Source organism: Lobosporangium transversale (assembly GCF_002105155.1).
Source record: "Lobosporangium transversale strain NRRL 3116 chromosome Unknown BCR41scaffold_58, whole genome shotgun sequence".
Classification (NCBI taxonomy): domain Eukaryota; kingdom Fungi; phylum Mortierellomycota; class Mortierellomycetes; order Mortierellales; family Mortierellaceae; genus Lobosporangium; species Lobosporangium transversale.
In genome coordinates, this window is record NW_019029036.1 from 106678 (window position 1) to 245091 (window position 138414).

Below are 138414 nucleotides of genomic sequence, written 5' to 3' on the forward strand. Positions count from 1 at the left end.
GATGCATATTGCTCAAAGGCTATGGATCCGATGCTAAAAATGCCAAGTATAGAACTATAATACCCTGTTCCCTTACCCTGCGTCCATCCATTCCCTTGCTCTTCACTCTCTCTTTGCCCCCCTTCCTTTTCTTGATCATACAAAGTGAGGGAAAAAAAAAAAAAAAAAAAAAAAAAAAAAGACAAAACAAGGGCTCGCAAAGAAGACATCATCGATATATATAAAAAGTGTAAGGTTCATTTAGTATGGGTGAAGTAACATGACTCTGACATTTGGAGTATACTTCCTCGACTGGATACTGGGATACTGGAATACTGGATAAAGGCAAACAAAGGGGAAAGGAACCAAGAAAGCATTGGGGAGAGAAAGACAGGGGACAGGATCATGCAATAATATGTTGGGTACAATTTTTTTTCTTTTCCTGCTGAGTTGGTCAGAAAATATTCACAACAATCATGCATAGCGTTTGAAAATGCATGCGACAAGAAAAAAAAATTGTTGACACATTCGCAACACAAAGAAAGAGAACTATACATGTATAATATATTTATACTAAGCAAGGAAACATGTACATGCTCTCCGGTCTTTTTTTTTTTTTTTTTTTTTTTTTTGCGCACAAGCATGCAAATGATAAATAATACAAATTCACCTTGTCTTTAGGATACAGGACCATTATATATGAATGTATAATATGAATATAATTATTTTTATATATAATATGTATATAGATATTTATTATGTATAAAATGGATGTTTGTCTGATCAATGAGCCCTTTCTATTTCGCCTCTTTATCCTCTTTTGTTTGTTAGATAGTTCAGTTTTCGCACAAATACGACAAAGCGCGTGCATTTGTTTACAACGAAAATCCTTTGCGTTGTCTGTGGATTATTCTGTCCTGAGGAGTGTTTGTATTGAAGGTGCATTTCTAATTGTAAATTGTAAATGCTGTCTTTTGGTGTTTGTGTCTTTGTGTCTGTGTGTCTGTGTGCAGATGTATATTTTAACTGCTTCTGTTTCCCATTCTCTTTTCTCTTTCTTTTCTTCTTCTTCTTCTCCTTTTTTTTTCTCTTTTCTCTTTCTTTCTTTCTTTCTTTCTTTCTTTCTTTCTTTCTTTCTTTCCTTTTTTTTTCTTTTTTACTTCTACTTTTATCTGTTCGCAAACACTCTGTGCTTTACACTCTTCACTCTTTCTTTTTCTTTCTTGTTGTTCTGTTGGTCCTGGTGATTGACGATCATTGTTACCTTCCTTTAAAGTGCTCACCGCATTGTGTATATAAATCTCATAAACGACAACCTCCCCTCCCCACACACACTTTATTTTAATCCATTCACGACTCTTGCTTCATATTCCTTGTTTTTACATGATTTTTTGTATAATTTATTTATTTACTCTGGTAAGCATTCCTGCACCGATACAACAACATGCCTTTGCATTTTATTTAAAACAAGTCTAACTGATATCCCTGCTTTTTTTTTTTTGTTTTTTAAAAATCCCTGATCTTGGTCTTGGTCTTGGGCTTGGTCTTGGTTGTGATTTGTTGTTCTGCATTGTTGTTGGAATACCGTGGCGGGATCTGATCTCCTTGTCTCTCTCTCTCTCCTTATTATCATTTCCTAGTTCAATTTGCCTTGTTCTAATACCCACCTCCCTTCATTTACTTCACTTTCCGTTTCGTTTTCTCTGGTTTTTTTTTTTTTTGTTTCCGTAAAATAATATTTTATATAGTCGCCCCACAGTTTTAATCTTCAGCTCCGGTACTTTTTTCCTTCCCCCACACATATTCAAGTAATTCGCAAACAGGGTCTCTACGCAATTAGGAACTCAATTCCCCTTTATCTAGATAAAGAAAAAAAAAAAAAAAAAAAAAAAAAAAAAGTGATAATTCGTGTTGTCTCGACTGAACAGGGCGTAAAGAGAATACAAAGTCGATAAACATCTCTCAAAAGCAATCTTTTTGTTAGCCCCTCCCCTCCCATTCTCCCTTCATTCGTTTCCTTCATTCTAAAAACATAATCGTTACCCCATGGCATTCACAACTCCAACACCTTCCACGCATATGGGCGTCTACAGCACCGTCAGCAGCCGAAACAGTATTAGTAGCAATCATGGACCCAGTCATTTTAATCGAAGTGCTCAAAGTTCACTCCAGCCCAGGTACATTCCACAGCCACCAGAGTCAACAGCAGCAACAACACAGCCGACACAAGTCTCCACAAAGGCTCTCGCCATCACATCCTCCGCTACAGGCGGTACACCGCCACCACCACTCATGGGTTCTGCTATTGTGCTTGCTAACGACTCTGCGATCCATTGTTTCGGTGGTCGGCTCGAGAATCGGGAACTGACAAACTGCCATTATGTCTTGGATGTCGAAACGTGCCTTTGGGAGACCGTCCATGCAGCACCCTTGCCAGAAAATGAATCTGAGGACGCAAATAAAGAAACATCTGCAGCAGCGACAGCATCAACATCAACATCAACAACATCTACATCTGCATCTGCAGCAGCAGCTTCATCAACGTCTACACAGAGCACAAAAACAAAAGGCGATGAAGCGAACATAGGTGTCAAGAGACCAACTGGTCCAGAAGCGTATTTATCTCTAACTTTGACCACAGACCCTGCTGATACAGATTCAGGCCCTATCTCCGGTGTTGCTTCCTTGCGTCCACGGCCTCGATACTTTCACACATTGAATGCGTTTGGAACATCGCTGGTTTTGTTCGGAGGTATGGGTAAAATTGTAGATAGTGAGGCTGACGAAACCAAAGAGCAGAATGGCAACGGCAATCAAAGTGAAACCGCTGCAGAGGGTCAGGGCAGATTAGCTGCTCTCAACGACCTTTGGGTGTTTGACATCACCACGCAGCGGTGGCATCAAAAAATCCTGCCCATCAACGCTCATACGCCTAGGCCGCGCTGGGCTCACATGGCAACCATATTAGATCACTATCTGGTCGTTATTGGAGGCCAGACTACAAACAAGGAATATGTCGAGGATGCCTGTGTACTGGACTTGCATTCATGGGAATGGGTCGCTTCAATCCACTCCATCGGTCAATGTGGCTCCTACAGAACAGTTGCTGCAACAGGACCTAGCAAACAATCCACCATCATCTCTGAGCCCGCCGCACCTTCCTTCCCCTCTGCTTATGCCTCATCACCCCAGTCATCTGCAAAGCTCGCCAGGCCACTTTCAGAGTCTGGACCGGTCGATGCGATGGCCAGCATTTCCATGGTCCTGAGCGGTCGCATCTCTGCACCCAGTTCAGTAACATCTTCGTCCAAAGATGATGATACCATCAACGAAGTACCCACGACCCAAACGACCAACAACACCAGCAACAATAACAACAGCAAACGTAAAAACTCTGAACGATTGATGAGTGATGAGTTGACACCAGCTTTCAAGACGGGAAAAGATGGTCCTTCAATCTACCTCTATTCTAATTACAATTTCCAAAACTTGCAGAGGGACTTCAAGATCATCACGCCATATTATTCACACCCACTTGTCGCAGGCGCAGATTCTTCAGCCTCGGTACCAACACCACCACCATCATTTTCATTGGTCGAAAAGAGCCAAGCATTGGCAATGATGGGCCCAGAGCTGCCTCCAGGCCTTCGATTCCCACAAGGACATGTTTATCAGAATCAGCTCATCTTGACAGGAACACTGATTCAGCCGGGCAAGGCACCCGTTATTGCCATCTACGCTCTCAACTTGGCTTTGTATAAATGGGAACAGCTTGCCACCGACAGCTTACTGGAGACTGGGTCATGGAATCGTACATTGTTGCACCCTGCCACAGGAACACTGTTGGTGTTTGGCAAGCATTCGAGTGATGCAGAGAAGGATTATGCAAGCCGGATGCAGCACCATGACCACCTCATGCTGATAAACCTTCAAGCCTATGGTCTCTACGATCGTCCTATCCCTTCTCTTCCACAGATTGCCCAGGATCTTGGCCAAGACCTTCTTTTCAACCCAAGTCTAAGTGACATGCACATTGCGTCTGCTACCGGGACTCTCTTCAATGCCAACTCTGGCATCCTATCAGCCCGCTGGCCAGAATTTACCAACCTGTTGCTCTCGCCGCCCTATGTGACGCCACTCATCTTGATCTTGCCAGTTCCAGATGAAGTTGTGCCACTTTTCCTGCAATATCTCTACACAGGAGCCCTGCCCATGACGACGATCACAGCAGGAATGGCCGATTACTTGTTAATTCTGGCACGCAAGTATGAGCTCAACGGGCTCTATGCACTCATCATGGACATTCTCCATCAAACAGTCCACCTGCATCCAATCCGAATCTATGGTTCTGCGCTGATGGCAGGGGAGCTAGGCTTACAAGCTAGGGCAGTAAGCATGGCTATCCAGACACTTTCCAGTAGCGGCAGCAGCAGCAGCAGCATCAGCAAGAACCGACCGACATCTGCAGTCTTAACGATGGCTCCAGCAGGAGCTCTAAAAGATCTTCCACCGGTACCAGCCTCAGCTGCACCAACGCCGTCCTCAACGGCCGCAAAACATGCTCCCACCAACCCGCATCAAAGCTACAGTGGACGTGTGTCAGCACCATTGGTGCCAGTATCGGCAGCAGCAGCAACACCAGCTGGACTCAATAATCCATACTTGAATGTACACCATTCTATTCATATGTCTCGTGAGAGCCTTAGTACAGACGGAGGGTTTGTTCAGGAAGGCCTATTGCAGCAATACAATGGTGGTCAAAAGTTTACGCCAGTGACTATTCAAGAAGGGCAGCAGCAGCAACCTTTGTATCTCTCCTCACCAGACTCTAGAAACCAACGGTCCATGAAGGTACCATCTGGGCCAGGGTCGGGGTCAGGGTCTGGATCGGGTACTGGATCTGGATCAGGATCAGGATCCAACTACACCAGTCCAATGAGTTCTCCTGGCCTTCCACAAGCTGGAACAATCTACCAGACAGCCTATCCTTCCCCTCTTTCACCAGCTTTCCAGCAGTCGCAATTACAATCGTTCTCGTCGCAACAGATCAATACATTCAACTATGACGACTATCCACAAGATGAACGTGCGCTTGAAGCTCGAAGACGTCTTCAACTGCAGATGCAACAGGAGACAGAGCTGCTTCAACAACTACAGCAACAACAGCGACAGTATTCATCACAGCTATTGCAGTTACAACAGTTACAGTTGCAACAACAGCAATTGCATTCACAACAACAGCCTCATCACCTTCAACAAAACCATCAAGAGTATTTGATACAGCAGCAGCTGATGCTGGAACAACAGCAGATGCGTGAGCAAGAGTTGATGTTGTTGGAACAACAACGGTTGCAACATCAGAGGTATTTGCAGAGTCAGCATCGACTCAAGGCTCAACAGTTGCAGCAGATGCAGGATGCTCCATCGACACCTAACCCTACTTCTTCTACTACAGCGGCCATGATGGTTGATGCATTGGATTACCATTTCGGAGGAGGAGGAGGAGGAGTAGGAGTAGGACCAGCACCAGTCCGTTCACCGGCCCGTTCACCAGCCCTAACAGCAGTAGGAACAGTGCCAATGCCAATGCAGATGCAGATGCAGAGTAAAATGCGAGCCACTTCACAACAATTGCCATATCATGATGGTAACAACAGCAGCAGCAACAACAACAATATTAGCAGTGGTAATATCAGTGGAGGAAAGAATGAAAAGGATAAGAAGGAGAAGGAAAAAGAAAAGAAGAAAGAAAAGAAGACGAACAAGGTGAAGCCTCCAAAGCAAAACCTTACTGGTGCAGAGTTAATGAGAAGTGCTGGTTTCTAGAGAAAAAAAAAAAAAAAAAAAAAAAAAAAAAAAAAAAAAAGAAAGAAAGAAAAAAAAAAAGAAAAGAAAAAATAACGAGCTTTTACTTTCATAGTATATAATGATAATTCTGTAATAATAATAATAGTAATAATAGTAATAATAATAAAACAATAATGCTGAATGCTTAAAGAAAGAAAGAAAGAAAGAGGAATGTATGCATAGAAAACTTTGAATACCGTATAAAATGATTGTATTTCCAATGAGTTTCCGATGTCAAGGACAGGAGCATTTGTTCCTAGTGAGGTATCAGAGAGGCTTGCAGATCCTCATGAAAAAGTATCACCGGATGGATTCAGTGATGATAGATTACAAATGCCATCTCGGTGGTGCTTCCTATATTTTTGTAGCGTTAAAAAAAAAAAAAAAAAAAAAAAAAAAGGAAGTAGTTTTGTCGGATACAAAAAAAAAAAAAACGTGACTATCAGGATCACTTTTGTATTGCCCTTAATACTCGCAGGATCTCACGAGAGAATGGCGCCCGAAAGTTTGATTCTTAAAAAGTCTGTGTCCTCTGGCTTCTTTATTTACTCGAGTTCGATAATGTAGAACAGAAGTAAGCCTCTTGACAGTATGCTGGAATAAGGGGTACCAAAGATACAATCCCACTTTTTAACTTGGCAGTAAAAAAAAAAAAATAAAGGAGTTCTTTGAACCTGAGATCCTGAGCTGTCTAAACAACTTGCTTGTAAATAAAGCACATTTGTCGATATACATTTATGTGCTTTCTTTTTAATCGGTATCGAAAGCTTTGATAAAATAGTTTTGCAAACAATGCTCTTCCATTCCACTAGCGATGCGTACTTGAACCCTTCGTCGGATGTATATACTCTCTGATGTGGTTTCTAACACCTTTCGAATCCTTGTAACTTTGAATATAGTCTAGGACTTACATGCAGATTTTTCATCATCTTTCCTTGGCTCAATTGAGAATCTGAGAGCCAATCTTATTGAGTGCCTGAAAATTTGTCATGGCATGTAACAACTGATCTTTGGCAGCCAAGCGTTCATGGCGATGTTCTTTTGACCAATTTCAGCATGAAAGCGCAGATCGACGGGATTTGTAATGCGATGATTGCTTAGAGGAGGTTGGATTGTAAGCATCTAGCCTTCTTTTTGACCCATTTTTAGGAGCGGGCATTCTTCTTTATCTGTGAACTTTCACTCCTACACTTTGACATGCTTCTCCTAGCTATCGTAATCAACTCCAATGGTGGTCTTGGTCCCATTCCTTATCAAAGAGTTACAATCCGCTAGGTTATCCCCTATTATTCTAGCACGCGGTGCACTCATTCCCTGAATACAAGAACAGGCGGCGGACGACGGTCATTATTGACGACGCGATTGTAGACTATAGACTGTAGACCACACAAGACGGTTACTATTTCATAAACATATAAAAATAGCTTCTCAGGGAGTTTTCCGGTACGATCATTCCAAGAGAAAGTACCCTTTCATTCACTATCCTTTCATTCATCTCTTTATCATTATTATTACCATCTTTTTTTTTTTTTTTTTTTTTTTTTTTCCTTTTTCGCTTCGCATCCTCTTCCTACTTCAACATCTTATTTTCTTTTTCTTTTTAACACTACTACAATGAAAGTCACTGTTGCTACGTTAATTGCCGCTGCCATGTCAAATATGGTGATTGAAGCAAAGTAGTGCCAGTACCTAAACCCGCTCACTAAAACCCTTTGTAACTCGAAATCAACTAGTTATCCTAACAGAAATGTTGGGGTAATGGTGGAGAATTGGGCAGGCGTGTGGTATTGCGACGTTGGCGACAACGGTCAAGAGTGGCTTGAGCGGTGCAGGAGATTTTTTCATCTGCTTCTAACTCCTCAGGCTGGATGGGACATGACGCTCTAGTACGGAGTATTCTCTGTAAGCTTGTTTATCCAAGAATAGCTTGAAGGTATTTGTGTATATCTATGCACTTGCCAACTCAGCCTTAATGGACCACTTGGTAATCAGTAGTGCGTACAAGTATGAGATTTGTTGTGTCCAAGGACCTTGATAAATATATATGCTACAGCTCGCGTCGTTTTAATGCGCATAACAAAAGAATATAAAATAAAACTTTTCTATTAACAGACTTATTTGCAAGACTTTAAGAAGTGATCCATACCTTTAATGGAGAGGCAAGCGCACCCATATTTCGATATGTCCAAACTTCTTCCAAAAGTACATGTTACCTCAGACAGCTAATCTATACACAGACTATCATCCATTGGTCATCAATGCGTTAGTGACAATGTGGCACGATACGGTCTTCAATTATGCCTTTACGACGTATTAGAGGTTTGGAGTATTGAACATCTTATAAGGCGCTTTGTCAATTCTATCTCCTGTTTTCAACAGGGAGCTATCAATGGACGAGAAGAAACAGCGACAGTATACAGGCACGCTTTACAATAATAAAGAAGTCCGCGCTTGGGGGACGATAGCGCGACTCGTCAGGGGCAAAAGAATGGCATTTAGGTTAAAAAAAAAAAAAAAAAAAAAAAAGCTCAACTTGTCGCGAATCACCTTCTCATGATCCGAGCACTTGCTAGCTTCGGGAAGAGGCCTCACGATCGTAGTGTTATGACTCCCTGCATTGATGTGATATTCTTGTTCTCCAAGCAACCATCCTGGCACTTGCAATTAACATTCTCTACCCGCATTTGTTGCACACCGATCTTGGTGCGTAACTCCTTCTTTCCATGAGTAGGTCTCGTTCGAAGGTGCTTCTCAGGCACATCAGTATGAACAGTTCGGTAATACTCCTTGGTCAGCTGCTTCAACGCTCTGGAGGTCCCAAGGCATTCAATTGAAGGATGCTTTTCAGTAAAGAATCAGATCGAGGTCATTTATGGCGTTGCTTACCTCAATCCATCTAAGCCTCTCAGCTCAGGAAGCATACAAAGCCAGCAGACCGGCGGTGCTCTTTCGTTCCATTTGCCAAATATGATGAAGCTGCCATTTGCTATCACTATTCCCACCAGACCATGCATGGGTTCTACTATTGTGCTTGCTAACGACTCTGCGATCTATTGTTTCGGTGGTCGGCTCGAGAACCGGGAACTGACACGCTACCATTATGTCTCAGATGTCGAAACGTGCCTTTGGGAGACCATCCATGCAGCGCCCTCGCCAGAAAGTGAGTCTGAGGATGAAGCTGCTGCTGCAGATGTTGATATAGGTGTTATTGACATTGATGTTGTTACTGTTACCGGTGTTGCAGATATTTATTTATTGGCATCAATGCCTACACAGGACACAAAAACAAGAGATGATGGAGAGACCATAGGCGCTAAGCAACCAACTGGCCCAGAAGCGTATTTATCTCTAACTTTGACCACAGACCCTACTGATACAAATTCAGGCTCCATCTCCGGTGTTGCTTCCTTGTGTCCACGACCTCGATACTTTTACGCGTTGAATGCATTTGGAACATCGCTGGTTTTGTTCAGAGGTGTGGGTAAAATTGTAGGCAATGAGGCTGACGAAACCAAACAGCAGAATGGCAACAACAATCGAAGTGAAACCACCATAGAAGACCAGACTGATGAATCCCATTGGGATTTCGCAATCTGAGCAGCCTACCAGACAACCTATCTTTCTCTTTTGCCATTAGCTTTATATCAGCCGCAATTACAATCGTTTTCATCACAACAGACCAATGCATTCAATTATGACGGTTATCCACAAGATAAACGTGCACTTGAAGCTCAAAGATGCCTTCAGCTGCAGATGTAGCAGGAGACAGAGTTGCTTCATCAGCTACAACCACAATAACGGCAGTATTCACCACAGCCGCTGCAATTACAACAACTACAGGTGTAACAGCAACAATTGTATCCACGACAACAATCTCATCATCTTCGATAGAGCCATCAAGAATAATAGTAATAATAATAGTACGTCCTATTCTAGAACCCCAACGGTGATGGTTTTCATTGAGCTACTTGTGTGGAGAGCAAGGACTATTTTCCTGGTGAAGGTATCAGAAAGACTTGGTCGATAATCAACCAGAAGTGACCGAATCCTCACGAATAAAGCGCTGGAAGGGTTGAGGATGATAGATGACACGAAAGATTTTTCCTTGTAGCGAACCTTAAAAAAATGCCATCTCGACTGTGCTTCACAGCGTGGGTCTTTTTTTTTTGCGAGGATAGATCATAGTTTAGTCAGATATTAGATTGACTATCGCCCTCAATACTCGCAGGAGGGATGCGCAAGCTTTTTCTTTTTAAAAACCAATTTCAGCGCCATGAAAGCACAGACCAACAAACATTGTTTCATTGATACATTCTAACCTTATACAATTAATTGGATGAGGTTGTGTCTGTCTCTCCTTTGATGCTAAACGAGCAATTGTATACAATTCCGTGATTGGTCTTGGTCCCACCCCCCTATCAAAGGGCTGTAACTCATCAGAAAGATCTTCCTTTTCCTTTACCTCATACTACATTTCCCTCTATCATCCCAGCATGCGGCGGATCGATTGTAGATGGTAGACGACGCAAGACGCCTATTATTTATTTTTTATATAAAGGCGACCCCTCCTCTCAGCAAATTTCCTGGCAAGATCATTCCCAGAAGAACACCCTTATATTCACACATCCACTACTCATCTCCACATCCCTTGTTTTGCTTATTGCTTCAATCGTATTTTAACACCGCTACAATGAAATTCACTGTTGTTACGCTAATTGCCGCTGTCATGTCAAGTATGGTGGTGGAAGCAAAAATGGTGCCAGTGCGCAAACCCGGGCACTAACACCCTCTGTAACACGAGATCGCGTGAGCACCCCGATAGGAATCTTGGCACGATGGTCCAGAATTGGGCAGGCGTGTGGTATTGCGATGTTCCTTTTGGCGGAGTTAATGAGTGGTATGACCGATGTCGCAACATCTCTCTCTGTTTCTAACTTCTCAAGCTTTGGAAGGACATGATGCTCTAGCGCGAAGTATTCCTGTAAGCTCGTTTCTCCAACGATGTTTGAAGATATTCGCTTTCTTTGTGCGTATGTCTATGCATTTGCTAACTTGACATTAGTTGGGTCTCTTGATAACCTATAGTGCTTACAAGTATGGGCTTTGTCGTGTCCAAGGGCCCTAATATATATGTTACAGCTTGCTTTGATGTACATAATAAAGGAACACCCAATAAAGCCTTTTCTATTAATTGAGTTCTTGGCATAGGAGTGAAGGAAAGCATTAAGCATTTGACTGGGATGTCTGCAGTGAAGAAGCAAACACAGCCATATCTCGGTGTGTGTAAACTTCTTCCGGTGGTGCATGTACATCCCAAATATTACTCTATACACAGGCCATTACACGCTAATCATTAATGCGCCGGTGTCAAAGTTATGCCTTTACGGCTCAATACAGATCTGGAATATTGGCGATCTTACCTGAAGCATTGTCATGTCTATCTCTTGTTTTCAAAAGAAAGCTGTCCATGAGCGAGAAAGAAATAGCGATATGTTTTATAAAAATAAAATTCACGCTTGGAGACGATAACGCGACTCATTTGGTGTGAGATTAGCGATATCTGTCACGGATTGCTTTCCCATGATCCGGGCCCTCTTCAGCACTTGCTAGCCCCGCGGGGAGGCCCCTCGACTGTCTCATTATGGTTTTTGCATTGAATTGGCGTCCAAGCTATTGGAGCAGCAATCCTGCTACTTGCCATTGGCACTCTCTGCTCGCATTTGTTGTATATCCGATCTTACTGAGTAGCCTAGATGATACAAAACCCTTGTTTGCGCCTTATTGATCATAATTAAAATAAAATATAATAAAATAAGAAATGATTTAATAGGGTCGCTTTTGTCATCATCTTTTAAAACTCACAGGGGATCCAGCAGGTTTTCTTTTTTTTTTTTTTTTTTTTGTGATCCGAAAATTTGATTCATTATAAAACTGGTGCCTTGGCTTCTTTATTCCCTCAGGTTCGATAGTATAGATCAGAAGCTACTCGCTTAACAGTGTACTCGACAGATGCGCCAGAGATGCTGGCCCTCTCGCTTTTATGAAAGGTCTGTGTGTTCTCTGGGCCTGGTCACAGGCTCGATCTTAGTCTACTTTAAGATTTCGAGCTCTCCTGTATTTTTGATGACTGAACCCTCTGGAGTATCTACAGACCCCGAATGAATGTCAAAATGCTGCTGGCTCAATCCTTAAACTATCTGAACAATTTACTTGTAAATAACACGCTCATTTGCCGATATGTAAAATACATTTTTTTTATGCTTTGTGGACCTCGATGGAATATTTGGTTCTTGTTCGGATCCTTCCGTAAACACAAACATGATTCCTCTATATATTTCATCAACAAGGGGTATTTATACCTCAGCTAAACATGGTATGTGTACCTTGAAAATTTGATTTTCATTTCCTTCCTCCTTTCCTCCTGGCTCAATTGGGGATTTGGGCAGAATTTAACAAAGATTATATGGTGGCCAAGCGTTCATGGCAGAGCTGCTTTTTTATTCTTTACCTCATTTCAGCATGAAGGAACAGACAAAAATTGCTCCGAAGGCATACACAAGCGTTATACCATAACTGACTGGGTGCGGTTGCTTTGTGAACGCCTACAAACTTTATCAAACATTCCTTTCTGAGGTCCCCTTGGGCTATCGTCATGTGGTCCTCTTTTCATACCTAACATTTTTTTTTGTTCTATTCCTTCAGTTCTACTAGCATTTTTTTTTTACACATACTTCCTCCTCTTTCCAATGCTAACGAGCATTCGTAATTAGTCCCAAGACTGATCCTGGCTCCATTCATCATCAAAGGGCTAGAATTCGTCAGGCCCAAATAATCTCATCTCTCCTTAGATATTTCCGTACAGCCCCAGCATGCGGCGCTTTTCTTTTTTTCCTTGACACAAGAACAGGTGACAACAATCATTGCTTACTGCCGACGCAACTTTAGACTTTAGGCAGATGCCGTTTATTTAAATTTAAATAAGATAAAGGCCGCCCCTCCTCCCAGAAACTTTTTCGGTACGATCAACCCCAGAAAAACCACTCTGTTTTTTTTTTTTTTTTTTTTTTCTTCAAAATCCAAGCATTTTTATTTGATTCGGCTATTATTCTTATTTTTTAACACTGCTACAATGAAATTCACTGTTGTTGCGCTAATTGCCGCTGTCGTATCAAGTATGGCGGTGGAAGCAAAATGGTGCCAGTGCGCAAACCCAGGCACTAGCACCATCTGTAACAGGAAATCACTTTCCAACCCCTATAGGAATATTGGCAGGATGGTGCAGAATTGGGCAGGTGTGTGGTATTGCGATGTTAGCAACGTTAATGAGTGGTATGACGCATGTCACAACATCGCTATCTGCGTCTAACTCCTCAGACTTTGGATGGGGCATGCTGCTCTACTATGGAATATTCTCTGTAAGCTCGTTTCTCCAATGATGCTTGAAGATATTCGCTTTCTTTGTGCGTTGTCTATGCATTTGCTAACTTGACATTAGCTGGGTCTCTTGATAACCAATAGTGCTTACGAGTATGAGCTTTACTGTGCCCAAGGACTCCGATATATATGTTACAGTCCGCTTTGATACACATAATAAAGGAGCACCCAATAAAGCCTTTTCTATTAACTGGAGTTTGAAGGAAAACATCAAGCATTTGACTGATGCCCAAGCTCTTTGGGCAGTGTTGCTGTTACTTGTCATTGACACTCTCTGCTCTTATTTATTGCACACCCGATCTTGATGAGTAACTCCTTCTTCCTGCGAGTAGCTCTGGTTCAAAGGTATTTCCCAGTCATGTCGGCGTGAGTAACTCTGTAACTCTTCTCAGTCAGCTGTCCCATTACCCAAGGCATTCAGTTTAGGGACACTTTTTACTCGAGTCAGATCGAAGCGTTGCTTATCTCAACCCGTTTAAGTCCCCCATCTTAGTAAGGGGGCATACAGAATCAGCAAGTCGTTAGTGCTCTTTCGTTCCATCTACGAAACATGGCGAGACTATCATTTGCTATTGCCATTCCGACCAAACCATGACGACGGAGATGACTGCGTGCAAAACATTGCTTAACCTGCTCGTGCTTCGATGCCTGGTTATTCTGCAAAATGACAAACATCAAAAATAGAAAGTATACCGATTAAGCCTCCCTTAAAAACGAAGAGGATTTGCTCTAGCACTGTACATGTATACAATTTGTAACAAATACGATTGAAGGGTAGCATACTCGTAGACGCACTTAAGAGACTTCTAATGAAGCCTATTTAAAACAAGAATCTATATCCTTTACTGGACAAACACACAAGAAGTAGGTCGCTTGGCAAACGGCGACGAATAATATAATACATACACGCGCAAAGAAAAGGTTGTTGGATTACGGCGGGACAGTTCCAAGCCAGAATCTATGCGACGAATATCGCCTTTTGCACTTTTTAATTGAATAGCAAATAAAGTTCGGCTTTTGAATCATGTCATGCAGGGTCATCATGCAGGACGGAAAGCTGTGGTACGTGCTAATGTGATAAATATACTTTCAAATATTGGAAAAGATAAATACATTGCAGAAGGCTTTTCGACTATGGTGTAAAAATCTTCGTACCTTTGGTCTATAGATTTGTTCGGCGTGAAGAACAACATCTTCCTCCTTCCTCCCCTTCACTTGCACCAAGACCCTTAACGAGCCGCTATTTTCGGCTCACCCAAGCGGCAGAGACAGAAAGATTAAAGGTCTAGATCGACCAGCCCCCTCTGCGCAAGGCTGCCAATGATGCTACCTCCCCTACGCTTTATACCGACCTCATTGACCATGATTGATCTCCATTCTCAATTGTGTCACATCTCCTCGTAAGGTCCGGTATGCTGTGTCCGCCAAAACATCAAGCTTGGATCTTTTGTCGCACTATAATTTAAATACTTTCTAGACCGACGAAATAACCGCTGGACCTGATCTCTCTTTAAGGGACCCAGGGGCTACTCGTCTTTAAGAGTAACACGTGCGCCTGTTGGCTAGAACTTGCTGCCTATGGGATGGGTGTTCACCTTATATCAAAGATCATGTTTGCCTCAACCTCCACTTTCAGTACAAAAAAGCACAGACTACCAGGCTTTTGAAATACACAATAATTATGTTCAAAGGAGCATTGTCAATCCACACCGATAATACAAAAGCTTCGTAGTAGATGTTCGCTACGTAACGACACCATATTTCATCTCCTTTCCCCTCATATTTATATAAGTTACCACCGCCAATTATCCTGGCCTACACTCCTTTCTTTTCCTCATGGGCAATCAGTTCAAACACTCCTTTTTGATATATTTTGATACCTTTTCTCCTATGACCCCTTTTTGTCATACCTAACCGTATTCCCTTAGTTTTCTACTTCTGTTTGTGGATGTTCCTCCTTCTATTTTTTGCAAAGCGAGAAGTCATAATCAACGCCAAGGCTAGTCTTGACCCCGTTCCTTACCAAAGGCTATTATTTATATAAAGACGGCCCTTCTCAGAAAGTTTGCCGTTACAATCATTCAAAAACAGTCATCTGCCATCATCTCTTTGATTTTCACTTCACCTGCACTTCTCATCTCACTAATCTTTGTTTTCCTTATTGACTCAATTATTCTCTCAACGCTACTATAATGAAATTCACTGTTGTTGCGCTAATTGCCACTGCCATGTCAAGTATGATGGCAGAAGCAACATGGTGCCAGTGCGCACACCCAGACACTAGCAAGCTCTGTAACTGGAAATCAAAGCTAGACCCCAACAGAAATATGGGCACGATGATAAAGAATTGGGCAGGCATGTCGTATTGCGACGTCAGTGAAAACGTTGGTGAGTGGCATGCCCGATGCACTGCGATAAAGCTCTGTTTCTAGCTCTTCAAGCTCTGGAAGGAAATGAGCTCTAGCATAGAGTATCCCTGTAAGCTCGTTTATCCAATGATGGCAGGAAAATATTCGCTTTTGTACGAATGTCTATGCATTTGCTAACTTAGGCTTAGTGGACCTCTTGATAATCAATAGTGCATACGAATATGAGTATTCTCGTGTCCATTTTTTTTAGAACTGCCGCATAATAAAGGAACATCCAATAAAACCTTTACTATTAGTAGAGTTTCTTTGCAATAGAGAAACATGAAGCAACTCTGTGGGGCACTAATAACAATGAAGCAAATATTATCATATCTCGGCATTCCAACTACTTTCGAGAGCACATCCCTCACTTCAATGAAGTTTAGGCGCCGTTAGACGTACTACGCTACTGTACAGGTCTTCCATATTAAATAATGAGCAAAGGCGGGCGCTTCACCCGTTAAAGAGCTGCTTGCTCCTACATCAACATTGCCGGCCCCCGCTCTCAGCAACTCTTCTTACATAGCAATAGATTCTTCTGACGTTAGAACCATTGCAGCCTGTACTAACTATGCATCTTTTATGGCATGTTCCCTCCAAGACGAGAACGAATATATAGATAGCTGCCAAGATAGTGTTTACATTAAATAAGCTTCACTACTATCTGTAAGGTAGAGATTAACCGGAAAGCTGCGAATAAACGAGGAGGCCCAACGGTAACATATATGCATGTCCTATAGAACAAAGAAGTCTCCAGGACAACTGTTCTTGAAAAAAAGGGTGTGTGTATGCAATGGATCATATTAGTGTTTCCTATTAATGGCCAGACAATCCAGCGACTTACTGGATCTTACTTCGACATGATAGGAAGGGCCGCAACCGAAGGGTTAAAAAGCAAAGCTACTAGGACGCTTGACAGCCGCTGACCTATTATTATGTGTTTTACCCAATATGATTCTTATTCACGACTGTTATTTGTGGGATATAAAAAATATGATGCTACTGTAACCACGTTTTATTGGAAAGATGATTATGTTCGATGTCACCTGTTGTGTATTGTGTTATGACATCTGATCTAATTGAAGTGTGTATATCACATGCATGAAAGCTTGGCAATCAGACGTGTTTCTCACTGAGACTCCTTGATTTCCCTACTAAAAGCCGCGAGTCTTGGCCCTGAAAAAGTAGAGATTTGTATGGCCCGAAATTTACTTGAAAGTGACGGTATTCATAAACAAATTACCTTCTTCGCATTCACCTTCCATTTTTGAGTTAATTTCTTTGAGTCGGCATTTTCAATCACTTCTTTTTTTTTTTTTTTTTTTTTTTTCACCGGTGTACCAGACCACAATTTTTTTTTTTTACCGGTGACTGATGGCAGTGTATGTTATTATTACAAATTTACATCCACTCTTCCCGATAATGAAGTTTCGGAAAAAGTATAATGCTATTTATTGACTTCAAAACATAGATATTTATGAGATCAGTGTGTAGCACAAGAATCAACGCACATATACCGTAGAGACCAAAGGGCCGAACCAGCTGTGAAAGCAGATGGTTAGGGGAAGCAAAGAACGAAGAGGAGCAGATGATTCTGGGTATGCAAAGGGGTTTCAGCCAATATTGAAAAATCAATTCACGCGTCGATCGCTGATAGGTTAGCATGGCGTGCACATGTATGGTTGTTGGTTAAGGGATCGGCACAGGGATTGTACGTATCCGCAACTATTTGGGATGCGTAATTGTGACATGCCTGCGCGATAGCAAAACATCCAGTGTCTTCTATCCGCTATTGCATTGAAATAATTCTTGTCCAAATATTGTACTATTTTCGGAGCACAACCCTCGCAAGCCATTCTAAAACTATCAATCAGCTCATCTGCCTCTTCTTTTGACTTCGTGTAAAGAATCGTAAAGTACTGATCTTATCTATCGAGTGTTCAAGGTAATCAGTTAGCACGCGGACCGAGATCACCGTCAAAGCAGCACTACTCAAGCTCAAAACCACTCTTACTATCTGCCTCCTCAGATCATCTTCGGTGGAAGAGACGTCAGTTGACCCAAGATTGTTATTAGTGAAATTCCGTTTCCATGCATTCATGATATGCCAGACGTAGTAAAAAATACGGGTATTTAAAGAGAAAACTGCTTGAATAGCGTTAATCTCATTTTGGCCTTGGCCAGTGCTAACCACGTTAGACTGGTACTCCTTTTCGTATAGCTCATCCATTCTCATCTTCAATACACGAAGCCATCCCTCTAGGATGTTCCATTTTTAACTCTTTGTCAAGAAGAAAGCACATGGTAAAGCCAAGCCTGCTTGCATGTTCTTGACAACAATCGTAAATAGGTAGGTATCTTGCCTATAAAACAAAATGCTCGAATAATCCGTGAGCGAGTAAAACTAGGTCATAGCAGTTTAATACATTCTCCAATTTATTTATTTTTTTTTAAAAAAAAAAAAAAAAAAAAAAAAAAAATACCATACCCGCTTGCTTGATGTGTGCTATCGAAATAGAATATATTGCCTTACTTCCTTAGTTCTTGCAACTGCCATGGTGACGAAAATCCGTAATAGAGGCCATACTCCTGATCATAGTAGGTAAAGAAGTCATGCCTTCTAAATTCCCCCATCCAAAGGTGTGCCGAAATGATTGGAGCTTTGTCCTTTCTCATTTTTTAAGCCGCTATTGCGTAAAGGACGTTGTAGACATCGTCATAGGTAATGAAATCATCCCTTGAGGGTGGCTGGCCTTCGCTCTCATTGTTTAAGAACCTTGTGAATTAGGCATGGTCTATCGTCAAATGATCCACAATTACAGGAATCGACATGCCCCTTAGGATCATAGCCTCGATTCTCTGTTTGAGCGCTTAAGACTTGCTTTGTGTACCTACATGTACATCGTCTTTGCTGCGTAGCTTGTGGTTATGTTCCAGCAAGTACTCGATTCGGTAGGTGGTGCTGGTCGGTAGATAGCATTGAAATAGGACGTGCATCCGCATTTGATCAATTTTTTTTCCCTGGTGATCCCAGACTTCCCTCCGGGTACCCGTCCTTTGACTACCTTCTGACTCCCTCTACGGCGACACTCACGTCTGGTTATAATTTGGCCAGCTCTCTCCTTTACAGCTTTGTTGGTATACTTGATAACATCTGTGCACTAAGCTCAGGCCTTGGTATACGGTAGAAAATTAGTACAAATGTAGGCTTGATGGCGCAACTTCCAATCATCCAGATACGCTGCATTCAGGATAAAACCCAATCGATGCTTTTTGTCCAATTCGAAGATGCCATCATCCTGGACTCCAAGCTCCTTGGCAGTCGCGAGAATATATGGATCAGAGAAAAGGGTTTTCCTTACTGCATCCATTACTTTCTTCTTGAGTTCCATTCCAAGGTCTTTCTGAAGTTTCTTGATTACCTTGGCGTCAGCATTCTGGCATTCTGACATCCTTCATCGCCTGCTGTGCCAGTAGCAGAAATGTCATCACCCACAACATCACTGTCTTCGGTGACTTCATGATCATCCATACTTATTTCCGACTTTCTTTGTCTTCATTATCACTATCATCGCTAAACCTGGTTCTGCCTAAACCATCGAGCTCAGCTAGACGATGCCTCTTCAAATAATCCATGCTAACTTTGATATCAAGTGCACTATCGCTGCCGCCAATGAAAAAGAAATGAAAAATAAAAAAATAAAAAAAAAAACTCACTAGAATCTCTGTAATGTCAGATCATTCCCCAAGTGCCTCATCAAGAGTCTCAGATGAAAACGGTAGATTTTCTGCAGGAATACTCATTATGAATTGGAGCTGCTGCTTGTAACAAGGTGAGATTGATGTGTGGGATGTGCTATCGCGCTTTAATCAACACACGCGATCGGAAATATGATGTTCAGGGTTTCTATCGCATTTATTGCATTTCAGTTAAGGTAACATTAAGGATTTCAACGATAACGGATATATACACGTTGATCAAATATCTCATGTGTTACGGGGAGATTCGATGGGATCAAAAAGGTACGATGCGATTGGGTAAAGGAAATAGCGGGATGAAATAAGGCGGGTACCTGGATACTCGGAAATAAACACTACAGTACTATAGCGATACGTGAATCATTCTCTGGGTCTGCTTCCCCTTTATTCGTCACTCTATTTATACGATCTATGGCATCGTGTATTAATAAGCAAGCGGAGCTTCTAATCATAACTCGGTAAGTGGAACCTTGGAACTAGGAATGCCACCTTAGATATGCATCTGCTTAGTCAGCATTCAGAAAGGTCTCCGGTATCCAGATAGTTCTAGATGAGGGTCAGGTGATGCTTAGAAAAGGGAGAGAGCACATGACTTGCAGTTAGAGGTCTTTGCAAGTACGGATAATGCCTAGGTGGCTTATGGACAAATGGTGTTCACAGAACCGCAGCACAAGAGCTTCTTATTTTCTAGTTATTGATTATTTCTACTTTCTACTTTATTTTAGTACATTTCTCATTCGCTGTCTCTTCCATCATCTATTGGCTAATCGATTTCAATTATTGATCAATATCTTAGCGGTGAGTCCATCCTACTTTGGAGTTTAATGTTTCTGATTCCGGATTCACGAGATCGTGCACTTTGTGAGAGGATTGTGAACTGTTAAACTTATTTTGTTAAAATACATGAAGTTTTAAGTGTTATTGCCACCAACTATTGCATCTCATTTAGGTTTTCTTCGTTTATTCAGGTACGTAAACAGACTCTCACTGACTCTGAAAGATCGAGGCTGATGATGATGTCGGCAAGCCTGATATGTGCCAATGTGCTCCATTGGGATCTTGTTAAATGGTCAGACTATCGGGCGATCCTTTCTATTGCAGATAGGAATGCGCCAGCATCGCACACTCGTTTGCCTTGTGAGAGTGTTGATTGATGTGTGGTTTCTGGGCAGGCGACTTCATTTAAGCATTAAGCATGGATCCCACAAGTCCATTCTAAATGTTGCAGCTTTTAGAGCGCCCTTCGATATTTTACCTACGCTTCTGTCTTTGATCCTGAAAAATGAGGCTGATGATGATGTCGGCAAGCCTGATATGTGCCAATGTGCTCCATTGGGATCTTGTTAAATGGTCAGACTATCGGGCGATCCTTTCTATTGCAGATAGGAATGCGCCAGCATCGCACACTCGTTTGCCTTGTGAGAGTGTTGATTGATGTGTGGTTTCTGGGCAGGCGACTTCATTTAAGCATTAAGCATGGATCCCACAAGTCCATTCTAAATGTTGCAGCTTTTAGAGCGCCCCTCGATACTTTGCCTACGCTTCTATCTTTGATCCTGAAAAATGAGACTACGATAGATATGTATAAGGAATATTTAACCTTTTTTGTTTTGTATATGTGTTATAAAATGAGCTCCAAGTGTTTACAATGGCCGCACCAACGTTGAAGCTCCATTGGAAAATGTTAATTGATCAAGACCGCAATGGAGCGGCTTATTTTATTGGTCTTGAAAGTATACACCATGCAACACCAATAAACTATTTTGAATATCGTGGAATGGAATTTGATAACCAGATCGCGATTGTTTCAGAATGGAGGAATTGGATGTCTACATTTTGTGGCTGTGAGCATAAAGCTCTTCAAGATTTGGGTCGAAAGCCACACAATGAAGGGAATGCAGCCCTCGAACACCTTGCAACAAAAGTGCTAAAGGGCCGAAAGCTGGATATGTTGACTATTAGCAGGGAGCAACTGCGTCAGAATGAGATAGAGATGTCGCAGTCGCTAAAGAATGGTAAATTATTTGTATTGCTGTCCTATGTTATGGCGTCCAATTCTGATGATCTGACACAACCATTTCGCAACAGCGCCTAGATTGGCAAGCTCCGAGGAGTTACGAAAGACAGGTAAGATAGATTTATTTTCTTCTGACATAAATTCAAAGATTAAAAAGTGGCCTCCAAAACATTTTTTTTTTTTTTTTTTTTTTACATACTAGCCCTAGAAGCTTTTGATGATGAACAAAGAGAGGGCGACAAGGTTGAATTGCCAAAAGAGCTTGCTGCGGGTGCCAGTTGTGTAGTGAAGCGATCTCAGCATACTGAACATCCGGCCATCGAGAAGCGGCTGCGAGTCCGAGCAGGTATATTTCATCAATGGAGCTGAAATTACAGTTTGTGAAAGGTTTATTAGGTTCACTAATCGTAGCTTTGACCACTTTTTCGTGAAGGCATCGACGAGAACCCTTCCAGCTCGAGTGCATCCCGGACACAATCATTGAGCACGATGCCAAATCCATTTTTGTCCGAAGACGATGCTTGGCAGGATTTCGCCTACTTTACATCGTTCGGCCAGGCGTCAACCTGGACATATGGTGCTGACGGTCCTGATGCCATAGACTATCTGTCCTTGTTTAAGGAATACCGAACAGCTCAGAAAACATCACTGGCGCTTGATATGGTCGCAGACGTTTCCACTAGTGGCTCGGAGTCCGGAACGTTTATGGAGTGGATCAGAAAGAAATATGGGTATGCAGGCTTGAGGAATGCACGATATAGAGCCCCTACCTCGACAGCCATCAAAGACATATGGCCTACGTTCGATACGGTGGTGGAGCGCATCTTTGCCCCTGACGTCGTGTCGTACGATGATGTTTGTCGTTCTGTTGTCATAGAGCCTGATCAACTCGATCCACTCGTGACATACTGCAGTGCTGTACTGAGGTCATAGTAAGTCCTATCCTCGCATTTATAGCGTGCTAGGATCAGTGTTATCCTGAGCCTTATTGATCTAGGTGCCTACCAGTCTATCAGACTAACCATCTATCCTTATATTCAATAGTATGCATCATTTTACCTTCAGCAGCACTGTAAGGAAAGACATCAATGAACGGGAGGCGTTCGTGGATTTCACTTGGTGCTTCATTCGTTCAGCTCTGACCATCGCAAAGATACCATCACGGATGTTAGAGGTACAGATGGATGGTAGCAAGGATCGAAAGGTGGAGACCAAGCAGAAGGGGACACGGCAGAATACTCCAAGGAGGGTGGATGGTGTAGGATTGTATAATGACAATCAGATCTACATAGCGGAAGCTGGGCAGGTCTATGGTGCCACCTTGGAGAAGAAGGAGGAAGATGCTTGGAAGGTCAAGCGTGCCATGCGGGATTCATGGGTGTCCCAGTTGCGTCGCATCTGTGAAACGCACAGGCCAACGTCACCATTGGTGGTGTTTGGGTCAACATCACATTTGCATACGACCAAATTTTACGCCATGGATTTCGTCGGATGCTTCCGCGTCTCCGTTCTGTCATCAATGGTGGTCCCACTGAGCAGCGATGATTTTGCAGACAAGATGAAGGCATGTATGTTGACGTGCCTCAACTTCGCCCGTATACTCTTGGCCGAAATCGAGAGCCGCAAGAAGGCCACTTTTATGTTCGATCAGGAGGAGAAAGAGGAGCTTCTTGAGCTTGTTGCCAGCATCCCTGCAACCAGCACGACGCCCACCAAGAAGGATGAGAAGATCCTTCACTAGATTCTGCGATCACTTTGTACAGTAGTTGTCATCATATGTAGATATTGACCAATTGAGTGTGCTATTTTATATATCATTGGCGCTATTTTACCAACCAACTGAGCTAAGTGGCTTACCAATTTCGCTTAACTTTCAAATTAAATTTGCTTAAGTTTTATTCAACTGTAATATCGACCCAGAGGTTCACCTCTGAGTGCTATTGACATGTTCCTATTGACCACGTATCCACCCACAGCACATTGAGGAGTCGAAACATGACAAGAAATTTGTGAGGTGGCTTTCGATGTAACGCCAATAGAGTGCCAACAGCTTGACAACCATTGCTAGGCTCGTCACCAGTCTGAGGTCGAAGCTCACGTGCGAACGAACGCGCTGCAAGCGGGATTGCCTTTTGAGGCAATCTGTGGCCGTCTTGCAGACACTTCTCACTCAGACTGGGGACAAACATTGCTTATTAACTGAATTCTACCAATTTTTTTTTTTTTTTTTTGAATTTTTTTGAAGTCAAAAATCATATGGGAATTCACCTTTTTTACTATGTGTCTCGTTGTCAATTTTTTTTTTTTTTTTTTTTTTTTTGAAAAGGTTTTCCCCAATTTTTTTTCAAGCCAAATTTTCGAAAGCTCTTGAAGGAAAGCTTGCGCCTTTCCATGATTTGGAAGATGATAGTGCTAGAACAAATCCTCTTCGTTTTTAAGGGAGGCTTAATCGGTATACTTTCTATTTTTGATGTTTGTCATTTTGCAGAATAACCAGGCATCGAAGCACGAGCAGGTTAAGCAATGTTTTGCACGCAGTCATCTCCGTCGTCATGGTTTGGTCGGAATGGCAATAGCAAATGATAGTCTCGCCATGTTTCGTAGATGGAACGAAAGAGCACTAACGACTTGCTGATTCTGTATGCCCCCTTACTAAGATGGGGGACTTAAACGGGTTGAGATAAGCAACGCTTCGATCTGACTCGAGTAAAAAGTGTCCCTAAACTGAATGCCTTGGGTAATGGGACAGCTGACTGAGAAGAGTTACAGAGTTACTCACGCCGACATGACTGGGAAATACCTTTGAACCAGAGCTACTCGCAGGAAGAAGGAGTTACTCATCAAGATCGGGTGTGCAATAAATAAGAGCAGAGAGTGTCAATGACAAGTAACAGCAACACTGCCCAAAGAGCTTGGGCATCAGTCAAATGCTTGATGTTTTCCTTCAAACTCCAGTTAATAGAAAAGGCTTTATTGGGTGCTCCTTTATTATGTGTATCAAAGCGGACTGTAACATATATATCGGAGTCCTTGGGCACAGTAAAGCTCATACTCGTAAGCACTATTGGTTATCAAGAGACCCAGCTAATGTCAAGTTAGCAAATGCATAGACAACGCACAAAGAAAGCGAATATCTTCAAGCATCATTGGAGAAACGAGCTTACAGAGAATATTCCATAGTAGAGCAGCATGCCCCATCCAAAGTCTGAGGAGTTAGACGCAGATAGCGATGTTGTGACATGCGTCATACCACTCATTAACGTTGCTAACATCGCAATACCACACACCTGCCCAATTCTGCACCATCCTGCCAATATTCCTATAGGGGTTGGAAAGTGATTTCCTGTTACAGATGGTGCTAGTGCCTGGGTTTGCGCACTGGCACCATTTTGCTTCCACCGCCATACTTGATACGACAGCGGCAATTAGCGCAACAACAGTGAATTTCATTGTAGCAGTGTTAAAAAATAAGAATAATAGCCGAATCAAATAAAAATGCTTGGATTTTGAAGAAAAAAAAAAAAAAAAAAAAAACAGAGTGGTTTTTCTGGGGTTGATCGTACCGAAAAAGTTTCTGGGAGGAGGGGCGGCCTTTATCTTATTTAAATTTAAATAAACGGCATCTGCCTAAAGTCTAAAGTTGCGTCGGCAGTAAGCAATGATTGTTGTCACCTGTTCTTGTGTCAAGGAAAAAAAGAAAAGCGCCGCATGCTGGGGCTGTACGGAAATATCTAAGGAGAGATGAGATTATTTGGGCCTGACGAATTCTAGCCCTTTGATGATGAATGGAGCCAGGATCAGTCTTGGGACTAATTACGAATGCTCGTTAGCATTGGAAAGAGGAGGAAGTATGTGTAAAAAAAAAATGCTAGTAGAACTGAAGGAATAGAACAAAAAAAAATGTTAGGTATGAAAAGAGGACCACATGACGATAGCCCAAGGGGACCTCAGAAAGGAATGTTTGATAAAGTTTGTAGGCGTTCACAAAGCAACCGCACCCAGTCAGTTATGGTATAACGCTTGTGTATGCCTTCGGAGCAATTTTTGTCTGTTCCTTCATGCTGAAATGAGGTAAAGAATAAAAAAGCAGCTCTGCCATGAACGCTTGGCCACCATATAATCTTTGTTAAATTCTGCCCAAATCCCCAATTGAGCCAGGAGGAAAGGAGGAAGGAAATGAAAATCAAATTTTCAAGGTACACATACCATGTTTAGCTGAGGTATAAATACCCCTTGTTGATGAAATATATAGAGGAATCATGTTTGTGTTTACGGAAGGATCCGAACAAGAACCAAATATTCCATCGAGGTCCACAAAGCATAAAAAAAATGTATTTTACATATCGGCAAATGAGCGTGTTATTTACAAGTAAATTGTTCAGATAGTTTAAGGATTGAGCCAGCAGCATTTTGACATTCATTCGGGGTCTGTAGATACTCCAGAGGGTTCAGTCATCAAAAATACAGGAGAGCTCGAAATCTTAAAGTAGACTAAGATCGAGCCTGTGACCAGGCCCAGAGAACACACAGACCTTTCATAAAAGCGAGAGGGCCAGCATCTCTGGCGCATCTGTCGAGTACACTGTTAAGCGAGTAGCTTCTGATCTATACTATCGAACCTGAGGGAATAAAGAAGCCAAGGCACCAGTTTTATAATGAATCAAATTTTCGGATCACAAAAAAAAAAAAAAAAAAAAGAAAACCTGCTGGATCCCCTGTGAGTTTTAAAAGATGATGACAAAAGCGACCCTATTAAATCATTTCTTATTTTATTATATTTTATTTTAATTATGATCAATAAGGCGCAAACAAGGGTTTTGTATCATCTAGGCTACTCAGTAAGATCGGATATACAACAAATGCGAGCAGAGAGTGCCAATGGCAAGTAGCAGGATTGCTGCTCCAATAGCTTGGACGCCAATTCAATGCAAAAACCATAATGAGACAGTCGAGGGGCCTCCCCGCGGGGCTAGCAAGTGCTGAAGAGGGCCCGGATCATGGGAAAGCAATCCGTGACAGATATCGCTAATCTCACACCAAATGAGTCGCGTTATCGTCTCCAAGCGTGAATTTTATTTTTATAAAACATATCGCTATTTCTTTCTCGCTCATGGACAGCTTTCTTTTGAAAACAAGAGATAGACATGACAATGCTTCAGGTAAGATCGCCAATATTCCAGATCTGTATTGAGCCGTAAAGGCATAACTTTGACACCGGCGCATTAATGATTAGCGTGTAATGGCCTGTGTATAGAGTAATATTTGGGATGTACATGCACCACCGGAAGAAGTTTACACACACCGAGATATGGCTGTGTTTGCTTCTTCACTGCAGACATCCCAGTCAAATGCTTAATGCTTTCCTTCACTCCTATGCCAAGAACTCAATTAATAGAAAAGGCTTTATTGGGTGTTCCTTTATTATGTACATCAAAGCAAGCTGTAACATATATATTAGGGCCCTTGGACACGACAAAGCCCATACTTGTAAGCACTATAGGCTATTAAGAGACTCAACTAATGTCAAGTTAGCAGATGCGTAGATATACATACAAAAAAAGCGAATATCCTCAAACATCATTGAAGAAACGAGCTTACATAAATACCTCGTATCAGAGCATCATATCCTATCCAAGGCGCAGTAAGGTGCCCCAGAGCATCGCTGATACCATTCAGCAAGATTGTTACCAACATCGCAATACCGCACGCCTGCCGAATTCTTCACCCTCGTACCAATGTTTTTGCCGGGGTTTAGTATTGATTCGGTATCACAGAGCTCTGCAGTGGTTGGGAATAAGCACTAACACCATATTACTTCCACCGCCATACTTGACATGACAGCCATGAAAAAGTTGCCGCAGTCATTTGCCGCCCTTTGCCTCGCATGTGCAATTAGGGCACATTCAGTCCTGGATATTGGACATACAGTACGGGATGAAAATAATAAATACCGCACAATCTCTCCAAGTCTGCAGAATGCACTGTTGCGCAGAAGCACGATGTTGAAGTCTTTAATCATTTTATTTATTTTATGATGTGGAAATAACCATCATTTAATTGTTCGAACTAAGGAGGATCATGAATGCTTATTTTGGATTTTTGCTATGTGATGCCTTGATCGAATATTGATGTTCTCACAGATATCTCAAACTCCTATAACAAATATCAGCTTCCTAAGAAAATAATAATAATAATAATAAAGATTCTGCAAACTCTGTGAATAGGAAAAGATTTTTTGGATTCTTCCTTTATTATGAATATCCAATGCGTGGTCATCTCTCTCCTATGCACCAATGATGCTTGACACCAAGAGGTTCACTAAGGCTGGAGTTAGAAAAGTACATAAACATACACACAAAGTGAATGCTTTTCGAGTATCAATGGATAAAGTAGACTTACAGGAGCAACCTCGTATTAAAGTGGCATGCTTTTTCCAAAGCATGGCTTTAAGTGCAGGAAGCATAATTGACACATTTCCTAAACCACTCGTTCGCATTGCCAGGAACACTGCAACACCATACACCTGCCCAATTCTTCACCATCGTGCCCATAGCTGGAGTGCAGAGGTCTCTAGTGGGTGGACGCACGCAGGTACACAACCTTGCTTCAGTCGACATGCTTGATAAGGCAGCGACAAGCAGCATAGAAACAGTCAACTTCATTGTAGTAGTTTTTTTTTTTTTTTTTTTTTTTTTTTTTTCGAGTTAATAGGTAAAGCAAGGAAGGTCGAGGTGAGAAGTGAATTTAAAGTGAAAAGCAAAGAAATGGAAGCTAGGGGAATATTCCTAGGGGCGATTGTATTTGAGAATTTCTCTAAGAGGAGAGTCGCGTTTATATAGTTAACCCAAGAAAGTGTCTCTGGTACGGATAATGGGCGTAAGGCTTCCTTCGCCATCTTCGCTGTCCACCAATAACCGTCTTCCGTGAATTACAGTCGCGTCGACAGTAATGATAAAAAATAAAATATAAACATTGTGGTCGCCTGTTCTTCTACCAAGGAAAATAAGCGTGCAAGTGAGGTCTTCGTCTACTTGTGCCAACTGCATATTGGGACAAAAGGAAAAGTCCTGGCAAGAGACAAGGAAAAAGGAGAACCTTATTGGCTTGATGAATCGTAGTCCTTTGATGAGGGATAAAACCAGAGTCGATCTTTGCGTCCAATAGGACCACTGGTTTGCAAACTAAAAAAAAATAGGAAGCATTCATAAAAAGAAGTAGGCAGCTGAAGGAATACAGTAAAATATGGCAAAAAGGTTGCATGGGAGAAATAGAACAGAAAAGACAACAAGTTCTAGATGAGAGGGCACATGTTGTTCTTATAGGGGATTAGCCCTTGGGGCCCTTAAAGATATATCAAGTCCAGGAGTCTTTAGTCGGTCTAGGCAGCGTTTGAAAGATAGTTTGGCAGAAGAAGGAGGTATCGAAATGGTTCTATGATTTCGGAAAACCACTTCTATTCTCATAACTTTCTCCATGTAAAAACCCAACAATGGTACGCTAGAATCCCCTACAAGAGTGAGGGAGGAAGAGTAGATATCAAAGGATGAAAAAAGCGATGTCTCCACGAATGCTTAGCTGGCACAAACTACTATTTTGATAATCAAACCAATCAAACAAACATATCCTCGGTCAGGCTATACCCATCTGTGCCTAGACTTTTTAAAGGTCGAGGCCTTGTTAGCCTTGAGTGCTTCTGACAGTGCCACAGCTTTTACTTCTCAACTGAGCTGTGAAACAAGTCCAACGCCTTCAAAGCGGTGTTAGCCTCGAGCGCCTCTAACAATGCGAGAGCCTCTTTATCCCCAATTGAATTCTTTGTCAAGTTCAAAGTACTCAAAGTTGAATTAGTCTTCAATACATCTGAAAGGTCCAGAGCTCCTTCCCTCTCAATTGAGTTGAGTAGGACTAAAATGACCAAAGCAGTGTTACCCTTGAGTAATTCTGACAATACAATAGCCCCTTCGTTCCCAATTAAGTTGCTCTCCAAGCTCAAAACGCTCAAGGTCGTATTAGTCTTGAGTGCTTCTGACAGTCCTAGAGTTTCTTACTTTTCAATTGAGTCAAGAAACAAGATCGAAATGATCAAAGTGGTGCTAGCCTTGAGTACCTCTGACAATGCAAAAGTTCTTTCAGTCCCAATTTTGTTGCCTCTCAGGTCCAATATGGTCAAAGCTGGAATGGCCTTGAGTGGACTTACAAATACTCGAAATGCACTAGTCCCAATCTTTCGAGGCTGCAGCTCCATGAACAAGTTTTGAAGGTGTGATAATCTTCTGGGCTGTAAGTTGGATAGCTTTATGAGATCCAGAGACAGAACAATATGAATCGCCTTCATGCTGATGAGCTCTATAGCACAAACAAGTATTTCATATCATGGGTATTGAGATTTTCCTGATAGTGCATTCTCGATACTCTCCGAGCCCGTATCGAAGAATTGATACACTTGGTTTCTTTAGTGCTTAAGCAAATACTTCAAGGTCAGTGTTGCTCCAATATCAGCCGAATGTGGTGTCCAACTTGTAAACACGCCTTGTACTGGTCAACGTATCGAATATTTCATCAACCCTGATTTTAGATCTTAATGTGATGCTCACTTTGCTAAGGTGCAATTCGTATTTACCGCCATTCATATTTACAGCATTTTTAAACGTCTTCTGTTCGTTTTCTCTATATGTCGAACGATAGTGATCGAGACAGGTCCATTTGACGTGTCCTGTTTAGGCCGTGATCCTGTACAAGTTGACAAGCTTCCTATCTTCGTCGTTGATCCGGAGGAACCTGTCCAGCTGTCGAAGATCGGCTCCATCATAGTTATCGATTGTGTTAATGTTGTTCAAGCCTGGAGGTTTCATTGGAGGGTGCTTCTATATATTTGATTGAATAGTTGATACCGGCATCGACCAGATTTGGAACTGGTGTCAATTAAGCAGCCGCAAGCGTCTCCATTCACAACCTGAGACGCTATAAAGGATGGGTATAAACTTTCCATACTTGTGAAAGAACTCTATGCTAATTTGGATTTCATATCCTTCGTGGTTGGCAATGCGGATTTCGTTCTGACTGCTTTTGTTTGCATCTACTGTATGTTATCCACATTCACATATGAAGTGAAGGCGAGACTTGTTCTTCAAGACATTCATTGAGCCCCGCTTGGTAGCATCGACTGACAAAATTAGAATACTTGTGTAGCTCAAAGCTCTGAACGAAGATAGCATTAGTCAGCCTTTGAAGGGTAGCAAGTCTGTTGAGGGCTTGGTGTTGCAGTCTAAGCATTTCTGATTGTATTTTAAGCAATTCGCCATCCTTCTTTTTAGCTTCCTATTGCAGTTTAAGCCTCTCACCGCTCTTTTCTTTGGCCTCCAACGGCATCTCCAGACTCTAGTTAGAGTTCGTCTTCTCGGTTTATTCATTATGGCGAGTAATGAGGGATAATTGATAGGGGAGCCATGCTTGATAACCCCCGATAGGCTTAGCTTTGATAACTTCCTTAAGAAATACAAACTGGTGACGGCGTTGCCGTTGCTGCACTGCACTACTTCTGTAATGACGTCCAGTGCCTTGCCAGGTTAGAGTGCTATACGCGGAGGTTCGAATCTAATAGACTAAACCAAATGAATCCAAAAAAAAAAAAAAAAAAAAAAAAGATTTGTCCAGTTGAGTTCTAAGATCAATTAGAAAGACACACTGGAGCATCATGATAAAATAAAAAAATTGCCTTTTGCCATTAGGGTCTAATAGAATGGAATTTGAATCTCACATCTGGAAACACGTTTTAGAGGTCTTGTAAATGCACAGGGCATGACAAGCTGTCATTACTTGCAGAAAGCAGTTCTGACACAAACTTCTTCAATGCTGTCGGTGTCAGCCTTTCGAAAGTGTTTTGCTGAATGATGACATGAAAAGTTTCCGCTTTCATTTTGATGGGAGGTGCCGACCATTATTTTTGAATACCAGAGTTGCTCAACGGCAGTCTTTGGTTGAAAGTAAATCAGCCAACTCCAACTGTGGAGACGTGACGGCGAATCCTTTGACCCTGCCGGCTTCCATTTCTCACGCCTATTACCTCTTTGTCCCCTCACTTCTTCTCGTCCCTTCCCTTCTTCTTCATCCAAAGTAGTACAAAAACCAATCCCAACTAAGGCTTTTATCAAACTCACAAGTATACCTCCGATCTTCGGCCTTCTCCATAAACGATGACGTAGGCTATAGCGGTATTGTTACAGGTCTCTTGAAATGCGTGCAAACTATTCTTGAGAAGTTACCAGTATTGGCTTCTCCGCGTTCAGGAAAGGAGCCTAAGCAAAGAAAAGAAAACCTAGCCAAGCACTGAGGATTACGGACGATGAACGGCATGCAATCGTCTTGGATGTGCTTTCCATCCTTGCTCTCTCAGTAAGATCCCTCTTGGAGACATTCTTCCTATCGAAGGATTTACTTGTTAAGCCTAAGAGGAGGCATTTCTACGCGAGAGGAGAACTGACAGCAATCTTCAAGATATGGCATGTGGCGTTCAGAGAAAAACATGGCCGCAGAGAGCTCCTTGATGTCGCCCTTGACTTTGTGCTGGAGAAAGAAAATAAAGAACTAAAAGAGATTATCAAGGGCAAGAGGTTCCGTATGCCAACAAAACGCGCGACTGCTACCCAAGCGGGCCGGGCCAGGCCAAACTGTATGTTCTAATTAAAAGGTTTGCGATGAGTGCACCAACATTACACAAAAGCCTCTCAGTCTCTTACAATCTCAACGTTCAGACAAGCATGCTTCAACCACAGAGGTTATGGTGTCTAAGATACTTGCATATTTTAGAAGTAATGAATGTACCTATATGCAATTGATCTCCGGTCTTTACCTTTCGGAAGGGGACTTCCCACAAGCAAATTTCGCTGTCCATGGAAGTAGGGCTTTCCGTGCCAAATGGTTCCCTCTTCCGATGTTTAGGAACTTTATGCAAGCGCTCCCAAGAAACCGTTTGATTGGAAGTTTAGGGTTATGATACCTTGTTTACGGTAATATCAACTGGCGGTTCAGCCCTTAGGCAATTTTAATCGCCTCTTTTCAGGGATCACCGTATCGTTGATCATCGTTAACACAGCGGCCGTGACCAAGGCTGTTTGAGATCCCTTGGAGCTTTTGACTGGGTAAGGCTTTATGCCTAATAATAAGAACTAGCAGCACCTGCACTCTGCATATCAATATCATTTGATCAACGCTTTGAAGCAACAGGTCAGCACTATGTCAGATATATCATTACAAAAGCCAAAGGAGTTGCCGCCTCAAAAAGAGGCACATGTTCTCTCTTCCTGGGCCAGACATCTATTCAAGGAAGCCTTCAGGCCTTGGAGGCTATTATGCAAGAGGCGCTCAATCTGTCTCCTGAGTGGTTTAATGGTAAAAGGATATTTGTTGCAGGGGATCAGCACACTATACAGAAGATTCGGTCACTGCTATACTTGCATGCCTTTGATGTGGCCGCATACAGCTGCTTCGAATGGGTGATCTCAGTGTTACGGATTTTCACCTGCAAACGTTTTATGAGCAGTATTTCTTCGAAAATATTACGGTAATAGATGCACCCCTGGCTCCATAGTTTTTGGTCATGTACCGAGGCTTAGGGATGCACCGTAGGGGCGCTTTCATTTTATTCATAAAGTCAGAACATTATGTGGCAGTCGTGGTGGGGTCTTAATAAAAGGCTCCCGCCTGGCAACAATATTAAAAAGCAACTTTGAGTCTTGATTTACGGCCGCAAGATATCGCAGCGGAAATGTGTCTGCCTCGAGCGACCAGACCTCCATTCCACGGATGAGTTGCTTCGCCAAACTTTTGATGCATTTATCCTGAGAGGATCGGAGCTTGTAATCGGATGTGGGTACCTGAAAGAGGCAACAATAAGGCTCCCGAAAGAAGTGCAGGATGAAATCCTGGACGTCATGCTAGATCGCTTCATCAATAGGTTTCTTACAGCACTCAACTTCAACTAGCTAAACGGAAATCTCCAAAAGCGCAGCACTCTTTTTAGAGGGCATGCTGAACTGCATCGAGCATGCATCTGCTATCAAGGCTGGGGGTCCAGGTCGGGTGGAGATGGTCAAGTGAACTACTATCCATCTTCAAGCAGGATGAACGCGTAACTACGCAAATGACCTACTGCATCTACAAGGCAGTTTGGTTTACACATGGGATAAGGGCACCGTTGAAGCCGTCAGCGAATCATGCTTAGTGAATACGCCTTGTTGTATATTTCAATATACAAGATAATAACGGCCCAGCTATAAGATTAAGAAAAATACTAAAAACACACTAGGAACATACTAGGGGAATTCCTAAAATTAATACGCTAAGAAAAGTATAATAATAATAACGCGTCACTAGAGACGCGACAAAACACCGACATGGTTCCTGAATAATCCCATGTCGCTTCTAGATAGATATGTAGTTACTTGGTACGAGTCTCTCTACCAGAAAATGAATAAATACCCCATGGATGTGGTGTGTGGACCCACATCTTATTCTCACTTATCTTAGCTTCCGATAACTACTGTCTAAATATTTTTCACGCCTGGCCAAGAGGGCGGATAGTTAGCGGCTAATTTGCACCAGGGACGCTGCAATTTACATTGCGAAGCAAAGCACAATGTTCCAAAGATACCCCAATGGGAAGAACAGGAACAAACCACATTAACAAATATTTACACCTTGGGTAGGCTTCCAGAACGACTTGAAATGGACTGTGATGTCCCTACTGGAGGTACCAAATACGTCAAACACCAGAAAACGGCGATATCAATGAAACGTATAAAGTTATCATGGTTTACGAGGACGAAAAAGGATGTCTTACATCCATTATCCGAATCGGCGGCCCTTTACTGTTCCCTCCCTTTATAGGTTCTCCTTACTTCTTTGGGGGTTGGCTCCTTCGGACATGATGCTTTTTCTTCATATTACTCAAGTACGCTGTATAATTCTCGAACGAAAGAGAGATTACATAGTAAAGGATCGCTGTTCTTGATGGATAGTTCTTCTAAATTTGACACATGATTTGCTTCATTACTTAATCAAACTGTGCTCTACCGTCCCTTTGCCTTGCATTCATTCTACTGTGGACATATCCAGCACTCTCTCACCTCAAGAACAAGTGGCCTTTACTGATGTTGGCTCTCAACGATGCTCTATCAGATCGAAAACATATTGGTCAGCGGAAATGAAGAAATTGAAGGTGTGCAAACGTGGATATTTATATTTGAACAATAGTTGTCTGCTCAGATATAACTACGTAAACATTCAGGACATGTATCTTGTTTTTTCACTCCATTCCTGTAAACCTCGATGCTTGTAAGAGCAAAAGATTTTTCTAATATTTATGCAACAATTTTCTCTCCTTTCTATCTCATCTTACATCCCTATATCACTCTACTCATTTGGCTGTCTTTATAATTTTTGAAAGAATGATTATATTACTACTTTCTCTTTTTTTTTTTTGCATCGTGTGTCGTATTATTCAAAAAGATGAAGCCTCCAAAGTGGCATAGGGCAAATGAGAAGTACTGGATACTTGAAGCTTTTTTTTTGTTAGAAAAAAGAAGAGGAAAAGGACTTTTAGTTTCAAATTATACAGCGACGGCCATATAATAATCAGAATGAGAATAAGAATAACAATAATGCTTAATGATTAAAGAAAAACTGCCAATGTATGCATAGAAAATGCTGAATATTATTCGTATTTTTTTTTTTTTTTTGCGGAAGAATGGCGATCCGAAAGTTTGATTCGTTAAAAGCCGATGTCTTCGGTTTCTTTGTTTGCTCGAGTTCGATGGTATAAACCAGTATAGCTGAGAAGCCGTTCGTTTGACAACGCGCTGGAGTTAGAAGCACCAAAGATATTAGCCTCTTCTTTTCTTGGCAGATAAAAAAAAATATATGTATGATCTGTGTAACCTTTGAATCAGGGTTCAATCTTCGCCTGCTTCGAGATTTCGAACCCTCTTGTATCATTGATGACTGGCTCCTTTAGAGCGTTCTTGAACCCTGAATGAGTGCCTGAGTGTTGGTCCGATTCCTGAGCTTTCTGAACAACTTGTTTGTAATTAAAACGCTCATTTGTCGATATTTATAATACATTCTTTTAATTTTTTTTTTTTGGTCTTGTGGATTTCAATGAAATGTTTGCTCCTTGCTCGGATCCTCCTTTAAACACAAACAAGACCCTTCCATATATTTCATCAGCAATGCGTATTTGAGCCTTCGTTGGATGCGGCACATGTACTCCCCGATATGGCTCCCTGGCTCAATTGAAATTCGAGTAATGATTTCGGGCGGCCAAGCTTTTACAGTGACGTTGCTTTTTTGATTTTAACTTCATGGAAGCACAGACCAACATTGAACATTCCAGACCCTCCTTTCCGATACCCCTTGGACAATTTCTCATTTTACATTTTTGCGATATCCCCTCAGCTATTTTCTTTTTTATATTTATTTTCATTTTCATTTTATTTTATCTTATTTTTTTACACATGCTCTCTCTCCTATTCAATGCTAACAGGGCAATCGAAATCGGTCCCGGGACTGATCTTGGTCTCATCCCTTACCAAAGGACTACAACTCGCCAGGTGAAAAAGAATAAGATCCTCCTTTTCCTTTATCCTTCTTTAGATTTTTCTCTATAGCCCCAGCATGGGACACATTTTCCCACTTAACACAAGAGCAGGCGGCAGGCAACGACTATACCGACATGGCTGTAGGCTTCAGGCCGCACCAGACGGTTATCACTTGCTTAAATATAAATAAAAACGGTCCTCTTCCCAGAAAGTTTTCTAGTACGATCATTCCCAGAGATATCACTCTTACGTTCACTTCTTTTGCTCTTTATCCCCTTCTCATCTCAAAGTTCCTTATTTTCTTATTGATTCAATTATTCTTTATTAGCACTGCCACAATGAGATTCACTGTTGTTGCCCTAATTGCCGCTGCCATGACAAGCATGGTGGTTCAAGCAAAATGGTGTCATTGCATAGCGCCAGACACTAGTCTCCTCTGTAACTCGAGATCAATTGAACACCCCAACAAGAAGATGGGAAAGTTGGTGCAGAATTGGTTAGGCTTATGGTATTGCGACGTTAGCATCTACCATGAGGAGTGGATTAGTCGATGCAGTTTTATACCTCTTTGTGTCTAGCTCCGCAAGCTCTGGATGGACATGACGCTTTAGTGCCTGTAAGCTCGTTTACCCAACGCTACTTGAGAATATTCGCTTTTTGTGTGTATGTTTAAGCATTTGCTAACCTAGTCTTAGTGGCCTTAACAATCAATAGCGCATGCGAGTATGAGCCTCGTCATGTCCAAGGACTCCGATGCATATAATATATATATATATATATATATATATTACAACCCGTCTTGATATGTTTAATAGAGGGAGATTCAATAAAATCTTTTCTATTATCAGTTCTTTGCGAAGGGGGAGTTCCCTTGGAAGAAAAGAATGAAGCGTTTGACTGGAATAGCTATGATAAAGAAGCAAACACAGTCATATTCCGGCGCGTCCCAACTTCATCTGAGAGTACATGTACATCCCAGGCATTTAATGTGTATACAAATCATCGTACTGATCTGCAATACATTGGTGACAATGTTAGCAAAATACAATTTTCAATTATACCTTTACGGCTCGTTACGGATTTGAAATATTGGGGATCTTGTCTGGCGCATTTCCACGTCTATCCCTTGTTTTCAACAGAAAGCTGTAACTGATCGAGAAGAAACAGTAGGAGCATACAGTATATGCATCTCCTAAAAAACAAAAAAAAAGTCCGCCGCGATATTGCCCCCAAGCGCGAGATATACGGCATTTAGTTCAAAAAAGCTTCGCCTGTCGTGGACAGCCTCTCATGATCCAAGCTCTCTCCAACACCTGATAGCTTCATGAGGAAGTCCTTCAACTGCCTTTTTGTGATTTTCTGCATTAATATGATATCCAAGCTTTTTGAACGACCCTATAACTTGCCATTGCCCTTTCCTGCCAGCATTCGTGTGCAATTTGTTCATGGCCCCATCCTCGATCATCGTTCTGTAGAGACGGCGAACATCAATAGTTGGATGTGTAGTAATATTTCCCTCCTTTAACGAAGAGGGTCCTTCAAGCGCTGTGACACATACGACTGATGGCCAGTGTATTCATGGGCACATTAGAGATATTTTAAACAAAGTCAAGTTAAAGCAACGCGAACCGGAGATCGCACCCTGCAGCAATGAGCCAGCAGAATATTTATAATGCCACACAGGGAAAGAGAGTAAATGAGTAAACACATGAAGGTGGCTAAAGTCTCGGGTCTTTTGCTTATCCCTAAAACTGTTCGATTATTTTTGAACTACTAAACCCATGTAAAAACAAAAAATATATATATATATTCAAGTTGAACTTTTTTGGGTGTGAAAGGCCGTAAAACAATTTCGTTTGCTGCTGAAACAAAGAGGGACATTGCACTTTTCAGACATATTTGGGTTTTGTTGGCAGTGCCGTGTGATGTAGCCCCACTATTTTTTACTTCTTGGTATGCGGTCTAGGAACACTATACACATGCTGCACGCTCTTCTCTCATTTCAGGTCAATGGCCATTATCCTCGAAGCGGCACTCAGGTAACTTGAAGTGTTTAGTTACTCTTTGACGCTGTGTCTTCTTGACACTTGAGCTCCGAGTCTTGGTAGTCTCACGGACAGAATTAATAAGATCCCAGATAAGCTTACGTCGGAACTCCCAATATGTGTGAGTGAAGCCCTCTTTTAGGCTGGTAATATAGGAGTTAACGATTGAAGTGTCCAACAACCAGAAAAAGAGCGGGAGCCAATTGCATCGTGAGGGTTGTTGGGTGTTGTAATATGATTTCAGTTGATTAGCAACATCGACCCCGTCCATGTGGTAGTTGTAGTCGTCAATGACCTTTAGGATAATAAGGTTTTTTCTCGAGAAGTTGCTAAAAACTCTCCGTACCTTTGAGACATTGGTACGCGTTTCCCTAGGACATCTGTTCCTCTCAATTCCCCACTCTGCGCCAAGAATCCCATGAATGGCTATAAGCATCCTTATAGGCCTATTACCTTGGCAATAAACAACCAGAACATCCCCTACCACAGTCCCAGATCGAGTATGCAGATTCATACAACGAAAATATTTTGAAACCTTCAGGGGTAGGTTTATTCTTGATCCGAACTGTATGGCAGCTTCGTCCAGAGAACTGGATAATCATCCCATCAACGGAGCCATTGGAAGTTGGAGTGTATAATTTCTTGAAGGTATCTCTCACATGAGAAGTGATTCCAGTTTGTCGTAATACATAAGCGTCTCAATTTCGGGGTGACAAACATGAATATATCTCTTGATCTGCTCGTATCTTCAAAGTGTCATGTCCTTGTTCCACATTTGCTCGACTGAGGGCAAGTTGAGCAATCCAGCCCAAAAGCTTGTTTCTTGAGGTATCCCCCAAGCACGACCTGCAGCCTCTGTCATCTTTTTTTCTGCATAGCAGTTTGTTCTTGATACAATTGTGTCGAGTGTCTTATCGGGGAAAAAAAAGGCGGAAGATACCAAGAGGAGATGGATTATCTGTGAACTCAAGAGGCAAACGGATGTAAGGTTTATGATATTGTCTCGACATTGGACTGAAATTCAGGGGGTGTAGGCAGAGTAAGCTGGGTTTTTCTTCGCTTGTTCGTGGCTCCAGTATAAGGGCATCGAGGTGTCATCGACGTCTTCTCTCTTTTTCAATACGTCGCCTAATATTCCGTAGTTGATCTTAGTCTAGTCTCTGAAATTTTGTTTTGGGTGTTGTGGGGTGTGGCTTACTGAAATTTTGAGAAGAAAACGCGTGCGACACAACTGTCCCTTTTTAGAAGTATCAGACAAATATTTACGTATAGGAAACAGCTGGTGGCAAAAAGCATGTAACGGCCAGATTGACAGCGACTGAAGTGAAGTATGCCAGTATAAAGGGAGCAGATCTGTCGACATGGCTCCTTTTCGCTCTCTCTACATTAGTTCCCTCTAGTATCTTACTCACTTTTAGCTTTTATCACCCTCATTGCTCGTTTCTTTCCATTTGAAGCCCATACGACTGTATTTAATCCTTCCTTTCTCCTTCCCCACCAGTCAACTCCCTTTTTTGTCTATTAATCACACCAATTTGGACAAAGTTTCATCCGTTTGCATTCTCGATGGAGAGCCTACTGCATTCCCAGTGGACATCAATTGGCAGAAGACTATCGACCATCTCAAGGATTCAATCGAGGTTAAGAAAAAAACACTTTTCAAGGCACCGACACCAATAAACTCATCCTTCATTAGGTCTTGGTTCCCGATGAAAGCACTCTCGTATGCAAAGATCCGGAGATCGTCCAAACTTTCGTAGGTACATTGCGTTTATTAAAGGAAAATAGAAATAGTAGCTGTCTACACGGTTTTGCGCTTGTGGGAGTCGAGACAATCAAGCGCCCTCTGCAAAGTCCTGGCAGCATACCGTACACAAATGAAACATCTATCACACCTGAAAGTCTCAAAGCAAGTGAGATTAATGATCTTCTTGATTAATACTCTATGGAAGAATCTGTCGATTTCGATCCCACCAGCATTGCTCAAGTTATTTCGAACATACCCTTGGTCACAAAGGCCTTGTTGGTACCTGCTGTCGAGCGCTTGCAGAAAAGGTGGTCAAACATCGGAATGAATTAAAGACGGAAAAGTGAGAGAAGTTTGCCTCTGTTGACTTATTGACCTTCATGAGAAAATGTGTAACTTATTCTCGCATTGTGCAATGCCTTCCAAGTCTTTAGCAGGCTCAACTTGGTGTTGTTGAGACTGCCCTTAGGCGAAGATCTACTAAAACTAAACGAGTAAGCTCCTTGGTATATTGATTTACTTGTTATCGGTAGTAGGTAGTCGATCATAAGAATTATGTGATTTGTGAGGATTAATCAGTGGGCAGGGATGAAAGAATAACCAACAAGCAAATGAATAAGTAAACCTTCCTGTTGTAACAAGCAAACCTTAAAGAAGCATTTGTGGAAACAAAAGTCGTCGATTTATCATTTCTCACGCGAAATACATTTTAATTCAAATTGAATAGATATTGTCCTCGTCATTTGGTCATGTACATATTGTAAAAATATATTGAATGAATTGATGACCAAAAAGAGAAAAGATTGAATTGTCATCGAATACAAAAAATATATTGAAGGCTCTCTTTTTGCGCGTCACCAATTGAAATGGACTATGCCTCTAAGAGTTCGCTATCTGCAAGGCTTTCTCCACATGCAGAGTCATATATATATATATACTGAGTATCATCTGACTTAAGCCACTTCAAATTGACACAACAAAGCTGACATTCCTTCTTTCATCTTTCTCTCATATGCTTATAATCAAATCCATGCCATCATCACGGAGCTTTTACACCTCTGTCTTGCAGTGAAACGTAAGTAATCACCACTAAATGTTGCAATTGTTGAGTCTTTATAATACACAGGCTAATCTTTGGTTAAAACAAGCCCCAATTGGGTTTAAACAAGCTTTTAGCCAGCTGCAAATCTGTCATGTCCGCTCTTTTCCGCAGCCTGGATATCAAGCTTGACAGTTGTCTGCACACCCGAAGGAACGCTTTCTATTTTTCTTCTCTTCTCCAAGCTTGAGCTCAGCAACAAAGTCGTCATTCTTTACATTAAATACTCCTGTATTCAATGTAGGAGTCCTTACCTCACAGTCGTGGCTATTGTAGGACGCTTTTTGTAAAGTCGTCATTCTTCACACTTGAATACTCCTGTATTCAATGTAGGAATCCTTACCTCACAGACGTGGCTATTGTAGGACCCTTTGTTGTTGTTCTTTTTCTTTTCTTCTTTTTCTTTTTTTTCTCTTATTTATTTTGCAAGCGCGCATCGGTGTACGTGGGACTATACCGTGTTTTCTTCCAGTCGTTGTTTGTTTCAAGACTTAAAGCGAGAAGTCGTATATCCTCAAGTACAGAGGTATTGAGGTGCCATCCTACAGCTGTATGATTATGCATGTGTGCATCTTCCAATATCCATATCGAATTGCTACTGGATTTTAATGGCTAATTTACTTTGTAAGATATAGGACCCTTAGAATCGTACATCTGCAGTAACAAGCGGCCCTCTGCGCACGCAATTTATATCCAGTGATCCTCATCACAGCCAGGAAGATCAGTGATAGACATAGGAACAAGTCGCTGGCCAAATCATATCATGACTCAGGATGCAGTAGTGAACATCTCAGACAATAGCGCTCCTATCATTCTTATCAATAACAATAAAACATATGCACATCTTATAAAGCTTTAGTAATTTTACATGCTAATATTCCTTCGCTTTCTCGTCGAGAGAGATTTTAACCAACTCTGTTGTGACCCACTCTCTTTCATCAACCACTGTCGGGTTTTAAAACATTCTAAGGAACGCTTTAAGGTACGCTTTTGCTATTTTCTTTTCTTTTTCTTCATCTTCTCGCCTCTTATTTTCTTAAACATGACTTGTATTTATCCCTTCCACTCATCCAATTCATCCAGCGATCGGTACAGCAGATCGCATTGCTATCACTTTAGCCCATCCAATTCACCCACAGATCGGTACAGGGGACCACAAACAGAATGCTACAGGAGTCACAATGTTCGAGAATCGCCTCACTGGCCTTCCCCAGCACATCAGTACAATGGGCTTGAGTCTTCCCCTGGATACCAAGGGCCTATCCTCGATTTCGAGCGCCAGTCATTCATCCAGCCAGAACCATTCTTTGATGATGAGAATCCATTTATAGATTCTGCTGATCCAGGATCGCAAGAAAGCAGCACCCTCTTGCCGTCTCGTGGAAAACAGGCCGTGACAAATGGGGAATACCTTCTACTTGCCAGAATATATTCTCGCTTGAAGGCAGCTCCTGAAGGAGTCCACAAGTGGTTAAAAGACGCATTTGGCTCGGGCTGAAACGCTCAACTGTCTGGGCTTTCAGGTATAAATCTCCGCTCGTGCAGAGCTTCGATAAATTGGGCCGAGAGCGGAATTTTGAGAAAGCCTTGTAAGGGAGTTGGACGTGGTGGAAAGGTGAAAGAGATGGATCCAAAGATTCGAAGCCATCTCAAGGACTATATCGCTGAGCCAAACAAGGCTGGCGTTCCAAACTCTGTGGCCAAGGCGAATAATAACAAGGGAAAAGCACGAGATAAAAGTATCAAACTCGACCGTGAATCGTTACCTTAAAGCCTCCAATTGTTATTGGGGTAAAGGGGTAAGGAAATCCATCATGCACGATTCTCCACAGATCGTGCAGTATCGGTACAAGTACCTGACCGAACGCCTTTCTAATCTCAAAGTGGTTGAAGGTAAGGTAGTACCGATACGGCCCGAAGTTTCCCTTGACGAGAGCTATTGCCATATCAACCATTCCTCAGCAAACCGATGGGTTGAGCGTGGAGGCGACTCTGTGCAGGAACCATCCCGCCAACCACTGCTCGTAATGTTTGCTGCATTTGTAGTTTATTACGATGAGGATAAAGGGGAAACGGTTGGGAAATTCGTGAACGACAGCGTTCACATTTGGCCAGCGCGTGGGAAGGCACCCCTCCAAGTAAGGACGGCTCAGCAAAACCAGTCAAGGGACGATATGCGGGACAATAGAAATATCTTTGCAGACCACGACTATCATGGGTATTTTAATCTTTGCTTCGATATCCACCAAGATCACCCGGAAGTGGACCGAAGACTACGCAAAATTTTCGCAAATCTGTCTGGCAACAATACTCTCTGGAAAGAACCGCCGAAGACGGAGCAAAGCCTGTTTGACTGCATTTTAAATCCAATTTTACGTGCGGTTTTCGGTGATGTGCATCCAGAGTCCAGTTCCCAGGCGTAGGTCTTTTTTTCGTCAAATCAACTTGGTTTTTGCTGTATTTAATTGTCAGCCCCTGAACAAAGCTCTCCTTGCTGTACCTTAGAGGAATGAAGATGCCCGTTCCTTCCTATTACACACAGACCCTTTTCCCGGACGAGCAATGGTCAGTTAAAGGACTGGTCACCATAGTGTCTGAAGGCAAACGTGACAACTCTTCTCTCGCCCTTCTGAAGAGTGATAAAAGAAAGCTATTTCACCTTCAGAAGCTTGCGCTAGATTTGCTCCTCGTCAATGGCGTGACGAAGCCCTAAGTTCTTGGGATTCTAGTGCAAGGTAAGAGTAAAATCTTTAAAACTTGATGTTATACCTTGATTCTCCATGCACATTTACTAATAACAATAAAACACACCGTCTTCACGACTTCAGAGGGCATGATGCAATTTTTCGTGCTTAGTTTGGAGTATGAAGCCCTCTATATGGCAAAGGAAATAGGGGGGTTTACTTTTCCAAGAGACAACACGACTTTCCGATACATTGAGGAGGGTCTAAATATCTTGCTAAAAGCACGGGTATGTACTTCATTGATTTGTCAGGTTTATGTTTGCTACGGTCATTGTATCACTGAGAGAACTAATATTTCTATTTGCTTATCATTAAGGAAATTCTCGAGGAGATGAGTGAAAAGGTCAATGCGGAGGTCACCCTGCCTTTGACGAACATTGTAGCAACAGACATCATGGAGCGGGAAGAGAATATGCGCAAGGATTGGATGCGGCCTTCTTTTGACTTTAGAAAAGGCTGAATAAAGTTCATACAGTTTATTCTAGTTATTGTCTGAGATGTTCACTACTGCATCCTGAGTCATGATATGATTTGGCCAGCGACTTGTTCCTATGTCTATCACTGATCTTCCTGGCTGTGATGAGGATCACTGGATATAAATTGCGTGCGCAGAGGGCCGCTTGTTACTGCAGATGTACGATTCTAAGGGTCCTATATCTTACAAAGTAAATTAGCCATTAAAATCCAGTAGCAATTCGATATGGATATTGGAAGATGCACACATGCATAATCATACAGCTGTAGGATGGCACCTCAATACCTCTGTACTTGAGGATATACGACTTCTCGCTTTAAGTCTTGAAACAAACAACGACTGGAAGAAAACACGGTATAGTCCCACGTACACCGATGCGCGCTTGCAAAATAAATAAGAGAAAAAAAAGAAAAAGAAGAAAAGAAAAAGAACAACAACAAAGGGTCCTACAATAGCCACGTCTGTGAGGTAAGGATTCCTACATTGAATACAGGAGTATTCAAGTGTGAAGAATGACGACTTTACAAAAAGCGTCCTACAATAGCCACGACTGTGAGGTAAGGACTCCTACATTGAATACAGGAGTATTTAATGTAAAGAATGACGACTTTGTTGCTGAGCTCAAGCTTGGAGAAGAGAAGAAAAATAGAAAGCGTTCCTTCGGGTGTGCAGACAACTGTCAAGCTTGATATCCAGGCTGCGGAAAAGAGCGGACATGACAGATTTGCAGCTGGCTAAAAGCTTGTTTAAACCCAATTGGGGCTTGTTTTAACCAAAGATTAGCCTGTGTATTATAAAGACTCAACAATTGCAACATTTAGTGGTGATTACTTACGTTTCACTGCAAGACAGAGGTGTAAAAGCTCCGTGATGATGGCATGGATTTGATTATAAGCATATGAGAGAAAGATGAAAGAAGGAATGTCAGCTTTGTTGTGTCAATTTGAAGTGGCTTAAGTCAGATGATACTCAGTATATATATATATATGACTCTGCATGTGGAGAAAGCCTTGCAGATAGCGAACTCTTAGAGGCATAGTCCATTTCAATTGGTGACGCGCAAAAAGAGAGCCTTCAATATATTTTTTGTATTCGATGACAATTCAATCTTTTCTCTTTTTGGTCATCAATTCATTCAATATATTTTTACAATATGTACATGACCAAATGACGAGGACAATATTTAAAAATATATTAGTCGACGAGAGGACTCTCATTTTCGCAATCACCGTGATTGCATTACAACTCTACCGTTTTTTTTTTTTATTTTTTTTATTGCCTTTGTAATCGCTCATTTCATCACTTTATTTCATTGCACTACCATTATTGTCAGTGATTATAACAAGTGATTCGATCATAACCTTTATCTTCTGTTCTCCGCTCCTACAACCATTCATTTCCTTCAACCGCCACGGTTTATCTGTTTATCTAAGGGTAATGTATTCTCATTTTGTTGGATTATTAAGATTTGTATAGGAAAGCTGCGACGCGTTACTCTTGACTTTGCAATATGGTCGCGCAAAGATTGGGTGTAATTCCGTTAAGAAAACCGCATGTGCGCCTCAGATCATACCTGAGCCTTGCCACGGTTGTATTTTACTTAGCCTTGCCTTCATCACAAATGATAGTCATATTTATGGTGAAAGGCATTGTCACCTATTGTCATACTCATTCGACCATGAGTGTGTGATAGAATGGCAAAGAGCTTCGTAGGATGCGTTTCTCTTGACTTCAGCTGCACCTAGAACAGAGCTTTGTCTGCGACGCGTTACTCTTGACTTTGCAATATGGTCGCGCAAAGGCTGAGTGTAATTCCGTTAAGAAAACCGCATGTGCGCCTCAGATCATACCTGAGCCTTGCCACGGTTGTATTTTACTTAGCCTTGCCTTCATCATAAATGATAGTCATATTTATGGTGAAAGGCATTGTCACCTATTGTCATACTCATTCGACCATGAGTGTGTGATAGAATGGCAAAGAGCTTCGTAGGATGTGTTTCTCTTGACTTCAACCAAGCTCTGGCAAAATTTATATTATATATATAAGAGAGAGAAACTTATTAATTTTTTACTGTTTGTAAGATTCACAACAACATGAGCAATGCTTTAGAATTATATGCAAAATATTTCGAGAGCCATGGTGTAGAAAGCATGTCAGCAATCGATTTTTTCAAGTTTGAAAAATTTAAATATAAGCACCGTAAAATTGCCAGTCAGGAATGGTTGAATGTTGTGGTCCCTGCAATCGAGAAGATTAACCGGAAGCGTGCTAGGATCTTACGACATGAATGGGAAGCGAAGCCACAAATTCGAATCGAATATTGGGAAAACAAGTGCAAGGAGGAAGAAAAGGTAATAGTCTACATTGTTAATGGCTTCAATTGAATAAACAATGGACATGATGGACCTTGACAGCTTATACACATATCTATTTTTATATGTAGGAATCACATATTTCTGCTGTTCGAACAGAAGGCCGAATCCAGTCCATTGCTTCTGTAAGAAGTATCACCAATGAAACCGTCCAGGAACTTAGTTCTACTTCAACTGACAATAGCGGATTGTTATATTCCAGAAGCTCGTCGCCCTGCCAGAATCAGCTACGAAGGATGGGTAGGACAGGTTCATTTTTTCTGTCACAAAGGTGATAAGGTGGCCTTCATAATATTTATTTATTTTATTTTATTTTTTACATACTAACCCCAGAGACATTTGATACTGAACCTAAAGAGGTATGTGCTTTTAGTAACTTTACAATCCACCAAGCCTTATGTACATGGTACGGCATCTCTTTTTGTTTTGTCAATCACTAGCTCATCAATTAACTGATCCATTTGCCATTACCCATCTTCGATTACATGCAGTTTCCAGTATCTGCTGAACCGCCGGGGAATATACAGGATCAGACCTTAAGTGACGAAGGCGACAAGGTTGAATTGCCAAAAGAGCTTGCTGCGGTTGCCAGTTGCACACCATTCGCGCATTTAGTCGCCGTGCTTTACAAGAAGGTATATATGTATACTTTTGTTAAGCATTCTTATTTGATGTTTAATTAACTTTAATATTAACTCCCAACCTTGCTTTTTTTATATTTTTAAGTATGGTCACACTCCACCGCGCTTTGATACACCTGTGTCCTTCCCTACAAATATCGCAGAAGAACTCTATCATTTTGCGAAGGGTATCCTTGATAGCTGGGATACCCGTAGCAAAATCGAGCAAAAGAACTGTCTGTAAGTCTCCATGGTTCTGCGAAAGTTATTCACAAAGACTTGGTATTTAGTTTTTAACCTTATGATTCTATATCAAATGTAAGTGTTGCACTGAGTGGCATCATCAATACCCTGGATTCGGAGCTACAGCAGAATTTTACATGTTTTTCAGATATGGCCAACCAATGCCTGAATCAAGAACTTTTTACAGTCTCAAAATCACAGGAAGCGATATTTCAGGGCCTCAAGTTAGAGCTAGGGCATGGAGCCATCGAGGATCTTCGTGCCATGAGGCGGTATTGCAAGCGCCGGTACTGTGATTTGGAGGAAGAGCGCGATCATGGTGCTTGGCCCGCCAGCGAAAAAGATGCCAGGAACGAAGAACTAAAAATCGTATTGATAATGGAGCTCCTGTAAGTTTTTACTAGTAATCTTTTAACCAAATGTATATATTATTTCCATTGAGATAAGTAAATTAAACTTGAATCTGGCTATTTTTTTTTAAAAAAAAAAAAAAAAAAAAAAAAAAAAATGCCAGAGCGAATGAGATCATAGCTATGCAGAATGTCCCAAAGGCCTCCGAACACGAAGATGTATTTATTTGGAGAGGTCTGGCCAGGATCTTGTATGATTACGATCTTGTAGTGCGCGTCGGGGAGTTGGGGTCATCGGCAACGAGAGAGGATAGAGCCGCGATGGAGCAAGAATTTGGAGGGACCGACTCAAATGTCCGATCAAAGAAGATTGACCTAATGCACCAACTATGCCTACAGGGGGTAGGTAAGCCAATAGAATTGATAGCTTGGGAGGTCAAGTCCTCGTCAGTCTCTCCAGATATCCTGCAGATCCAACTCCGAAAAAATATCAGGACAAATGCATCCATCATGAACAATATCTCGCAGTATATGGAACGTACGTTTCCCAGACCTTCGCCAATAATACTGGATATTGTTGGATCCAAAGCGCTGGCATACACTGTGAGGAAATTCGAACCCGGTGCTTTTGGAGCAGGTGCTGTTGGGGATACAATGATTCAGATACCAAGGCATGCCGATGAGATACCCGAGTTTTTAGATGGAGGCGGCTTGTCTGCACTTTTGCGAATTGGGGTAAGTTGAGCTTTTGAGTTTGATTACAAACTTTTAACGTCTGCACATCAATCATCATTCCTTGAGTATTTCAATAATTAGCAGCATAACAGGGACTTCGCAAATGCCATTAAGAATAACTACAGGAAAGCCCAGCGCCAAGCTGTTATGGCAGCAATAACAAGGAAGGCAAACATTAGGAAAGAAGGGCCTCCTGTAGTATTCACACCAACCAAAAAGCAAAAGCAGAAGCAAGACGTAGTTGGCGGTAGTGAATCTGCATTAAAAACCCCAGAATAGTCAAAGAAATAAAGCCGTCTTACTTTGTATAACATAGGATGAGTCGGATGATCATAGAACCGGTGGTGCATGGGTCAGCTTGATGGAATGGGACTTTTTTCTCTAATGAAAAATCAAGGCTACCCTGCTCTCCTGGTTGGGCAATATTCGTGCTCAGACCATAGTACCAGTCCCCAAAGAGATATTTTAGAGACCTGGCTTTCTGGTTGCAACTTCCACATCTACTGAATAGAGTCATGATTACGCGTTCCGAACAGTTGCGGATACGTACAATCACTGTGCTGATCCCTTGACCAACAATCATACACGTGCACGCTGTGCCAACCTATCAGTGACCGACGCGTGGAAATTATTCAATATTGGCTGAAAACCCCTTGGATACTCAGAATCATCTGTTCTTCCTCGTTCTTCACTTCCCTAACCATCTGCTTCCACGGCCGATTCGCCTCTAGTCTCCACAGTATGTGTGCGTTGATCCTTGTGCGGCACACTCATCTCATAAAATATCTATGCTTTGAAGCCAATAGCATTATACTTTTTCTGAAACTTCACTATCGGAAAAAGTGCTTTCATTAATAAATCTTGTATGATGGTATAATATAATAGGATGGCCTTTGGAGCCTCTTCTTCATGAGGACTTCCCAGTTTTCACACGGTTGCATATGAGGACTGGAAGGTTTATATGCGTGACCTGAAAATGATTCAAAAAGGTGCCTGATCCTCATTGAACACGTGCAGTATGATAAGTTTACGGAGACATTTTTGAAGCTCGCAACATCGGCAGGGGAAAGAAAAGCCGGGCAGATAGTGCAAAGCCTTTGTTTGCATGATGCTCAAGAGGCAGGGGGAATCAGTGGTTCAGTTGTTTCTTAATCGAACCACCCCTCAGAAAAGAGCAGTCGGTAAGGGATTCTACTTTCTATCATATCAATACTCTTGTCTATTCCTGGACTTCAAGCTAAGTTTTATCTTTTGATTAGACGAGAATGAAGATGGACATGGAGATTTGGAGACCATATTTCAACAGCATGGGACACAAACCCTTACGTAAAGTCCAGGGGCATTAATGAAGACATTCCACTGGCTGAAGAGTAAGACAATATGCATATTCTTTTAATACTGTTAATAACCCATACTTCTTGACTGATTAATTGTTTATCCAATATTTTTACAGTCTGGCAGCAGTCTTTGTATTCACAGATCAGTCAACAATATTCGTTTTGAGTGAATGCGATCATGAACTATAAAGCTGCGAATTGGTTTAAGGCAAAGATAAGACGGGATACGGAGTCAACCATCAAAGAAGTCCGAAGGGATCCATTTGAAGAAGACTGGAAACAAATGCCGCCAAGAATCAGTGGGATATACCGTCTTGCACGCTTCGGAAAGGCATTCTTGGATGAAAGACACCTCATTCAAGTCATCTATTCCAATGCATCTTATTTCAGACTCTCAGTGAAAACTCGTGATCTGATGTTGCTGGAAGAGATCGGAACGTTTGTTGTACCAACAACGACCGCTACAATCCCATCATTGTTTGCGACGGATCCTACCCTTCTGGTTGCTAAGGTATGCTGAGTGGACTTTCAAATTGAATCTATTCGATTAGGTGCATTGTTTAAATGCTGAGGCTATACCACTATAATTAATTGATGAGATTCACTCTTACTTACTCTTTTTATGCTAGGCTGTGCTATCAGCAGTCATTTATAAGGGTTATTACTATAGTTAGGGCTTTTACCCCTTTTTATTTAACGAGGATCCCTGGATCATAATAAAGGCATCTTTCTTTCGTTCTCACTACTTATTATGATCTGGCATATTTCACTGATAGCCAGAATGTTTCCAATGGCGACTTGCATGGATTGAAGCGGTCGTGGGGCTACAAAGACCTCAAAAACGCCAAAGCACATGTTTTGGAATGATAATATCTATCCTTGCTGTGAATAATCATAATGTAAGATTGAGCGTGCTTAAGGATTGTTGTGTGCAACAGGGTTCAATGACTATATAGGCACTCCATCAACCTCATCTTTATACATGAAAGATATGGAACATGTTCAAAATATAAATCTATAATGTCATGCCATACATATATCACCTGGCAAAAATTAGGGTGGTTAAATAAATAGTAAGAGAAAACCCACTTGGGTCACCATTGCGATCAAAATCTAGTGGAAGGGAAAGAGAATCTTTATTATTATTGATCATTGAGACTTCAGGACTCCATCCATAGATAGCATCTTCAAATAATAATAATAATAATAATAATAATAATAATAATAATAATAATAATAATAATAATAATAATAATAGTAAGCATTGATTAGATAATTTCTCTTTGTTATGCAGCATATTTATAAATACAGGCTTTACTATGAAATAAAAAAAATGGTGTAATAATGCTTTGATTAAAAAAAAGGAAAAGAAAAGGAATGAATGAAAAATAGCAAAGAAGCGTCAGAAGGAGGAAAAAAAGAAAGAAATAGGGTCTATAAATCTAACTTCCTAGCTGATATGAAAATAAATCAGTCTCATTCCCATATTATTTCTTTTTGTATATATCCCTTTACAACTGGGTACGCTTCTTGGCTGTATTCTGATATGGACGCAGAACCCACTCTGTATCAGCATCTGTCAAGTCTACTGTTCCTGCCTTGATTTGGAAGACTGATGATAGGAAGAAAAAAAAAAAAAAAAAAAAAAAAAAGGCATCAGATAAAATAAATATCTGCCATAATAATCATTTTGCAAAAAAGATCATAAAAAATGCTTACGTTTCATTTCAAATCGAGGCCCGACTTCGGCCAACTGTACATCCTTATGACTCGTCTTTACAAAAACATGATGTCTGAATGAAATAAAATCATTCTCATTGGAAAACGTCATGACTCGTTTACTGTCCTCCTTGGGGACTGGGAACAAATATTTCAAGATATCCGATGTACGTTTTCCGAGCTTTGAGGTGAAATTATTAAAGATCAAATGTGGGAACGCCTCTGAGACTGTGCCATGGTCCTTGATATCATGACGCAAAACAACGTTGTTGAGAGTGAAGAATGCTGTAGGTCCATGAGGGAAATGTGAAATAATCATGCCATCTAGAGTTTTTTTTTTTTTTTTTTTTTTTTTGTAAAATGAAAACCGTCAGTCAATCACGTATATATTATATAAAAAGAAGCCTTTCTTAAAGATTGAATCATGATGCTTGCTTCTTTTTTGTGCTTTACCTGGTTCACCACGATGCTCATGTAGAATAACCAGATCCGTAACATCATTCGCCTTGCAAGCGTCAACGATTTCCTTCATAACATGTCCTCCACGGTTGATACGTTGTGATTCTGGGAAAACTAGACGCATCTCCTTTGCAAATTGTTGAAGACGACTACTAGGGTCACGCGATGTTGTCACTAAAACTTTGGGGTCGTAAACACCTGCACGGGCATATTCATCATCCATGTGGCTCGTGGGATCTATTATAAAAAGAGTTTGTTTTTTTTTTTTTTTGCTCGTGAGCTTTTCTTTTCCTTCCTTCTTTTTTTATTGAATCCTGTGGGAGCTAATTGTTGTCACCACTGCTCTCAATATTGATATCATGTCGTTTTTACCTTCCTGCGCCTCATCAAATTGAAGGTCCTTTGTGAATGCAGCGCCTTCATTTTTCAACTCGTTTGGAACAGGTTTTCCCGCTAGGTTTTTTTTGAAAAAGAATAAAATGATTTGCATAGTTAATAAAATATCTTATTCAAAAACCCAACCCAAAAGAAGACTTAAACAAAAAATAAAAATAAACAATACAAAAAAGAATTGAAAAACATACAGGCAATGGCTTCTTTAACAGCCTGCTTGCGTTCAAAGATCTGTCTCTCCTTGCCCTCAAGGGACTTTTTGTAAAGATATTCGCGACGTAAGCGAGTCTGTCTGCGGATCTATTTCATATTAAAGTAATAAAAAAAATAAAAAAAAAAAAAGTTTTTGTTTTAGTATTGTTGCTGTCAGGAGTAGTATTTCTCCAAATGGCATTACTTGTTAAATGAAGACAGTACCATGATGTTGGGAGAGAAAAATGTAAAATGTAAAAAAAAGTAAGAAACAAATAAGTTTCTTTTGCTCTACTGAGAATGAAGGAGTTTTAAGAGATGAATGGAGGAAGAGGGAGAGAATATTCCTATGCATGCATTGCATGCATTAAAAAAAAAAAAAAAAAAAAGCTGGAAAAATAAACATGGGACTGTATTTTACCCTTAATCACTTACCCTTTTCGAACACTAACTTTTTTACTTTCCCTTTCTCTTTTACCCATTCCAATAAACAAGATCGTTTACAAACAATGGGAAAGAACGACAGGTCTGGACGTGGACAAGGACATGGTGGAGGTCGAGGCAGAGGACGCGGAGGCAGTAGAGGTGGACGTGGTGGGAAGGCTCATAACCATCGTAGAGATAGGTAAAAAAAAAAAAGAATTAAAAATTTGGAGAATAATAATCCAAGAAGTTACAAGGAGTAGCTTCAAAAAAAGGAAACAATTTCTTTTTTTTTTTTTTTTTTTTTGGATCTGGTATCTAACAAACTTTTTTATATGGTTCTATATCTATCGGTTACTATAGGGAAGTAGGTGCGGAAAATGCTCGTGATGTAGAACGAGGAGACAGCACAGATGGTATAGTGAAAAAAGGAAAAAAGAAAATTTTAAAATCTTGATTCATGTCTAACACTCGTCTACTTTTAAATATATATATACATGAACTATTAAGAGAGAGTCAAGAGCAACATTCCAATGCCTCTCGGGATGTGGGATTTCGAACATTGTGACCCAAAGCGTTGTTCAGGAAAGAAGTTAGTCCGTCTGGGGATGGTCAAAACTCTCAAGATTAACCAACGTTTCTTGGGGGTCTGTATGACGTGAGTTAATTTGGAAATATATATGTATATGTATTGTCACTGTATTTAGCAAGTTATCACTATAAGCAGCAGGGAAATGAAGAATGGGGAAGAAATGACTAAATGAATTTTTCCCGTTGTGTATGTAATCAAAAAAAACCTAGTCCTAATGGCGAGCAAGCTGTTTCACCTTCTGATCGTGATGTTGTCGAGGAGCATGGATTGGCTGTAGTGGATTGTTCCTGGGCAAAGTTAGGGGATGTTCCTTTTAAAAAGTTGCGTGCAGGACATGACCGTCTTTGTAAGTCCCGAGGAAGCGGATTGATGATCTATATCACTGTGCTCCAATCTTTTTTTCCCGTTTAGTACTAATAACTTCTAATAACTTCTAATAACTTCGTGCTGAATATCTAGTGCCCTATCTAATTGCCACCAACCCAGTAAACTATGGAAGGCCTTGGAAGTTGAATTGCGTAGAGGCATTGGCAGCATGTTTCTATATCACCGGGTTTGATGAATATGGGGATGAACTTCTCTCAAAATTTAAATGGGGGCATGCTTTCAAGAAAGTCAATGCGTAAGTATTTTTTTTTTTCTCCTTTCTTTGTTGCCATATAAATATACAGAACTGACTTATTTTTACTTTTATTTTTATTTTATTCCGTTGGATAGCGAATTATTGGCAAAATATTCCAAATGTACAGACTCGGCATCAGTAATCGCAGCTCAGAACGAGTATTTAAGCATGATTGAGAAAGAACAAAACGAGAGGCATAATACGGAACATAGTGACGATGACTTGATGGTTCGGAATACAAATCACACCATGATGATGGCATTCAGTGACGACGACGATGAAGGGAGTGATGAAGAGGATAGTGATGAAGAGGATAGTGATGAAGAGGATGGTGATGGGGAAGACGAAGAAGGAGAAGAAGTTGGAGAGAAACAAAGCGAAGATGAAGAAGAAGAGCATGAAGACGACACAGAAGATCAAACTGACGATGAAGAACATATTTCACGGACGATGAGGAGGACTCGGATCAAATGAAATATTTGTATAGAAATAAATAATTTATATATCCTCACTTCAAATATTCATGCGGAGCAAATTTTTTTTTTTTTTTTTTCTTTATTTTTCAATCAGATTGAGAGGCCATGAAAACTTTGTTGCTGCGATAATTCATGTCGTTCAGTCTGTTCCAAGATCTGTTGGATGAACTGAATGACGACTTCACAGAATTTGATTTGAGAGGCTTGATCTGAAATAGCATGGTTTGCATCTGGTAGAACAACTGCGCCCATGGAAGCCTGTCCACAAGCAGCGGATAATTGTGCTACTAACCGTTGCTTATCCACATGAGCAGGAATATATTCATCCTTGCCAGAGTGGACCATGATCAACGGAATCTTGACCTGACCAAAAATTATCTGCATCTTTTCAAATGGAATATCAGAACTGAACATGTCATCGTCACCCCTATCATCCATTGCCAACAACAGCAACCAAAAGCAAAAAAATAATAAATAAGTTTTTCCCCTTTCCGACAACAGGAAAAATAAATAAATAAATAATAGGACTATATCTGAATATATCTGAACGTCAATTAGCAACGACAAAGGACATTATAAATCCGTTACCCAGCTGATGCTAGTGAGTTAAACCGATAAGCTGTTACTGGTGCCACATCTACTTCCCGAACCATGAGTTCCTGACCCTATATTTGAACGTTTTTTAAAAAAAAAAATAAAAAAAAAAAAGAATTATTTTTTTTTAAAATTAAAAAAAAAGCAGATGTTTTTATGTTTATGTTTACGTTTATATCTTATGTTACCTTGCCATCATTAATCATCCTCTGTGCGAGTCGTAAATATTTTCCATACATTTCCATCGAATCCTGCATAAACTCTCTATCCGAGACAGGCCCTTGAAGGATCATTCCTAAGATAACAGATCGATGAAGTCCATAGGTCGCATAGGAGATTGCATCCTGACATCCTGTTGAATGTCCCACCAGAAACAACCGACTCTTGCCTCGTTCCTCTCTTAAAAATTTGAAGAGAACATCTAATTCCTTGACATCATCTTGTAATGAAGAGATGCCATAGCCCAAATGACTACTCGACAACATCACTTGGATCAATGAAAAGCCTAAATTAGCTAATACTTGACTCAACATTGGCAAATACGGTAAAGCATTATATCCATCCAATAAGCCCGCTATAAACACCACTGAACTAGTCGAGTTTTCAGGCCCTGATTCGAAATAGGTTAGACGTGTCTGTGGATTATACACAGTCAATGTTCCCTGGAGACTAATCATGGTCATTTTTGGCTGATTTTTAGAAATCTTAAAATATAAAAAATAAGAGAATGAGGGAAATAGAGAAAGAATGAGTGAGAGAATGAGAATGATGGAACAGAAGAACAAAGACAGGAACAGGAACAGGAACAGAGCCACTTGTTTGTGATAGACGCTGTCTAATAGGATGCTGCAAGCGATAGAACAAAAAAAAAAAAAAAAAAAAAAAGTCCTTCAGATCGTTTGCAAAATGTGTAACTTCATACACGCCCGCCAATTTTCAAACTAGCAACAATTAATTCTGCTAGAAAAAATAAAAGAAAGACACTTCAAAATGAAAATGAAGAGACAACAACAATCGAGGAAAAGATAACAACAGAAACTGAATGTGAGGGATATCTACAGGTGTGATGGGGTGGCTAGGTGAAGTAAAGATTTTGATGGTTATGGATGGCGGATACTGTCGCGGGTGCGCAACAGGCCACGTCAGATGGGTGGACTTTGAGTACCGATCATGGCGGTCAGGGCTTATGAAGTCATGAATATAACGGGCTTTGCTGTTTGTGCAGTCATAGCTGTTAATTGACCATAGTGTCTGGAGCACTTTATTCATGGAGCATATAAAATAAATCCTATGGCTCTGAGGTAGGCTCTGAGGGGCCGTTGTTATCTAAAATAAAGGATCACAAGTATAAGAGAGAAGAATGAAATGATTGATGCAACGCAACACGCGGGTACATATTTTGAAGGGACGCGTAAACAAGGTTGAAGGGAAAATAAGGCTGACGAATATTGATAATCGCGGGAAAGGATGTGATGGGAGAAGTAGCTCGTATGGATCGATGAGAGCCTGGCGGCGGGGGGTGAAGGCCGAAATCAGCCACAGTAAGGGAATAATAAATGAGCGGCATCGCCTCCATTACGTCTGTTCGAATATTTTTAGTGGGACACCCATTCTCTTTTTTTTTTTTTTTTTTTTTTTTTTTCAAAACTCTTTTACATTCACGATGGCAATCCAAACCTACTTTCAGTCAAAGTTTGCACAGGTGATACCATCGATGACCTGAAGGAAGCTATCCGTTTGCTAGTTAGGCTTCGCAATATCCTGCCAGAGGGATTCATTCCCTAAGGCATCCCCGACGCGAATATTGCAGCTAATCTCAGCGATGTAGGCTCAAAAGACCTCAGCAAAGCGAACGGCGAGAGCTCCAAGGTCTTAACTGCAGCACCATCGGAGAAAGCCACTCCCCAGCCGCCACTGGCAGGTAAGAATTAATGTCAAAGGAAAGCAAATGCTTTTAATTCATTTACGCAACTAGTATTAAAACTATTTTTGTTGATTTATTAATTTTTTTAGTCGGGCTTTTACCACCGTGCTATTGCTCTGTTCTTATCTAATGCAATTGTCTTTATACAACCAATGACCAGCAACTAAGCCTACATTAGACATGTTTCCATAGGGATAATGGATGATCTGCCGCGGAATGCTGCTCTTGTTAGTCCCATTGTCTATTTGACTCCACTTTCTTTTTCAGTTTCTTTATACTTCTACTTCCATGAGTTATGCTACTACTTGTTTCATCAGTAATGGCTCGCATTACTTATTCAATTCACAACGGCGTTGAGTCACTGCTTCGTCAAGTAAGGTCATCAAGCAAAGTGCCGGGAGGACTCGTTATATCAATCAGTTCGACTCTAAGGACCTATGAGTGCTTTGCAGATGTTGCACCAACGCCAAAAGTAGGAAAACCTACAAAAGTATCAGAAACCACATCGAGGCTTATTGCTCGCAAAATGGATATTGCATTATTATGTAGTACAGATGATGCATTGGAAATAATTCAATCGGCCAAAGGGGTACGAACCAGCATGGACACTGTCAGGAAGACTCTGGAAAGGAGAGGCTAAAAGGATATTTTCGACAAAGACAGGCTATTTTACAGCGGGCCAAATCAAGAAGGCTTACATATTTGCCATGAAACACTTTCATTTAACAATTAAAAATTAGGGAAAGGTTATGTATTCTGACGAGTCTGATTTCTGCGGGTTTCAGCCTTTCGAAAGAAATATTACTACAAAATACTTAAGTATAATCATATCCTACCACGCCAACTCCAGAAAACAATATAAGGGAGGAGGTAGTGAAATTATAATCTAGGGTCATGTTATATTTTACGCCTTAGATGACGCGTACCTGCTCCCAGGGGGGATCGGCACACGAACTTATATGAAAATACTCGGAAAGGATGCACTTGAGTCTCGAAATTGGCATGATATGGATCCAGCAACATTCATCTTTCAACACGACAATACTCGGGTGCACATTGTCCGGATCATCAAGGATAACACACCGAAGGCCAAGGCTAATGTTTTGGAGCGCCCTACTAATTCATCCGGTCTCAACGTTATTAAACGTATATGGGCTTACATTTCAAAGGAGTTTGGGGACGATAAGCTATAGAAAAGAGCGAATCAGACTAAGTCGGATATACCTATTGACTTTATCCAACAACTGTATGAGGGCATGCCAAGGCATATGAAGGTGCTTTGTGGAGCCAAGGGGGGCTGCATCAGTCACTGGTACTGCATCGTTGGTGAAGAGAAGAGATACAGCTGTGAAATAGGCTAGGCTCATTTGCGCAAGTGATTAATCCAATATTACTTTATGAACACTTGCTTAACTCCCTCTTAACTATATCTTCACAGAATATGAGACCCACTCCACAAAGGAAAGTCAACGAAGCCAGGGGATTAATGATGGGAGGCATGTCTACTAGAGAAGCTGCTGCTAGTGTCGGTATATCACAAGGGACGGCCAACAGGATCTATGCAAAGAATAAGGAGTACATTCCAGTCAATAATGGCGGTCGACCAAGGAAAGTACCTAGAGATATCATGCAGTATCTTAAGGTGAACATGAAACAAGGTACACTCAAGACTGCAGTTGAGGCCACCGTCAGAGCCAACCAGCTCATACCAGCGGCTGTTTCTGAGACCACCGTTAGACGACGGCTCAAGGAGTTAGGATTGACAGCAAAGAGGCGTGTACGTAAGCCAGCTTTACGCCGGCGACATATTAAAGCTCGTTTGCGTTTTATCAAGAAGTATAAGGAATGGACTCTGGAAGATTGGAAAAAGGTTATTTGGTCAGATGAATCGAAAATAAACCGAATCTGCTCTGATGGCGTGCAGTGGATCTGGGACGACACTCCGGGACGCCTCACTCGCAGGTCAGTACAAGGCACTGTCAAGTTTGAAGGTGGTAACCTTAAAGTGTGGTGCTTCTCATGGTACGGGCCTGGATACATTGCAAAGATTGACAATAATATGGACGAACAATTTTACATCAAACTACTCCAGGAGGATCTACAGATGTCGCTTGATGACTGGGGCCTAACTAAAAGCGATATCGTCTTTCAGCACGACAATGACTCGAAACACACGGCGAGGATTGTTAGGAAGTATTTGGAGTCAGTACATCTGACAGAGGAGGAAGGTACACTTCTAGAGTAGCCAGCACAATCCCCTGACCTCAACCCTATTGAACACATGTGCGCAGAATTGGATAGGCGGCTCTCTAGGTATCCGGAGCGAGCTAAGAGCTGTGATGAACTATGAGAGCGAATATCGGCTGAATGATACGGAATCCAGTGGGCTTCTGCCGCAAACTCATCATAGGTATCCATAAGAGACTCCAAGCTGTCAGTGATGCCCATGGTTGGAATACTATTTATTGATGTAAGGTTATGGCTCACAAAAGAATAAAGATCTTTGGCCACCGAATGAGCACCTGTAAAACTGAATCAATGACTTAAATGAACAAAAAAGCCATTAGCTTTCCAAATGAGACAAGTCAATGTCACAACGCATAACTATGACGTAGAAGAAGACGGGAGCTTTATTAAAACAAAATATGAGTGTTGTATGCATATACGGTTTCTAGGAATGAAAAAAAGAAATGCACATGGGAATGAATTATTGATTCAGTTTTGCATGTTAGTGTATTACATTAGATAAGGGATGGCATATAGAAATCTGGTCAAAAAAGGATGGAACCATGAGAACTGCATGTCAAAAAAATATATATTCGCAACCTCTTGCACTCTTTGGTAGATTTATTTGCGCGTTTTAAAGTTTTAAAGTTAAGATAGAAACTAGAGTGGCTCGTGCGTTGCCGTTTATTCCTCTTCTCGTGACTTGATCTCAATCTTTAAGGGGCTGGACTCTTAATAAGTTTATGAATTTCCATTTGATGCAGTGTTAATCTCAATGGCTCTACAGCCTTATCTCTCGCTGATTGAAACATCGGAATTGGAGTGGTATCGCTCACATTAATCGGAATGGCGTTAATGAGGGTTGTTTGACAATAATATGGGTTGGGGTGTCTTCGAACAATGCTCGGAATTTCGCTGTTATCGCTGTTGGCCTGTTCTTGTCAGCAATGGTAACGTTATCTGTATTGAGCAACGCTCAGTATCCTGTGGCAAATGAATGCTCAGGCCTGTGAGCATTGGCGCCTTTAATATTCTTTCGCCCCTAATTTACCTCGCCTTCGCTTCCTCCATGGTTTCCTTCGCTACTATCAACGCGGCACTCCGCGGCTCCACGAAGCCGTTGACATTGGGGTTTGAAGAGACTGAAGTAGAGCTGTTGGTACACGCAGATTCAATCCAGTGTTAAAGGAAAAAGGCAAAAATCCAGAAGGTGTACTGACTGAGCTATTGTACGCAATGGAGCGTAGTAAACCGCAACTAGTTTGGCGTTGCTCCACAAAAGCACAGGGAAATAATTTTAGGGCTCGGTTGGCGTGCTCCTCCCGACCGTTAGTCAGGGAACGGAACACAGTATTGCGATCAGAGATGGTCAGTTGTTGACATACCTTAGAGCCAGAACATATTAGCGAGGGAAGCCCTAGCCACATGGACAAATCTAAACGTAGTGTAAAAAAGTGCGTTTGTCTTTATCCTATCCCGTATCTTGAACTTAAATAAGATTTTTTGCAATTTGGAAAAACCTAAGGTAGTTTTTTACATGTATTTTGTACGCAAAATAATATAGGTATTTTTTCTCTTTATTTGATATGATATTCCTCAAAGCAATTCTGCTTTGCTTTCAAGCAAAGAGGAGCCTTACATGCAACGCATGTCCATTCGGAACGCGAGGTAGGCTTCTTGCCTTCCCTAGAGCCCTTAATCCTGCAGTTTTCACATGCCATCCTACTCTTAACATCTCTTCCTTCACTTTCTTTGGTTCTTATCGGGAAACGAAGCTCTGGTAGATGTCGACGAGGGCTTGGAAGAGAGTGTTTAGTAATATATGGGCCTTTTGATATCTTGAAAGTAGCCCTCAGAGACTCATTAGTTTCTACGTTTCTCTTTGAGCTCCTTTGCTTGATGACAACTTGAGACTTTGATAGCGATAAAAGTTGGTTTATAAAATGTGAGCAAAATTAGCGATGTCCATCTTTTTTTTTTTTTTGATCCAAATCTCTAAAGTCATCAAGTTGGGATTGATAGTCTTCATCATTAACAATGTATTGCAGATCCATCGTGTACTAGATAGAAGTTGAAGGGAAATAACATAAAAGCCTAGCGGTATGGAAGCGTGGAAAAGTGACATTTTTATTGTTTTTCTCTCTCAGTATAAGACCAAATGCCTCTGAAAGTCATTAATCACTCTCATTTTCGAATGAATGAATGAAAAAATAAGCTCATAGTTTAGTCGTCGTATTAGAATGTGCATGCTGAATGAATCACCATAATGGAATCCATTTCTTAATGCACTCCCGTAATACCAGAGATCAAGTTCTTTTAATTTAGCTTAAGAATGAGGGGGTCGCAATTATAGAATGTTGTTTAACTGAGCATTTTGTAAAAAATTGCGACCAAAAATGGTCGCAATTCAGGACAAGGGATAATATTTTGCGTACAAAACACATGTAAAAAAACTACCCCAAACTGCGACCATTTTTGGTCGCAAAAAATCTTATTTTCAAATTCAGGATAAGGGATAATTCACGTTTATCCACTGCTCTCTACTTTTGCCACTATTACGTTTATTTTTCATTTTTTTTTTTCTTTTTGGATCTTATTATCTATATTAATTAAAGATCCCTCTCAATGCTACGCCTCATGGCATGTAGCCTGTGCAGCAGCGACGGACATGGCAAGAGACTATGCCCTCAGAATGTAAGGAATGTGATAAGGCCTTTTTATTATTTTATTTTTATGTTTTTGGAATATATAAATAATAATGATATTTTCTCAATTGATAGAGACAGAACGAGTTTTCCCAATCGCATCGTTCCTTCTTCCATTCCGCGTCTGAGTGTGGGTGCAGTCGTCCAGGCCATGTGCGCAGCTCATACTCAAATAATGAAGAGTAAAGTAATTTCGGTATTTAACAATCCTAGAGAACTTTTTTTTTTTTTTTTTTTTTTTTTTTTTGACATGGTAGTGGCTGGCGCATGCAGAGCTTAAGCTTATATACCTTCTATAACTTGAATAGCGCTACCAGCAACCATGTGCAGAATGTCGGATCAATTCGAAGGCAAAGGTTCTCTATTTTATATTCAGATGATTTTCATTAGTTTTTGATATTCTTTTTTTAACCCTCCATCATTATTACTTATCCGCAGGGCAAGCACCGTCAACCAGCCTCCTGCAGTGTATAAATTCAGTATCTGCAGTTGCCTAGAGATGGTCGTAGACCATGCCCAAGTAATAAAGGGTGAGTTTGATTTTCAACGATTGGACCATTAAACCTTGGTTTTTTCCTTTTTACTGCTTTAATAGCGTTGTTAGTAACTCAGTGCAAAATGGCGCTGGGGTAGGGGGCATTTTTAAAGCATATAGCGTAATAACATGTATATAGCATATAGCACAAGGGGAGGAGGAGAGGGCGAAGAACATGTAGACTACAAACATTTTGCCAACAGACTACAAACTAGAGACTACAGCCTATAGCCTACATGTAATGTGGATATTATTGATTTATAGAAAGTTTTGCTCTCCCCATTTTTACCCTTATCCAATACAAATATGTATAAATTAAGGACCATAGCAGTAACATACTTGAAATATATGAAGTACTTGAAAAATCTGGAAAAAAAAAAAAAAAAAAAAAAAAAGTGTCTTTTAGGCCCTTTAAGGCTCTAAAAGATCATGGCGTTATAGGGTGAACCATTAGCCATATCCTACATGGTCTCAACATCACTGAGCATAGACAAAAGTATTCATCTCGACCATATACAATACAGAGGCATATAGACTTATTGATGTATACATCTTTTAATTAACTTAAAAAAGAGCTAAAGAATGACACGAATGACAAAGTAATACGAATACCCTAGTTTATCTGGCAAAAAGAGTTGAATAAGCGAATGGCAGGTTAGGTTGGACAAGCTGGAACAAATGCAACTATTGAAATCTTATCCACATACTTGGTGGCAACCATCGAAACTCACACTTGTCGCTTGGACAGTGACTATATAGATATATTATTCGCTGGGCAGAGACGAATTAAGAGAGAGAGAGCAGCAAAAGTAGAAAATCTCTCTCTCTCTCTCTCCGCTTATCTCGCTGTCTGCCTCTTGGCTCGTCTCTTTGCCTACTTCTCAATCTATCTCTTGTCTCTTCCTTGGAGCGATTGTCTCATGGGAAACAAAGGATCCAGACGTCTATCTACTGTGCCTATGTTCTCATTGGCCAGGGGGGTTTTTTTTAAACTTGTTAGATCAAACAACTCTTTGCCAATTCTTTAATGTTCACTCCTCATACTTTCTGAGGAAATGCAAATATTCTCTAATATGCGGCTGTCGTAGAGCTGACCAATTTATACAACTCTTTGCTATTAACCCCTACTTCCCAAAGAGCCACTCTAATCGCGAACTCGGAAACAACCTCTGGCAAAAAAGCTGTTGGACTACACTGTGGCTTCAACGACGGTCTTGAGCACACCTCGTTTCATGTTAGCCTAAAGATGCTCCATCGCTCCTGTAGATACCTTGCATGCTTGGCCTCATTCTACAAGATGGGATATTCTCCTTATTTTTCACCTTGAAAGCTCAACCTATTCAGATCGCTCTGGAGGACCAACCCTACTGAAAGTAGAATGTAAACTGGTGATTTGTGCAGTATTTCATCAAACCAAGAATGAGTTGATCCCTCAGACTGTAGGCAGCAGCTTTTCTTTAATGTAAGCAAGCAAGCATACAAGTGGCGGAAAAGATTATATACATCCGCGTTTTTTTTCTTCTTTTCAATCTATACTATACAGTGGTGCCATGTATGTTACTAACGAACTGCTATTTAATAGATTTGTTTCATTACCAACCTAGTGGTTGTAAAGTGAGGAATGACCCTCTCATTTAAAAAAAGAGAAAAAAAGTTGATGGGGATGTGAAGGAGGATATGCTTAACTCTTGGCGTAGACAGGTTCAAATGTAATATATTTTGTTTTATTCTTTTATTATTGTCATTGTTAACAAAGGATATTACTTCAAAGTAGAAATGCTTGATGGTGCCAGCTTTGTAACATGAACATTGTGCAAGTGCAAAGATAATGCATGAGATAGGAGGAATCCTCCTTCGCACTCGAGAAATACATTCCTGTTGCAGGTTGTAATCATTCCTCTTTTCAATAACGCACTTCAAATATGCGTGTTCTGTCCTGTTCTTTTCTCCATCTGAGCGCCTCAGACAGTGCCAGAGCTCCTTCATTCCCAATTGAGTTGTTCCATAAGATCAAATTAGTCAAGGCCGTGTTTGTCTTGAGTGCCTCTGACAATGCCAGAGCTCCTTCATTCCTAATTGAGTTGCTCGATAAGATCAAATTAGTCAAGGTCATATTTGTCTTGAGTGCCTCTGATAGTGCCAGAGCTCCTTCATTCCCAATTGAGTTGTTCCATAAGTTCAAATTAGTCAAGGCTGTGTTTGTCTTGAGTGCCTCTGACAGTGCCAGAGCTCCTTCTTTCCCAATTGAGTTGTCATTCAAGATCAAATTAGTCAAGGCCGTGTTTGTCTTGAGTGCCTCTGACAGTGCCAGAGTTCCTTCATTCCCAATTGAGTTGCTCCCCAAGTCCAGATTGGCCAAGGTCATATTTGTCTTGAGTGCCTCTGCTAGTACCAGAATTATTTCATTCCGAATCGAACTGTAACCCAATTTCAGAGTGGCGGATGTCGCGTTGCCTTTGAGTACCTCCGACAGTTCTTCCTCAATTAAAGTGCTCTGCAGGCCCAAGGTAGTCAATGTTGGGCTTGTTCTGAGCGCGCCTAAAAGCGCCAGGACTCCTTCCTTCTCAATCGGATTGTCTCTCAAGTCTAAAGTAGCCAAAGACCTATTAACCTTGAGTGCCTCCGAGAGTGCTAGAGCCCCTTTATCTTCAATGGAGTTGCTTTTCAAATCCAAGCTGGTCAAAGTCATGTTGGGTTGGTCCTAAGTGAATTTACAAGCACTTGAAAGTCACTTGCTCCGATATTTCGAGCCTTTATCTCAAAGGTCAACTCATGATGATGTTGCGACTTTTTAGTTGGTAGGCTGGAAAGCTTGATGAGGTCTGAAGGCAATGCAATACGGACCACTTTCATAGTGTTGAGCTCTATAATACGAACAAGTCTTTCATATCTCGCAGTTGTTGAAAGCAGTTTCCTGGCAATACCTTCTTGAGGACTACCAAGGTCAAGCCGAAGAATCGATACACTCGACACTCTTAGTGCACTCTCAATTGCTTCAAGGTCAGTCTTGGTCCAATCCCAGTTGAGTGTGATGTCCAACTCGTAAATATGTTTTGCTTTGGTCAAAGCATCAAAGAATTCTGCTGCTCTAATTCTGGATCCCAACTCAACGGTCACTTTACCAAGTTGTGAGTCATACTTACCACCGTTCATCTCCACAGCACCTTCAAATGCTTTTTGTTCTTTCTCTTTATACGTTGAGCGGTAGTGGTCGACACAAACCCATTTGACATGCCCCCTTCGGTCGTAGTCCTGTACAAGTTGCCAAGCTTACCATCTTCATCGTTGATTTGAAGGAATTTGCTCAGTCCTCGGAGATCTGCTCCTTCAAGTGCCTCATAGTCCTCGATTGTGTTGATGCTGCTCAAGGCCGGGTACTCAACAGATAGCGCTTTCATATAGTTGAGTGAATGATCGATACCGGCTTTGAGATCCGGGACTGACCCAAGCGAGGCAGCCAAGGGCATTCCCATACTGAGGCACTGTAAAAGGATGGTCATGTATTTTCCATACTTTTGGAAAAACTCTGTGCTCTCCCGGATCTCATATCCCTCATGTCTGGCAAGATGGATCTGGTCGTGACAGCTCTTAGCTGCGTTTACGGCGTGGATGCCGTGTTCGCATAAGAAATGAAGTCGGACCTTATTTCTCAAGATATTCATTGGGTCCCACTTAGTACGATCGATAGGCAAAATGATAAACAGCCGAGGGATTGGGTACTCGTGTAGCTCAAAGGACTGGATAAGGATAGCTTCAGCTTTCTGCTGAAGGATGGCAAGTCTGTCGAGTGCTTGCTGTTGTAAATTAAGAGTCTCCTTCTGCATTTCAAGCATCTTGTCGTCCTTCTCCTTGGCCTCCAACTGCAGTTTAAGCATCTCTGACTGCAGTTTAATCACCTCATTATCTCTATTTTTGGCCTCCAGTAGCAGGCCTTTAATCTTTTCAAGGTGAGAGTTGAAATCTTCGTTATTACGAATGGTAAGAAATGAGTTTGAAGGTTGGGCTATATTTGATAATGACCAAAGAAGGTCCTGAAAGTCCAGGTTCTTCGATTGTTTCAATGTTGGCAAGCGGATGATGGCGTTGCTACTGCTGCTGCTGCTGCTTTCACAGTTGCAGACGCAGTTGCAGGACTGCGGTGCCCCTGCAATGACGTCCAAGATCCTGTCAGGATAGAATGCAATACGTGGTGGTTCGATCCTATTAAAACATAAACAACAAAGATATGTCAAAATGAATTGGATTGTCATTTTTCTTCCCAGAGTAATAATTAATAGGGCACCATGATAAAACAATATACCTATTGCCATTATCGTCTAAAAGGAAAGGAATGGGGTGCCCATCCAACTTGAAGCGTAGTGCATCTGGAAACACGTCTCGAATGTCTTGCAAACTCACAAAGCACGACGAGTTATCATTGCTTGCGGAGGTGTTTACAGTCCTAACACAGACTTCTTCGATGATGTCGCTATTAGTCTTTTGGAATTGCTGGTATTGAGGTTTTGTCATCTCGGTGATGATTGGAAGGATGATGGGGATGATGACAAGATGAAAGGTTTTCTCATTTCTCTACTTGAGTACCAGATGCAACGGTCGATTTTTTTTTTTTTTTTTTTTTTGCTTCGCCATTTGGTGTTACAAATAAGATGGCTGTACTTTCTCCCAAGAAAGCGTATCATTATATGACATCTTCCTTGTGGTACGTCTTAAGGTGACACCAACAGCATTGTCCTCGATTCATGTCTACATTTGTAAACTTCACTTGATATCTCTCTTATGTCTCCCAAAGAGCTAGCTAGTCTGCGCCAAAGGAAAAAAAAAAAAAAAAAAAAAAAAAAATGTTCATCTGTTTTTCTGTTGTTATTTTATTTATTTTTTTTACGATCCGAGCGGGCTTCCCTTTTAGACAAATCTACCCTTTTTTGTTGCATGAACATACTTCATTGGTTTTTTATCCCTAATCCTGAATTCGAAAATAAGATTTTTTGCGATCAAAAATGGCCGCAATTTGGGTACTTTTTACATGTGTTTTGTACGCAAAATATTATAGCTTATTTTTCTCAATGCAATTCTGCTTTGCTTTCAAGCAAAGAGGAACCCTACATGTAGCGCATATCCATTCTGATCGTGAGGTGGACTTCATGCCCTCCTTAATACCCTTAACCCTGCAGTTTTCGCATGCCATCCTACTCTTAACATCTCTTCCTTCACTTTCTTTGGTTCTTATCGGGAAACGAAGCTCTGGTAGATGTCGACGAGGGATTGGAGGAGAGTTTTTAGTAATGTATGGACCTTTTGATACCTTGAAAGTAACCTCCGGGGACTCATCAATTTCTAGATTTCTCTTTGAATTTCTTTGCTCGATGACAACTCAGAACTTAGATAACGATAAAAGTTGATTTACAAGATTCAGGCGAAATTGGCGATATCCATCTTTTTTTTTTTTTTTTTTTTTTTTATCTGTTCCTGGTACACCATAGTATGTATGAATTGGCGATACTTGTATCTAATAGCCACAAGAAGCGCGGCATCCAAGAACGGCTGTACCTCATCTGCACACTATAGTATTGGCGAAGTTGATCTGCGATATCAACCCACCCGAAGTGATAAATTGTGAAAGCAAAATCGAGTTTCCATCGTGATTGCGGGCGATGCTAAAATCCATTCCCTCATCAAACAATGTGAGTTCATCTTCAAAGTATGAGAGGCATAAATTCTTGAAGTCATCAAGTTGGGATTGATACCCTTCATCATTAACAATGTATTGCAGATCCATCGTATACTAGATAGAAGTTGAAGGGGAAGAGCACGAAGGCCTAGTGGTATGAAAGAATAGAAAAGTGGTACTTTTATTGCTTTTCTCTCTCAGTATGACGCCAAATGCCTCTAAAAGGTATGAAGGCATAGTTTCAATTGAAATGAACCATTCTCATCCTTGAATGAATGAATGAATGAAAATAATAAGTTCATAGGTTGGTCACCGCATTAGAATGTGCATGCCGAATGAATCATCATAATGAAATGCAATTCTCAATGCACTCTCGTGATGCCAGAGATCAAGTTCTTTTAATTTAGCTTAAGAGTGGGGGGAGTCGCAATTAGTGCCAGGCAAGCAGGTTATGACAGATCTCGGGAAGCTAATAAGAGGGATCCAATTGGTTTTAGAAGATACTCAATAACGAATGATAAAAGGTTCGATTATCTTATATTAATATCTAGTTACTCTCATGAAACACAAGGAAAAAAGTACTATTGATTCATTGTTTGATAACACTTTTCCATATCGCCGTATTCCATATCGTCGTCCTCATCATCCTTCTCATCCGTATCACCCTCATCAGCTTCCATCGCGTCGCCTATAGCTATATTTCCATTTGCTGCCTCATGTGGACGTCTGACTGAAGCAGTAAATGTTTGAAGGTGCTTTGTTTCTTTCAGCTTGATAAGGCCTCTTGTGGAGAGATTTTCCACAGGGCTTGCGTTAGCGGTTTGCGGGTGAGATTTTGAAGGATTTTCTTTATCATAGAGGCTCAGATTATCGAACTCCTTGAGGGTTGCGAGGATTTCATTGATATCACCGCTTGGAGGTTTTACGGCATGTTTGGTGCCTGCGTAAGAAACATCAAACGCATTTCCCATCTGCTCTCCAACTTGTCCGAGAGAGTGGATGTTGACCGACAGCGACCCATCTAGCACGTCCCAATTTGCAGCCCTTGCTCTTGCCTGGTGCATCTTTTTGATGAGCAGGTTATTATGCTCTTGATAAAGATCAGTAGGTATCCAGCGGTTTTCTTGGCCTGTAGTATTTACCAACCATGAGGACATGTCAGCTTTTACTGTCTGATCGGTCCAGGCGCATTTGAGACCGCGCTGTAATCGCAAAAGTTCATACGCATAGTTCTTTGTACCCCCAACCTGACAAAAAATAGTGACCCATACTAACATCTCATGTATGCGCCCAGTGTCTCCAGCCTTGATAGCAGATGATAGCTCTATATATATAAGCATATCCCTTATGAATAGAGCAGCGTTCATAGATACGGTCCCATTGAGCTGCTCCAGTTCGCTTAGCTCCATAAGCTTGTCCAGAACAATGTCTATACGCTGCTCGAGTTTTTCTTGCAGAATATAGTCGAGCATGCCCTGTACGCCTGCTTCTAGGTCATCGCTGAAAAATATTTAGACAGTAGTTATCAGAAGCTAAGATAAGTGAGAATAAGATGTGGGTCCACACACCACATCCATGGGGTATTTATTCATTTTCTGGTAGAGAGACTCGTACCAAGTAACTACATATCTATCTAGAAGCGACATGGGATTATTCAGGAACCATGTCGGTGTTTTGTCGCGTCTCTAGTGACGCGTTATTATTATTATACTTTTCTTAGCGTATTAATTTTAGGAATTCCCCTAGTATGTTCCTAGTGTGTTTTTAGTATTTTTCTTAATCTTATAGCTGGGCCGTTATTATCTTGTATATTGAAATATACAACAATCGCATCCTAGGTCAAGCCCCCACGCGCGGATTACCATGGCATCAAACGTATGTTGAAGAAGTTCATTTGTTGCGTAGAAATCAGGCCCATCAAGGGTGACACGATTCCTCCCTAGCATTGATGCATAGAAAGCTAGTGATCCTGGCACTCCTATGTCACCATAGTGGGTACGTAAAATCGTTGTAGCAAGCATCATCTGCAGATGAAAAAGCTCTATCACAGGAATCGCCCAATCAAATCTCTCGTAGGACGAAATGTCATCGCACCGTTGCTTCTGCAGTGAATGGATTCTGCTCACCGTAAGCTGATCACCGGAAATCAGGACCCTTTTCCCATTGAACCAATCAGAGCAAATTTAGGTGTACCTTTCATCACAGTCTCCAGAACATCCCTATTTGCATCAAACGGTTATAGATCCTCAACGCAAAGAAGCCGAGCAGGATTGGTATCTCGTTCTTCTTCTGCAGTCTCCTTTGAGATAATAACCGTTGCTGCGGTTCCACTCTCAAATAAGTCGCGGTTGTCGAGCCGTTGATCATGCTTACGACAGGCCATATTGATGTTGTCAAAGACAACGTGAAAGGATTCGGCCTTGACTTTACCTTGGACGCCTTTGAGAGTGTCTTCGGACAATGAACCCATAGCCTTGAGGATCGATTGATGAGAGATCGACATCCCCGCCTTCGATAATAGCGTGATGAGTTTCCGTGACGCGCCCTGATGGAACAGAATAGCCCAAGCATCATTTGAAAGTAATTACAGTTGCGATTGCGGAGAAACGCAAAGATGCTGACAACTACAGGCACGACTTTCGATGGGTCCCTCGAACATGTATCATTTGCATGCGCAATACCCGACAAGAATGCGCAAAGAACAGGAGCTTTGGCCTTGAAAATCCTGTCAATAGACTCGAGCTCAAACTTTTCAGTCTTCTCCAGTGTGATATCGCTTGCCGGGAATCGCAAGGCTTTAATTGGGATGCCTGTTGCAGCTCGTCTTTGACATAGCTGAGGACAAAATTGGTGGCGGCACGAACTTCTCTCTTGGTGTTGGGAATCTGTCATCTGACCCCAGAGAGCGATAGTTTCAGCAGGTCCTTCACTGTCGTTATAGTAACGAACTCTCGTTTTGACAACATTATCTTCCGATGAGAAACACGCTTGCAAAAAGGTCTTGAGCGATAGTCTTTGTCTTTTCATTTGATCAAAGACTCGCCTCAATTGAGTATCAGACATTTTGTATATACACTATCATGCAAAACTGATTCAATAATTCATTCCCATGTGCATTTCTTTTTTTCATTCCTAGAAACTGTATATGCATACACCACTCATACTTTGGTTTAATAAAGCTCCCGTCTTCTTCTACGTCATAGTGATGCGTTGTGACATTAGCTTGTCTCATTTGAATAGCTAATGACTTTTTTGTTCATGCAGGTCATTGAATCAGTTTCACATGTGGTCTAAAATGTTGCCCATGACAACTTTTGGACGTCATTTAATGCCAGTAAAAAAAGGACTTTTCTCTCTTTCCTTTATGAACACCTGCTTAACTCTCTCTTAACTATACCTTCACAGAATATGAGACCCACTCCACAAAGGAAAGTCAACGAAGCCAGGAGGCTAATGATGGGAGGCATGTCTACTAGAGAAACTGCTGCTAGTGTTGGTATATCAATAGCGACGGCCACCAGGATCTATGCACATAATAAGGAGTACATGCCAGTCAATAAAGGCGGTCGACCAAGGAAAGTACCTAGAGGTATCATGCAGTATCTTAAGGTGAACATGAAACGAGGTACACTCAAGACTGCAGTTGAGGCCACCGTCAGAGCCAACCAGCTCATACCAGCGGCTGTTTCTGAGACCACCGTTAGACGACGGCTCAAGGAGTTAGGATTGACAGCAAAGAGGCGTGTACATAAGCCAGCTTAACGTCGACGGCATATTAAAGCTCGTTTGCATTTTATCAAAAAGTATAAGGAATGGACTCTGGAAGATTGGAAAAAGGTTATTTGGTCAGATGAATCGAAAATAAACCGAATCTGCTCTGATGGCGTGCAGTGGATCTGGGGCGACAATCCGGGACGCCTCACTCGCAGGTCGGTGCAAGGCACTGTCAAGTTTGGGGGTGGTAATGTTAAAGTGTGGTCATGCTTCTCATGGTACGGACCTGGATACATTGCAAAGATTGACAATAATATGGACGCACAACTTTACATCAAACTACTGCAGGAGGATCTACAGATGTCGCTTGATGACTGGGGCCTAACTAAAAGCGATATCGTCTTTCAGCACGACAATGACTCGAAGCACACGGCGAAGATTGTTAGGAAGTATTTGGAGTCAGTACATCTGACAGAAGAGGAAGGTACACTTCTAGAGTGGCCAGCACAATCCCCTGACCTCAACCCTATTGAACACATGTGGGCAGAATTGGATAGGCGGCTCTCTAGGTATCCGGAGCGAGCTAAGAGCTGTGATGAACTATGGGAGCGAGTATCGGTTGAATGGTACAGGATCCCAGTGGGCTTCTGCCGCAAACTCATCATAGGTATCCATAAGAGACTCCAAGCTGTCAGTGATGCCCATGGTTGGAATACTATCTATTGATGTAAGGTTATGGCTCACAAAAGAATAAAGATCTTTGGCCACCGAATGGGCACATGTGAAACTGATTCAATGACCTGAATGAACAAAAAAGTAATTAGCTATTCAAATGAGACAAGCTAATGTCACAACGCATCACTATGACGTAGAAGAAGACGGGAGCTTTATTAAACCAAAGTATGAGTGGTGTATGCATATACGGTTTCTAGGAATGAAAAAAAGAAATGCACATGGGAATGAATTATTGAATCAGTTTTGCATGATAGTGTATATATTAGGCTCGTACCCATCCCTCTTCACTTTATAAAGGTGACAGGAAATTCCATTTCCTTTTTGAGTCACCTAAAGTGAAGGGGCTGGGAACGAGCCTATATATATATACTGTAATAGTTTATTAAGTCAAATTCCAGTGTATGCCCATTAATAGGCAAAATGTTTCATAGGTTTCACGTACAGACACAGAGACACAGAGGTTAGAATTCAGGCACATGTCTTTTCACTACATCTAACTGAAAAGTAGAAACTAAAAGTATCTTTAGTTACACGCGCGTAGCGCGCTCACAAAGCGGTCTGATCTGATCAACACCTTGCTTCATACTCAATTCTTCATTCCCGCATTCCATTCCACTCATTCCACTCATTCCTCATCTGTACTCATTCCGTACTCAAAGGAAAATAACGCGCTTGAGGGAAGCTAACAATTGATCAAGCTCACTAAGATAGCGATTGAACAATTGAAATATGAGGAGAGTATATTCTTGAACTGGACTTGACAATATGAGCTAAAAGTATAAAACCATGTTCGCTTACATTTTTCTTTTTTATTCTTTTCTTTTATACATTATACATCATCGCTATTTATTACGATAACCACTACTTGCAACACTTGATCGTACTCACAAATATCTACCCAATTCCCTCAACAAAAAATATAAAGTAACCTATCAAGATGCCCCGCACTATCGCTTCTTCTTCTTCTGGCAACGCTGCCTCTTCATCAATAAACTCAGGTCCAAGCGGGACCTTCTTCGAATTTAGCGTGAAGCAAGGGAAAGAAGGAAGAAGTGGCTATGCACGAAAGGCTAAGGAAGCCAGAGATGAAAAAGAAAAAAGGAGAGAGATCCGCGAGGGCAAAAGAAGGGCCTGTTCTGTAGGCGTCCACAACGTCTCCGAGGAACACACCCCTCGCAAGCGGATCTACTCCCAAGGCACGATTATCGGTGCAACAACTGATAACTCTTCCAGCCACCTTCAGTCGCCTTTTTCGTCTGAAGAAACAGCAGAGCAGAGAAAAACCTGTGCTAACCATGTTCTCGAATCTCTCCTCGCCAACAAGAATCCCTCAAAGACATTGCTGCAGTACAAGACATACTTGAAAGCTTGGCAGGTAAGTTTATTATTTTGTTTATTTGTTTATTTTATTTTTTAGGACAGTCAAATTTTTTTTTTCATGCTTCGTAATACAAAATATGCAAATACAATATAAATGATAGGTGTTCTGCAGCACAAGAGAAAAAGCGGACTGCAGCGTTGACGCAAGAAAAATGTTAAAGTTTTTCGAGGAGGTTGTTTTCAAGCGCACAGTAAAGAAATATATTGATTCAAACGCGGGATTCAGTGGCGTCGTTGGAAAGGCTTCATCACAAGCGGCCAGATCAGTGTTAGAGGGCAAGCTGACTCGCGAAAATAAGAGAAAACCAAAGGCTTGGAAAGCAGAGACAGAGGAAAGTATTTTTCAGGATGTTGTCCATGAGCTGGAGCAAAATTATAGCCAACGTAATTCACAGCCTTATGAGACTCCGGCATTTGAGGGGTTTGAGGAAGCCTCCCAAGGTGACAAAGACGATGCAGGAAGCGAAGACGAGGAACAAAATCACTCGCAACCAGCTGAAGAAGAGGCCCTCATGTCTGCTGAACCACAAGCCCTCATGGTCTCCTCCATTGCGGAAAGAGCAAAAAGTAAATCTAGTGTAATCATGTAACCAAAATAACCTTGTTCAAAGCTGTGGCTCACTCTTAATTGACATTCTGACACTTCATTTTAATCCAAATATAGTTCTTTCGCATCCGCAAACTGATGAGACTGGCCGAAGATTCATCTATGCGCCTATCTCGATAGAAACAGTGGATTGTGCCAGGAAGGCATTAATTTATCTCTACAAGGAGCAAGCGTCATCAAAGGTGGATTGGCCAAACCCTGCACCTCATCCGCGCAAGGATATCCCGCTGAAGGAGGCTATCGAGGAATACGAGGGGAAACTAGTGTACGACACCTCATTCCAGGGATCGACGCGCACTGATACCTGTTCTATTCGCGACCCCTATAATGAGAAGCAGTTCATTCGGATGGCCCTCCATACGTGGGGTATGAAGCCAATGCTGCGGCTAAAAGGGAAGCGAGTGTACCATGCGGAAGGTAGATTTCAATATATGCGTGAGCGCCTTTGCATCTTGGCACGACACCATATGCTGCTGCGAGATGAAGACATTCGCAATCTTAACCTATCTGATGTGTTCAGTATCATGTCTTCCCATCCGGCAAGTGGGTCCCAGCCAGCTCTCGGACTTACGTTTTGCATATCTCGTGGCAAAACAAATAAAAAGGGTGTTAAGCTTTATGCAACCGCCTTTCGTCATAAAGTTTTTTACAGGTGTACTGTAGGAGCGTTTGGCTTCTACATGTTAGAACGATTTATGGTAAGAGATTTGTGCCATTCTTGTCTCTTCTTACTGCAATATAGGTTATGTACTTTCCTAGCTCGTTGTTAAATGTTGGGTCGCGTACCATTCCTATAATAGCTGGATAAGGAGGATGTCCCAAACTTCGCTGATCCTGACGATTGGTACAACATCAAGCTTTTGGTCGCGGCTAGTACGATCGAGAAGCGCAACGCAGGCCTTCGCAAGAATGCTGTTGCACCAAAGACTCAAATCGATGCCACAGCTTCTGTGATGCGAACCTGTGGCGTTTATTCGACCAAGGTCACTCACGCCGGTCGACACGCAGGAACATCAGATGCGTACCGTCTGGGCTTAGGCTTGGAGCATATCCGTCACCTTGGGCGTTGGGTAATGGGACAGATGGAGAGTTTCTATGCTCCAAAGAACCCCACCGCTGGCGCGTTTTATATGGCTCATTTCAACAAGGAACAGGAACCTTATATCCTTGAGCGTAATCTCGTTATCCCTGACTTGGAGCTGCAGAGGAAAATTTTCCCTTGGATCGAAGGGAACTTTAACAGCAGCGCTAGAGAGAATGAGGAATGGGTCAAGGATTGTAATGATGCTATGACAGATGTAAACCCGGATCTCATCACGGAGGACGACCTGCACTGGGGAGGCTGGCAGGAGCGTATGCGCCATTCGACAGCGGCTAGGGATCAAGATGAAGAAACTACGGGAAGCTCCGCCGCAACGGCCAATAAGCTCATGAACAGCGCAATGATTGATCGAAGAGCTTTCCTACTATTGCTGGTACAAATGAGGAGAGTTATCCTTCAAGACGCCGTGCTGTACCTGAAGCCTGACAGCAAAGGAAGGACTCTGAGCAATAAGCTTTTAGAATCACTTCCAGAAATCTTTGAGAGTCAGCTGTTCCTTGACTTTCAGAGAGAGCTCCTTCGTGCGATCGAAGTGCATCAGCAGAGCGCCAATGTTGTCAATCCATTAGTCCCAGTTGACAAACATGTGGTCTCCAACGCGCTAAACAGCCTTAGTCACCAGAATGCATCTCTTGAAGCAGCTATTGCTCGGCAAGGAGCACAAATGGCACAGCAAGAAGCACAACAAAGGGCGCAGTTGTCTGCCATGAGCTCAGAGCTCGCGACGCTAAAGCAGCAAATGGAGATAGTGATACATTTATTGCAGGATCCGTCAGCTCGCCAAGCTCCAGCGCATCCCTTGAATTCAGCCGGTCTTCTTGGGCCATATCCCCATACTATGCCAAGCTATCCTGCTCTGCGCAGAGTCCCTCAACAGCAGCCGTTTGCGACGCGTCCCCCACAGGTACCTCAACAGCACTCATCGCTGGTTCAAGCTCCTCTACATTGCTTCCAACGAGCGCCAGAGCTATCGCATCACTCGTCCCCAGGCCCCAGCTCATCAAGCGCCACTTTCAAATGGAAAGCAGACCGCGGAAAGCTCACAGTGGCAGATGCTTGGGATGAGTTTCATGGGCCCCTTGCAGCATTTAAAAGATTGAACCCGAGTTGGCCAGTGAATACATCAGACCAAAGGGCCTACAATCGACGATATGAGTTAATTAGGCTGATCAACGAAGCAGCACGAAGGGAAGGTCGCAATCCTGAAGACATTGTTGCTGAGTGGTCACAGGCAAATGAGGGAAAGACTATTAACTCACTGTTGATATCCATGAAAGCTAGGGAGCAAGAGGATCCTGAAGATGACCAATAAATGACAATACACTTCCCAGGTAGGTAACAATAGCATATATAGAAGCATGTACGATAGTAACATATATAATAATAGATATAGTAATAAAATACTAAATGCATTAATTGCTTTGCCAAAAAAATAAAATAAAAAGAAATTGGTATGTTTGTGAGTCGCGCGTTTGCGATCCGTTTGGCGTTTGGTAGCGTCTAAACGCACTTTCTCCTCATTTCCGTTGAGGGAAATAAATGGCGAATAGTATGGAGTATGGATAAAGGGAATGTTAGTTTAGATTAACTTGACCAGATGTGGTCTGTAAAAAGTTAAATAATACCAGAATAGCAAGGTATCTGAAATACTAATGATTGAAAAGGAAGGAATATACGCCGTTTTCACTACATTTTACGCATTCTGTGGTTTATATTGACTACATTATACGCACTTTGACTTAAATATACGCCAAAATGGTTACACAAACAAGACACAGAGCAGTGACAGTCACATTTCAAGACACAGAGCACTCCCTGTCTTAATATTGATTCAGATTCGCTCTATATACTGTAAACAAAAAAAAAAAAAGTAAATGTACTTACTTCTTTTTTCACGTAGGTTAAACAGCTGTTGAGGAACAACGAGTTTGTGCTCAACTTTAGAGTAATGCTGATGAACAAACATGTTTGCATCATTGCGGATGCCTATATTGACCAAGACGTGTGGCGTGGTGGGAGTGTTCGACAACGTGACTAAATAGCTGAAGCACTATTTTTCCTTTTTTAGTATGCCATGTCAAATGAGAATAGCTTCGTTTGACGGAGGTTGTGTACATACGTATTGAGTAAGTGGAAGCTGATAGGCTGGTTTTATTGAATAGAACACTAAAAAAATTTGAAGGGAACTTCAGCGAGCTGTTAACAAAACACTGGTGTACAACACGCCTTTCTTTTATTAGTGACCGCGGTTTCACGTGCCTACAATGTCGCGTCGTATATAAAGTTAATAAAGTTGTGATTACCTTTTTTCCTTTCTTCATTCAACCATTCCACTTGTCCAAGCTTCAGAAGCTCTTACCTATTGCCTTGTTACCTGATACCTGATACCTGATACCTGATACCTGATACCCGATACCCCCTTTATAATTATGAGCCTTCCCAACTTACCCGGTACGCAAGAACAGAAGAACGCAAAGATGACACCACTTCGAAATATTCGTATGGCAAGAGCATATCTTCAAGGCAAGCAATGGCTACAACAACAGCAAAAACATAAAGAAGAGCCCTCCATCTTTTATGATCCAACTCCACACATCAATAAAAACAATGCTACCAAGTCACATTCTAATCCACAGGTTGTTGCACCAATGCTGCCAGTTGCTACATCAGCGCCACCAGTTGCTACATCAGTTTCACCGGTTCTGCAAGACCTAATCGCCAATGAGCAGCAAGCTAAGCCCAAGTCACCTTTTATTCCTCTCTCAGAACGCAAGCAGCAGCTTGAAAAGAGTGTACTCATGAGTCAAAAAAAGGTAATTGCTTAACTTGTTGTAGAGTCTTCAGTGGAGAGCTTATTTTATTTTACACTATTTTACTTTATTTTATTTTAATTGTTTTATTTTGTTTTATATTTTATTGCTGTTGTTGTTGCTGTTGTTCTTGAGTTCTGAAATATGTGTATTATATATTTTATGTATAAATGTGTGTCTGTAAAGAATCGTTGTAACAGAATTATTATTTTCTCTAATACACAATACACGTGCATAGGTCCTTCAAAGATCAGGAACCTCGAGTGTAGCTAAAGTGGAGAAAACACGACTGACAGCTCCTAAATCCCCTGTGGTCACCAAGAGACGATATGATCCTCTTGGTGTACGCCCAAAGCCGACGCCACGACCTCAACAGCCAAAAACAGAGGCAACGCCGCCACCGCCACCACCATCGCCACCAAAGGCACAAGCGTTGGTGAAAACCAGACTGGCGGCTCCAAAGTCGCCAGTTATCGCCAAGAGGCGATACGACCCTCTGGCATCTCGGCCACTCGCGCCCAAACCAATAAAGCGCGCATCAACGCCGATGCCCACGCTGAAGCCGAAGCCCAAGCCCACAGGGACAATCCCTAAACCCTTCCAGTTTGAGACTGAAGGTAGAAACAAACGATACTGGGCACGGCTTCAACAGCGGGAGGAGGAAGAGAGGCTGTTGGAAGAAGAGGGGAGGATTAAGAATCCAAAGGCGGTGGTTCTTCCTCCTAGGCAACCTATACCCAAGAAGGAGGTGAGGCCTCTGACTCAACCTAAGCCGTTCATTTTGCGAACCCAGCAAAGAGCTGTCCGTGCAGAGATTGAAGCTCAAAGAAAAAGAGAAGAGCTCCATCGACTGGAGCAGCAAACACGACAGCAATCATCACAATCGCAACGACAACGACAAGAGGCTAAGGTGAAGGATAGAGGTAAGGAGAAGGCTAGGGGTAAGAAGAAGAACGAGGCTAAGGCTAAGGAGGAGGAGAAGGCCATGGACGAGGAAGCGAATAAGGATGAGGAAGAGGAAGGAGACGAAGAAGAAAGAAGACGTAAACAAGAAAGAGAAGAAATAGTAAGTTTATACAAGGAGTTTGCTCAACGTCGATATCCTACCCCTGATCCCAATATGGATGCACAAACTTGGAGAAGGATGAATGATATTTGAAGCGAGGAAAAAAAAAAAAGAAAAAAAAACTTTATTGTTTTTTTGTGAAGTAGAAATATTTGAAAGAAAAAGAGGAAAAAAAAAAAAAAAAAAAAAACTTATTGTTTTTTTGTAAGTAGAAACATTTGAAAGAAAAAGAAAAAGAAAAAGAAAAAGAAAAAGAAAAAGAAAAAGAAAAAAAAAAACTTTATTGTTTTTTTGTAATAATTAGCTGAATAAAATATGAAATCGTAACTTCACTCAATGCTTTGAACCTGTTCATATTTTATATTTATCTAGAAATTACTTATTCACCGTTGCCTCTGACGTTTATTACTAAGTTTGAGTCCTGGTAGCACTGGAAGTCGTGCTTCGCACAGATCAGAGGCTTTCTGTACAGCCTGTACTACTTCTTGTATTCCAGGAATAGGTGCATTGTCATCTAAAATGCTTTCTAAAAGAGACTGTTCTCTAACTTCCCCAGGATAAAAAAAACTGGTATGAGGGAGCTCTAACGTCGCTAATGCGATATGCTTGCAGCACATTTCTGCTCGAAAGAAATCAAGACATGTGCACCCATTGAACTGGTCAACTTCGCCCGCCTTCCAATCGACTGCCACCTCATATGATTTGTCTGGGTCAGTGAACGACTTTACACTGAAGACCTGTCGCTTGCTGTCAGAGACATGAGAACAGCCTCAGGGTTCTCTGACCGCTTGCCCTCAATATAATCCAAGACCTTGATTTTGGCTGCCAGTTCTTGCTTCGCTCCAGGCGTCATCCTTCCAACTCGAACAGTGTGCCGAATACACATATATTGCTTTATGGACAAGGATGCACATGACGCTATCGACACGTCGTTGCTTCTTATCCTTAAAAAAATGGCACTTCAAAGTGTTATGCTACGACTCAATATAGCTATTGGTATTGATGGAAGCATAAGAAATACCTTCGCGATAGCAAAACATCCAGGGTCTTCTATCTGCTATTGAAATGAAATAGTTCTTGTTCAAATACTGTACTATTTTCGGAGCACGACCCTCTCAAGCCGTTCTAAAACTGTCAATCAGCCTATCTACCTCTTTTTCTGACTTCGTGTAAAGAATCGTATGAAGCGCTGATCTTATCTATCGGGTGTTCAAGGCAATCAGTTAGCACGCGAACCCAGATCACCGCCAAAGCAGCACTACTCAAGCTCAAAACCATTCTTACCATCTACCTAGTATGCCATACCATACTAGACACCTGATTCTAAAATCAATACGATCTTATTTTTTTATTTATTATTTTTTTTATTTATTATTTATTATTTTTTATTTTTTATATATTTTTTTTTTTATTTATTATTTTCATTTTTACTTTTGTTTTTACTTTTACTTTTATTTTTACTCTTATTTTGAATTTTACTTTTATTTTTAATTTTATTTTATTTTTATTTTTACTTTATTTTAATTTTACTTTTACTTTTATTTTAATTTTATTTTATTTCTTATTTTTATTTTTATTTCCATACAATACAATGCAAAATGTGTAATAAAGAATAGTGAATAGTAGCTGATTATGCGAGTGAGAAACAGAGTATGCGAGTTTTAATATGCTTGTACTTTGGGTCTCGTCCTTTTACTCCAGCTACAGCACATTGCTCACTGTTTTTTCTTTCTTTCTTTGTTGTACACCATACAAAGAGGGCAATGTGGCTCGTGCTCTTGTTGTGGGCAGGCAGATTGTTGTATGTATGACCCTGCATATCTTTGAGGATGGAATGTTGTTCTCTTTCTCCACCTTGTAAGCATATGAAAATTGACGAATGATATCACAGGTGCACAGATTATTGATTTCAATTCCCGCTATGCCGTTTTCTTTTCTTTTTTTTCTTGCATAAAAGCAAAATGTCGTATTTGTATTGCTATTCAGTCAATACTTTGAGATCACAAATTGGTTTCACTTACTATTTTCCCTGAGCGATTACAAAAACCACTCAGCATTCATCCTTTCTCCTTTTCTCCAAAGCACAATCCGCCAAAGAGCCCTCGCCGTCGACAGCAAGAAAGTATATGTCTATATAATGCATTATTTTGTATTATTCATTATATTTGACTCAATGGTTCTTTCCATACTCATTCATACAGCATTTGGAGATAAAAAAGGTTAATTTTACCGAAGATGGACAATGTCTGCTTCTCTTATCTGCCGTGTAAATGTTTTGACCAACCAGAAAACAGAGTTTTCATGCGAACATCTGACCGAAGGCGTCATGGCGGAAAATAATAATTTTGTGGCATTGCCCTCTGAACGCGTTATCTCTTTACATTTCAAATATTTATTTTTTACTCACTCATTCGCTTACTATTATACTTCACAATGGCTTTCTTTATTGCTGACATATGATGGCTATTAGTATTATTATTTAATACCTTTGGCAGTGGGATACCAAGTTTCCTTTGCGTTGCTGTAAAACGTCATATCGACGACACAAAAAGAAAAACAATTTTCATAAATACCCTTCGTCTCCCCCTCAGCTTTTCTTTTCTTTTCTCCTCTCTTCACCCACATCCTCTCCACCTCCCCTTCACATGCCTTATAAAGGCCACACAGAGACCATAAAAAATGCTCTATTCCAGCCGTGAAATACAATCCACTATAGAGCCGTCATCAAGTAAGTATCTAGCATATGTATGGCTTCGTTTTGTCTTGCCTACCGTCACCCACTGTTTAGCTATTGCTAAATGAGTCCAGCAGGTCCATTAACTTACTCCTATTTTTTTGCCTTTGTCCTTCTAGTCATCACAAGAAACACTACCGATGGATGCTCAGCGGCGACCATCCCAAAGACTGCAATAAGCTCATGCAGTGCTTATCGAAATGGGGCCCTAAGCGGATCTGTAAGTACTCTCTCTTATTGAGTAAACATATTGCACTTTTTTTTTCTTTTTTTTTTGGTGTTGCTGTGTTATGCTATTCTTTATAGTATTCTAACCACGCTTTTTTTTTTTTTTTTTTCTTTTTCTTTATTTCTTCGGCTCTTTCCGTAGAGGCCTATCCGATTCGATAAGGGCTCCACTCCGTCCTACCATCGGAGCCCGGGGGCCCCTCCGCCGGCCTCTCTGCCGCCTCCTCCGAACTCCTCATCTGCTCTGATGGGGGGTTCCACTCCGTCGGACCCTCACGACTCCTTGAGGAAGGACCATTGTGGTGGCGCTAGAGAACTTCTAGTCTCTGGGCCTCACTTGATCCGAGTGCCTCTGGGGATTTCGCGTAGGGACAGGATGACACACAGTTGCGGTAGCCTGAGAATGGTAAGTCAGTACCAATGAATTATTCACTGGGTCCTGTAGAGCTCGAGCTTCGGCCGTCAAGGAGATTCCCCCTCCAGCAGGATCAGGATCAGGAGCAGGAACAGGTGTTACCGAGGCCTGGTAACATCTAAGGTAGGTGAAAAGAAAGACACAAAGAGCATATTAATTCTGTTTTACCTTTGCTTTCGTTCTCTCTGGTTAGGTGGAATCTTTGGCAACTCGGTGCTCTATAGGGCTTTGTGAATAGTTCATTGTTACTGACTTATCATCCTTAGGCTATCCAATTAGCGATGCTGCGCCAGGGACGCCTGGTCGTAGTGGGTGCATGGCGTAGAGGCGTCATGTTGTGTGATCCCTGTTTCCTGCCGTCTGAACCAAAGGTGCTCTGGTCAAAGTGAGGCTCCATTGATTAGTTGTTCGATAGACCACTGCAATGGGACTTTTGCTTGGAGGAGCGAGGCCTACGATCCATGGAGGAAAGCAGAAGGCCTGGGAAAGAGCATCAGACCGAGGTAGGGCGTCTGAGGAGATAGACTCAGAGCTAACAGCCAACAGCCAACAGCCAACAGTTCACAGCCAATGGCCAATATAATAACCCCAAAAAAACTCCAAAAAATACTTTAAAAAAAAAAAAAAAAAAAAAAAAAAAACCAAAAAAAAAAACCAAAAAAAAAAAATCAAAAAAAAACCTCCCTGAAGCCAGAAGCCAGAAGCCAGAAGCCAGAAGTCAGAAGCCAGAAGTCAGAAGTCAGAAGTCAGAAGTCAGAAGTCAGAAGCCAGAAGTCAGGAGCCAGAAGCCAGGAACCAAAAGTCAAAAACCAAAAACCAGAAACCAAAAAGCAGAAGCCAGAAGCCAGGAGCCAAAAGCCAGAAGCCAGGAGCCAGAAGCCAGAAGCCAGGAACCAAAAGCCAGAAGCCAGGAACCAAAAGTCAAAAACCAGAAACCAAAAAGCAGAAGCCAGAAGCCAGAAAGCAAGCAGCAGATAGCAGCCACGTCAGCGCAAAAAAAAAAAAAGAAAAAAAGAAAAAAAAAAGCCAACAAGCTCACTCCACTCAACCAAAAGAAACCTCATTGAAAGCCAGCCAAGGCCCAAAGCCGGTAGAAGGTTGCCTCAGCCATACTAGCCAGAGATTGCCTCAACAAAATCAAAGACAGAAAACCTTAGTCAAAGCAATCGAAGGCAGCCGCAATTAATCAAACACAATTTGCCGCAATCAAGGAAATCAAAGACTACCAAAGCCAAAATCCATCAAGGGTAACCTGAAAGAGCCCAGACAATCAAAAGCAGCTAACCAAGGGCAGCCAACCCAAAGCTAGGTCATTAGGCCCAGTCAACCAAGGTTACCAAGGCCAGTTAGCCAAGGCACCATCAAAGGATATGCTAAAAAGCATCATCAAAAGAATCCAAGCCTACTAGGAAATATCCAGCCATGCACACGTACCAAGGGCATTGCCACTCTTGGGCCAAGATGCAGCTTGGAAACCACAGCAGAGAAAACAATTAACAATAAATATTAAAAGACAAGATCAGATATAATGATCTTTGTCTTTTGTCTGAAAATGTGATAGATCTGTGATTATTGTGAATGCAAATGTCCTCAAATAGGAATAGAAGATTAGTAGCGACAATCAATAGCAAAGCCAATGGACTAAACTGTGTCAGCTATTGGTAGCAAGCTGCTCAGTAATATATAGCTGGCTATATACCTACATTGACTCATTCACGGCCTTAAGGAGCAACCCAATCAAGCACATGAATACCTTAGTGGGTTTTGATTATAATCGTTAGTTTAGGCTGCACATTTGATTTGTCGAACGAGCTCCATAATCAATATAGCTCATACTCTACTGAAAGGAGAAAAGGACCTTCAACCTAATCTACAAAGGTGTCAAAGATAAAGGTTGCTGACCATAAGTTTTTAAAAGCACCTCTACTCATCAAGCATTGGTTTATTTCTTTAGAGGAAAACGTCGTGCAAAAGTGCAATTTTTTTTTTTTTGTCTAGTAGCAGTAGCATGCCTTAAGGCCTATGTATTTAGCTTTAGCTGCGCTCATACAACTGCATAGCTCTGGTTAATTCCTTAAGTAGAGTCTATGAGCTGTCCCTTAGTCAATGATTTCGGACTGCCACTTTGGTGGACGTGTGTTGTTACAGGCGCTTACCATGTTACAGTGCGTTCACATTTACATAGCACATAAAATCCAAAACATTGACGGGAAAAGAGAGCCTGATTAATAGAAATGACGAAGAGAAAGAAGGATTCCAATAGAGTTAGCTGCTCTTTGCTCTTCTGAATTATAGAATTGACAGCCAAGAAAAAAAAAAAAAAATAAAGATAGGTGGAGGGGCCTGAGAGAAAAAGGGATAAATGAGAAAGCTTCATAGCAACATACGGACACTTTATATATTTCATGTCTGGCAATTTGTCTACTTTAATTATTATTATTGTTTGTTTAGTTTGTTCGTATTGAATCGTAGTCGCGCTGTATCGCTGTATGTCTATTGCAACTGAGCGTGGCTCTTGCTCAAATAAAAGCTTATATATTTCTTTTGCACATGGACAAGGATCAAGGCGGCAACACAGCCGGAATGAGGCGGAGAGGTGCTGGGTCATTGGCCTCTGAGGACACCTCCTGTATAGCCATTATTCCCTGAGGCCTTGGTGTCCTTCGAGGTCACCCAAGAGAGTATTTTCATCTGAGAGTAGATGAGGAAAAGAGGGCGAAGGGGAAGGTGTAAGAAGCAAATCGGTTAAATACTATGTGCTGAGCGGCATCAACACCCAGACACGTCCACAGAGAGAGGGAAAGACGTGCCTTGTAGGTCGCCTCTCTCTATTCCTCTGCCTTTGTCTGTTTATTATGCGTACTTCGCCTACTTTCAGATGCAATGCCATATGAAGAGCCAAAAGGACCTATAGTAGACAATGACCTACATTGTCTGTGCCCTCATTGACTACAGCAGCTTCTTTAAGTATTATGTGCAAACCAGCATGAGTGCTTCCTTTGGATGCCGTGGCGCAAGGGGTTCCTGTCTATGGAATATCAGGGCGACAAAGGACATCTTTAAGTTCATTACCCCTCTCCTGTCCCACCACACCCACCCTCACTTTCCTACCTCATCGAAAAAGAAAGATGGGGAGTAACCTAAGGCATCATACGCTATTTATTTATATCAGTTTAGTTCTTGAGCCCTGGTATCAATAAAAGGTTGATTACGCAGGAAAGGGTTGCTAGTACATGAAGGATAGTAAGATGTGTGCAGCCTTGAAAGTTCATTGGCTGGAGAGACACCAACAAATATGTTCGTACGAGCTCTTTGCAATGACAGCCTGTGCTGCAACGCTTCAAAGAGATTTGTACGAGCCAAAGTCATGCCTTTCATATTCGTGATGTTCCAAGGAAACAGTTGGACTTCATTAAGTTGAATACACAACCTACAACCAATCCATAGCAACATTAGCATAGAGCACTTTGAAGCGCATTACAAAAGAACAATTGCCGAGGAACCGGCCAGCAAATGATAAACGGTAAGGGGCTTTAGATTGTGAAGTGAGAGCAATCAATGAATTTGGCTTCCTAGAGAGACCAAATAAAGAAGCGCATGCCATTTTCTGTTCTTGCCTTATACCTTGCTTATCAGGGCAAGGGTACACCACAAACATTTCTATCGCTAGGCACAACATTCACTATCACTAATATACTAAGGCTAGAATAGACTAGGATAGAGGAAACCTAGTCCTAAAGTTGGAAGTCATCGTTTCTTTTTTTTTTTTTTTTCTTTTTTGTCGAGTTTGTAATAGAGAGCAGCTTTCCATGCCTTGAAGCGTATAATTTTGTATCCACTTTTGTAATGCGGTGTGCTGCCACCTTGTCGCCGTTTTTTATTTTTTATAAAAAATATAGCATATACGCACAGTGCTTGCGCTGCAGCATGCCAACAGTTAAACAACTTGCCTCTTTTCAACTACTGAATACCTTCCTTGAATAGATGCACATGCATTCAAATGTAGCAGTTGTAGGCATGTCATATAGCTTTTTTTTAAGATCTGAGGAAGTTTGGGTGGATGAGAAGAATTGAGAACCCTGATTGATTTAACAAACCCATGCCAGGCTTAGCAGTTGGCAAGGAACTATCCATCAGGCGTTACAATGGTAAAGAAGTTTTTAGATGGCAGGCTATTTATGTGACATAATACAGGGTTATGAACCAATAACGATCACCGGATTTGGATTTCTGAGAGAGGTATAGCATAAAGAAGCCCTTGATCTTTGTTGCTATGCCTTCTTTATTGAAGTCACCACTGATATTAATAACTCGCGCTTTATTGAAAGGGCGTTAGCCAGAATAGAGTAATTTTGATACTACTCCCTTATATGCTCGTTTTTTTTTCTTTTTTTTTTTTTTTTTACTTTAATTTTTATTTTTCTTATACTTTGGCTTCCCGTACCTGCTGCTGGTTACGGAATCTGAACATAAAGAACACGGATTCTTAAGGCTGGTCAGAGTAGGCAAGACCTTCCTTAGACCCAAGTCGAGACTTCAAAAGAAAGCAGATTGCTATTCATTGAAATGTCGTGATGATGGAGGCGAGTCAATTTTCGCATCTGTTCATACACAATGCATCCTCCTCTATGCCTCCTGCACTCCTGAGCAACATCAGCTTTAAGCCTTGACCAGCATGCTTACCAGGCCAGTGTTAACCCATTCTGCCCCGTCAATAACCCCTGCCACTGTAATATTAGACCCTCACAGTCCTTCAGGCATGAGCAGCTCAATAGAATTATTTGGACAATGCCTTCATTCCTGGTACTAAATCTACCCAATTCGAGTTCTTCAATTGTATTTGCAAGGTCTCTAAACTCTCCTTTTTCGTACACTGCGCCTATCCTCCAGAACCTCCTGCTCTTCTGCTAGTAATCCTCGCATAGAGAGTGGGCCGAAATCACACTTTGCTCTTTAGTCTGAGCGTCCTTAGTGGGATCACAGAAATTCAACGAAGGTGAAACTTGGACAATTCCTAATAAAAATATCAAGGCAATAGGCCGATGTATGCGAATGAGGTGTGGATATTCCGACATCATTAAGGTATAGGATGATCATATTTGGAGAAATGAATGTATCCTTGCTATCGTTTAAGAAGTCAGAAGGAAGTCAACTGATGCTTACGGTTTTCATACCCAAGCCGTTAATTTCTTGTAGGCTTGCAAGAATAAATTGGTCTCAGCATTGCTTATTTGTGTACTAGAAAAGGCCAAGGCCTCAAGGTGGATGCATTCCAGTAATGCTCCCCATAACTCCCATGAACTCGAATCGTCGAAATCGAATGGTAAGTTGGTAAGGGTGCACGTGTGGGTCTTATTGGGATTGGAGAGATCGTCCAGGATAGACGAGCTTGAAGCAGATTCCACTTAGTAGCCGGTCTCTTTGAGTCGGCTACAACTTCGCAATTATTGGTGCTCCTTTGGCGGGTTAATATAAAACCCAGACTCCTCAGTAAATTCCTTTTTGTTCAGCAACGCTTCATAAGCGAGGTCATCTGAATTAGCTTTAAGGACAATATTTTCCCGAATGAATTTGACAGGCGCGTTGTGGTATGCCCTGGGGATGCAACGTCAGTAAACGATGTCATTTTGGTGAAGAAAATAATTGTCAAGCTCTACAATGTCTGAAATGTCCAAGAGATTATTTTGAAGTTGACTATCATTCAAAAGAGATGTGAATGTTGAAATGGAGGTAGATTAGAATTGAGAAGTGGCATACCTTGAATTTCACCATCATTTCTTTTGTTATTTTTGTGTTGGTGATGGTGATGTTGGTGACAGATGAGGCAATCGAAGTGAAATGGCCCACATGCAGAAAAAGTATAGAGCGGATGACAGCGCGATAGCACTTGATTGTTCAGTCAGTGGTCCGCCGGCTATAAGGTAGTGCAATTTTCCATTGCGACGCTCATTTTCATGTTTCTTGATTCAGTACTTGTGAGCTGAGTAAGCATTGGGCGAAGTTTGTGTTGTCTAATTTCCTCTGGCCCATATATTACCTTCCAAGTTACACGAGTACTTTGCAACCACTGCATTGGGTCATCCCACCAATCCAAAGCCTGTGGGACACAAAGTCTTTCATCGTAACTCAAGTGATACTGGATTGACCCTTATTACCGTACGAAGATGGAAATCATTAAAATGCATGTTCATGTAAGTGATACAGGACGGTTGATGCTTTAGTAGTTTTACATGCCTCAGGAACAGTCCAGTCAAACATTGGCTTGAACTTATTCTTCTTAACGTGAAGCTCGCTGCCAACTTTGCATTGATCCTTCCAAAGCTTGATCTTCAGGGGCTGCAGTTCAATTCAGGGACAAGCGTTCCACTAGAAGACGAGACCCATGTGGGTTGAACGGAGATATGACACACATTGTTCCAACATTTGCACGAGTGTTTTTTTTTTTTTTTTTTTTTTTTTTTTTGCATCGGTATAGAGGATTGCTTACACATTTGCGTCATAGGGATGGTACCTTTAGAAACACAGTTCGCTCCAAAGGAACAGAAGATTGCATCGGTCATTTATACTTAACACAACACAGGCTATCTCTTATAAACAAATTCGTTTGGGAAAGCATTTGGGAAAACCAGGATTGAAACCTTCCTAATTTCACTAAACTACCATACTAAGACTAAGCCTCTCGTACCGTCCTTTCCCGCGATCTTCCCAAAGTGTAGTTGTGAATCATCTTCGCTTAAGATACTGAAGCTTATATTATCGTTGCTGCGGATCCGGCAAGTTTAGTAATACCTGTACTTCCAACCATCTGAGTTATTTTGCGCGCTGATTTTGTGGGAATTAAATAATTCGGCCGCTAATTGGTGTGTGCTTAGTTTGTTCGCAGGATATACCTCGTTGATTAAAGTGTATCTTAAGTACCTTATTCTTGGCCAATTGTTTACAATCCATGTCGCTTCCTCATATTGAATACGATGCCCAACATAATTGAATTCTACTGAATATAGCCACTTCAAGTTGACCAGTTCATCCAGACCCGCTCTTAACCTCAAATCCAGCGTTCGAATAGCAATCAGAGACCCTCGGCCTGCCAAAGCAAGCTCACGCAGTCGAGTTAACTTGCCTAGCCGCCTAAACACAATACGCTGCTTCTCCATACCCTCCGCAGTCTCTTGGTCAACGTCAGCTTCAAGGTCGATGATCAATCTGACAAGGTCAGTACTGACCCATTCTGCTCCATTGACGATTTCTGTCACTGTGATTTTAGGTCCCCACAGACTCTTTAGACGTGGACAATTGGATAGGATTGCTTGGACAATGCCATCGGTCCTTTCAGTTTGTCTTTTGAATAAGAGCTCCTCAATTGTATCGCATAGCCGCCGATCCCTCCTTTTTCGTACTAAGACCCCACTATCCAGACTTTCTCCCTCGTACGCTAATAACTCTTGAAGAGAAAATGGACCGAACTCACAATCTGGGATATCTAGCCGCCTTAGTCCAGCCATCCGTCTGAGAAGTGCCGCCATATCCTCGTCATCTATTTTCATATCAAGGCGTAGACTGGACAGATTGGTGAAAGTGTAGGAATGATGGAGGAATGTTGCTCTAAAGAATTCGGGGGGTTCTTTTTTAATATAGGGGGTACCAATATCCAATGATCGCAACCCTGGACATCTCCTAGTCAGCACACCAAGGCAATAAGGCGATGAATGTGGTGGGGAGATGCCTATTGTGACAGCTACAAAGTGTAGCGTGATAATATTTGGAAATATCAATTCGTCCGTGCCGTTCAAGAAGTTGGAAGGTAGCTGAAAGATGAACACCTCGCGCATGTTCAAGTATTTAATTTTCTTGCAGACTTGAAAAAATAAATCAATCTCATCCTTGCTTATATTTGTTCCACAAATGGTCAAGTCCTCAAGATGGGCAAATTCCAATAATTCTCTCCATGTCTCTCGTAAACTCTGACAATTAAATGAGAGCTTGGTAACTGTGTGGGCCCTGATAAGATTGATAAGATCATTTGGCACAGGACGGCTTGGATATAGATTAACACTGATGTGTTTGAGGCGACTACAACCCCGCAACGACATGTACCCCTTTGGGAACTTGAACTCAATCACGAGCTCCTCAATATATCTCCCGTGTTTCTTCAGTGCTTGTTCAGTTGGGCGTCTGTAATGAGGTCTGACATGGATCCTTTTCCAGAGGGATTCGATAAGAGCATTGTGGAAAGACTTGGAGATGCGAAGACATTTAGCGATGTCACTTTTATCGAGAAAATCACCAACACACGAAATGATTTCTGGAAGGTCCAGGGGATTCAATTTAGAGTAATGAGGAGAGATGATGGAACAAGTATAATTGCGATCAGGCACATTTTGGGAAGTTGACGACTGCATTTTGGAAATTTTTTCATCTTGCGAAGGAACGGCCACCGGTACACTGCGCTTTAAAATAAACTGAAATACACCTCTGATACCCATGATATGAAAGGGTATATATAAGATCCGACCTGATCACCAACCGCGTGTCCTTTTATACACCTGAATGCGGCTTTGAGCTCGTTTGAAGGCTATGAATAATAAATCCAGGTATCCAGGTTTAAAATACAACACGCAACAACAGGACTGCGGGTCGGTCTAGCAATGTTATAAACGTAAATAAAAAGTTACGATGTAATAAAGCGGAGGTTCAATAGGACAAAGAGAAGGGATCTTTAATATTACGGCGGACGAGCTTTTATATTATGGTCGTCTTTACCACGTGAGTGGATTCTAAGTCATCGCATTCGTTATGTTTGTCTATACGAATGCCTCCTAGCCCCGAGCCTGAATCTCTGGTAGAATAACTACTTTACTAATGGCAATGGTATGATTGCAGCACTAAGAAAAAAACAAAAACAAAAGTAGCATCCATAACTCAAGGGGAACAAATGTGGGCGCAAAGGACAACAGTAAATAGTAGCACTGTCTTCAGTATTTAGCAAGAAAAAACAACAAACTGTGTTTTGAGAGAAATGCTGTTTAGAATCCAATTGGAGTGAGGTTGTCTGCATTTGGCTCGAATGCTTCTTCAAAATATAACACAGAGCAATGGTATATACATACATTACCACATCACCATCTGGTTTAGAGGGCGTGTGTTTCGGGGGTCTCTCGAAGGATATCTACTTTACTAATAATAATAGCAATTTTGTGGTTACGACAATTGAGCTTTTTGGGAAGTTTGTCGATCTCGAGATTGTAAAGAGATGCTGTAGAGAAGTAATGGTATTCTATCTTTCTCAACAATAATTCAGCCTTACTTGTACCAAATCCTACTTTGTTTAAGAGACTTTATTTGTCTCAAGGCGATTAAAATCAATGGGCTTGACATTCAATCTTTAAAATCGAGAAGAAAATAGAGGCGACTGTTGGCCATAAACCGATGTTTTCACTAGTACGCTATGCTAGTCAAGATGAAAAGCATATCCCGCATATCATAAAAAGAAAGAAAGAAGATATCCGTCTTATTCCTAGGTAAAATAAAGACGTGCTGTATACCCGATAGATTGTAAGGTAGAACAGTGTGCTATTAGAGACTTATTGACCAAGATGGTAGTCAAGAATGGGACAAGTGACATATCTTTGAGAATTATGAACACTTAACTCTGTTTGCCTTATCAGACTTTAGTACAGGACTGCATTTTAACTCAATATCGCTAAAATTTCAACTACACGAAAAGTCCCACAGTAGTTCCATGCTTATTTTATTTAGAATAACAAGTCACGTATCAACCCTAAATACATAAATCAATGTGCAAGGAGGATACTTTTTCTCTTCGGCTGTCCTCTTGCTGTCCTCTTGCTGTCCTCTTGCTGTCCTCTTGCTGTCCTCTTGCTGTCCTCTTGCTGTCCTCTTGCTGTCCCTTTGCTCCTGTAGCTTTGGGCCAGCTTTTTGCCAGCTTTTTGCCAGCTTTTTGCCAGCTTTTTGCCAGCTTTTGGCCAGCTTTTGGCCAGCTTTTGGCCAGCCCTTTTCCAAAAAGACAAAAAAAACTTCGATGAAAATGAACTGCCATCGATCGGGGCTCTCAATAAATGTAACGAGAGTAACAATAACACAGATCCTAGCCATCATCGATTGCCAAATTCAGCAGCGCTAGGTAGTGTGATTCTTGTTGTCATTGCTTAATTAATGTCAATCAAGAAACTTTACATTTCTATTTTTCGCTTCATGGAAGAGCGTATTGAGGACGCCTCTTTCTCTCAACTTACACATCTAACGCTTCAGATTATTCTGTGACATGAGTGAGCTTGGCGCACCACTTTCCCCTACTCCCACCTTCGTTCCCCTACTTTTTCTTTGCCCTGTCTCTCCGTGGCGCGATGGCTTCTACTCCACAATGTCGGGTCTGGAGAACATTAAACAAAACAATGAACAATGCAACCAATTGCATGACTGTTGAAGTAGTCAACTAAGTAATCAACAATATGTTTAGATGTATCGCCCTCCTTGTTACCATCAAATAAATCGATATTGTGCTCATCAGTTTGTTCATCTGTGTGCAAAAAGCATATTTAATACAAGTATTTTTTTTCTATACTAATATACAATGGACAAACCGGTTTAAAGACTGGGTGATTTGCCACCATAAGTGCTTGAGAACTTATTCAAATGGATATTAAACCACCGGAACGAACCGCCATGATAAACACGGCCCCAACCGTCTTCATTAAACTCAACATTTGGGAAGCTGTGGGAATTATCAGATGCTGCGGCCAGGAACGACTCTGTCAAGTTTGTTACCGATGGCTTTACAAGTCCATCGAGAAGTCGGATCTTTTTACCACTTGGAGGGGTATAAAAAACATCGTTGATCCAGTTTCTCCTCGAGTGGCTCTCGATATTTCCGGATGGTTGAGTAAGAACATCCTCGATTGTCTCCACTCTTGACAGTGTGCTCCTGACCTGGTTTCCCCCTTCATTAAGCCTGTTTCTTAACCAGAGAAGCGCGTTCAAGGTAGGCTTGAGTTTATCTAAAGAGCTGGGGGTGGCTGGGAATTGCAGAGAAGCCTCAAACACTGCGACATAGAGAGTGGGTGCTACGAGGTGAAGTGAATAAATAGCACCTGACAGACCGCCAATCTGTATTGCAAATGCTGTTGTATTCTTCAGAAAATGGTCGTCATCCGCAACTATGCCCGCTAGCATATTCGTGATCGATTTTGCTTCACGAAGTAGCTTTGCGCCATCGAAGCAGATCTTACTTCTGCCCGTGTTCTTTGCGATCTCAATAGATGCAAGATCGTACTCTTTTCCATTGTGGTCCAACAGGATGCGGCAGTCGATCTTGAAGGCGATGGCCGTGTCATCATTGTATATCCTACGTTTTTCCTCATTGGATTGGATCATGGTAGTCTCTCCGCCCTTATTGCGGATCTTCGCAGCCGAACCAGCAAAGAGCCTTGAAAATAGAGGCTTCCAAATATCCGCAAGATAATCCAATTCTGAAATGTCCTGATTCTTTTTTGCTGTCGATGATGGTGTAAAGAGATGCTCATTGAATAAATGCGTTTCAATGATGTGTTGAAGAACATTCAGGTCCCTTGTCATCTCATCTGTGCTGCAAAGAATCTGACGCAGAATGTAGGACCTTGCACCTGAAAGTTGACTCCTGAGGCAATATCTTTATGTTAGCATTCTGTGCACTAGTTTCGCATTACATTTTTTTTTTTTTTTTTTATTTTCTTTGCTTACTTTACAAGGCTCCTTTGCATAAGCTCTAGATGCATATCGAGCTCCTCAGAGACGAAAGAGGTATTTGAGTCATACTGCTTCAGATGCTTAAAACGTTCCATTATTTCATTCTGCTCTTCTTCCTTAAACAATGATTTTAATTGACCCTTTACTGAACGGTCTGTGAGGTCAAGGATTGACGACAATCCCAATGTCAAAATCCTGCGTTGGTCCGAAGAAATGTCTCCAGATAGAGGTATCAGTTCAATAGCAGCCTTCTTAATAATGTGGCCTACTGTCTTGTCTCCATTTCTTAAATAAATTTGATCAACATTCCAATTGTCCTGATCAATTACATCTTCCACTGCGGTTGAACATGAGGCCTTTCGTTTCTGAAGGGTTGAATCCCGCATAGAGTATCCAGTATTAGGACTTGGGTCATTGGTGTCTGCTTGCTTCTTCTGCCTTAAGAACAACCTCTCGCAGGACCGGATAAATGACGGTTCCTACAGATTAACATTGGCTTAAACATTAGTTTGGAGTATTTAGGATTTTGATATAAAGAAAAGTAATGAACCAATCCAACATGCCTCAAAAATCGCCAAGTATTGCTGAACGCGTGTGTAAGAAGGCAATGTTTCAGGAATCTCATTTACGCCAGTCTTCAGCATCGAAAGGAGCTCTATAGAATCCTTTGGATGGAAGCGATCTTTAAATTCCCCAATTATGTCTTTTGGGTGGATGGCGGTGTTTAAATTTAGGAACAATGCTTGGTTTGAAAGCTGAGGTTGGGTCATTGAAATAAATTGTTATTTGAAAATTGATGGTTTTAATATAATGTTAAATGAGAAAGGTAGTTTAATAATGTTGTCTCGTCGCCAGCTTTTGTGCATTGCGCTAGGCGCGAAGCTAAAGCTGGTAGTAGTATCTTTTTATTGTGACTATTATTTAGGCGACGCAACAGACAATTTTCCTAAAACCATCTCTGCCAATTGATTCACCATCGCCGACCTCATGAAACAACATAGACTGTCTCTCAAGGCCTTTTTGAATGCTTGCTTCCCCTCGCAGAGCAAATATATTCAGGGTATTGTTCAAAGCTACTATAGAGACAATGGGCCTGCTGAAGCTATCGATCTCTGGCAAAAACAAATAATCCGTCCAAATCACCGAGAGAGAACCGTTCCTGCCGCTGTCAATTTTGCACTCGAGCATATCAAAGATGAACTGGAACGAACCTCTCAAGACAAAGCCTTGCACTTTCCAGTGAATGGTATCACACAGGAAAAGATCAAAGGGTACGAGCTCGAGTTCGTTAGTGAAGTTTTCAAGGATAAAGCTCCTGTTTTTCACCGGTTCCTGACAGGTATTGCCTATACAAACAGTAGTTGTTCAAAGGACCCGTCGATAGCTGTACCTGTGATTGCCAGTGTATTTGCATTTCTATGTAACTGTAGATGTAACTATCTTCAGTTAATGCTAGGACTGTATCTGTTCAGTAAGGGGGTTCCACGGTAAGTCATTACACTTTTAGCGTGCGCAGGATTGTCGGTCTTCCATCAGTCCCTCATCAGAGGCATGGAGCCAACATCAGAAGACGCCCTTAGGTATGTCCAGGCCAAGACAAAGGATGGTCCCTTTCTAATTGTCTACGACAATATAAATATGGCTCACCACAAGCACAACCAAAGGCTCGACAACCGGGACTCGTTTGAGAGCGGGACTGCAGCAACACTCATTGCCACAGGCGTAGCTGCAGAAGGAGAGGGACGCACTGAACCTGCTCACTGTCTCCAGTTTGAACATTTAATGCCTACGCTAGCAAACGAAAAGCACCTTCGAAAGACAATGCGGTCCCACCTAGTCAGTGTTCTGCAGAGAAGCTTTAAGAGCTATAAAGAGGTGTCGATACCTGTTCCATCGAAGTTGCTACTTCCAGTCAAAAAAACGGAGGTTTTTCCATTGCCATCAATGCACATCAACCAGGCCACGATTGACGGAAACAAGGATGTCCTAGAAACTGTTATGGGACACACCCTTAATATACCCAGCGAGTGGTTTGACGGAAAGAGGATATTAATTGCTGGCGACCAGCTTACAGCTTACAGTGAGCAGGATTCGTTCATTAAAAAGGCAGCGTTGCGACGACGTTTCAACCTACCATAGGTTGGAGTGGGCGGTCCCTATCATACAGCTTTTTCATCTGCAAATGGTACTTTCTTCAACAATCTTACGTACCCACTATGGTGACATAGGAATCCCTGGATCATTAGCATACTATGCAGCAAAGCTAAGGCGAAAGCGTGTCGCTCTTGATCGGTTTGATTTTCATGCAGTAAATGAGCTTCTCCTTCACACATTCGGTGCAATGGCAATTCGCGTATGGGAGCTTGTCCAGGAATGTGAAGACTTAGATGAGGGCTCTATGTTTCTTCTTGTAGATGTGCTGCGAGAGCTAAGTGAGTAGGGTGTGAACAAGATTCTGGACAGGTTCTTAGATATGGCCAACCGACCCCAGCTCAACGGAATTGTGTCTGATAAAACTGCTCTATTTATAAGAGATATGTTAATCTACATAGAGTTTTCATCTGCCATCAAGGCCGAGGACATTGGACGCATTAAGGAGTCTCTGGTGTTGATTACTGCCATTTGCCAAGCTGGAGGAACAAAGAATTATGCATACGAGCTCCTGCATCTTCATTGTGGCTTCACATACTCCTGGACCGAACAGACAAGCCATGCTGTCATGTCTTCTTGGCCAGTGAACACTACAGGTCAGGAAAATCGCTGGATACCTACAGATCTTTTCCAAGAGCACAATAATCTGCTTATCAAAAAGATACGAAAGGCAAAGAGATCAACCTGGACCAAGAAACATGGATCAATGACTACTAGCATCCATTCGCTCGGGCGAATGGAAGACCAGATGGAGACTTCGTTTGGCGTCCCCTACTCAGGCACCAAACACGCTACGAAGAAAGCGGACCATGATATCAGCGAAATACTCGTATCCCTCAGAGCCAACGATATCCTTGGCCCCTATGATAAAGATCAGCCTCTGGAATACCATTCGCAAATTGCCAGTACACGTCCCGTAACAAACCTCGTCAGTGAAGGCTATAGGAAGATGTAAGGAACAAAACGTCTTCAATCGTTTATTGACGCGCGAATCCGTTCACATGGGGGCTCGCACGGAAATGTAGAGATAGCTGAGGCGATGGAGATTGACGAGGACGATGTTGGGGATGGGATATGGAGGAGTATTTGATTATGCGTGTAACTCTTTTATTTTATAATTACAAGAATGTCCATCAAGCAACAAGCTTTTTTACATTTTCTTTTCGCAACCCAATAAAAAATTCTCACTACTGAAATGGAAACGGTTCATTTTTGGTTTGACTGGATTCTTACTAGTCGGACTAGAGCCATGTAAAACAGCCTGTCATATATCATTCGGGCTGGCAAGACTTTTTGATGGTATATCCTGCCTGTCGCAAATACAAATTTTTCTCAGGCACATTCAGGCAGGCACAACCCCTCCACACACAGACATGATTTTTTTTTTTTTTTTTTTTTTTTTTTAAAAAAAAAAAAAAAAAAAAATACGTGCTTATCTTGGCCTTCATCCCTGTCTCTCCTCTCTCTCCTCCTCCTCCTCCTCTCCCTCTCTTTCTCTTTTCTTCTTTATTCCCCTCATCTTAGGCTCCTCCCATCATTATTTTCTTTATCATCCATTAGCCAACGGCTTCCGGGGGTCAAATATTCAACTTTTTCACTCTCCAATCATATCTCATCTGAAATCTATCCTACCCCTTATTCACGATTTAGTTCCTCTATCAGAGTACATTGACTTTATTGATTCACAATTCTACTTTCATTTGGGTTGTCCGCCTGGCTTGCCTTCTTCCTGCATCTCCGGAGCTCATCTTGCAGATCAACCGCCAAAACATATTGCTTGATATTTTTTAATTTGTTTGTCGGTTTAGGATCCACACGATCTGCTCCAGTTCTGTAAGCTTGCTCCTTGAACTCCTCGACCATGTCTTGCGGAACAACAAAAATAAATGCAACCTCCTTAGAGGAGTGAATCCACTTATTTTTTCGCATACTTTTCAAAAGCACTTTGAAGGGTTTGCTTTTGATGCCATGATCCTTGCTCGTCGTAACTTGAAGGAGATAGTTCGGGGTAATTAACATATCCACATAAGCAAATGTTTTGCTATTTGGGATCCATAGCGATCCTTGCATCTTGTCCTTGTAACATTCAAGAGTATTGAACCATTTAACGTCCGGGCTAGCTTTGATATCGATAGTTATTTCAGTATTGTCATCAAGGTTCTTGGCCTGGAAGCACCGGTTGCCTATCCGTAGTATGCACCGCATATAAAGCTCGAACATTGCTCCTCTATCTACACCAACTTTACTATTGGCGAGCCGATTCAATATTTCATTCCAAGTATTGTCGTCCGCTGCATCATACACCTTTTCCATGATATAATTTGAAGCCCATACTAATTGAAATCCTTCATGATCTTCTGTCGGATAACGGTGAAGAAGATGGCTGCTGTAACATAGTGAGTCCTTAGCCTGTTCAAAGTGTTGAAGTATCTTCATTGGATCCTGGAGGTTGTCAAGGGCTTGCTGAATGCGGCCAAGTGCACGCTTTTCTGCTTTTGCTCTCACTTTTTCTTTACAACGATCCTCTGCGGAGTATTTGCGCAGTTCTTCCTGCGGCGCCTCGAGGACATACCTTGGCACTCCACCAATCAAATCATACAGGTGTTCCATAAAACCGTCAGGGACCTTTTGAAAGGCTTCAACCTTGCTTCTGCATTATTTTAACTCATCTAGCTCCCACGGAGCCATGTAGTGTTTCCATGGGACTCTCTTCTCAATTTCTTTATACAGGAAAGCTTTTGGTGACACTGAAAAGATAGTCCTGACGAGCAAGAGCTCTGGTTTTGGTGAGCTGTCGACTAGGAACCAAGTGCTGGGTAGATTCAGGAAGGGCATGAAGTCCTCTATGTCCCCATATCGAATAACAGATAGTCCACCGAAAGCATAACACATTGAATCCTTTTGCTGGATGATGATAGTAGGTGGGTCCTCCTCATTATAACGGCAAGCAACCGGATGGCGAAGTATACGAGAAAGGATGATTTTTCTATACCGGCTGTCCCTGTGACAACAATTTTGGTTGCAGGCTCTCTATTATCTCCATTTATATAAAAACTCTTGACGATTGTGTCGTAGAGTTCTTTGAAAGCTGATCTTACGTACAGATCTCGGACCATGAGCACAGGAATTTTTATCCCCAAAGGGCTGGATATCATGTCGATTTCTTGAAATGATGCGTTTTCGAGGGAAGTGGCCGTTTGGGATATTGAATAGTACAGGTCCGCGTTAGCTCAACTCACCCTGACGCCAATATTATCAAGCACTGAAACCAGTTCTTTACTCGTAAGGACGGAGAGATTAGGATCGCCATTTATTATAGCCTTTTGGGCAAGTCCTGCTGCACTAATTGCCTTCATTAGGTTGTCCTCGTCTAGCTTGGTCCTTTTGGAGGAGCTCCTATCACCCTCGTTATTCTCTAGCTGATCTCGATCTCTTTTCGAAACTTTGATAAAATTTAAACAAATGGAATAGATTAGAAAGTAGTTTTGAAGCCTTAAATCGAAACCATCAGTCCAACAAGAACTAAAGACATACCCCGCTTCGGTACTTCAACAATAATGTAAATGAAATTATCTGCTGCCCCGTCAGGAAAGTAAGTATGGAGTTTTCAAATTCGTTGTCAAGGACCTTGAGTGACCCTTTGGACAACTTGCGTATTCCCTCCTTTGTTGCACCACCAGAGATGAGTTTAAGAGTGAGCAGATTAGCGGCGACATGATCGAGGCCCGGCTTTTTTGCTTTAATGGCATCCTTTAAGTCGTCAATAGTTTGGTCGGAATTAATGTTCACTGAGAATGCCGGTTCTCCTTCCACAATGCAGAAAAGTTTCAGTTTAGTTGGCTCGGAAGACTTGATGTTGTCTGTGGTTGATTTAGAGATTCGCGACATTGAAGATTTGTGTGCCAGACTTGAAGAATTTCTGGTTGATTTATTCTCTCGTGCCAGACGTGTAGAATTCTTTGATTTATTTTCTTGTGCCAGACGTGTAGAGGTGTTGCAAGGTTACAAGGTTACAAGGGAGTATAAGTGCTGAGAGCCAAAATGTTGTTGATCTCATACTTTATTTGTTTCTGTGGAGAAAATGTTACGTTCAGAACTGTACCTGATATGCTTTTAAAATATGTATCTCTTCCTTTCCATTTTTCCTCAAATACATTAAAATACATTTGTAAAGACACACTATATGAGAGAACCTGCTACGATAGATGCTAAAGACAGTGCACCCTAAATCATGGTCTCTTCGGAATGCAGCTTGTATTCATAAAGGAAAACTGCAAGCATGCATGTTCACCGATTCTTGCCGCCACCAAGACTACTACTATGATGGTCGCCTCGGTAGCAGCTGTTGCAGCGGCGGATGTATCAGCAATACCCGCACCAACTCATTCCCCAGTAGCTTTCTTAGGAGTTCTGTCCACAATGCTTCACCCTCCTCCGAACTATTGAAGAAATGCTGCTCCTGCCAGCACCGTAGCTCCCCTTGCTCTACTGCTCTAAGCTCTCTCCCTACGCGTGCCACAACCGTATCTCTACATGCTTGCACAAGCCGCCGATGCGGCTCTGATCTTTGAGACAACGCCTCATAATCTACCCGTGGTCCTGGGAGATTCAACAATGGCTGTGGGAGACGCAACAGCAGCTCTTGTAGTGGTGGCCTTTGAAGCCGATCTCGCACTGATGGTTTCTCAAGTAGCACCTTTAAAAAGCGCTGAAGCGGCTGTACATCCTTTGACGTTATATAACTAAAGTGCCCAGCCTGGCGCAATTACGTCATTAGCCGTTGCAGTGCTTGGGAATCTTGTTCCTCGAGTGATAAGTGACCACTTGTTCCCTGCCTCTTTGACATGATGTCTGTGTTCAAATCTACACAATGCTGCTGCGTATTCAACCCTAGGAAACAGCCAACCAGTAGCAACAAAAATCAATTCTGGCGTCATAATGCTAACACTCTTGCTAGCAAGTTATGCTCTAGTTGTTTATGGACAGATTTTCCTTGCGAGTCTTGAAGACAGAGAATTATTCCACTTCCGATCGTGAGAGTCTCCTCATTACCGTATGAGTTATAACAGATGACATCAAAGACACGAATATTTATTTTACTTTTTATTTTTTTATATTGTTTATTTTTATTATACTTTTTATTTTTATTTTCATTTTTAATTTTTATTTTTTTTATTTTTTATTTTTGTTTTTAATTTTTGTTTTTAATTTTTTGTTTTTAATTTTTTGTTTTTTAATTTTTAGTTTTTTGTTTCTATTTTTTTTGTTTATTATGTTGCTGTTATTTGAGCAAGGTACTTGGTATATTGTGCTTTTGAAATCCAATCATTACTCGTCCCTTCATCTCTTCTTTCACGATTAATAAAAAAAAAAAGAAAAAAGCCACATATAAAAGGATCCATTTTGACTCTCTTCTCTTTTTTCTCTTCTCTTTCTCCTCGGTCTCCTTGACCTTCGGCTTCCTCAACCAAGATAAAAGGTAAGCAACGCTTCCAAAACACTCACTCCTACTGAAGTTCTCAATACTATCGCTCTGCGCTCCATTGTCTTTGTTCTGATTATTCTTTTTCTGCTTGTCTCTCTCATTTCATCCCACAAATAGACTGTAATGATATGAAATTGCCTAAACCAACCGGAGCTTCATAACTCACAGCCAGGTTGCTAAACTCAGACACTCATACTTGAACGGCCGCACCCCAACAAAAAGCTTTATCCAACCGGCCACGCTCCAACTGGCCTCATACAAAAGGCCAGTCTACCGCAGTCAAACGGCCGGACCTTCTCCACGGCCAAGTAGTCAGCCCACTCCATCTTGAGTTTGATGGCCAAGGCTTCACAAACAGCTCCAAAACATAGCGGCTAGGCCACTTTCCACGGTGTGCTCCGGAAGACACTGATGCTGAAGCTCGGCGTCACCAGCAAAAGGACGAAACCAAAGAAAGGTCGAACAGTCCATTCAGGCAAAAACAAACGCCTTCGAAAGCAAACACCTTAAAAAAGACAAAAAAAAAAAAAATTGAAAACCAACGATTAAAAAAAAAAAAAAAAAAAATTAATTAATTAACAGCCAAGAAAAAAAAAAAAAAAAAAAAAAAAAAAAAAAGATCTCATATCAGCAAAAAAAAAAAAAAAAAAAAAAAACATAAGAGAGCCAAAACAAAAAAAAAAAAAAAAAAAAAAAATCAAGAAAAGAGAAAAAAAAACTCTTACTAACACAAAGCACTCTTTGACATAGTAACAATGCATATCCAAGGTAGGTCAGAATGGGTATGAGCCTGAGCTGGTTCTCTAACGAACCTTGCGATGATGGAGCCCCTTCGATCCAGAATGGGAATGGGGATGGGGATGGGAATGGACAAATGGGTAAATAAATGTGTGTGTGTGTGTGTGTGCGGGCGTTTGCAAGGCCATGGGGCCTGACCCAACGGAGCACGATATGCCAGACCACCTCCACGTGGTGTGCTCCGGAAAACATCTTGGAGAGCCTTTTCCGATGGTGATAAAGGAAAGCGCTCTCCAAGATGGCTAAGAGTCTGGCTTCTTGTAGCTTGGAATAGTAAGCTAGATACCAAACATTTACTTAATAAAAAAAATATAAAATGAAAACAGGCTTTGAAGCCCAGTGAATCATTCAAAATGCACGAGGAGTCTTGGATTTGTCCAGCATCCACCATCGCTCCTCCTATTGACATCTTGCACTAAACAATAAAGCACCAAGAACACAGCCAAGTGCATCAAAGCCTCTCACGCAGTGGTTGCTGCTAGTGTCTGCAACACCGACGCCATTGCAACCCACACACTCTCATCCTCTACAGCTGCGTGCTTACACAAATTATTATAAAAAAGGATGGGGGCGAGGTGGTGGGTTTGTTTAGTGGTAGGGTAGACAGTGGATAATCACAGGCGAAACAAAATGAAGCTACACATATATTGTATGCTAACTTGGTGCCGGCGACAAGGGTACTTTGATGGATCCTAACAAGAGTAGGATAGACTATTGTGATGACTATGCTCCGGCGGGTTGCCGTTTTTCGAGAGTGTGGTACAATCCTCAGTATACCACTTCTTTTTTTTATTTTTTTTTACTTTTATTTTTACTTTTATTTTTACTTTTATTTTTATTTTTATTTTTATTTTTATTTTTATTTTTATTTTTATTTTTATTTTTACTTTTATTTTTATTTTAATTTTACTTTTATTTTAATTTTATTTTATTTCTTATTTTTATTTTTATTTCCATACAATACAATGCAAAATGTGTAATAAAGAATAGTGAATAGTAGCTGATTATGCGAGTGAGAAACAGAGTATGCGAGTTTTAATATGCTTGTACTTTGGGTCTCGTCCTTTTACTCCAGCTACAGCACATTGCTCACTGTTTTTTCTTTCTTTCTTTGTTGTACACCATACAAAGAGGGCAATGTGGCTCGTGCTCTTGTTGTGGGCAGGCAGATTGTTGTATGTATGACCCTGCATATCTTTGAGGATGGAATGTTGTTCTCTTTCTCCACCTTGTAAGCATATGAAAATTGACGAATGATATCACAGGTGCACAGATTATTGATTTCAATTCCCGCTATGCCGTTTTCTTTTCTTTTTTTTCTTGCATAAAAGCAAAATGTCGTATTTGTATTGCTATTCAGTCAATACTTTGAGATCACAAATTGGTTTCACTTACTATTTTCCCTGAGCGATTACAAAAACCACTCAGCATTCATCCTTTCTCCTTTTCTCCAAAGCACAATCCGCCAAAGAGCCCTCGCCGTCGACAGCAAGAAAGTATATGTCTATATAATGCATTATTTTGTATTATTCATTATATTTGACTCAATGGTTCTTTCCATACTCATTCATACAGCATTTGGAGATAAAAAAGGTTAATTTTACCGAAGATGGACAATGTCTGCTTCTCTTATCTGCCGTGTAAATGTTTTGACCAACCAGAAAACAGAGTTTTCATGCGAACATCTGACCGAAGGCGTCATGGCGGAAAATAATAATTTTGTGGCATTGCCCTCTGAACGCGTTATCTCTTTACATTTCAAATATTTATTTTTTACTCACTCATTCGCTTACTATTATACTTCACAATGGCTTTCTTTATTGCTGACATATGATGGCTATTAGTATTATTATTTAATACCTTTGGCAGTGGGATACCAAGTTTCCTTTGCGTTGCTGTAAAACGTCATATCGACGACACAAAAAGAAAAACAATTTTCATAAATACCCTTCGTCTCCCCCTCAGCTTTTCTTTTCTTTTCTCCTCTCTTCACCCACATCCTCTCCACCTCCCCTTCACATGCCTTATAAAGGCCACACAGAGACCATAAAAAATGCTCTATTCCAGCCGTGAAATACAATCCACTATAGAGCCGTCATCAAGTAAGTATCTAGCATATGTATGGCTTCGTTTTGTCTTGCCTACCGTCACCCACTGTTTAGCTATTGCTAAATGAGTCCAGCAGGTCCATTAACTTACTCCTATTTTTTTGCCTTTGTCCTTCTAGTCATCACAAGAAACACTACCGATGGATGCTCAGCGGCGACCATCCCAAAGACTGCAATAAGCTCATGCAGTGCTTATCGAAATGGGGCCCTAAGCGGATCTGTAAGTACTCTCTCTTATTGAGTAAACATATTGCACTTTTTTTTTCTTTTTTTTTTGGTGTTGCTGTGTTATGCTATTCTTTATAGTATTCTAACCACGCTTTTTTTTTTTTTTTTTTCTTTTTCTTTATTTCTTCGGCTCTTTCCGTAGAGGCCTATCCGATTCGATAAGGGCTCCACTCCGTCCTACCATCGGAGCCCGGGGGCCCCTCCGCCGGCCTCTCTGCCGCCTCCTCCGAACTCCTCATCTGCTCTGATGGGGGGTTCCACTCCGTCGGACCCTCACGACTCCTTGAGGAAGGACCATTGTGGTGGCGCTAGAGAACTTCTAGTCTCTGGGCCTCACTTGATCCGAGTGCCTCTGGGGATTTCGCGTAGGGACAGGATGACACACAGTTGCGGTAGCCTGAGAATGGTAAGTCAGTACCAATGAATTATTCACTGGGTCCTGTAGAGCTCGAGCTTCGGCCGTCAAGGAGATTCCCCCTCCAGCAGGATCAGGATCAGGAGCAGGAACAGGTGTTACCGAGGCCTGGTAACATCTAAGGTAGGTGAAAAGAAAGACACAAAGAGCATATTAATTCTGTTTTACCTTTGCTTTCGTTCTCTCTGGTTAGGTGGAATCTTTGGCAACTCGGTGCTCTATAGGGCTTTGTGAATAGTTCATTGTTACTGACTTATCATCCTTAGGCTATCCAATTAGCGATGCTGCGCCAGGGACGCCTGGTCGTAGTGGGTGCATGGCGTAGAGGCGTCATGTTGTGTGATCCCTGTTTCCTGCCGTCTGAACCAAAGGTGCTCTGGTCAAAGTGAGGCTCCATTGATTAGTTGTTCGATAGACCACTGCAATGGGACTTTTGCTTGGAGGAGCGAGGCCTACGATCCATGGAGGAAAGCAGAAGGCCTGGGAAAGAGCATCAGACCGAGGTAGGGCGTCTGAGGAGATAGACTCAGAGCTAACAGCCAACAGCCAACAGCCAACAGTTCACAGCCAATGGCCAATATAATAACCCCAAAAAAACTCCAAAAAATACTTAAAAAAAAAAAAAAAAAAACCAAAAAAAAAAAACCAAAAAAAAAAACCAAAAAAAAAAACCAAAAAAAAAAACCAAAAAAAAAAACCAAAAAAAAAAAATCAAAAAAAAACCTCCCTGAAGCCAGAAGCCAGAAGCCAGAAGTCAGAAGTCAGAAGCCAGAAGTCAGGAGCCAGAAGCCAGGAACCAAAAGTCAAAAACCAAAAACCAGAAACCAAAAAGCAGAAGCCAGAAGCCAGGAGCCAAAAGCCAGAAGCCAGGAGCCAGAAGCCAGAAGCCAGGAACCAAAAGCCAGAAGCCAGGAACCAAAAGTCAAAAACCAGAAACCAAAAAGCAGAAGCCAGAAGCCAGAAAGCAAGCAGCAGATAGCAGCCACGTCAGCGCAAAAAAAAAAAAAGAAAAAAAGAAAAAAAAAAGCCAACAAGCTCACTCCACTCAACCAAAAGAAACCTCATTGAAAGCCAGCCAAGGCCCAAAGCCGGTAGAAGGTTGCCTCAGCCATACTAGCCAGAGATTGCCTCAACAAAATCAAAGACAGAAAACCAAAGTCAAAGCAATCGAAGGCAGCCGCAATTAATCAAACACAATTTGCCGCAATCAAGGAAATCAAAGACTACCAAAGCCAAAATCCATCAAGGGTAACCTGAAAGAGCCCAGACAATCAAAAGCAGCTAACCAAGGGCAGCCAACCCAAAGCTAGGTCATTAGGCCCAGTCAACCAAGGTTACCAAGGCCAGTTAGCCAAGGCACCATCAAAGGATATGCTAAAAAGCATCATCAAAAGAATCCAAGCCTACTAGGAAATATCCAGCCATGCACACGTACCAAGGGCATTGCCACTCTTGGGCCAAGATGCAGCTTGGAAACCACAGCAGAGAAAACAATTAACAATAAATATTAAAAGACAAGATCAGATATAATGATCTTTGTCTTTTGTCTGAAAATGTGATAGATCTGTGATTATTGTGAATGCAAATGTCCTCAAATAGGAATAGAAGATTAGTAGCGACAATCAATAGCAAAGCCAATGGACTAAACTGTGTCAGCTATTGGTAGCAAGTTGCTCAGTAATATATAGCTGGCTATATACCTACATTGACTCATTCACGGCCTTAAGGAGCAACCCAATCAAGCACATGAATACCTTAGTGGGTTTTGATTATAATCGTTAGTTTAGGCTGCACATTTGATTTGTCGAACGAGCTCCATAATCAATATAGCTCATACTCTACTGAAAGGAGAAAAGGACCTTCAACCTAATCTACAAAGGTGTCAAAGATAAAGGTTGCTGACCATAAGTTTTTAAAAGCACCTCTACTCATCAAGCATTGGTTTATTTCTTTAGAGGAAAACGTCGTGCAAAAGTGCAATTTTTTTTTTTTTGTCTAGTAGCAGTAGCATGCCTTAAGGCCTATGTATTTAGCTTTAGCTGCGCTCATACAACTGCATAGCTCTGGTTAATTCCTTAAGTAGAGTCTATGAGCTGTCCCTTAGTCAATGATTTCGGACTGCCACTTTGGTGGACGTGTGTTGTTACAGGCGCTTACCATGTTACAGTGCGTTCACATTTACATAGCACATAAAATCCAAAACATTGACGGGAAAAGAGAGCCTGATTAATAGAAATGACGAAGAGAAAGAAGGATTCCAATAGGGCTAGTTGCTCTTTGCTCTTCTGAATTGTACAACTGGCAACTAAAAAAAAAAAAAAAAAAAAAAAAAAAAAAGTGATAAATGAGACAAAAGGAAAAACAGGGTAACGCAGATGAATACGAACGCGCCTATTGAGACTATACAACTCAGCTACGATGAGAAAATCCCACATTCATCTTTATTGATCTATGCGTACGACAGAGCTTGGCCCATCCCGACACAATTCACCCTTATCAACTAACAATTCGCATTCAGGAGCTCGTTTAAAATCTATGTCCGGTGGATTATGAAGCCGGTCACTTCCAGCTGCAGATAGATAAAATAATTCTAACACAATAAAAGAACACACACACTACTCAAAGACTGAACGAGAACAGTCAGTACTCAAATGGCTCTTGTGTAAAAATAAGGAACAAGGAGCCAGATTTTCCTGAGCTGTTGCTCGTTAAATAGTTAGTGGCGAACCCTCTACACGTGACTAAAACTAAAACCAACAGCATTAAGGGCTGTAAGAGTCATGCAAACCCCAATCTAGATGTGCTGATGCTGGTACCGAATGACGGTCATACCAAGGTCTTGCTATGTCTTTTTTTTTTTTTTTTTTTTTTTTTTTTTTTCAATCTTGAGACGAATGCAATGCCGAATGGCAAGAGGGCCCAGTATGATAATGAGAACCACAGCCCTGTAATAAACAGTTGTGTTCTACAGTATGGTGTAGAGCTTATGCAGCAGTGTTGAGTTACAATATGCTTAACAGCTGCTGAGGGTTAAATTAAGGGAAATAGTGGATGAAAGTTCTTGACAAAGATTTGTGTACCCCTATACCGTCAGGTTCTCCTGGCGGGTTTGTCGGGATAGATCGTCTTGTTGACATAAAGTGTGACATTGCATTCTATACACCGGAGTTGACTTTGAAAGGGAGGTCCTTTTATCCATAGAGATCAGGTTTTGTGAGTGTCTCTGAGTGCACCATTGGCGGGTTGGTTGTTTTTTCTATATGGTACCCCACAGAAAAACGGACGTTTGATAGTTTAAAATTTTTGGTAACCCTCTTTTTTTGCCTTAAATTCTCTTCTTCGTTTTGTCCATTATCACGACGCTTCTTGCAAGCATTAAGACTAACTGTCTCGGATGATGAAGTGAATGAGCTCATGAATGTATTGATTTGTAATTTATGCCTACATTGAGTGGAATTCAGCCAATGATCAATGTAGCAATCAAGATGTGTAGGCATAATCAATTTCAGTCACATAAAGTTGACCAATCCCAATCAAATGAAGTTGGTGGCAAAATGAAATATTAAGTGTAAAACTTAAAGTATAAAAATGGAATTCTAAATTGAAGCATCTGTTTTCGTCCAACACCACATTCATTCAGCGATAGCTTTTTTGCAACATGGACGACGTCAGATTGGGTCCTTGGATATCCCTGAAACCGTCTCTCTTATTGGTGACTCCCTTGGTCGGAAATACCTTCTGAGCTGTATTCACATCTCAAAAATATTTCACTCCGCATAATCAGGACCTACCCTTTTCATTTGCAATTTCCTACTAGGGGAGCGCTACGGAACAACAAGCAATATATCGAGGAGATTATATTTCTAATTTTCATTCCAAATGAATTTTAGTTATCGCATGGTTGTAATCGCCTTCGGCCCATCGAATTCAATGCGATATATTCAATGCTGCTTTCCAGTCCAATTCAACTTTTTAAACTCTGTAAAGGCTCATAAATTCACGGCCACCACATTTAACTTATGTAAAGGTAAGAACCTGGTTTTGCAAAGAATTTGGAGGGTGGTGTTGAGATGTACTAGCCTCAACCGCCTAGGACTAATTAATACAAGGATAATTGACGATGTTGAGCTAACCATTCAAGTCTGCAAGGAGCTTCGGTATTTGGATCATGTATTAATACAGAGGCTACCTACTGAATCCTTAGTCGGCGATGTCAGATCTGTTTCCCCAAATATAAATACACTAGGTTTAAAGTGTTTCAAACTCGCTTCTTCGTATACATCATCATATTACCTCAGCATGTTGCCTAAGAGAAGTCCACAACTACGTTCGTTGGAAATTGACAATTCAGGAACCTCTCAACCAGTTGACTGAACTAAGGCGGCTATTAGCTCCATGTTGTGGTCTCACCCACTCTCCATGCGAGCGTTGCTGGCAGACGAGCAGGAAGTCCTGAACGCTGTACACCACTCAGTGCGGAAAAAAAGAGAACAGAGATTATGCAACACAATCGAAATACTGAAAATAAGTCAAGCTGAAAGAGCTGATGGTGCTGTTCAAGCGATTTTATCCAATTGCCCATGCCTGGGGCAACTGTGGGGGCCAAAAATCACAGCGGCAGGAATTATCAATAGTGCACAATGGGCGAGCACTAATCTGATTGATCTGAATATCACCCTCGAGACAGACATTGAACAAGGGTCTGCAGAAGGCGCGTGTTGTGTAAAAATAACTTGGAAAGTTGGCACGGTTACGGCATCTGGAACTAACAGGGGGTAGTTTAATGTGTGAGAAAGTACGGACACTGGATTTAAAACTAAGAGCAAGTCTTCATGGACTAGCCGGCTGAGGAACTTGATTCGGCTATACCTTGAAGGTGACATACAGCAGATAGACCTTTAGGATGTGGCATGGATGGTAAAGAACTGGCTAAGTATTAAAGATCCGAATAGGCCTCCAAGGGAAGAGAGTGAATACACTTCGGTGTTTAAGTTTCTAAAGCCTCACAATATGCTTCTGGACTATCGACCTGATGCTTGGTGGGGCATGAGCTTTGCAATATATATCTATATATCTGTTTGGCGGCATTAGTTATACAACAATAATGGTAGCGGTAAAGATGATCATAGTCATAAAAGATATGAATTCTTAGCAAAAAAGATGTAGTAAGCCACTTGCCTCTGCACCTCTTACAAGGCATTTTTTACGCAATCCCCCCAGCGATACTAAATTACCGGCTGCAACTCGCATCATTGGTAGCTTATTAGTCGATTTATAATTATAAAAAAGAATATAAGCCTGACAGTGTTTTTTTTTTTTTTTTTTACCTGTTAAAAAATGATCTTCATTAACTATGACTATATTCGACTAAATCTCAATTCCTTGCATATCGGGGTCGGACATAACAACCCAGTCCTTATCCCTTAGCCTGTCTGGCTTTGACTGTAGCTTTCCTAATGCCCTCAATAATTCAACCATACACGTGGACTAAGTATTTCATCTATCGATTTGCATACACTCGGTTCAATGTTGACGAGTCCCTCCAGGTACTCAATTCTCGGCCAATTCTTCAACAGCCATGCTGCATCCTCAGGTTGCATCTTTTGGTGTGTACAGGAAACAAAGGATAGCGATGACAGGTTCTTTAGGCTGGCTAACTCATCCAGACCTGCGTTTAATCTCAAGTCCAGCGTCCTTACCTCCCCACGGTTTTTACAATACCCTGTTAAATAAAGTTCCTCTAGATCCGTCAACTTGCCTAGTTTTCTAAACACAATCCGCTGCTGCTCCATGCTTTCCGCAGTCTCTTGGTCGATGTCATTTTCGAGAAAGACGGTCAAGTCAGTTAACTTGGTGCATACCCATTCTGCACCATTGATGATCTCTGGCACTGTGACTTTAGGTCCTATCAGCTCCTTCAGGGATGGACAATTCGTTAGGACTGCTTGGACAATACCGTCAGTCTTAGTGCCGTGTATATTGAACTTGATTGCTTCAACTGCATCGCAAAGTCTTTGGTGCCTTTTTTTTCGTACTAAATGGCCATCTTCCATACCTCTTGCTCGCTTGAAAGTAATTCTCTCATAGAGAGTGGGCCGAAATCACAACTTGAAACATCTAGCCGCTTTACTTTAGTCATTCGCCTAAGGAGTGCTGCCATATCCTCATCCTTTATACTCATGAACGCGAAAGCCAAAACTGATAAACTTGTTAATGTCCAGGGATGTTGAAGGAACACTGTCCTGTAGAACTCATCGCACACCTCTTGATCGCCTTGAGTAACAGCGCTGTTTATATAAAACTCCAATGAATGCAGTCCTGAGCACCTTCTAACCAGCATGCCGAGGCAATACGATGATGTGTATGGGTGTGGCAGGTTAATTATTTCGGCCCGAAGCTTCAATGACTGTATGTTCGGGAAAAGGTATTTGTTTGTCTCATTGGTCAAGAAGTCGGCAGGTAATTGAAGGGTTGTACGATTGTCTAACGTCAATTTCCTTACTTTCTTGCAGACTTGAAGGAAAGAATAGGCGCTATCGTCACTTATTCTCATATACATTACGGATAACTCTCTGAGGTTGTTGCATTCTAGCAGCGCTTCCCATAGTTCACGTAAACTTAAGCCGCTGTATTTAAAGCTGATGATGGTGGAGCTATGGGCCTTGATTAAGTTTGGAAGTTGACCCTGTCCAAGTGAGTGTGAGACCTGATCATTCGTACACCAATGGATTACTTGGAGGCGATCGCATCCCTTCAACGACATGTATTCTTGTGGGAATACATTATAAAACCGTAGATTCTCAATGTATTTCTTGTACTTTTACAATGCTTCGCCAGTAGGCCAGGTTAAACGTTCAGGATGCTGTTCGGAGTCGACCCTAATCTTCCCCCAAATGGAGCTGATAAGTGTATTGTAGAAGGTGCTCGAGATGCGGATACAATTCAAGAGATCTTTTCGGCTGAGGAATCTGCCAATATGTGAGATGATTTCTGGAAGATCCAGAGGGTGCAATTTAATATCGTTCATGATATCAGGAGGCGGTGATAGAGCTGATGCAAGCAGAGATGGCATGTTAGGTATGACCTTTTTATAGCTATGAATGGTGGCAAATATTTTTGTTTGACATTTTGCCACTCTTTTTATTTTTTATTTTTTATATTTTTTTGAGCAATTCAGAGAACGGATTCATTGTCGTCTTGATCGGCCAACTGCAGAGATGCGTTTAAAATGATCTGATAGGGTTTCTCTGCTCCTCAAATACTTCCAGAAGATAGTATGGAAGGAACCACAACTAATTTTTTTTTTTTTTTTTTTTTTTTCCCTTTTCCAGAAGATTCAGAGTATGTAATTTATTGACATGCATGGCGCCAAGAAGGTGTTGGAGCGTGGTTTTTGTTCAAACAAGATTGGCGTGCAGTCTTCTATGGCTATGAATAATGGCAAACATTTGGATATGTCCTAGTTCACGTTGCATAATTTATTTTCCTGTTTAGTAACAGTACGATGTGAGCAGATTAATCGATAGTGCTATCCGCTATTGCCTTTGAAAGCATTTTTTTTTTTTTTTTTTTTACATGCTAAAATCGAATTTCATCGTCTGTTTATGCATCATATCAATATTAAACTGGTCATCCTCGTCAAGCGAGATCCCTTGATTTATGAACCAGTCATATATGTCACCATCGATTCCTTCGGTCGAATGATCCCTTACAGTGATGCGCTGTAGCTTGGAGATACGCTTCTTCTTGCCCTCTCTGACTTGTGCTTCCTGTTTCTGGCGCTCGGTATCCTTGGCAGTGAAGTCAAAGCCATAGCCAAAGTGCTTCCCAAACCAGACGAGTTCACGACCGCCAACACAATAACCGAGTCTACGAACCATGTTCCAGGTTACTAAGGACTGCTGTAAAGCTGGTAACACAAGGTCAAGACCATCCTTGACTCGGATACGGTAATCGCCATCACACGTGTCCAGTTCTCGGAGCTTACTCATCGTACCGAGCTTGTGGTAGAAATTTCGGAGGACGGTACGTTCCCTCGGTGTGTTGAAATGGGGTGGTCTGGTATCCCTGATACAAACCCATTGTTTTCTTTGTGGTTTCTCGCTCAGAGTTATATAATCGGCGCCTCCATTATCATCCAAGTCCTTGTCGCCCCTCTCTCTTTCCGACGCAAACTCTATTGGGAACCTCAAGCTATCGAAATACTCTTCATTGGTTTCCTTGTGATGTGTCGAAGTGACCTCCAATGAAACCGTAGCAAGGTCCAAGAACTCTAGATGCTTGCCAGCAGCCCAAGGCCCTCGAAAGAATTCCAATGATACTCTGGGGCAATGTGAAAGAATCAGTCCACGGATACTAATACATGATCGAACAATAGCGCGCACACCCTTGTTGGTAACGTTCTTGCAGCCCTTGAGCGAGAGCAAATCTAAACCTCCTTTGATGGTGTCTCCTTTGAACACCATGCTCTCAGTAGTGGGTTGGTTAGACGTCTTGAGCAGTTCCCTTTCTCTTTCCGCCGCTGCTTTTGCTGCTTTAGAGTCTTCCACATACCCTCGCTTGAGCTCACTAAGACTTGCATGATTATGCCATGCTTCGGGCGTACCCACACCGAGAACTGTCTCCATATATGTCCTGGACGATTGTGCCAATGCTAGCAAGGCATTATCCCCAGCCCGAGTTTTTTCCAACACCACGGATTGAACCATGATGGTTTGTTTGAGGAGGATGGCCATGCCCTCGTCCGTTAACTTGTTGCAGTTGCGGAGATTGATATGCCGTAATGCTTTATTGGGCACGGTCTCGAGCTTGATTAGTTCTTCGACACTCCTCGGTTGATCGAAGACAACACCATTATGGTTCATAACCGAGGCAGGATCTTCCACGAATGCAACCAGGATCTCATCAGTTACAGCATGATTACTCTCACAACTGAATGATTTCAGCGTCTTCTGACTGGCTCGAATGAGGGGTACCAAACCTTGGTCCGTGACCCGGACCTGGTTCACATCCATATATTCCATACTCCTGTGGAGATTGCTATTGGGGTCGCCCAAGAGTTTGAGGAAATCGTCAGTGATCTTTGCACCAGCTAAGTTCACGCGAGTGAGGTTGGGGCAATGTTCGAATATGGTGGTGACATCCGGATTGGTCACTTTGGGTACGGATTCAAGCTGCAAGGACTTGAGTTGAGGACCTAAAAGAGGGACGACGGCTGCGCATGCTTTCCCAGTTAGACGGCTACAGCCATTCAAGATCAAACGCTCAAGGAAGAATGGGAACTGAATCTTGGATCCCTGTTTGGACCCAGTTGCTGAAGGTGGTTCGTCATGAGTGTTCTCCCATTGATAATATTCACTTTTGTTTTCGCCTACAGCCTCCGATCTAAATCTAAGCATTTTTGCATTCATATCCTCATATGCATCATCGTCTTCATTATCCTCAACGTCAGCGCCATCAATGCCCTCAGCACCTGCATGGCGCTTTCCTTTACGACCATCAGTGGTTGCCATCGGTCTCTTGCGTTTTTGAGCGGCTCCTGTTGGTTGGGGTGAAGTCTTGTAGGGGTCACTATGGATTAAGATGCGAAGAGATGCTTCATTGACAGCGGATCCTGATAAATCCAAGGACTCAAGACGGGTACAATTCTTTGCGATCAGCTCGATGTCTCCGGCTTGGGGGCTGATGATAAGGTTCTTGACAAAGCGACCATAGCGAACGAGTCCCAAACGAAGATTCTTGCTACGCTCCTCAGGCGATGATTTACTTTGCTTTCCTTTGTTATTTGCCTGGGTTTGTTCTTGTTCTTCTTCTTCTTCTTCTTCTTCTTCGTCGTCGTAGAAATCGTCGTCATAAGTATTATCGTTCACATACACAGTATGCCATAACTCTGGAATAGCAACAGAATGAAATAAACGTGAGGCTCGACAGACATTTGGCAGATCCTTTTTTGGGAGGAAATGCACGATTCTGGTGAGAACCTTTGGGAGAGCAAGAAGAGATTCAGCGTGAGCATTCCCAGCCTTTTTGTTCAGGGTTGCTAATTCTGAAGGCTTTGATACGGATGCAGTTGTTTTCTTGGGCGGCATGTGTGTGAAGAAGAAAGAGATTCTCGATTCTTTATTTGGGTCGAAGTGACGTCAAATAGGAAAAAAAATCTTTATTGACAGAATGCATTAACGCTGAGTGGCTGCAAAGTGATTCATTTTATTTACTACAGTGACGTCTTTTCTAGTCCCACTCCTGTAACTGCGTTCTTGGCCACTAGATCTCGAATCTCCTCCTCTGAAAACCCTGCTTCTTCCAGGATAGCCTTGCTTTGCCCACCCACCTCTAAAAACATCTCTTGTTCCTTTGTCTGTTTGATCGCAGGTGTTCTTTGAAGTTTAGGCGCAGGTGCTGGTGTTGGCATCTCATAATAATCCAACACTGGGGTCACACATGCGTCGGTCTGGTCAAAGATCTTGACCCATTCTGCCTGTGTCTTGGTTGAGAAGGTTTTGGTGAATAGCTCCTTCATTTTGGGCCAACTGTTTGTATCCATCTGTTCGGGTAATTTATCTTTCTCTGCATCCAATCCGAGTCCCTGGAGTAAGACTTTATAGAATTCCGATTCAATTGCACCCACGGCCATATAGAGTCCATCCTTTGTCTTGTAAGTGTCATAGAAAGGGGCGCCACCGTCCAATTGACCTGTGCCACGAGGGGTTTGGAACAGAGCACCGGTCTTGTGCATATTGTAGACAAATGATCCAATGTAGGATACACCATCGATCATGGCGGCATCCACAACTTGACCCTTATTAGAACGTGCTCTCTCCTGGAGAGCTAAAAGGACTCCTAATGCACACATAAGTCCACCACCCGCAAAATCTGCTAGAAGATTAATTGGGAAAGCAGGCTTTTCGTCATGTCTCCCCAGTGTCTAAGGCAGGGTTTATTAGAGAAACAGAAAAAAAAAAAAAGTGATGTGAATAAGAAGGTAAAAAAAGTTGCAATTTCAACCAATTGCGGATTCAGTGTTTTTTTTTTTTTTTTTTTTTCTTCTTTCTTTTACATTCAAGATACCAGAGATGGAGAGGTAATTGATATCATGTCCAGCCATTTTGGCATAATGCCCTTCCTGTCCAAATCCTGTCATCCTGGCATAGATCAATCGAGGGTTCCGTTTCAAGAGGACATCAGGTCCAAGACCAAGACGTTCCATAACACCGGGACGGAAGGGTTCAATGATGACATCAGCCTTTTCACAGAGACGAATCAGAGCCTCAATACCGGCGGGTGATTTGAGGTTAAGGGCGATGGATCGTTTGTTCTGTGCAAGGACATCCAAATTCATGACGGATGTCCAACGGTCGATGCGGACCACATCCGCACCAAAGTCTGCTAGGATCTTTCCAGCAAACGGCGCGGGTGCTAAACCCGCAATCTCTAGTACCTTGAGACCCGTTAGAGGAGCAGACATTGCTTCTTTACTTTTTTTTTTTTTTTTTTTTTTTTTTTCTTGTATTATTTTTAAAGCGAGTATTATATGATGTCAAGGTGTCTAGAAAGATTTTTTTTTCTTTTTTTTTTTTTTTTTTTTTTTTTGTTATTAAAGCTAAACGGTGGAGAGGAAAGGGGTATAAAATGAGCAGTAAAGGATGAATGAGAAATGAAATGAAACAAAAACATGCTTTTTAAAAAATATTTAAGGTTTCACAAACACCGGTTCGGATCAGTTGGTTGATCTTTTCAAATATAAATGATTTATTTAATGAAATTTTATAATTCTTTTTTTATTTTTTGTTTAAGTCATTGTTCCTGGGTCAAGGGTTGGGTCTGTTCCTGAATCCTCTCTAACAGCTCATCCATGATCTCTAGACGCATCATCTTTTGGTTCAGATCCTCTGCTGTGTCCTTTGGACGCTGTGTCCCATCAGCCCTTTGATCCTCTTCCTCATCATCATCTCCACTCCCCATTTCAATATCGAAATTGACCACCCCGTTCTTACTCTTGATCCTGGACAATGGAGCTTCGTCTATATCATCATTGAATACTCGGTCTTGATCCATCTCTACCTTATCCAGTCGTTGAATATAGTCCTCCTTCAGCTCCAGGACCCGCTCCGCTAAAGGTTTTATAAATTCCTTTTGTGTATCCTGGATATTGGATGTCAACCAGATCTCTGTCTAAATAAACAGAAAAAAAAAAAATACATGTCAAGTCAGCCTTGGTTTGTGCATCCTTTTTTTTTTTTTTTTTTTTTTTTTATAAAAAAAACCTCCGTCATACCAGGTTGTCTTCGCTTGAGTCTCGCAAAAGGAGGAACAAATAAAAGTTGAGCGCATGCATAAACAGGTCATACTTGTCCCACCATGCGCTTTCATTTTTGAGTGGACTATGTTCGAACGCTTTCGCTTCAAATCTCCAGATCGATGAAAGAAATGTCTTCAATAGGAGTGGGCTAGTAAATGGACTCTGTGTTTGATTCAATCCCAATCTACCCTTCTCTTGTCCATCCGTAATATCCATCTTGATCCTTACTGTATTTTCTGCTCTAATTTTATCCAACCTAGTGAATGACCTCTCTACTGTAGCCTTGATCAGATTGATGGAAGCAGCTCTCATGGATTCATATGGGCATTTCGGCGAGACCAGCTGCTCCAACAGATACAGCTTTACATCATCTTCACAAGCTTGGATCAATCGGTCCAAGCCATGAAAACAGAAGAATCGGTGGTTAGAAGATGGACAAGTTGCTGCAAAGGAGACCATGACCTGAAAGATCTGGAAGAGACCCATCCGATCCATAGAACTATCTTTGGTGCAGTAATCCAATGCTCCCATCTGAAATCCATCCAGAGGGGTCCTGTCGATTGCATAGAGTAAAACGAGAAGAGCCTTATCAGCTATTGGCAGCTGGGATTCATCACTGCTCAAAAACCCACTGGCTACGCCTCCTGCCGTTGTAAAGACCCAGTTCTGAGCAAGAGTTAATGGGAGTGTAAAGGAGCTAGGGAGTAGAGTAGGGTTGGTCATGGCATAGATCATGCCCGACACTAGAGTGGTGATCCCAGTCTCTGAAAGTGGATAGTTGTCTTCTACGAGTGCTTCTTCATCAAAACTGTCGTCATTCTCGTCTGCTCCTGTTGAGAATACTAGATAAATCAATGATGAAAAAAAAAAAAAAAAAAAAAAAAAAAAAGACAAGGAGTTAATAAGATATATACTTGCAGTAACTAAAAAAAAAGGGCTTTATTTTGACCGTACCGAGCATTGGCTTCCAGACCAACAAGGCCTCAATCGACAGATGACATTTCGTACAGAGCTCCTAAAAAATGTGGTGAGACACATATCATATGGTCCGGGTGTTAAAAATGACTTTTTTTTTTTTTTTTTTTTTTTTCGTTTTCCTTTTTCTTTAGATCGTTTCTATATTTGCTTACCATCATGCGTTGGAGATGACGCAAAGTGACTTTGGCATCTTTCTTTGGCGTAGGAGGAGCACTTGGTCCGCGTGGTGAAAACTTTTTGTATTTTGGATTCGCATACTCGAAATATGTTGAAGCAGCTTCCATTTCTTCAGGTGCGACCCAATCATGAAGGAGTAACAAAATAAGATAAACCAGTAGATAATGTTGATTGTTTAACTCATTCTGGGGCTCCGGGCTTAGGCGTAACTCGAATCTCTATATATTGATCAATTTATACAAACAAATCTTTTTAAGGCCCCGTCGTATGGATATAGAGTTATGGGAAATAAAATAAGATAAAATAAAACTTGCCTGTTGATCGCCCCATGACTCTACGACCTTGGAGACTAATTCATAGACTTTACAGGAAATCTGTTCTTCAAATGTGTCGATGGATTGTTGACTTTCCTGAATACTCTGTGCCATTTTTGAATTTGGTTCTGCAGCAATGAACTCTCGAATTCGATGTAAAGTCTTGATAGGTCGTGCAACTGCCAATACTGCATCCTTCAGGAACCGTGAGAACTTTTTCATGTTGATGTCCATCAATGCTATCTCCCAAGAAAAAAATAAAGAGAATATAATGATAACTTTATCATGAACACGCGTATCCTTTATGCACCTTACTACCCTTTTTTTTCTTTTCTTTTTTACAATCCTTTACGTATCTTACTACTTTTTTTTTTTTACTTTTCTTTTCTTTTCTTTTTTATGATCCGTAGATATCTCAGCTCACCTACCTTTCAACAGAATGTCCATATGTGTGTTGAATAAGGAAATGGCCTCCAATGAGGCTTCATGATTTTGAAGAACATCTTCCCAATTAATGGTGGAGAGGATTTCTTGGCTAGAGATGAATTTTTCCCGAGGTGAATCTTCCATAATGATTATTGATTGATATTCCGACAGTAACGGATGTTGGTATTATAATGGATGAATGAGATGGAGAGTTTCTTTTTTTCTTCTTTTTTACATTGCAGTCAAAGGTGTCATACGCCACCAATTTATTTAAGCTACGCGTTATCACGCGCAAAAAAGACGCGAGATATTCTGGAATTTGACAGATTGAATATTGAATAAGGCAACTCTTTCGAACAAAGCTGTTGTACTTCCATAGTTGACTAGTTTCTCGCTTGCCCACTGCAGTTTGAACATAAACTGAATAAAGAAGTAGTGACAAACAGCCTTGCAATAACCAATTTTTCTCTTTACCTAATGTTGTCAATGGTTTTTTAGAGTCCAATTCTTAGGCCAAGGTGAATAACAAAAAATTCAGCAGTCCTACTTCAAGAGAGCCACAAATCCATTCAAACATTTCGCGAATGTTCTCCAATCCCATTTCACTTTTTACAACTTGCATCCATCCATTTGCAAAAAAAAAAAAAAAAAAAAAAAGACAAACCCTTTCTGAAGGATTCATCACCAAAGTTTGGTTTTATTAGTCAAGCAATGCATCCACCGTCAGCAGACAAAGATGGACGTCAGGATGTTCTCCTGCTTAAACAACAACTAGCAGAAGCCCTAGGAGAGAACGGACCTTCTTACTGGCAAGCCCTCACAGACTTTGTTCAAGGAAAACTCAACCGACAGGAATTTGATTTTTATGCTAATCTATATCTCTCACGCAAAAACGGTAAGGAATTTAAAAGTTACTATGATTCACTAATTATAAACAAGCACCTTCAACCTAATATGACACTTTTCTTTTACTTTAGCTCCATTACACAATCAGTTTATTTTGGCCAATATCCATAATGCACAAAAGGAGGCACCGCCTCCAAGTAAAGGATCAGTAGGATGGGGCAAAGGAAAGAGAGGTAAAGATGGGAAACTTCTCAGAGAGAAAGATCCCAAAAGGCGGAAAATGAAGAATCAAATTTTGAGTCTTGGAAAAGCGGAACGTGAGAGGATTAAAGGACTGAAGGTAAAAAAAAAAAAAAAAAAAAAAAGGAGAAAACAAGAAAAAAATCATTCACAGGATATTTTGATCTAAACGTTTTTGTCCGCATCAAATTAAATGCTAAAAGACAAATGCTAAATGCTAAATGATTTATACTATCATCACTGTTATTATTATTATTTTATCTTTATTTGCGTTTGGAAACAGGAGACCCACAAAAAAAGCAGTATGATGATCAAACAGAGGTTAAAAGAACATCGTGTGTCTAGACCTATGGCCCCAACAGTATCTCAACCAGCACTGATTGCGGAATATAACAGAGGCAACCACGCACCCCTATGCTTTGATTCAAAGGAACTTCCGAATTTTGAATCCATGCGGGATAGAATGGTAGCAGTAGCAATGGAAAACGGATTAATGAGCGGTGTTCAGGAAGGTGCTGTAGAACTCATGCTTCATGCCTTGGAGGTATAAAAAAAATCAATTTTCGATTTTCGAATTTTCTGCTCATGGTGGTTTTGGTAAAAGTGAATTGAAACGAACCATTTTTTTTATTGAAAAAAAAAAAAAAAAAAAAAAAATAGAGTCATATCAAGAATATTATCAGCAACTGCATTATTAAACTGAGATCAAATCGAGCACTTGGAATCACAGTACCTAGACGAGATCCCAACAGTGCAACATCGGGACAATCCTGTAGCAAACTATTACAGGTGACGACGGCTGCTACTGCTACTGCCACTGTTCCTGCTCCCACCGAAGAGGATTTTAATCCATTCCAAGCAGCATCCTCCACAGTAACCCAACAGCCTTTAACCTCCTCCACATCAGCGTACCCAGCAGCTTCCTACAATAACAGTGGCCACAATACAAAACGGACAACGACCATTACTGCAAAGGACCTGGCCTTTACGATAGATATATCGCCAAATATGTTGGTCGAAAATCCTGTAAATATTGAAAAGTTAATGTCAATCCTAATGGAGGAAGAAAGTGAAGAGGAAGACGAGGATGCAGAGATGGACGATCAAGATGAATTATCCGACTCTATGATTGAATTCTGAAAATATAATAAAAAAAAATGTATTTCTAGTTTTTCTATTGCACATGGCACGTGACTTTTTTTTTCTCTCTTTAAAAGAGCATGGTTGATTTCATTGCTTTTGGGCCAAGCCCATTCCTTTTTCTTTTTTTGTAGCGATGAGTGACAATGAAGAAAATCCACGAGAGGTAATGAGATTCCCCGTGGAAATGTCCTTTAACCATTGGTCCTTGAGACCGAACAACTGTGAGATTTTTAAAGAAAGGGGGTGGGAGACATCCGATAATTGACAGTTCTACTATTAAAAAATTAATAGAGGCTGAAGGCAGCAATCTGGTACACAGTCGGTGAGATTTGTCAAAGTCAGAGTAAGAACTAGAAAAGAAAAAGAAAAAAAAAAGCGTCTTCTATGAGTAAAAGTTAATGTTGTTAAAATAAAAAAAAAATAGAAACGGATCTCAATGTAGTGATTACCCCACATCTCATCGCATCACTGGCAGAGCTGGTGTTTGCTCAAGCTGGTAAGAGGATTGTTTTTTTTTTTTTTTTTTTTGTTATTTTTATTTATTTCTCTTCATTTTCTTTTGGGACCGAGTTTTAACCATATACCCTATATATTTAAAAACATTTGTATATAGAATCATTGGGCAAGGATCTGGAGATATTTTCAAAGTAAGGAATAAAAGCATGTCTATTGTTCGAATCTCTTTTATACCTCGAATATAACTCTCTAATGTCCAATGTCCTTTCATATAGTATAATATTCACTTGTACCCAACTGATTGAATTTGTACATTTTTTTTTTTTTCTGAATGATTGATGGTGATAGACATGCAAAAAGATCAACTGTAAACGTGGACGATGTCAAGGTTCTTTTTTTTTTTTTGCAATCTGAAATGATAAAAAACTCTCAACTCGATTCAACTCAACTTGATACGACGTACAGATATGCCTAGATCTGGATGTACCTGACAATTTTATCTGATGTATCATATCAATATCATATCTATTCAAATCTTAGCTGGCTGCTCGAAGAAATGCGAGTCTGGTAATGGCAGTCGTTTCAAAAAAAAAAAAAAAAAAAAAAAAAAAAAGCTTATCTGGACAGACTCTGGTTTTGGATTGCGGAGGACTGTACTGTACATGAACACGTTACAGGCACTGATTTGCTACAGCCTGCGTAATCGTTGATCAGATATATAACATCACTTTTACTTGGGAGGCCAAAAGTTCTTATACAATATATACTTACAGATGAAACTTTTTTTTGAATTATTAGCATGAGATCATCAGTCAAGAAGCTGAACGACTGACACAGAGATCAAAAGATGTCCGAGATGCTAAAAAGAAGAAGAAATAAATTATATATTTGTATATTGTACCATGTGTTATCTTTACTCCGAAATTATGATTCCGAGTCCCAATCTATGAACGTGATTTGTGGTCATTATGGGCTTATACAGGGTTCGGGCTACGGCGGATCTTTGTTGCTTTTGCGCTGTGTAAGCACTGTTGCTGAGTAAAGATCTTCCGTTTTTCCTTTCCTCTTTTCCCCTTTTCTCCTTTTCCCCTTTTCCCCTTTTCCCCTTTCCCATGTAACCAGTGAATTGGTTGTTTATCAAAACGCGATCTTGAAAAACTGGCGTCTATACGATACATGTATATTTATTATGGACATCTATATATTTGTATTTGTACATGTACATGGAGTATATTTGTATATAAATATAATACATGTTCGGGAAGAACGTGCGCTGAAGGTGCTAGGGAATGTCCGGATGCACAAGAGCGATTTGTGTAACGTTGACGGAACCTAAAAGGCTATTTCTGAACGATGACTGGCCAATGGTACATGTATCCAAGTAAAAAAAAAGTCCGAATAGGTGGGTGAGTGGGGACGTGGGGAACCCCGCCTTTTTTTTTTTCCATTTGTGGGATGGGGATGACAAAAGGATAACTTGTCTTTGCATGGTCTTATCTCATGAGGATTATATTATACATCTAATACGACAAATATTCACATTTATCTACAGATAAAGACATTTTAACGGCTCCGCACTACTTTATCAAAAAAAAAAAAAAAAACGGATCCTCCAAGTGTAATGAAGGTGGACCCGTTGATTTTGACTGTGTTCCTACTCTAGACCTGAATGGATTTGACCCTAAAAACGAAAAAATTAGCTTATTAGCTTGACACAAAAACAACGAGACCAATAAGATAAAAATTAAAGCAGATGGGGATTGTCAGGTAAAAGAGCAAAAGAGTAAAAAAGAGACTTCATTGGGCGAAGATTGGATAGGTGCTGTTGAGGAAGAGATTGTTTGATCCACGATTGCTTTGAGGAAATAAACAATGTGAATAATGTGGGGGGGAGGAAAGGGAAGGGGAAGATGAAATGCACCGAGCATTACAATAAGGTTTTCCGAGATTGAGTAAAAACTTTTTCATAATGTGTGTAACAGTTCAAGTCAATCCAGTTACAACCCATACTGAACACAACTAAAGTCTCCACTTTTTTTTTAATATCCGTGGGGAAGAAGGAAAAAAAAAAAAGTGAATAAATTAAAAAGGACACATGTTTCTGTCCTCCTTTCTTTCTTTCCTTCCTCCCCTTCTCTTCATTCATCCTTTTCCTTTTTTCTTTCTCTTTTGGAAACACTGCTCAAGACCAATTCTTCTCTCTTGATCAGCTCTTTTTTGTAATTATCTACCCTCTACTCTATACTCTACTCTACTCTACTCTACTCTCTACGCTTCTCGTCCCTATCTCTTTCTCTTTCTTTTCATCTGTCTATACCCCCTTTCCCCTTCGTTTGAGATCTTTAACCCATACCCTCCGATACTCTCGTCTTCATTTCTGTGTAAATTCACCCCTTCCTTCCTTATCCTTCGAAAATGGCTTCTTCACTCGATCTCGCCTCCTTCACGAACAAGCTTCACTTCTACCTCAATGGCACGGAGATCGTCCTCGACAATCCCGATCCCGATACAACCTTGCTCCAATATGTCCGCTCTATCGGACTTACTGGATCCAAACTTGGATGTGCTGAGGGTGGTTGCGGTAAGAAACTTATTTCTCTATTTTATTTTTTCTTTTTTTTTCTTATCATCTTTATGCATCGACTACAGAGTTGTATAATTCCTGCATGAAGAATGAAGTGTGAAATGAGCAAAGCCTCATTTTCCAAATGCCTCCATCCCAAACTATTTCATTTGCAGACTGAAAAATTTACAAAGAATGATGAGCTGGATGTATTAATGGAGATCTGATTCGAATTCTCTTTCTACTTGTTTGTCATGCTTATTTGATGACCAACAGGTGCCTGCACTGTAATGGTGTCCTCCTATGACAAGGTCACCCAACATATTCGGTAAGGTGAAACAGCTCTAAAAAATTCACAGTAATCAAATACCACGGGACCCTCGACCATTAACATCTTTTTTTAACTTTTTTTTTTTTCCCAAACGTGGACACGACTTTCTAGCCACCTGAACGTAAACGCATGTTTGACACCTCTGTGCTCCGTCGATGGCAAACATGTCATCACTATTGAAGGCCTCGGTAACCACAAGAACCCCCATCCTGTCCAAGAGCGCATTGCATTATGCTATGGGTAAGTAATAACCAAGTCACCCTTCCTTTTTGCTAAATTCCCATGCAACCTTTTTCTTAAACACATTATTAATATCCTTTGTAATCCATAGCTCCCAATGCGGTTTCTGTACTCCTGGTATTGCCATGTCACTCTATGCGCTGCTCCGCAATAACCCCACCCCCACAGAGCACGATGTTGAAGAGTCTTTTGATGGAAACCTGTGTCGCTGCACTGGTTACCGCCCTATCTTGGATGCTGCAAAGTCTTTTGCTGCCCCTGCCAATGGCAAGAAGGCTGGTGGATGCTGCGGTGGTGCTGGTCCCAATGGTGGCTGCTGTAAGGATGAAAAGCCTGAAAAGACCTCCACTATCCCTCAGGAGAGCTCTGTCCGCTTCCCTTCCGTTCTCTTCAAATCTTATGATCCTACACAGGAACTCATCTTCCCTCCTAGACTCATGAAGAAAACTGCTGAGCCACTGTACTTCAACGGACGAAAGTCTCAATGGTTCCGTCCCACTACACTTGCTCAGGTCCTCCAAATCAAGGCAAACTATCCTCAGGCAAAATTCCTTGGAGGCAACACTGAAGTTGGAGTAGAGACAAAATTCAAGTACATGGAATACTCTCCTTATGTGTACCTGAATGATGTTGTCGAGCTACAGGGAATCACCATCACCTCGGAAGGTATCTCTCTCGGAGCCGGTGTCACGATCGCCAATTTCCAGAAGGCACTCGAGGAGACCATTGAAAAGGTCTCTGAGAGTGAGGCCCATGTCCTTCGTGCATTCTTGGCCAACACAAAATATTTTGCTGGAAAACAGATCCGTAATGCCGCCTCCGTTGCCGGTAACATTGCCACTGCCTCCCCCATCTCTGATTTGAACCCCGTCTTTGTCGCCTCCAACTCGACTTTCAGCATTCTCTCATCAGACCAGTCTGTTGATTCAACCGCTCGCGTTGTTCCCGCTACCGAGTTCTTTGTCGGCTATCGTAAGACCGCCTTGAACCCATCCACCGACATTTTAACTCAGATTAATATTCCTTTCACTCGTCCCGGTGAGTACATCCGCTCATTCAAACAGGCCAAGAGAAAGGATGATGACATCGCCATCGTTACAGCTGCCATTCGTGTACATCTTGCTTCTGATAATACTGTCATCGAAATTGGTTTTGGCTTCGGTGGTATGAGCGCCTTTACATGCCAGGCCAAGAAGACATCTGAATTCCTTAAGGGCAAACACTGGGGTGACAAGGATGTCCTCGATCGTGCCTTGGAGCTCTTAGATCAGGATCTTCCTATGGATGTCTCCACTCCTGGAGGCATGCCAGAGTACCGTCGCACTCTTGCAAAGTCCTTCTTCGTACGATTCTGGTGGGATGTGATCGAACAACATAAATTGGCTGTTGAACATGACCATGGAGACATCAAACTTTTGACCGATGAAATCCACCGTGGTCTCTCCTCTGGTGTTCAGAGTGATAAGGGTACTATCCAGAACTCAACTACTGATATTGTTTCCAAGAGTGTCGCTCATGTTGCAGCCATGAAGCAGGTGACTGGTGAAGCCATCTATACTGATGATATGCCCAAGCTTCATAACGAGCTCTATGGTGCCATGGTCCTTTCTAGTCGCGCCCATGCTAAGATTGTCAGTGTCGATACTAGTGCAGCTCTTGCTCACCCTGGCGTCAGGGCCTACTTTGACCATAAGGATGTTCCCGGTAACAACATTTGGGGCGCAGCCATGTTTGATGATGAAGAGATCTTTGCATCCGAGGAAGTTCATTGCGTTGGTCAAATCATCGGTGTGATCGTTGCGGACACTCAGGCTATTGCACAAGAAGCAGCTCGAAAGGTCAAGATTGAATACATTGATCTCCCCCATGTGGTCACCATTGACGAGGCTATAGCCGCAGACTCTTACATCCCCCTTACAAAGTCGATTGTCAAGGGTGATGTCGATGCTGCTTTCGCCAACTGTGCCAAGGTCTTTGAGGGTCAAACCCGTGTTGGCGGCCAAGAGCAGTTCTACCTCGAGACACAAGCTGTCCTTATCAACAACAAGGGCGAGTCTGAGTTTGAGATCTATGCTTCGACTCAGAATGCCAACGAAACTCAAGCTGTGGTTGCTAGCGTCCTTGGCATCAGTGCTAACAAGGTTGCGTGCAAGGTCAAGCGCCTGGGCGGTGGGTTCGGTGGTAAGGAATCCCGTACCATCCCCTTGACCTGTATCATGGCGGTTGCCTCCTATCATATGAAGAAACCTGTTCGCTGTATGTTGGATCGTAACGAGGATATGGTAATTTCGGGTCAGCGCAACCCCTTCATGGGTAAATGGAAGGTCGGTCTTGACGAGAACAATAAGCTTGTGGCCTTGGACACTGAGCTTTACTTGAACGCCGGCTGGTCTTCGGATTTGTCTGTTGCGGTCATGGAACGTGCCTTGGGCCACATCGACAATGTTTATTATATTCCAAATGTCCGTGCTGTAGGCCGCTGCTGTCGTACCAACATCCACTCCAACACTGCTTTCCGCGGTTTCGGAGGTCCTCAAGCGAACGTGATTGCGGAGACATACATGACAGAAATCGCAGAACGTATTGGTATGAGTCAAGAAGAGTTCCGTGAGATCAATATGTATAAAGAAGGCCAACTGACACACTTTAATCAGGAGCTCAAGGACTGGCACTTGCCCAAGGGTTACTACCAGCTCAAAGAAAAAACCAACTATGATGCGCGCAAGGCTGCCGTTGAAGACTTCAACAAGAAGTCCAAGTGGCGCAAGCGTGGTATTTGTATCATCCCTACAAAGTACGGTATCTCATTCACAGCTCTTCATCTCAATCAAGCTGGTGCCATGATTCATATCTATCACGATGGATCCGTGCTTTTATCCCACGGAGGTGTTGAAATGGGTCAAGGCCTTCACACGAAGATGATTCAGGTCTGCGCTGAGGGCCTCAAGATCCCTATGGAGATGATCCACATTGTAGAGACTTCGACCGATAAGGTTGCAAATGCTTCACCCACTGCAGCCTCTGCCTCATCGGATTTGAATGGAATGGCAGTCAAGGATGCGTGCGACCAGATTAATGCGCGACTGGAGCCTTACCGCGCCAAGGGTCTCTCCTGGAAGGAGATTGTGCATCACGCCTACTTTGACCGCGTCAACCTTAGCGCCAATGGATTCTACAAGGTCCCAGATATTGGTTACAAATGGGGTGAGAACAAGGGTCAACTTTTCTTCTACTTTACGATGGGAGCAGCAGTGTCAGAGGTGGAGGTTGACCTTTTGACAGGCCACCACACTGTGATCCGATCGGATATCTCCATGGATTTGGGTCGTTCGATTAATCCCTCGATTGATATCGGTCAGATCGAAGGAGCATTTATCCAAGGAATGGGTTGGTCTACGACCGAGGAATCACTGTACTTCCCTAATGGTCGATTGTTCACACAAGGCCCTGGCAATTACAAGATTCCAGGTTTCCAGTGCATCCCTCAAGAGTTCAATGTGTCATTCTTTGAGGATGTGACTCATGAGAGTGTGAAGACGATCTACAAGTCTAAAGGAGTAGGAGAGCCTCCACTTTTCCTTGGATCATCTGTGTACTTTGCGATCCGTCATGCTCTTTGGTATGCTCGACAGGAGAACGGCCATCCTGGTTCGTTCTCCCTTTCTCTTCCTGCTACGCCTGAGCGCATCCGTATGACAGTAGGGGATTCTATTGCAGAAAGCAGCAAGCTCCAGCCAAAACAAGGCGAACGTCCATGGGTTCTTTCTGTCTTTTAAAATGGTTTTCTCCGTTAGTTTATTAATCTCCATAAATAACTTGCTGTTAATAAGTAACATTTTGTATATATATATATATAAAAAAAAAATAAAAAAAAAAAAAACTGCAGTTACCAAAAAACACTCTTTTTATGTCCGTCGTTCATGCGAGGGGAATGGCCCCCATGTTTTAATGTTTTCATAAATCAAAAAAGAGCTGGGAGCAGTCAAGAACCTGGCGTTCTTTCTTGCCCACGATCGCGTCTGCTAGCCCCCATCACTGCCGCCAAAAAGAAACTAAATAAAATAGTGGCAAAATGCCAAATCAAAAACAAAACCGAATACAAAAAGGATTCAATATGTCAGGTCAATCCTGTTCAAATCTTCATCCTAAATGTATTCCATCATTCCTCTTTGCATCATGAGCAACACCAAACTGAATCCCCTGGATCTTCCTGAAATCATTATGCTTGTTGGTAGTTTCCTAGATAGAGGCGACCTCTTCCATTGTATTCGTATTTCCAAGGCTTTCCACAAAACACTTGTCCAATCCCTTTAGAAAATAATCCGCATTGCCCCTCTTTCGAGATATCCAATAAAGGTTCTGCAAACTACAAGTACATTGAGGAACTTGTGTTTCGTCAGCACTCCTGAAATGACTGCAGAACATTGCAAGGCTGTGGCCGCCTCATCACATTACATACAAGGATATTTCCAACCTCGTCAAGGCACACAGATTCATAATCACCGCGTTAACATTATAAAATCAACATTTACGGAAGCTCTGGGAGACATTGATAGGGTGCACCCATCTTGACGGCTTGACCATTTCTGGAACAGATACACCTAATGATGAAGTCTATCTCTTCTTTCAAGTCTGCAAGAAACTTAGGAGCATGGATATACTCAACCCTCCATATCCACACACGTCATCATACTGTCTCGACACATAACTAGGATGTGTCCACAGTTAAGTTCGCTGAGATTCACAGGAATCTAGGACGAGTTTTACAAAGCGACATTCCTTCACTATCTTTACACTCTAACAAATCTTTCTCTCTTCCATACTTGGAAATAAAAGACGAAGATTTGGTGGTGGACGACTTTATAGGTTCCATATCGAAAACAGTATATCTTTCCCACCAACGTGGGATATCGCGGGTATTGTATCGCCAACCATTGTGACACTGATAACCATGCTGATCCAATTCAAGCAGCGAGTGGAGCAGATGGCAAGAGACGTTGCAACGTGGGTTCAGGTCCGGGAGGTGCCCGGTCCTTCACAGTATGAGGTACTCGTTGAGACAATGCCAAATCCGTGAGCTCCAGCCCTTTAGTCCATTCAGCTACCAGCAGCGCTACCAGAAGGTCTATACCCCGCCTTTGACTTAAAGATAAATAAAAGGTAATGCAGTGTCAGAGCTAATTTCAAATCAAACCAAACCAGCAAGATCTTTTTCTATCAGACTTGAGAGGGAACTGAAAAAGCGCAGAAGGAGTAATTCTCCTAAATTCAATCCATCCTAATCTACTCAACACCTGGCACGATTCATTGTCCTATCACGGAATAAAGTGATAGCAGAAGCTAATGAAAGGCTCCCTAGACAAAAGCACAGGGTATTGCACAGGAGCATCTCTTCATGGGTTCAATTTTATAAAAAATACTCATGTCTATGAGTATTAATGCCTGAATGCTGACTCCTTCTCATCCTTCTTCACCTTTTATATTTCAGTCTTCGTCCTTTACCAAGGCCTAAATTTGTCTTCTGTATCCAGGCCAACAGTGTACAAGGGACAAAGCATTCACTATTTTACATGGAAATATGTGGGCCTTGCAGAACAATTACCCTTCAGTTGTTGTGGACTGGATGCACAGACATGGACGCGTAAGGATAAATGGGTAGGATAAAGAGGTGATATTTTTTATAATTTTTACTTATGAGGAGGAGAGTGCTCGTTGCTCTAGTAGACATAGACTTGAAGTGAAAAGGAGATTAATAGGAAAAGAGGATTAATTAGTGGGCAGAGATGAAAGAACCAACAAGCAAATGCTTGTCACACAACAAGTAAACCTTACCTCTACTTGTTGACAACAAGATTGGGCTCATATTTAAAGAAGCAATTGAGACCGGTTTGTCGGGAAAAACAAAAATGTCGTGTTTCTTTCAACAAGCATAAAATGGAAAGTCTACGATTTTATAAAAAAAAAAAAGAAGAGAACAGATGAGCCTAATAGGGCCCTTATTTTTTAGTTGATTCGATTGCCATACTTCCAATGCACAAGTCTCTTCATAGGCTGCAAAGGATCATTGTTTTTTCTCAGGAATTGGCTATTTCTTAGTAATCATTTGATCACGTGCCCTGGCAATCATGTGTGCATCATCAAGCATCAATTGCTCCATCATCTCTCTCCTCTCTCCCTATCTCTGACTTTGCATGAACAACCTCATTTTGAATCCTTTTGGGATTCCAGAAATCCTTTCGCTTGTTGGTGATTATCTAGACCGAAGTGACCTCTTACACTGTATTCGTGTCTCCAAGGCCTTCCACAATACACTTGTCAAATTCATATGGAAAAAAATACAGACTGGATCTCATTCAAAGGAGCCTACTTTTGAGGCGCTACAGAACTACAAGGAACATATTGAGGAGCTTGTATTTTATAACATCTTCCCACAGAAGTTCAGGTTATTACAAGGCTGCAAGCGCCTCAAATATATCAATTGCTCTATGAGGTCATCCCAAGACTTTTCAATCCCGAACGATCTTTCCAATCTCATCAAGGCTCACAGATCCACCATTACAAAGTTTTTGTTTGAATTCAAGTGCCCTGGTTTACAAGAGATATGGGGAGCATTAATGGAATGCACCCACCTAGAGTACTTGAAGATTTATGGATCACAAATAAGCAGTGATGAAACCGATCTATTCTTTCAAGTTTGCAAGAAAGTTAAGCATTTAGATATGTCTCACGTATGTATCCATCAACTTCCTTCCGACTTCATGGATGACAACGCGGACAACTTCATCTTCCCAAATATAAACGCATTATATTTTCATCATACCAAAATATCCAACCCTCCACATCCGTATACATCATCATATTGCCTCGGCATGTTGACAAGGAGATGTCCAAGACTACGTTCACTGGTAGTTGCTGGGAATCAGTATGATTTCTACAGAGAGGCATTCCTCTATCGTCCTTTCGCACTGCCTGACCTATCAAAAATATGGCTTTATAACATGAAAATAAAGGACGAGGATATGGCAGCACTCCTTAAACAGCTGACTGAACTAAGACAGTTATTTCTTCAAGGGTCTGATTTCGGTCCACTCTCTATCCGGGAACTATTAGCGGAAGAGCAAGAGATTCTGGAGGATGGACATATAATACGAAAAAGAAGGAATAGGAGACTCTGTGATACAGTTGAAATACTGGAATTCATTAAACAAACTGGAGAAATTGATGGCGTTGTTCAAGCGATCCTGTCCAACTGTCCACGATTGAAGGAACTACGGGGACCTAAGATTACATTGACAGAAATTATCGCTGGTGCAGAATGGATTAGCACTGGACTGACACATATGTCAGTCAATCTTGAGGTTGATGTTGGCCTGGAGAGTTCAGAGGGCCCACAGATGCAGCGTACTGCGTTTAGACAACTTGGCAAGTTGACCCAATTAAGGGTTCTTAATTTGACTCCAGATTATTCATGGAATGAAGAAGTTCGGACACTGGACTTGAGGCTAAGATCAGGATTGGATGAACTAGTCAACCTGAAGCGACTTTTTTGGTTATTCTTCGAAGGCGATAAGCATCAACGAATGCAATCTGAGGATGCGACATGGATTATAAACAATTGGCCAAGTCTTAATGACGTGTATGGTATTGTGAACTGCGAGCCAGGTGCACGTACATTAGTAACTGACATACTCCTATCACACGATATTCTCGTAGAGTATCGTACTTTTGACTAAATTTAAATAAATAAAAAAAATATATCCGTTCCTTCACATTCACATACATCGTTACATTGTCTCGGCATGTTGACCTGGGGATGCCCGCAACTATGCTCGCTAAGATTTGATAGGTATCAGGATTCTACAGGACAACGTTCTTTGATCATCTTTACACGCCGACAAATCAATTAGATCTATGCCTACCATGCATGATGGTAAAGGACGAGGATATGGTGGCTCAGGCAAATGATCGAACTAAGGCGGCTAGAAGTCCCCTATTGTGAGTTCGGGCACTCTCTATCCAAGGATTGTTAGCAAACGAGTAGAAGGTTCTGGAAGATGGGCACATTATGTGCTCCTATTCGATTCGAACATATCGAATTCGAATGGGTTCGAATGCATTCGAATCGAAAATGAATCATGGTAAGTTCAAATGATTCGAATGGCTCTGGATAATTCGAGTCATTCGAGTATCGAATGGCTTGAATGGTTCGAATCATTCGAAAAGCAATCGAATTTAAATATCCATTCGAACATGAATCGAATCTGAACTTACCTTATTCGAATAGGAGCACTGGACACAGAGCATGAGGAAGAAAGGTTCGGAGGCTCCGCAATACAATTGAGAGACTGCGAATAAACGAGCAAAGCGCACAGTCTGATAATATTGTTGAAGCGATCCTACTCAATTGTCCACACTTGAGAGAACTAGTGGGACGTAAGACTACAATAGCAGAAATTGTCGATCACGCAGGTTAAGTCGATCTCACCAGGCTATAAATCCTGCTTGAAACTGATGTTCCTCAAAGATATGCAGGGTCATACATACAACAATCTGCCTGCCCACAACAAGAGCACGAGCCACATTGTCCTCTTTGTATGGTGTACAACAAAGAAAGAAAGAAAAAACAGTGAGCAATGTGCTGTAGCTGGAGTAAAAGGACGAGACCCAAAGTACAAGCATATTAAAACTCGCATACTCTGTTTTTCACTCACATACTCTGTTTCTCACTCGCATAATCAGCTACTATTCACTATTCTTTATTACACATTTTGCATTGTATTGTATGGAAATAAAAATAAAAATAAGAAATAAAATAAAATTAAAATAAAAGTAAAATTAAAATTAAAATAAAGTAAAAATAAAAATAAAATAAAAATAAAAATAAAAGTAAAATTCAAAATAAGAGTAAAAATAAAAGTAAAGTAAAAACAAAAGTAAAAACAAAAGTAAAAATGAAAATAAAAATAAAAATTATATAATAAAAAGCAAAAAGTTAAAAAAAAAAGTAAAATAAATATACGTGTATTTGATGTCAGAGCATTATTCCACTTCCGATCGTGAGAGTCTCCTCATTACCGTATGAGTTATAACAGATGTCTTCAAGACTCGTAAGGAAAATCTGTCCATAAACAACCACATGAACTATATTACTCTCGAGCTGTCACTTTAGATGTATCGCCCTCCTTGTAACCATCAAATAAATCGATATTGAGCTCATCAGTTCAACTGTGTGCAAAAAGCATATCTCATAAAAGTATTTTATTTTCTATAGCAATATACAATGGACAAACTAGTTTAAAGACTGAGTGGTTTGCCACCATAGGTGTTTGAAAACTTATTCAAGTGGATATTAAACCAGCGGAATGAACCGTCATGATAAACACGGCCCCATTTATCTTCATTAAACTCAACATTTGGGAAGCTGTGGGAATTATCAGATGCTGCTGCGGCCAGGAACGACTCTGTCAAGTTTGTTACCGATGGCTTTACAAGTCCATCGAGAAGTCGGATCTTTTTACCACTTGGCTTCAAACATTTACTTAATAAAAAAAAATATATAAAATAAAAACAGGCTTTGAAGCTCAGTGAATCATCCAAAATGCACGAGGAGTCTTGGATTTGTCCAGCATCCACCATCGCTCCTCCTATTGACATCTTGCACTAAACAATAAAGCACCAAGAACACAGCCAAGTGCATCAAAGCCTCTCACGCAGTGGTTGCTGCTAGTGTCTGCAACACCGACGCCATTGCAACCCACACACTCTCATCCTCTACAGCTGCGTGCTTACACAAATTATTATAAAAAAGGATGGGGGCGAGGTGGTGGGTTTGTTTAGTGGTAGGGTAGACAGTGGATAATCACAGGCGAAACAAAATGAAGCTACACATATATTGTATGCTAACTTGGTGCCGGCGACAAGGGTACTTTGATGGATCCTAACAAGAGTAGGATAGACTATTGTGATGACTATGCTCCGGCGGGTTGCCGTTTTTCGAGAGTGTGGTACAATCCTCAGTATACCACTTCTTTTTTTTATTTTTTTTACTTTTATTTTTACTTTTATTTTACTTTTATTTTTATTTTTATTTTTATTTTTATTTTTATTTTTATTTTTATTTTTATTTTTATTTTTATTTTTATTTTTAATTCTATTTTTATTTTAATTTTACTTTTATTTTAATTTTATTTTATTTCTTATTTTTATTTTTATTTCCATACAATACAATGCAAAATGTGTAATAAAGAATAGTGAATAGTAGCTGATTATGCGAGTGAGAAACAGAGTATGCGAGTTTTAATATGCTTGTACTTTGGGTCTCGTCCTTTTACTCCAGCTACAGCACATTGCTCACTGTTTTTTCTTTCTTTCTTTGTTGTACACCATACAAAGAGGGCAATGTGGCTCGTGCTCTTGTTGTGGGCAGGCAGATTGTTGTATGTATGACCCTGCATATCTTTGAGGATGGAATGTTGTTCTCTTTCTCCACCTTGTAAGCATATGAAAATTGACGAATGATATCACAGGTGCACAGATTATTGATTTCAATTCCCGCTATGCCGTTTTCTTTTCTTTTTTTTCTTGCATAAAAGCAAAATGTCGTATTTGTATTGCTATTCAGTCAATACTTTGAGATCACAAATTGGTTTCACTTACTATTTTCCCTGAGCGATTACAAAAACCACTCAGCATTCATCCTTTCTCCTTTTCTCCAAAGCACAATCCGCCAAAGAGCCCTCGCCGTCGACAGCAAGAAAGTATATGTCTATATAATGCATTATTTTGTATTATTCATTATATTTGACTCAATGGTTCTTTCCATACTCATTCATACAGCATTTGGAGATAAAAAAGGTTAATTTTACCGAAGATGGACAATGTCTGCTTCTCTTATCTGCCGTGTAAATGTTTTGACCAACCAGAAAACAGAGTTTTCATGCGAACATCTGACCGAAGGCGTCATGGCGGAAAAATAATAATTTTGTGGCATTGCCCTCTGAACGCGTTATCTCTTTACATTTCAAATATTTATTTTTTACTCACTCATTCGCTTACTATTATACTTCACAATGGCTTTCTTTATTGCTGACATATGATGGCTATTAGTATTATTATTTAATACCTTTGGCAGTGGGATACCAAGTTTCCTTTGCGTTGCTGTAAAACGTCATATCGACGACACAAAAAGAAAAACAATTTTCATAAATACCCTTCGTCTCCCCCTCAGCTTTTCTTTTCTTTTCTCCTCTCTTCACCCACATCCTCTCCACCTCCCCTTCACATGCCTTATAAAGGCCACACAGAGACCATAAAAAATGCTCTATTCCAGCCGTGAAATACAATCCACTATAGAGCCGTCATCAAGTAAGTATCTAGCATATGTATGGCTTCGTTTTGTCTTGCCTACCGTCACCCACTGTTTAGCTATTGCTAAATGAGTCCAGCAGGTCCATTAACTTACTCCTATTTTTTTGCCTTTGTCCTTCTAGTCATCACAAGAAACACTACCGATGGATGCTCAGCGGCGACCATCCCAAAGACTGCAATAAGCTCATGCAGTGCTTATCGAAATGGGGCCCTAAGCGGATCTGTAAGTACTCTCTCTTATTGAGTAAACATATTGCACTTTTTTTTTCTTTTTTTTTTTGGTGTTGCTGTGTTATGCTATTCTTTATAGTATTCTAACCACGCTTTTTTTTTTTTTTTTTCTTTTTCTTTATTTCTTCGGCTCTTTCCGTAGAGGCCTATCCGATTCGATAAGGGCTCCACTCCGTCCTACCATCGGAGCCCGGGGGCCCCTCCGCCGGCCTCTCTGCCGCCTCCTCCGAACTCCTCATCTGCTCTGATGGGGGGTTCCACTCCGTCGGACCCTCACGACTCCTTGAGGAAGGACCATTGTGGTGGCGCTAGAGAACTTCTAGTCTCTGGGCCTCACTTGATCCGAGTGCCTCTGGGGATTTCGCGTAGGGACAGGATGACACACAGTTGCGGTAGCCTGAGAATGGTAAGTCAGTACCAATGAATTATTCACTGGGTCCTGTAGAGCTCGAGCTTCGGCCGTCAAGGAGATTCCCCCTCCAGCAGGATCAGGATCAGGAGCAGGAACAGGTGTTACCGAGGCCTGGTAACATCTAAGGTAGGTGAAAAGAAAGACACAAAGAGCATATTAATTCTGTTTTACCTTTGCTTTCGTTCTCTCTGGTTAGGTGGAATCTTTGGCAACTCGGTGCTCTATAGGGCTTTGTGAATAGTTCATTGTTACTGACTTATCATCCTTAGGCTATCCAATTAGCGATGCTGCGCCAGGGACGCCTGGTCGTAGTGGGTGCATGGCGTAGAGGCGTCATGTT

General features: G+C 41.4%; 28 protein-coding genes across 28 annotated transcripts; 16 read left to right on the forward strand and 12 right to left on the reverse strand.

Moving 5' to 3' along the window:
• Positions 1 to 1883: 1883 nt before the first annotated feature.
• On the forward strand, positions 1884 to 6009 carry BCR41DRAFT_390015 (hypothetical protein; the record flags this gene model as incomplete). Its single annotated transcript, XM_022028184.1, has 3 exons — positions 1884 to 4368; positions 5341 to 5584; positions 5978 to 6009. Exons 1-3 carry the CDS (start codon positions 2026 to 2028, stop codon positions 6007 to 6009), a joined length of 2619 nt encoding a protein of 872 aa, XP_021876464.1. The 5' UTR covers positions 1884 to 2025.
• A 2784-nt stretch (positions 6010 to 8793) lies between these two features.
• On the forward strand, positions 8794 to 9423 carry BCR41DRAFT_374962 (hypothetical protein; the record flags this gene model as incomplete). The annotated part of the gene is made up of 2 exons (XM_022026907.1): positions 8794 to 8986; positions 9191 to 9423. 2 exons carry the CDS (start codon positions 8794 to 8796, stop codon positions 9421 to 9423), a joined length of 426 nt encoding a protein of 141 aa, XP_021876465.1.
• An 11652-nt stretch (positions 9424 to 21075) lies between these two features.
• BCR41DRAFT_401158 (hypothetical protein) lies at positions 21076 to 23185 on the forward strand (the record flags this gene model as incomplete). Its single annotated transcript, XM_022029197.1, has 5 exons — positions 21076 to 21442; positions 21516 to 21554; positions 21647 to 21790; positions 21878 to 22376; positions 22489 to 23185. The coding sequence occupies 5 exons, from the start codon at positions 21076 to 21078 to the stop codon at positions 23183 to 23185; spliced, it is 1746 nt and encodes a 581-aa protein (XP_021876466.1).
• Positions 23186 to 29155: 5970 nt separating this feature from the next.
• On the reverse strand, positions 29156 to 29779 carry BCR41DRAFT_401159 (hypothetical protein; the record flags this gene model as incomplete). Its single annotated transcript, XM_022029198.1, has 2 exons — positions 29156 to 29487; positions 29659 to 29779. The coding sequence occupies 2 exons, from the start codon at positions 29777 to 29779 to the stop codon at positions 29156 to 29158; spliced, it is 453 nt and encodes a 150-aa protein (XP_021876467.1).
• A 2689-nt stretch (positions 29780 to 32468) lies between these two features.
• On the reverse strand, positions 32469 to 33470 carry BCR41DRAFT_401161 (hypothetical protein; the record flags this gene model as incomplete). Its single annotated transcript, XM_022029199.1, has 4 exons — positions 32469 to 32596; positions 32872 to 32962; positions 33102 to 33317; positions 33432 to 33470. 4 exons carry the CDS (start codon positions 33468 to 33470, stop codon positions 32469 to 32471), a joined length of 474 nt encoding a protein of 157 aa, XP_021876468.1.
• An 8222-nt stretch (positions 33471 to 41692) lies between these two features.
• BCR41DRAFT_401163 (hypothetical protein) lies at positions 41693 to 42700 on the forward strand (the record flags this gene model as incomplete). The annotated part of the gene is made up of 3 exons (XM_022029200.1): positions 41693 to 41787; positions 42049 to 42388; positions 42497 to 42700. 3 exons carry the CDS (start codon positions 41693 to 41695, stop codon positions 42698 to 42700), a joined length of 639 nt encoding a protein of 212 aa, XP_021876469.1.
• BCR41DRAFT_362897 (hypothetical protein) lies at positions 42537 to 44128 on the forward strand. Its single transcript, XM_022025795.1, has 4 exons — positions 42537 to 43348; positions 43435 to 43664; positions 43758 to 43900; positions 43990 to 44128. Exons 1-2 carry the CDS (start codon positions 42744 to 42746, stop codon positions 43640 to 43642), a joined length of 813 nt encoding a protein of 270 aa, XP_021876470.1. The 5' UTR covers positions 42537 to 42743; the 3' UTR covers positions 43643 to 43664; positions 43758 to 43900; positions 43990 to 44128.
• A 2039-nt stretch (positions 44129 to 46167) lies between these two features.
• On the forward strand, positions 46168 to 47075 carry BCR41DRAFT_362904 (hypothetical protein). The gene is made up of 3 exons (XM_022025796.1): positions 46168 to 46500; positions 46593 to 46880; positions 47013 to 47075. Exons 1-2 carry the CDS (start codon positions 46243 to 46245, stop codon positions 46794 to 46796), a joined length of 462 nt encoding a protein of 153 aa, XP_021876471.1. The 5' UTR covers positions 46168 to 46242; the 3' UTR covers positions 46797 to 46880; positions 47013 to 47075.
• Positions 47076 to 47253: 178 nt separating this feature from the next.
• BCR41DRAFT_199263 (hypothetical protein) lies at positions 47254 to 48533 on the forward strand. The gene is made up of 2 exons (XM_022019871.1): positions 47254 to 47773; positions 47899 to 48533. The coding sequence occupies exons 1-2, from the start codon at positions 47535 to 47537 to the stop codon at positions 48476 to 48478; spliced, it is 819 nt and encodes a 272-aa protein (XP_021876472.1). The 5' UTR covers positions 47254 to 47534; the 3' UTR covers positions 48479 to 48533.
• Positions 48534 to 49984: 1451 nt separating this feature from the next.
• BCR41DRAFT_401166 (hypothetical protein) lies at positions 49985 to 50480 on the forward strand (the record flags this gene model as incomplete). The annotated part of the gene is made up of 2 exons (XM_022029201.1): positions 49985 to 50317; positions 50436 to 50480. The coding sequence occupies 2 exons, from the start codon at positions 49985 to 49987 to the stop codon at positions 50478 to 50480; spliced, it is 378 nt and encodes a 125-aa protein (XP_021876473.1).
• A 616-nt stretch (positions 50481 to 51096) lies between these two features.
• Positions 51097 to 52917, reverse strand: BCR41DRAFT_342131 (anticodon-binding protein). Its single transcript, XM_022022275.1, has 6 exons — positions 52795 to 52917; positions 52569 to 52677; positions 52357 to 52437; positions 51979 to 52221; positions 51526 to 51849; positions 51097 to 51418 (listed from the first exon to the last, which is right to left on the reverse strand). The coding sequence occupies exons 1-6, from the start codon at positions 52795 to 52797 to the stop codon at positions 51318 to 51320; spliced, it is 861 nt and encodes a 286-aa protein (XP_021876474.1). The 5' UTR covers positions 52798 to 52917; the 3' UTR covers positions 51097 to 51317.
• A 593-nt stretch (positions 52918 to 53510) lies between these two features.
• On the forward strand, positions 53511 to 54716 carry BCR41DRAFT_342133 (hypothetical protein). Its single transcript, XM_022022276.1, has 4 exons — positions 53511 to 53650; positions 53794 to 53930; positions 54044 to 54206; positions 54302 to 54716. Exons 1-4 carry the CDS (start codon positions 53526 to 53528, stop codon positions 54678 to 54680), a joined length of 804 nt encoding a protein of 267 aa, XP_021876475.1. The 5' UTR covers positions 53511 to 53525; the 3' UTR covers positions 54681 to 54716.
• Positions 54717 to 54772: 56 nt separating this feature from the next.
• Positions 54773 to 56124, reverse strand: BCR41DRAFT_425986 (hypothetical protein; the record flags this gene model as incomplete). Its single annotated transcript, XM_022030661.1, has 3 exons — positions 55465 to 56124; positions 55271 to 55347; positions 54773 to 55109 (listed from the first exon to the last, which is right to left on the reverse strand). Exons 1-3 carry the CDS (start codon positions 55957 to 55959, stop codon positions 54773 to 54775), a joined length of 909 nt encoding a protein of 302 aa, XP_021876476.1. The 5' UTR covers positions 55960 to 56124.
• An 8464-nt stretch (positions 56125 to 64588) lies between these two features.
• On the forward strand, positions 64589 to 65089 carry BCR41DRAFT_374968 (hypothetical protein; the record flags this gene model as incomplete). The annotated part of the gene is made up of 1 exon (XM_022026908.1): positions 64589 to 65089. One exon carries the CDS (start codon positions 64589 to 64591, stop codon positions 65087 to 65089), a length of 501 nt encoding a protein of 166 aa, XP_021876477.1.
• A 4417-nt stretch (positions 65090 to 69506) lies between these two features.
• Positions 69507 to 70433, reverse strand: BCR41DRAFT_289343 (hypothetical protein; the record flags this gene model as incomplete). Its single annotated transcript, XM_022020328.1, has 2 exons — positions 69507 to 69817; positions 70160 to 70433. Coding segments are annotated over 2 exons (585 nt in total), but the record flags the coding sequence as incomplete, so codon positions are not given.
• A 19280-nt stretch (positions 70434 to 89713) lies between these two features.
• On the reverse strand, positions 89714 to 91819 carry BCR41DRAFT_362938 (hypothetical protein). The gene has a single exon (XM_022025797.1). The coding sequence runs from the start codon at positions 91606 to 91608 to the stop codon at positions 89905 to 89907; it is 1704 nt and encodes a 567-aa protein (XP_021876479.1). The 5' UTR covers positions 91609 to 91819; the 3' UTR covers positions 89714 to 89904.
• A 1908-nt stretch (positions 91820 to 93727) lies between these two features.
• BCR41DRAFT_425989 (hypothetical protein) lies at positions 93728 to 95684 on the reverse strand (the record flags this gene model as incomplete). Its single annotated transcript, XM_022030662.1, has 3 exons — positions 95431 to 95684; positions 94862 to 95346; positions 93728 to 94778 (listed from the first exon to the last, which is right to left on the reverse strand). The coding sequence occupies exons 1-3, from the start codon at positions 95635 to 95637 to the stop codon at positions 93731 to 93733; spliced, it is 1740 nt and encodes a 579-aa protein (XP_021876480.1). The 5' UTR covers positions 95638 to 95684.
• A 146-nt stretch (positions 95685 to 95830) lies between these two features.
• Positions 95831 to 96338, forward strand: BCR41DRAFT_390022 (hypothetical protein; the record flags this gene model as incomplete). Its single annotated transcript, XM_022028185.1, has 2 exons — positions 95831 to 96138; positions 96229 to 96338. Coding segments are annotated over exons 1-2 (393 nt in total), but the record flags the coding sequence as incomplete, so codon positions are not given.
• Positions 96324 to 97289, forward strand: BCR41DRAFT_362943 (hypothetical protein). The gene has a single exon (XM_022025798.1). It carries the CDS (start codon positions 96419 to 96421, stop codon positions 97004 to 97006), a length of 588 nt encoding a protein of 195 aa, XP_021876482.1. The 5' UTR covers positions 96324 to 96418; the 3' UTR covers positions 97007 to 97289.
• On the forward strand, positions 96996 to 98203 carry BCR41DRAFT_199438 (hypothetical protein). Its single transcript, XM_022019872.1, has one exon. The coding sequence runs from the start codon at positions 97341 to 97343 to the stop codon at positions 97971 to 97973; it is 633 nt and encodes a 210-aa protein (XP_021876483.1). The 5' UTR covers positions 96996 to 97340; the 3' UTR covers positions 97974 to 98203.
• A 339-nt stretch (positions 98204 to 98542) lies between these two features.
• Positions 98543 to 100906, reverse strand: BCR41DRAFT_425991 (hypothetical protein; the record flags this gene model as incomplete). The annotated part of the gene is made up of 5 exons (XM_022030663.1): positions 98543 to 99668; positions 99747 to 99861; positions 100011 to 100181; positions 100299 to 100450; positions 100566 to 100906. The coding sequence occupies 5 exons, from the start codon at positions 100904 to 100906 to the stop codon at positions 98693 to 98695; spliced, it is 1755 nt and encodes a 584-aa protein (XP_021876484.1). The 3' UTR covers positions 98543 to 98692.
• A 10608-nt stretch (positions 100907 to 111514) lies between these two features.
• BCR41DRAFT_401184 (hypothetical protein) lies at positions 111515 to 113124 on the reverse strand (the record flags this gene model as incomplete). The annotated part of the gene is made up of 4 exons (XM_022029202.1): positions 111515 to 111652; positions 111752 to 112015; positions 112108 to 112339; positions 112877 to 113124. The coding sequence occupies 4 exons, from the start codon at positions 113122 to 113124 to the stop codon at positions 111515 to 111517; spliced, it is 882 nt and encodes a 293-aa protein (XP_021876485.1).
• A 481-nt stretch (positions 113125 to 113605) lies between these two features.
• BCR41DRAFT_362946 (hypothetical protein) lies at positions 113606 to 116214 on the reverse strand. Its single transcript, XM_022025799.1, has one exon. It carries the CDS (start codon positions 116138 to 116140, stop codon positions 113624 to 113626), a length of 2517 nt encoding a protein of 838 aa, XP_021876486.1. The 5' UTR covers positions 116141 to 116214; the 3' UTR covers positions 113606 to 113623.
• Position 116215: 1 nt separating this feature from the next.
• On the reverse strand, positions 116216 to 117533 carry BCR41DRAFT_362947 (CoA-transferase family III domain-containing protein). The gene is made up of 2 exons (XM_022025800.1): positions 117109 to 117533; positions 116216 to 116976 (listed from the first exon to the last, which is right to left on the reverse strand). The coding sequence occupies exons 1-2, from the start codon at positions 117514 to 117516 to the stop codon at positions 116266 to 116268; spliced, it is 1119 nt and encodes a 372-aa protein (XP_021876487.1). The 5' UTR covers positions 117517 to 117533; the 3' UTR covers positions 116216 to 116265.
• Positions 117534 to 117843: 310 nt separating this feature from the next.
• Positions 117844 to 120693, reverse strand: BCR41DRAFT_425994 (hypothetical protein; the record flags this gene model as incomplete). The annotated part of the gene is made up of 6 exons (XM_022030664.1): positions 120248 to 120693; positions 119820 to 120058; positions 119481 to 119723; positions 119305 to 119365; positions 118327 to 119192; positions 117844 to 118223 (listed from the first exon to the last, which is right to left on the reverse strand). The coding sequence occupies exons 1-6, from the start codon at positions 120387 to 120389 to the stop codon at positions 117846 to 117848; spliced, it is 1929 nt and encodes a 642-aa protein (XP_021876488.1). The 5' UTR covers positions 120390 to 120693.
• A 198-nt stretch (positions 120694 to 120891) lies between these two features.
• Positions 120892 to 122504, forward strand: BCR41DRAFT_390026 (transcriptional regulator of RNA polII, SAGA, subunit-domain-containing protein). Its single transcript, XM_022028186.1, has 4 exons — positions 120892 to 121140; positions 121223 to 121431; positions 121615 to 121875; positions 121992 to 122504. The coding sequence occupies exons 1-4, from the start codon at positions 120957 to 120959 to the stop codon at positions 122469 to 122471; spliced, it is 1134 nt and encodes a 377-aa protein (XP_021876489.1). The 5' UTR covers positions 120892 to 120956; the 3' UTR covers positions 122472 to 122504.
• Positions 122505 to 125061: 2557 nt separating this feature from the next.
• BCR41DRAFT_362950 (xanthine dehydrogenase) lies at positions 125062 to 129886 on the forward strand. The gene is made up of 4 exons (XM_022025801.1): positions 125062 to 125511; positions 125770 to 125821; positions 125936 to 126064; positions 126156 to 129886. The coding sequence occupies exons 1-4, from the start codon at positions 125346 to 125348 to the stop codon at positions 129838 to 129840; spliced, it is 4032 nt and encodes a 1343-aa protein (XP_021876490.1). The 5' UTR covers positions 125062 to 125345; the 3' UTR covers positions 129841 to 129886.
• Positions 129887 to 132255: 2369 nt separating this feature from the next.
• BCR41DRAFT_401190 (hypothetical protein) lies at positions 132256 to 133797 on the forward strand (the record flags this gene model as incomplete). Its single annotated transcript, XM_022029203.1, has 1 exon — positions 132256 to 133797. The coding sequence occupies one exon, from the start codon at positions 132256 to 132258 to the stop codon at positions 133795 to 133797; it is 1542 nt and encodes a 513-aa protein (XP_021876491.1).
• Positions 133798 to 138414: the final 4617 nt, after the last annotated feature.

What these genes read in the sequence shown, in the direction of transcription:
- BCR41DRAFT_362897 (XM_022025795.1), top strand. Translation starts at nt 42,744, where the DNA reads ATGCACGATTCTCCACAGATCGTGCAGTATCGGTACAAGTACCTGACC. An exon ending in CCAGAGTCCAGTTCCCAGGC is followed by an intron (nt 43,349 to 43,434) that starts GTAGGTCTTTTT and finishes GCTGTACCTTAG; the next exon opens with AGGAATGAAGATGCCCGTTC.
- BCR41DRAFT_362904 (XM_022025796.1), top strand. Translation starts at nt 46,243, where the DNA reads ATGAGCAATGCTTTAGAATTATATGCAAAATATTTCGAGAGCCATGGT. An exon ending in AGTGCAAGGAGGAAGAAAAG is followed by an intron (nt 46,501 to 46,592) that starts GTAATAGTCTAC and finishes TTTTATATGTAG; the next exon opens with GAATCACATATTTCTGCTGT.
- BCR41DRAFT_199263 (XM_022019871.1), top strand. Translation starts at nt 47,535, where the DNA reads ATGGCCAACCAATGCCTGAATCAAGAACTTTTTACAGTCTCAAAATCA. An exon ending in GTATTGATAATGGAGCTCCT is followed by an intron (nt 47,774 to 47,898) that starts GTAAGTTTTTAC and finishes AAAAAATGCCAG; the next exon opens with AGCGAATGAGATCATAGCTA.
- BCR41DRAFT_342131 (XM_022022275.1), bottom strand. An exon ending in TGTTAAAGAAGCCATTGCCT is followed by an intron (nt 52,438 to 52,568) that starts GTATGTTTTTCA and finishes AAAAAAACCTAG; the next exon opens with CGGGAAAACCTGTTCCAAAC. An exon ending in GCCTCGATTTGAAATGAAAC is followed by an intron (nt 51,419 to 51,525) that starts GTAAGCATTTTT and finishes TCCTATCATCAG; the next exon opens with TCTTCCAAATCAAGGCAGGA.
- BCR41DRAFT_342133 (XM_022022276.1), top strand. Translation starts at nt 53,526, where the DNA reads ATGCCTCTCGGGATGTGGGATTTCGAACATTGTGACCCAAAGCGTTGT. An exon ending in TTCTTGGGGGTCTGTATGAC is followed by an intron (nt 53,651 to 53,793) that starts GTGAGTTAATTT and finishes AAAAAAACCTAG; the next exon opens with TCCTAATGGCGAGCAAGCTG. An exon ending in GCTTTCAAGAAAGTCAATGC is followed by an intron (nt 54,207 to 54,301) that starts GTAAGTATTTTT and finishes TCCGTTGGATAG; the next exon opens with CGAATTATTGGCAAAATATT.
- BCR41DRAFT_362938 (XM_022025797.1), bottom strand. Translation starts at nt 91,608, where the DNA reads ATGGGTATCAGAGGTGTATTTCAGTTTATTTTAAAGCGCAGTGTACCG.
- BCR41DRAFT_362943 (XM_022025798.1), top strand. Translation starts at nt 96,419, where the DNA reads ATGGAGCCAACATCAGAAGACGCCCTTAGGTATGTCCAGGCCAAGACA.
- BCR41DRAFT_199438 (XM_022019872.1), top strand. Translation starts at nt 97,341, where the DNA reads ATGGCCAACCGACCCCAGCTCAACGGAATTGTGTCTGATAAAACTGCT.
- BCR41DRAFT_362946 (XM_022025799.1), bottom strand. Translation starts at nt 116,140, where the DNA reads ATGCCGCCCAAGAAAACAACTGCATCCGTATCAAAGCCTTCAGAATTA.
- BCR41DRAFT_362947 (XM_022025800.1), bottom strand. Translation starts at nt 117,516, where the DNA reads ATGTCTGCTCCTCTAACGGGTCTCAAGGTACTAGAGATTGCGGGTTTA. An exon ending in CCATCTCTGGTATCTTGAAT is followed by an intron (nt 116,977 to 117,108) that starts GTAAAAGAAAGA and finishes ACCCTGCCTTAG; the next exon opens with ACACTGGGGAGACATGACGA.
- BCR41DRAFT_390026 (XM_022028186.1), top strand. Translation starts at nt 120,957, where the DNA reads ATGCATCCACCGTCAGCAGACAAAGATGGACGTCAGGATGTTCTCCTG. An exon ending in ATATCTCTCACGCAAAAACG is followed by an intron (nt 121,141 to 121,222) that starts GTAAGGAATTTA and finishes CTTTTACTTTAG; the next exon opens with CTCCATTACACAATCAGTTT. An exon ending in AGAGGATTAAAGGACTGAAG is followed by an intron (nt 121,432 to 121,614) that starts GTAAAAAAAAAA and finishes GTTTGGAAACAG; the next exon opens with GAGACCCACAAAAAAAGCAG.
- BCR41DRAFT_362950 (XM_022025801.1), top strand. Translation starts at nt 125,346, where the DNA reads ATGGCTTCTTCACTCGATCTCGCCTCCTTCACGAACAAGCTTCACTTC. An exon ending in ATGTGCTGAGGGTGGTTGCG is followed by an intron (nt 125,512 to 125,769) that starts GTAAGAAACTTA and finishes GATGACCAACAG; the next exon opens with GTGCCTGCACTGTAATGGTG. An exon ending in CGCATTGCATTATGCTATGG is followed by an intron (nt 126,065 to 126,155) that starts GTAAGTAATAAC and finishes TGTAATCCATAG; the next exon opens with CTCCCAATGCGGTTTCTGTA.